At 47.7% G+C, this 144,179-nt stretch overlaps 1 pseudogene; it reads right to left on the bottom strand.

The window, feature by feature from the left end:
- Positions 1–61,661: 61,661 nt before the first annotated feature.
- LOC147109396 (uncharacterized) lies at positions 61,662–64,237 on the bottom strand (annotated as a pseudogene).
- Positions 64,238–144,179: the final 79,942 nt, after the last annotated feature.

The raw sequence follows: 144,179 nt of genomic DNA, 5'->3' as shown, positions 1-144,179 counted from the left end.
ATCCTTGGGCCTCCCCTGCCCTGTACTTCCCCTTGTCTTTCCATGACCACAATAACAATGACCCACTCATCACTTATGCTGCTGGGGATTGTTTCGTTGGGTCCCCTAGTAGCGGCTTGTAGCCATGCAATTTGATGCTCCCGCCCGCCAGCCATTACATCATTCCCACCGGCCTCAGGCGGGAGTCCCATTTCTGACCTTTAAATAAGGCCCAAGAGTTAAAATGGCCTGGGCTTCACACTGACGTCATCATGAGTGCCACCCTCCTGTCCCTGCACTTCCGCCCCAAGTTCAAATTGAGGCTTTGGGGTCTGATGCTATTTAGGAGTGACAGGCCAACAAATGCATTGATGCTGATCAGGCAAATGTCTGAAAATGTAAGAATTGCTTACGGTCAAAGCTGCTTACCAATGCTAAACAGATAAGAACAACACCAGGGCTTGCGTCTTGACAGTGCACCTGGATACATCCTGGACCTTGGCAGTGGGGTTCATGCAGGAGAAGATGCTGACTACTAAACTCTTTTACCCGTGAGCAAATCTTAAGGACATGAACTGATTATTGTTAATACTGATAACGAACTGTGCTTGGAAACTCCTGTGTTTGATCTAAATGTTCCTTTTCTTAAAAAAAAAACAACTCGTGGTTGTATATAGGTGAGCAGAATGTTATATCAGGAAGCATGAAATGTTTATGTTGCTATCCATGCAAGTGCAGCCGTACTTTCTTCCCTTAATGATACAGCTGAGTTGCTGTCACTGGTGCAAACTGCCTGGGGTGTTTAAAATTGTTTAAGTTAATATGTGTCCATAAAATCTTTGTAATCTATTCTTATGTGTCTAAAGCACTGTGAAAAACCAGTTACATGGCTGAAAGTAGTGAACAGACTCTTAATATGTGCAATATATAGCCACTCAATAAAACATTTCTCCATTACTAAACTCCCCACTTCAGCAGGGAGTGGACCTGAATAGCTAACATTATCTGCTCACCGTGCATTTATGATGCCTGCCTAATTTTACCAAATATCTCAAACTTCAGACTGTAGCAAGGAGACAAAGGACTGTCAAAACTCAAAACTTCTACAGCGGGAGTCCTCTGGTTCATCAGGCAGGAGATCAGCCAAGACGTCAGTTGCTGCTGGGAGAAACCTGTAATGATGAAATAGATAGTCTCATTACAATCTGTGAGAAAGATCCTGTCATGTTAAAGGATGCAAGGACACTACAAGTTCATAATCACACAAGGAGATTTTTTTTAAAAACTGGCAGTGCCATCTAAGCAAAAAATTCAGTGAGGACTGAAATGGAGCTGAGATAAATACCTCTGCTATTTAAGATCAAGCCGTGCATTTAACAATTCCAACGTCCTACGATTTAATGTAAACAAAATAAAATTCCCACACAAATGCCTAAAATACACATTGTGCACTAAAAATGTTTCCTACTTCATTTCTGCTTAGCAGTCCTACTATCACTGCCCATAACGTTACGGCTATGTGAAGTTGTTGATGCTGTACCCTCACAGCAGGCTCTTAAATTAATGAGATAGGTATTTTGATAGATTTTCCACTACTGTGCTCCCGGCATGGAGCCTCACTCGTCAGGAGTACATATCGGAAAATCATGCAGTTGCGGTCCTTGATTTTCTGTCCATTAAAATGAATGGATAGGAAATAAAGGGCTGTGATTGGACAATTCTATGATGTGCACTTCTGGTAAGTAATGCTCCACACTGGGAGCATAGAAGAATAAATTTATCCTTTTTTTTTAGAGTGCAGTGACTGCTGTTATGCTGGTAAATATTGTTGTTATATAAGAGCAATATGATTTTGGTAATTTGTTTTTGAATGGAACTCCTCGATCTCCCATGGCACTGCTTATGGGCACTCTGGGAAATGGTGTGGTTTCTGAAGTTTACCACAGTCCTGCTGTAGCCCAATGAGAGTGCACTTTGTTCATTGCTGTAATACAGCAAATTTATTGAAGCAATAATATCACATGACTGACTCAAGGTTAAAAATATTATACACCGTACTGATACTGAAAGGTATACACCGCACAGGTAAAATATTTGTAATACAGTTTACCAATCCATTTACAAAACTAGCTTAAGATGCAAATGACTACGGGCGAGAAATTCATTATCGCCAGGAGTGGGCGCTAACTTTGGAAAAGTTTGAGATTTAGCGCCAGGCGCTAATGAATCTCGCTGCACGCAAAATTCATTGTCATCGCTCAAAGAATGGATGGGAGCGCTAAATCAAGCGTGAATTACCTTGCTCAGTGGCGCTACATTCAAAGCGCTGACCAATATCAGGTGCAGTCTAATCACAAGTCACCATTGCCACAGGCTCATTCCAGTTCTTAAAGGGTAGGTTCAATCAAGCTGCAGATCCTCATTCTCAGCATTGTTGCCTGTGAACCTGTGTCAGCAAACAGGAGCAGGCCAAGCACAAGGAGCCGGACAACTCAAGCAGGTTTCATGATAGCAGATCCACGCCCCAGGGAGAGAGCTCGCAGATATTCGGACCAAGCATTGGAGGTGTTGGTCTTCGCTGTGGAGAGACGGAGGGCGGTGTTCTACCCGGCAAGTGGCAGGAGGCCCTCGCCGCAATTCTTCCATGCCATGTGGAGGGAGTTTGCCCAGCAGGTCTCGGGCAGCACTGTGGTCCCCAGGACCCACACACAGTGCAGGAAGAAATTTAACGACCTTCCTCGGGTGGTCAGGGTGAGTCAATGCTTCAACAAATGCTACATACCCCCATCTGAACCACAGTCTGCACACACTGGCCAAAGCACCACACCCCCAGCACTCACCCACCAACAATCTCTACCTACCAACACTCCCACCCACATCTCACACCTTGCACACAATGACAGCTATTCAAATATGGCAGGAACATCACCCAAAATCATTGTGCCACACTCACTCACACACTTTCCTTTCTTTTGTAGGCCAAGGTGGCTCACAACAGAATTCTTTCGACTCTGGAACAGTTCCCATGGATTGGAGGGTAGCTAATGTTACCCCACTATTTAAAAAAGGTGGTAGAGAAAAAACGGGGAATTATAGGCCGGTAAGCCTGATATCGGTAGTGGGGAAAATGCTAGAGTCTATTATAAAAGATGTAATAGCAGAGCACTTGGAAAACAGTGACAGGATCGGACAAAGTCAACATGGATTTACAAAAGATAAATCATGCTTGACTAATCTACTGGAATTTTTTGAGGATGTAACTGGTGGAATAGATAAGGGAGAACCAGTGGATGTGGTGTATTTGGACTTTCTGAAGGCTTTCGATAAGATCCCGCATAAGAGACTAGCGTGCAAAGTTAAAGCACATGGGATTGGGGGTAAGGTACTGACTTGGATAGAAAACTGATTGGCAGACGGGAGGCAAAGAGTTGGAATAAATGGGTCTTTTTCCGAGTGGAAGGCAGTGACTAGTGGGGTACTGCAGGGATCGGTGCTAGGACCCCAGTTATTCAAAATATATATTAATGATCTAGACGAGGGAACTAGATGTAATATCTCCAAGTTTGCAGATGACACAAAGCTAGGTGGGCGTGTGTGCTTTGAGGAGGATGCAGAGAAAGTTGGGTATGATTTGGACAGGTTGGGTGATTGGGCAGATGCATGGCAGATGCAGTATAATGTGGATAAATGCGTGGTTATCCACTTTGGTGGCAAAAACAGGAAGGCAGATTATTATCTGAACAGCAATAGATTGGGAAAAGGGGAAGTGCAACGAGACCTGGGTGTCCTTGTGCACCAGTCGCTGAAGGTAAGCATGCAGGTGCAGCAGGTAGTTAAGCAGGCAAATGGTATGCTGGCCTTCATAGCGAGAGGATTCGAGTACAGCAGCAAGGATGTCTTGCTGCAGCTGTAAAGGGCCTTGGTGTGACCACACCTTGAGTATTGTGTGCAGTTTTGATCCCCTTATCTGAGGAAGGATGTTCTTGCCATGGAGGGAGTGCAGCGAAGATTCACCAGACTGATACCTGGGATGGCAGGAATGATGTATGAAGAGAGATTGGGTCAATTAGGCTTATGTTCGCCAGAGTTGAGAAGAATGAGAGGGGATCTCATTGAAACTTATAAAATTCTAACAGGACTAGACAGACTGGATGCAGGAAGGTTGTTCCCGATGGCGGGGGAGTCCAGAATCAGGGGTCACAGTCTAAGGATAAGGGGTAAGCCATTTAGGACTGAAATGAGGAGGAATTTCTTCACCCAGGGAGTGGTGAACCTGTGGAATTCTCTACCACAGAAGTCAGTTGAGGCCAATTCATTAAATATATTCAAGAAGGAGTTAGATATATTTCTTAAGGCTAACGGGATCAAGGGATATGGGGAGAAAGCCGGGATAGGGTACTGAATTTGGAAGATCAGCCATGATCGCATTGAATGGTGGAGCAGGCTTGAGGGGCGGAATGGCCTACTCCTGCTCCTACCTTCTATGTTTCTATGTTTCAATGTTTCTAACAGGAGGGAGCAGGAGCGCACAGGAGGAGAACAAACTGGCACCCAACCACTGTCTGCGCTGGAGAATCGAGTGCTGGAGATAATTGGGAACCAGGTGGTGGGTGCCATGGCCACCAGCGACGTTGATCCCCTTCGCTCAACAACGGTATACTCATTCCTACTCCTTCCTCTCACATCCCACTTCCCCCTCACCCCACAAGCGTTTCGCACTTTCCAGCTAATCCTGCTGTATGTAAGCATTTCTCACTTCCTGTCCTCCTTCCCTCACCTTAACCCACCTCTTGTGCCTTTATGCTTTCAGATAATGAGCAAGCACCTGAGCAGCCTGTCCCTGAGGGCACCGTTGACAGTGACGCGGGAGAAGAGGAGGAGGAAGAACACACCGCGTCACTGCATGTCTCACCCGCAGGCACCAGCTTAGATACTGGCACTACGCATTCTTTAGAGGCTAGTATAGTAGTGGGATCTACACAATGTGTGGCACCAGGAACGAGCGGGCTGCAGCAAGGCCAGGCGGAAAGGCTAGCTCGGGGGCCAGCTCCCCAGAGGGCAAGTTCATGCATGAGTTCTGCAGCACAGGACTCAGATGAGGACATTGATGGGGAGGCGTTTCAAAGAAGGGTGATGGGCATGCACACGGAGATCATAGATGCAATGGCAAGGGCGACTGAGAGCCTGTCTGCAATGATGAGGAGCATGGAGGAATCTGCCTCCAACATTGCACAAGGCTCTGCGCACACCATGGAGCCCATCATTTCTCGTATGGAAAAGATGGTAGCCTCCCAGAGGGACCATGGCGACCCAAACCTGATGCCGTGTGTGATGGTCGACCTGGCAGCTTCCATTGCAGCACAGGCAGAAGCGACGCAACATCTTAGTAATGCAGTCTATGGTTGGTGCCATTCAATCTCAGACTGCTCTCATGCAGCCTCAGCTTGATGCCACACAAGCTCTAACTACTGCCATCATGGCTGGGTCTACCACCGTCGACCGGGGCTTTCACGGTGTGGCAGCAGCCCACCAATCTGTGCCCCAACAGATTTCTAGGGATGCTGAGGTGCTGCCCTGGGGGAGTGGCAGTGGGTCAGTGGAGCAGGAACCTGCTGTCCTCTCTCAGGATGACATAATTCCTGCTCCCACCACTGCCACTCTGCCATTGCCATTGTCGCTGCCTCTCATCCAGCCAGCCCAGACTGCTGCCGCCCATGCTGAGGTGGTGCAGTCTACAGTCGGGTATTCCAGGTCCAGAGCAGGTCGAGGACGTCCTGCAAGGCCATCTGAATTCTCCCGCACAGACACTCAGCAGCCTTCCACCAGCCGTGCTGCAGCCACTTGGCCAACACTTCGTAGGCGCTCTAGAGTAGACAAAGGCACAGTAACAACAGGCACTAAGGAATTGCACAAGGGTGAATAGTAAATATTGTTGTTGTAAAGATGTGTTCACTGATTATTGATAAATTTATTAATTGACTTCGGATAATTTTGTACCGTCTCTCATTTCAGCTGTGCGCTGTGATATGGCCTGCGACAGGGATGGAATGATGGGGATGTGGTGAGCAACGGGGATCTGGGTTGAAGAGGCGGTCTCGGCCCAACTTTCTGGAAGGCTGATTGAGTGGCTGCCTCTTCCCTTGCTCCTGTTACTCCTCCTCCTTTCCCTCTTCCTCCTCCTGAGGTGGTCCTGCAATCCCTGCTGGCAAGGGCTGGGCCCTCATGATGGCCAAATTGTGGCGCATGCAGCAGACCATGACGAAATGGGACACCTGCTCCAGCGAGTACTGGAGGGCTCCTCTCGAGTGGTCAAGGCAGCGGAACCGTTGCTTGAGCACCCCAATAGTCTGCTTGATGATGTTCTGGCTGGCAGCATGGCTCTCATTAGATGAATACTGGGCAGGAGTGTTGGGGTTGCGGAGAGGAGTCATGAGTCAGGTGGAGAGTGGATACCCCTTGTCTCTGACCAGCCAGCCGCGAGCTTGCTGTGGTGGCTGGAAGAGCGCTGGAACACTGGTCTAGCACAGGATGAAGGCATTGGGGTTGCTGCCAGGATAGTGGGCATTCACATTGAGGATTCGCTGTCTGTGGTCGCACACCAACTGGACATTAATTGAGTGGTAGTCTTTGCGGTTACGGAAGACCTCAGAATTGTTATGCGGTGCCCGCAAAGATGTGGGTGCCGTCAATAGTGCCCTGCACCATGGGGAATCCCGCTATCCTGGCAAAGACACATGCACGATCGTCCTGCTTCTCTCTGGTGATGGGGAAGGAAATGTAGTCCCTTCTCCTTCTGTAGAGAGCCTCTGTGACCTCCCGGATGCAGCGATGGACGGCGAACTGCGAGATGTAGCTATGTCTCCTGTTGCAGACTGGGAGGATCCACCAGCAAAGAAATTGAGGGCAACGGTGACCTTGACTGCCACTGGGAGACCTGATCTCAGGCTGGAAGTCTGGTTGCAGGAAGTGGCAGAGTTCTGTGACCACCTCCTTGGTGAAGCAGACCCTAATAAGACACTGCTCCTGGTTTAATTGGAGGTAGAAGAATTGCTGTCGGAAGACCCTCGGAGGGTAAGGCCTCCTGTTGAGAGCCTTGATGGCCCTCCTCCTCCCTCTGGCCACATTCTCCATGCTCACTGACGTCACGATCTGCCTGGTGCTGAAGTCCCTGGCAGATCGTGGTGGCTGCGCTACGGGGGTGGGGGGAGGGGGAATTTGGCTGGATTCGCTTCGCCGCGTCGTTACTGCCTCAGCGCACCGTTAGCGCCCCCACAAGGCGCTAACTGGAGGCGCTAACCAACAAAATTTCTCCCCCAAAGAGTCCGATATTTAATGCTAAATTTCCATAATTATGCAAAAAACGGATTTCTATATGTTATTTACCTTTTTGAAAATCTACTTAGTATGTCTCACCGTGGTACACCCTAACTCACTTTATATTGCTGTAAAATTTTCACCCAGAGACAAGACATAATTGTGTACAAGTCACTTCCCAGCATTATAGATGGGATAACAGGCATTCACCTCACTCCCTCTCTGAAAGATTATTGGTTGCAGCCGAGAAACAGGAGCCACACTGAAACGCTTCATTGACCTTGCATTTTTATTTTTTTAAATTCCTTCATAATATTCTTGCATCTAGTGTTGCACCTCAAAAGTTTTGTTAGGGCAAAGAAACAAAATGAATACTCGCTGGTATAAGCACGGTCAGTTTAGTCAATGATACAATGGACTGAAATAGCCTATTAACCAAATATGAAATGATTAAACTCCACTTCCCTCCACTACCAATAAGTAGCCACTGGCAACATGTAAACGCCATAAATCAATACAATCAAATCACTCCGGTTTTTTCCCCAAACATGGCCATCTGAGATCAGTAGCTTTCAAAAAGCAAACCAATAAAATTACACAAATTATTTCTTTACAAATGCTCAGCTGTAATTTTTCCTCCTCAGTCTGGTTAGTGTATACAGCTAACAATAATATTCTACCATAACAAAAACCATAACATAACATAACACAACACACAGGTAAATAAACTACATACTTCTGAAAAGAAGCACGAAGCTTAGTCATATCACTGGTACTTTAATATTATTAAGAACACTGGCAAGACATTTTCTCCAAACTGACCTGCTCCTCTCTGTGGGGCCTAAGCCTTGAGTTTTGCTTCTGTCCCAGAGTTGGAAATTTAACCTGAGCATTGGGTGCCAGGGATATCTAGCTCCTTCATGCATTCGGTGTTTGAGAAACAGAGATGTGTCATGTAGTTTTCACCAGGCACCTGTGGAACTACAATACCCAGACTGCACCATGACAAACCACATCACATAAACAGGTGGAAAAAGATCCTTCAATTGGGCTTGAAATTTAGTGTGGAACTACAACACCTAGAGTGCACAGTGACACTCTCTTCACAATTTGACAGAGCATTTACAAATTGTGAGCAGCAGAAAAACAAATTCAAAGTATTCAATTTTTCAGCATTTTGTACAGCTGAACCTATTAAATAAAAAATGTGATAGAGTTTTTGCTTGAGATGATTATTTTTAGGGAGATGTTTGCAGTGGGACTGGATGGGGATGGTTATGAAATGCTTTGAAGTGAAGGCTGGACAAGGTGGTCAAGTCATTCAGGCCCAACATTGGTCAATGACCACTTGTTCAAGGTGCTGGTCACTGAAGACTTAGTAATGGGGAAAAAACTAGAGGTGCAATATTATGGCAATGACATCAGCAAGGACAATTAATCCACCGTGGGGAGTCAGAATAAACAATCTTTTATAACCATGGTGGTAACTGAGAAAAAGTTTTCAGAAAGGAAGTGGGAGGCAGGGGGCTGTGGTGGTGGGGGGGGGAAACAATGAACAGATAAAGTACTTGCATCTTAAGCATCACAAGCCCACTGTGGGATGTAGAGCAATATTTTGTATGATAATGAACAACAGAATAAGGGATTTGGGGAAAAGAAAAAGAAAGGGGGAGAAATTCGGTACCTTAGCGCCTCCAGTTAGCCCCTGGATGGGGCGCTGAGGCAGTAGCGAGGTGAGTCCAGCGCCGCATGCTAAATTCGGACCCCCGTAGCGCCGGGGATTTCAGCGGCAGGCAGATCGTGGTGCCCGATCTGCCAAATTGAGTATCGCCCCCGCCTTAGCGCCTCACCCCGACAGCGATAACGAGAGGAGGCGTGAAGTAGTCGGTAGTCAGCTCCAGGGGCGCTGTTCAAAGAGATCATGAGTCATGAGTCGCAGCTGTCAGGTTACTGCTGTTTCACGGCTTCCTTGTCAGTTTGACATTGTGCAACAGTTTAAATCAGTCAGTTAAAGGTTGTTTAGTCACTAGATTGTTGTGGCTACTAACAATTAGTTACATTTATTCTCATAAAATATTAAAGAGCTGCACTTTGTTACATTAACAGGGGCTGTACTGGCAGTCGACCTCGAAATCCAGGATCTACTGTGGAAGGAGTACAGGCAGCGAGAAAGATTGGAAAATGTGGCCAGAGCTGAGGCAGTAGCGATGTGGTGAGGCAAATCCAGCCAAATTTGCCCCCTCCCACCCCCCCCCCCGTAGCGCCACCGCCACGATCTGCCAGGGACTTCAGCGCCAGGCAGATCGTGACGTCAGTGAACGTGGAAAATGTGGCCAGAGGGAGGAGGGCCGTCAGGGCTCTCAACAGGAGGCCTTACCATCCGAAGGTCTTCCGACAGCAATTCTCCTACCTCCAATTAAGCCAGGAGCAGTGTATTAGAAGGCTCTGCTTCAGCAAGGAGGTGGTCACAGAACTCTGCCACCTCCTGCAACCAGACTTCCAGCCTCAGATCAGGATGAGGACGGCTCCCAGTGGCAGTCAAGGTCACCGTTGCCCTCAATTTCTTCGCCAGCGGATCCTTCCAGTCTGCAACAGGAGACATAGCTAACATCTCACAGTTCGCCATCCAACGCTGCATCTGGGAGGTCACAGAGGCTCTCTACAGTAGGAGAAGGGACTACATTTCCTTCCCCACCACCAGAGAGAAGCAGGACGATCATGCATGTGGCTTGCCAGGATAGCGGGATTCCTCATGGTGCAGGGCACGATTGACTGCACCCACATGGCTATGCAAGCACCACATAACAATTCTGAGATCTTCCGTAACCGCAAAGGCTACCACTCAATTAATGTCCAGTTGGTGTGCGACCACATACAGTGAATCCTCAACGTCAATGCCTGCTATCCTGGCAGTGGCTACAATGCCTTCATCCTGTGCCAGACCGGTGTGCCAGCACTCTTCCAGCCAACACATTCGCCTCGCCGCGTCGCTACTGCCTCAGCACACCATTAGCGCCCCCACAAGGCGCTAACTGGAGGCGCTAACCAACAAAATTTCTCCCCCAAAGAGTCCGATATTTAATGCTAAATTTCCATAATTATGCAAAAAACGGATTTCTATATGTTATTTACCTTTTTCAAAATCTACTTAGTATGTCTCACTGTCTCAGATACTCGCACTATGCATTCTTTAGAGGCTGGTATAGTAGTGGGATCTGCACAGGGTGATGCACCGGGGACAAGCGGGCTGCAGCAAGGCGAGGGGGAAAGGTTAGCTCGGGGGCCAGCTCCCCAGAGGGTGAGTTCGCGCGTGAGTTCTGCTGCACAGGACTCAGATGAGAAACTCGATGGGGAGGCCTTTAGAAGGGTGATGGGCATGTACACGGAGATCATAGTTGCAATGGCAATGGTGCCCAAGAGCCTGTCAGCAATGGTAAGGAACGTGGAGGAGTCCACCTCCAACATTGCACAGAGCTCTGTGCACAACATGGAGCCCATCATTTCCAGTCTGCAAAGGATAGTAGATTCCCAGAGAGACCGTGGTGACCCAGACCTGATGCCGCCTATGATGGGTGATCTGGCAGCTTCCATTGCAGCACAGGCGGAAGCGACGCAATGTTTTAGTGCTGTAATGCAGTCTATGGCTGGTGCCATTCAATCTCAGACTGCTCTCATGCAGTCTCAGCTTGATGCCACACAAGCTCTGACTGCTGCCATTGTGGCTGGGTCTACCACCACTGACCGGGGCTTTCACAGTGTCGCAGTAGGCCAGCAATCTGTGCTGCAACAGATTGCTAGGGATGCTGAGGTGCTGCCCCGGGGGAGAGGCAGTGGGTCAGTGGAGCAGGAACCTGTTGTCCCCTCTCAGGATGACATCATTCCTGCTCCCACCACTGCCACTCCACCATTGCCCTTGTCACTGCCTGTCATCCAGCCAGCCCAGACTGCTGCCGCCCATGCTGAGGTGGTGCAGTCTACAGCTGGGCCTTCCAGGCCCAGAGCTGGTCAAGGGCGTCCTGCAAGGCTGTGGTATCTTGAGGTGGCCATAGATGGAGATGGACACAGGTTAACTCCGTAACATGGTTTAATCAACACTTGCGCATAAAAGCTTCTGCCATGAGGCAGCACAAACAAAAAGTACAACCAGTACAGACCAGACTTAACTCAGGAGACCAATTGCCGCAGCACCACCTGGTGGATCAGGTTACTCATAACCTCCCAGGTTACTACACTCCTCTCCCCTTAAGATTGCCGTATGCAATTCTTAAACAATAACCCTTACTAGGTGTTGTGTATGTACCTTTAAGGGAATAACTGGTCTCAGACTGCAGTACCGGCAGTGACCACCCCTGTATAAAAGGCACTAACAACCTTCTGTAGTTTCAGTTTCCCGTTTGTCTCCATTCAGTAAAGACTTGTTATAATCAACTCCTGCTGTCCGTGTCTCAATTATACATGGACATAATATTGGCGACGAGCAGATACGAACTTACCTACAGTCTGCACCACCTCATGGGATCCATTCCTGAAGCGAAGTGAGCAGAGGTCGAGGCCAGAAGGAAGAAAGAAGCAGTAGAAATGGGCATCGACCGTGGGCATCCGCCCCGAGTCAGCAGAGTTGAAGATTGCAGGAGAGGCTGTCGAGAGCGGGACTTGGTTCCTGTCGACGGTGCTTCAGCTAATTGGGCTGGTGGCAGGTAGTACACTGATCCTTCCTGGGCTGCGGCAGTCTAGAACTCGAGCGGGTGGCTTGCAATGGGGCCAAGCAGCGTTGTCGGGAAGAGGAGAGAGAGAGAGGGTGGAGCACACAGGGCGCGGCTGGTGCTACGAAGCCGGGCAGCGTACAGACCTGAGAAGAGGGAGGCAAGAGTCCCACAGGGTTGTTCCACGACGGGAAAATAATAAAATAACAACAACAAAAATATATTAAATGTGCAGAAAGCCGCAAGGAGCTGCAGGTTGCAACGGAAACCGCAGAAAGCAGCGCTAGCAACAGCGGGGAAGAAGGCAAAGCGTGGGAGGCCCCATCTTAATCCAGCGGGGAAGAAGGCAAAGCGTGGGAGGCACCATTTTGTTAAATCGGGGAAGAAGGCAAAGCGCGGGAGGCGCCATTTTAGATTTCCAAGATGCCGAAGACTGGCTGTATCACTGCCTTTGATAATGCAATAGAGGACTGGACCACGTATGTGGAAAGAGTCGAGGTATATTGCGAGGCAAACGAAATAGCCGATGAGAAAAAGGCATCGGTACTGCTAAACTTAATGGGCGCAAGAGCGTACGGCCTATTGCGGGACCTGATTGCTCCAGCCAAACCGAAGGCGAAGAGTTTTAACAAAATTGTTGCTATCCTACAGGAACACCTAAACCCTGCACTGCTGCTGATAGCAGAAAGATTTAAATTCCACAGGAGAACTCAGCATAAAGATGAGAACAATGCTGAGTACCTTACAGAACTACGCAAGCTATCAAAGCACTGCCAGTTCGGAGCAGGACTGGCAGATACCCTACGGGACAAATTTGTCTGTGGACTCCTGAGTGAAGGAACCCAGAAGAGGTTACTCTCAGAGAAAGAGCTGATGCTAGATAAGGCTTTCAGCGTGGCAGTATCATACGAAGCAGCAGCCAGGGGAGCTGCGGAAATACAACAAAAGCCACAGGAATATGGCACCCACGAAATGACACGGGGATTCGCAAAATGTTATCGCTGCGGCAGAACTAACCATGACCAGAAGGACTGCTGGTCCAAGGACAAAATATGCAGGCAATGCGGAAAGATGGGACACATTGCATGAGTTTGCAGGTCTGGGAAGAAGACCAACGACAACAAAAAGGCTACTAAGGAACCATACAGGAAAGTACAAAAGATGACGGACAGTAGTTCCGAAGACCAGATGAGCGATAGTGAATCTGGGAACAAGAGACTAAGCTATCTCAAACTTCACAACGTAATCGCAAAAGAGGATCACCGAACCATTTGGGTCACCCTCATGATAGCAGGGTCCCAAGTCAAAATGGAATTGGATACAGGATCAGCTCTAACCATCATGAATCGACGAGACTACGAGCGGCTATTCTCACACATACCCTTGAGAGAGACATCCATTGTCTTGAGGACGTATACGGGGCAAAATGTATACCCCAGAGGAAAAATAAGGGTGCCTGTCGAATACAACGGCAAGAAAATACGGAAATTGTATCTCTACATTCTGCAAGATGGTGGACCACCGTTATTGGGACGTGAATGGATCAGAAAGATAAGTTTAGACTGGCACTCCATTCAGGCACTGACGGTGGCGGGTAAAAAGGATGACGACATCACTCCTGGACGATTGTCAACAATCTTACCTGATACCCCAAAGAGGCGTTATCCAGACAGAATCAGGAAGCCTCCTCAAAGACTGAACTTATAATTGCTTAACCTCAGCCAATGTATCTAGCAACCGTAATTGTAATTGTAATTAGTTATTATTTAGTTGTTAAATGAATGTTATGTACTGTTTATCTAAAAGGGGAGGAATTGTTGTGTATGTACCTTTAAGGGAATAACTGGTTTCAGACTGCAGTACCGGCAGTGACCACCCCTGTATAAAAGGCACTAACAGCCTTCTGTAGTTTCAGTTTCCTGTTTGTCTCCATTCAGTAAAGACTTGTTATAATCAACTCCTGCTGTCTGTGTCTCAATTATACACGGACATAATACTAGATACTACGTTTTAATTAACCAGTATGCCTGGACTAATTTAACAGGTTTGTATAAGTCTTTCTGGTTGCTTGCGAATCCGTTGTGAACGTCTTAATTCCACTTGCGGTGGATTCTCAGATTCACTCACACTTGAGATTGGAGTAGTCTCTGATGTTGGTTCTACTCTGTCCCGCTGTGGCCTGGCAGTACCAGTGTCCATTGGCACCTTATAAGCTGTGCTGGGTCCTGGAACAGCCTCCTCTACTGCCCTTTGTTCCATCTGAGGCCGACGAACCCCTCGACCATCCCCTAGTAACACGGAGTACGACACAGGTCCTGTAATGTCCTGGATTAGTCCTGGTATCCATTTAGGTCCATAGCCGAAGTTCCGGGTGTACACAGAGTCCCCTATGGCAAAATGGCGAGCTTTAGTATGTTTGTCGTGGTACGCTTTTTGGTTTGTTTGTTTTGTCTCAATCTTCCTTTTGAGATCTGGGTGTATCAGGTCTAACGTGCACCGCAACTTTCTCCCCATCATCAACTCAGCCGGAGAAAGCCCCGTGGTAGCTTGCGGTGTTATACGATAACTAAACAAGGCTCTATTGAGCTTGGTCTCCAGGGTGTCACCTGAGCTCTTCCTCGTGAGCTCCTTAAAAGTCTGCACGGCTCGCTCGGCTAACCCATTTGAGGCTGGGTGATATGGAGCCGAGGTGACATGTGTGATTCCATTCCTTACCATGAATTCTTTGCTCCCTTCACTAACAAAACACTGTGCATTGTCGGATACAATCATTTCTGGAATACCATGCGTGCTGAAGCTGTTCCTGAGACAATCCAGTGTGGCATCAGTCGTTGCAGAGCTCACTGGATAAACGTCGATCCGCTTTGAGTGAGCGTCTACCAGCACCAAAAACATTTTGCCCATAAAAGGTCCCGCATAGTCTATGTAAATTCTCCTCCAGGGTTTGCTGGGCCACTCCCAGGGATGGAGTGGTGCCCCGGCGGGTGCTTTCCTCTGTTCCTGACATACTCCAAGTATAATGGCTAACCCCTCTTTATCAAGCTGTGAATAGTTCTTTTCCGCAGCTGTGAGCGTGCGTGAAAAAAACCTGATGGGCCTTTCCGCTCCATCTGGCATGCGGTGGGGCAACACTGCCCCCACTCCATAGGGTGATGCATCACAGGACATTATCAGCGCCTTCTTCTCGTCGTAATGCACTAACACCCTGCTGGACTGAAGTAGCTCCTTTGACTGCTGAAACGCTTTCGCTTGCTCTGGCCCCCAACGCCATGGCTCCTCCTTTCTCAGCAGTTTGTGCAGGGGTGCCAGCAGCATCGATAAGTTTGGAAGAAACCGGTTATAATAATTCAGGAGCCCTAGATAGGCTTTCAGTTCAGTCACTGAGGTGGGTGCAGGTGCATAATGCACTGCCCGCACTTTCCCTGGTAATGGATGGAGGCCTGTGGCATCCACCCGATGTCCCAGGAATGTAACTTCCTTCTCCATGAAACTACACTTACTCCGTTTCAGGCATAGCCCCGCCTCTTCCAGCCGCTGTAGCACTTAGTCCAGTGTTTTTACGTGATCCTGATCGTCACTTCCTGTTAGCAGAATATCATCTAATTACACGGCCACCTTTGGAATGCCCTGCAGAATGCCCTCCATAGTCCGTTGGAATATTGTTGGGCTAGAACTGACACCAAATGGTAACCTGGCATACGTGAACAGCCCCTTGTGCGTGTTCACCGTGACAAACATTTTTGATTCTTCATCTAGCAATATCTGCTGGTACGCATGACTCATGTCCAGTTTGCTGAATCTTTCTCCCCCAGCGAGCGAATTTAACATGTCCTCCATTCTCGGAATGGGGTACTGTTCCAGTGATGATACTCTGTTCACTGTTAACTTATAGTCACCACACACCCTTACGTTACCGTCGGGCTTCAATACCGGGACTATTGGTGCCGCCCAGTCTGAAAATTTCACTGGTTCTATTACTTTGTCCTTTAGCAGGCGATCTAGTTCCGCCTCAACCTTGGTTTTCATTGCAAAAGGTACCGACCTTGGTTTAAAGAAACGAGGCGTGGCATCACTGGCTACATGAATCTTGGCTGTGGCTCCCCTTAAGGTGCCCAGTTCGTCCTTGAACACTAACTCATGCTTCATCAGCACTTCTTGCAGTGCCTCTGTACTGTCCTCCATTTTATTCATTGCCTGCCAGTCCACACTCAACTCACTGATCCACCCTCGCTGTTAGATCCATGATTCTTTAAATAGGATGTTTCCCCAAGAACTACACGGATGCTGTAACTTAACAATCAACAGATAGTTACTGGAGTAGAGTAGTCTCAAGACTGAAGTACAGAAGCCTGCTCCGGCTTTATATACAGGTGTGGTCACTGCCGGTACTACAGTATACAGGAGCTGTAAAACAGTTCTCTGTTAAAGGTACATACACAACAATTCCTCCCCTTTTAGATTAACAGTACCATAACATTCATTTAACAATTAACATTTTTAACATGCAACATTAACTGAAAATAGTCCATTTATAGATTTAGTCTTTGGGGCGGCTTCCTGATCCTTTCGGGATAGCGCCTTTCCTGAGGTTCCTGTTCTTGGTGCGGAGGCGATTCTGGCCCCTTTTCGTCGGTTAGTTCATCGGTTTCCACTGCTACTGGTTCGGAGGTAGATGCTACCGGTATGTCGGGTTCATCCCCAGGTACTCGGGACATGGGGTTGACTCGTTCCTGTGACGCTAAGATCTGATCGACGTGGCATCTCACAATGTTCTCCCCGACATCCACTGTGTACATTAATGGCCCCTGCCTTGTGCATATCGTTCCGGGTTGCCATTTCTCTATTCGGTAGTCACGGGCCAAGACTGGTTGTCCTACATTAAAGCTTCTTGTCGGCTTCTCATTGATGTGCTGGAATTGTTTATCCTCAACATTTCTTCGCACATTGGGTCTGAGCAAATCCAGATGAGATCTCAACCTTCGGTTAAAGAGCATCATGGTCGGGGTCTGGTTGGTAACTGCATGTGTCGCATTTCTGTAGGCTAATAGTAAATTGTCCATCTTATGCTGTAGTGGAATTTCATCGTCGCACATGGCCTTTATCGCCTTTTTAAAGGTTTGTACGAACCTTTCAGCCAATCCATTTGTGGCTGGATGATACGGGGCGGATGTGTAATGCCTTACCCCATTCCTTCTCATAAATTTTTGAAACTCTTCGGACACAAACTGTGGTCCATTATCAGAGCAAATCTGCTCTGGCAAGCCGTTCCTGGCAAATATGGTCCGTAGGACTGCAATCATTTTCTCTGTAGTGGTTGAGGACATTTTTATCACCTCAGGCCATTTCGAGTGAGCATCCACTGCTATTAAGAACATTGAGTCCATGAATGGACCAGCAAAATCAATATGCACCCATTGCCATGGAGAGGAGGGCCACTCCCATGGGTGTAGAGGGGCATGTGGTGGTGCATTTTGGACCTTCTGCCATCCTGAGCAGCTCTTGGTTAGGTCCTCGATTTGTTGATCGATCCCCGGCCACCACACATAAGCCCTAGCAAGGCTTTTCATTTTCACCCCTCCCAGATGACCTTCATGAAGCTCATTTAGCACTCTCTCCCTTAACTTGGGTGGAATCACCACTCGGGATCCACACATCACTGTCCCCTGGCATACTGACAGCTGTTCTCTTCTGGATGAGAATGCTGGCAACAGTGAGTCACCATGTGTTGGCCATCCCCTCACTGTCAAATCATTTACCCGAGACAGTGTCAGATCATTGCGGGTCTCCTTCTCTATATCCGTGTTCGTTACTGGCAATCGTTCAATTATTGAGGAATAAAATATCTCGATAGGGTCCACTGCTGGTGCTTCCTCCACAGTAGGCAGTGGCAGGCATGATAGCCCATCAGCGTTTCCATGCTGTTTCGTGCCTTTATATTCTATTTCATATTGATTCACCCCTAGAAACAGGGACCATCTTTGTAACCGTTGTGCAGTCATCACTGGAACGCCCTTCTTAGGATTAAAGATGGAGACAAGTGGTTGGTGGTCAGTCAGCAAGGTGAACTTGTGCCCATGCAGATAGTGGTTGAATTTTTTTACTCCCCATACTAGGCTGAGGGCCTCCCTGTCAATCTGGGCGTAGTTGCACTCGGCTGAGGTTAGTGACCGAGACGCAAAGGCTACTGGCCTCTCCAACCCATCTGGGAATTTGTGCGACAGCACCGCTCCAATACCATAGGGTGATGCATCACATGCCAAACGAATTGGTAGTGCTGGGTTGAAATGGGCCAACACCTCTTTTGATGTGATCAATTCTTTACACTTCTGGAAAGCTCGTCTACGTTCGTCATTCCACTTCCATGGCACCCCTGTTTGCAGTAGGGTGTTCAGTGGGTGTAATACCGTGGACAAATTTGGTAAGAACTTGTGGTAGTAGTTTACCAGCCCGAGGAACAACCTCAGTTGTGACACATTTTCCGGTGCTGGAGCCTTGACTACTGCCTCAATCTTTTCAGGGGACTTATGTAACCCCTCTTCATCGATGACGTGGCCACAATACGAGATCTGCTTCTGGAAAAACTCGCACTTGTGGCGATTAGCTCGTAGCCCATATTCCTTTAATCTGGTGAGCGCCTTCTCCAAGTTGGCGAGGTGATCACTGTCATTTTTGCCCGTGACCAGCATGTTGTCCAAATAACACTGGGTCCCTGGAATCCCTTGCAGGACTTGATCCATTGCCCTTTGCCAAATAGCCGGAGCCGATGCTACCCCGAACATCAGCCAGTTGTATTGATAGAGACCTTTATGAGTGTTGATCGTGAGGTATTGTTTCGAGGCTTCTTCTACCTCCATTTGCAAGTACGCCTGGGCTAGATCAATTTTGGTGAAGCATTTACCTCCAGATAGCGAGGCGAAAATATCCTCAATTCGTGGAAGCAGATATTGTACCGTGTGAAGGACTGGGTTCACTGTCACCTTAAAATCCCCACGGATGCGGACCTTCTTTGGTTCCCCAGGCGTATTACTCAACAACCTCTTCATTACAGGAACGATGGGTGTAGCCCACTCGCTCCAGTCTATTTTGGACTGTACTCCTGAATGTTCCAACCCTTCCAGCTCTGCTTCGATGGCTGGTCTGATCGCATAAGGCACTGGTCTGGCCTTAAGAAACTTTGGGCTTGCATTTTCCTCTATTTTAATCATTGCTGTTATGCCTTTTAGTGTTCTGAGTCCCTCCTGGAACACTTCTTTTGTGTCAGTTAGCATTTTTGACAGTCGACCAGGTGTGACGTCGTCATCCGTTTTGGCCTCAACCTTCAGTGCCTGTATGGAATGCCAATCTAATTGTATCTTCCGGATCCATTCAGGTCCTAGCAGTGGTGGTCCTCCATCTGGCAATACATATAAGTCCATTTTAGGTATTTCCTGGCCTTTGTATATCACTTTCACCCTTATTTTTCCTTTGGGGTAGACTTTTTGCCCCGTGTACGTCTTCAAGGCAATCTCTGTAGCTTTCAAGGGTATATGTGAAAATAGCCGCTTGTAGTCCCTTTGGTTTATGACTGTTAGGGCTGATCCTGTGTCCAATTCCATTTTCACTTGGACTCCGTCTATCTTGAGTGTAACCCAGATAGTCTGGTGATCCTCCATTTTGGTTACCTTATGTAGTTTCAGACAACCCAGCTCCTTGCTTCCGGAGTCTGTGTCACTTTTCTGTTCGTCTGAACTACTGTCCATCACCTTGTGTACCTTTTTGTACTTCTCCTGTGGAGATTTCTTGCTGTTGGTTTTCTTCCCAGACCTGCAGACTCTTGCTATGTGTCCTGCTTTTCCACACTGTCTTGACACTTGGTCCTTGAACCAACAATCCTTCTGGTCATGTGTTGTTCTGCCGCAGCGATAACACTTCCCTGTTCCATAGGACATTTCATTGGTGCCATATTCTTGCGGACTCCGTTGTATCTCTGCAGCGCCCCTTGCGGCTGCTTCGTGTCATACTTCCATACTGAAAGCCTTGTCCAGCGTAAGATCCTTTTCTGATAGAAGCCGTTTCTGGGTTCCTTCACTTTGAAGCCCACACAGAAACTTGTCCCTTAATGTATCTGCTAGTCCCACTCCAAACTGGCAGTGTTTCGATAGCTTGCGCAGTTTCGTTAAGTACTCAGCATTGCTTTCGTCTTTGTGTTGGTTCCTTTTATGGAACTTAAATCATTCCGCTATCAGCAGCGGTGTGGGGTTTAAGTGGTCCTGTAGGATTTCTACTATGCTTTTGAAATTCTTATTCACAGGCTTCTCTGGGGTTATTAGGTTTCGCAGTAACCCATAAGTTTTTGCACCCATGGAATTTAACAAAACTGTGGTGTATGTAACCTGTTCCACCTTAATAGAACTTAAGCCTGTTCCACCTTAAGAGATGTACTACTTTCTCTGGCTGCTGTATACGTAATACCGGTGGTGACCACCGGTATATAAGTACTGTGTAGTGATATTGTATTTAGTATAGTCCTGACCTCCAACTAGTAAAGACCTGTTGAACTTTATTCTTGTAGTCTGTGTCAGTAATTAATCTTAATACAACTGGAACACACAGACTTAACAGTGGCGACGAGTCCGATTCTTACCCTGCGGCAGTTTATATCCACGGCGGCTTCGTCCACAGAACGGGCGTCGAAGAGAGGCATCCACCCTCATCACCCTGCTGGAAGACACGTCGCGCGGCAGGCATTGAGAACCCAGAGTGCAGAAGACATCCTGAACTCGAAGCCTCCATCAGCGGCAGTCAGCTATCTTCTTTCTACCTCGGTGGTGGGTAAGCCGGTCAGCGACGCGAGCAGAAAGTCGGCCGCGTTGGCTGTACAGACGGGGGGAGGAAGACGGAGGAATAAGGGCGGTGAGATCGATCGCGACCGGAGATAAGGGCCGGGCCGCATTCGGGTCGAAAGGCGCAACGCGGGGACATCGATCACGGCTGGTGATAAGGGCTGGGCCGTTTTCGGGCCAAAAAGGCGCAGCGTCTGGGGCGACTGAAGGCGCGAGAGCCGCGGTGAAGGCGAATGCAGCCGGTGCTAATAACTGGGCTGCAAGAAGGGCTGCGAGGCGCGACATCGGGGAAGCGCGAATGCCCGAGGGAGCCGCGGTGAAGCGGAGACAGCATCGGGGGAGTTACTAACCGCTGGGAAAGGGGAGCAGCAGCGGCACGCCAAACGCCATTGCAGCCAGTGGGTGAAGACCGCCAAGCGCAGGAAAACCGCCATTTTGTAGGCGGAGGACGAAGACAAGAGCGGGAAGCCGCAATCTTGGGATAAAATTAATTGCAACGATGCCTAAACATGGGAACATTAATACCTTTGATAGCGACATCGAAGATTGGGCCATGTATGTAGAACGCATACAAAATTATTGTAAAGCAAATAAAATCCCAGATGCAGAGAAAGCACTAACTTTATTAAACTTAATGGGTGCGAAGACATACGGGCAATTGAAACACCTTTTATCACCAGATGAACCGGCGGATAAGACGTTCGAGGAGATTGTTACTGTCCTGAAAAATCATCTAAACCCCACGCCGCTGATGCTAGCGGAACGATTTAAATTTTACAGCAGAAGGCAGCTGAAGGATGAAAGCAATGCTGAATATTTAATGGAATTGCGTAAGCTAGCAAAGTACTGTCAGTTTGGAACGGGACTAACAGACGCGCTAAGAGATAAATTTGTGTGTGGATTATTAAAAGAAGATACACAAAAGCGACTGCTCGAGGTGAATGAGCTGACGCTTGAGAAAGTGATCACTATGGCAGCAGCACACGAAGCCGCAGCGAGAGGCACGGCAGTAATGCAGCTAAGGTCACCGGAACTCAGTACAAATAAATTGGGTTTGAGTACTGTAAAATGTTATCGTTGTGGAAAGACAACACACGATCAGAACCAGTGTTGGTTTAAAAACCAAGGCCTAGAAATTGAGTTTGCGCTGCGCCGGGGCTTAACGCCGGAAATTTAGCGCCAGTGCTAAGTCGCGCTGTGCGCGCCAAAAATTCAGTAGCGCCGCGCCCAAACGGCTGCCGGCGCTACTGAAGGCTGTTTGCGCCTGAAAACTGGCGCTACGCGCCGCATTGCGGCGCTATTCCGGCGCTGCAGCGCCCGATGCGGTGCGGCAGGCTCGGGAAGTGCAGGCCTCCTCCTTCAGTTAAGGAGGAGCTGCCTGCACCCGCCCGCTGGCCGGTTAAATCGCCACAAAAATGAGCCCGGCACCTCGGGGAAGTGCCGGGCTCGCAGCCGAGAAGCATCTGTTCCGCGGGGAGGGGGTGGGGGAGTCCAGGGAGGGAGGTGCGGGCAGGCGGCCGGCGGGAAAGCGGCCGGCCGCCGCTCCACCTTTATGCGCCGGCGCAAAGTTGTGCAAGACTCTGTTGCCAGAGTCTTAGTTGCGGCTGCCACGGGCGAGGCGGCCGCAACTGAATTTCGGCGCTGGGGCCCGTCACCACAGCAACCGGGACGCTGCGCACACCGATGACATCATCGGTGCCGGCGCAGCGCTACCGGTGTAACGCCGATGTTGGGCCCTAGTCAATTTCAAAACCGGCTGTAAGTCCAGCGCAATGCCCTCTAGCGCTGCAAAATGGGCGCTAAGCCCACTCAATTTCTAGGCCCAAGAATGCAGAAAGTGTGGCAGGCTTGGCCACATAGCTAAAGTATGCCAGTCAGGAAAGAAGACCAGCAACAAAAAGTCACCGCAAGGAAAATACATAAAGGTGCACAAGGTGACAAAGACCAGTTCGAACGAACAGAAGTCAGATTCAGACGCTAGCAGTAATGAACTGGGTAGCTTAAGAGTACACAACGTTGGTAAGGGTGCAGATCTCCAGACAATTTGGGTCACTCTTCAGATAGCAGGAGTCCAAGTAAAGATGGAATTGGACACTGGATCGGCATTGACGGTCATGAATAAGAAAGATTACAAAAGGTTATTCCAACATATTCCTCTACGGGATACGGAGATTATATTGAAAACATACATGGGGCAAAGAGTGTACCCCATCAGAAAGAAAGAGGTAAAAGTGGTCCACAAGGGCTAAGAAAGCCAAGTAATGGACTTATATGTGCTACCTGAAGGAGGTCCACCACTACTGGGACGGGAGTGGATTAGGAAAATGAATATGGACTGGCACTCCTTAAAAGCACTAACGGTAGATTCCGGGGAAACAGATGTCAAACCTAAACGATTGTCCAAAATATTGGATGATGCTAAAGAGGTGTTCCAGCAAGGACTGGGAACACTGAAAGGAATTACGGCAAACATCAAGATTGATGAACATGCACAACCAAAATTTTTCAAAGCCAGACCGGTACCCTATGCAATACGACCTACTGTAGAAGCGGAACTGGAAGCGCTAGAACGTTCAGGTGTACTGTCTAAGGTAGATTGGAGTGAGTGGGCTACGCCCATTGTTCCCGTTATGAAACGTCCTTCGAGCAACAAGCCAGGAGAACCAGGGAAGGTTCACATCTGTGGCGATTTCAAGATCACCGTTATTCCGGTGCTTCACACGGTGCAGTATCCACTTCCGTGGATTGAGGATATTTTTGCTTCGTTGTCTGGCGGGAAACACTTCACCAAAATAGACCTGGCGCAGGCGTACTTGCAGATGGAGGTTGAAGAAGAGTCACGCCAGTACCTCACGATCAACACGCATAGAGGTTTGTACCGGTATAATAGGCTGGTTTTTGGAGTGGCATCGGCTCCGGCAATTTGGCAGAGGGCCATGGAGCAGGTATTACAGGGAATTCCAGGCACACAATGTTACCTGGACGATATTCTGATTACAGGTGATGGTGATGAAGAACACCTCGCAAACTTGGAACTGGTGCTCAACAGACTGAAAGAGTATGGACTTAGAGTTAATCGGCAGAAATGTGAGTTCTTTCAGAAGCGGATCTCGTACTGTGGTCATGTCAGTGACCGGGAGGGGCTTCATAAGTCTCCTGACAAGATAGAGGCAGTTGTAAAGGCTCCCGCTCTGGATAATGTCTCTCAGTTGAGGTCGTTTCTGGGATTGATTAACTATTACCATAAGTTTCTACCGAATCTATCCACGGTACTGCACCCGCTGAATGCTCTTTTACAGAAAGGGGTACCATGGGAATGGAGCGAAAACTGTAAGAAGGCATTTCGCAAAAGCAAAGAATTGATCACCTCAGAGGAAGTGTTGGCTCACTTCAACCCGACACTGCCTATTCGGTTGGCTTGTGATGCTTCTCCATATGGTATTGGGGCAGTACTCTCACACAAGTTGCCAAATGGCACGGAAAGGCCAGTCGCGTTTGCATCCAGATCATTGACCTCCACTGAGCGCAACTATGCGCAGATTGATAGGGAGGCTCTCAGCCTTGTATGGGGAGTGCAGAAGTTTAATCATTACCTACAGGGCCAAAAATTCACACTTCTGACAGACCATCAGCCGTTGGTATCCATTTTTAACCCTAAGAAGGGTGTTTCAGTGATGACAGCACAGCATCTCCAGAGATGGTCCCTTTTCCTAGGGGCACATCAATATCAAATAGAATTCAAAGGTACGAAGCAGCATGGCAATGCTGATGGGCTGTCGCGCCTGTCACTACCTGAAGCAGAAGAGACGACGAAAGTTGACCCTGTTGAGTTATTTCATTCGACCATCATCGAGTGTTTACCAGTCACCAATGCAAGTATTGAAAGAGAAACCAGGAACGACCTGACACTGTCCCGAGTTTACGAGGTGACAGTGAAGGGATGGTCAACACATGGTGATCCTCTGTTACCGGCATTCTCGGCAAGGCGAGACCAGCTGTCCGTCTGCCATGGTACTTTGATGTACGGGACAAGAGTGATTATTCCTCCCAAGTTACGGGAAAGAGTTCTAAAGGAACTGCATGAAGGTCATCTGGGGGGAGTTAAGATGAAAAGTCTTGCTAGGGCTTATGTATGGTGGCCGGGCATTGACCAACAGATAGAGGAGTTGACAAAAAGCTGCGCTGGGTGCCAAAAAGTGCCAAATGCACCTCCGATCGCACCGCTACGCCCATGGGAATGGCCTTCAGCCCCATGGCAACGCGTACATATTGACTTTGCTGGTCCATTCATGGACTCCATGTTCCTAATTGCGGTGGACGCACATTCCAAATGGCCAGAAGTGATCAAGATGAATACCACTACTTCAGAAAAGACAATTGCGGTGTTAAGAACAATATTCGCAAGGAACGGATTGCCAGAACAGATATGTTCGGACAACGGACCACAGTTCGTGTCGGAAGAATTCCAAAAATTCTTAAAGAAGAATGGGGTGAAACATTATACCTCTGCCCCATATCATCCGGCGACAAACGGGTTGGCCGAGAGATTTGTCCAAACATTCAAAAAGGCAATAAAGGCCATGAACGATGATCAGATTCCGTTACAACTCAAGGTGGACAATTTCCTAATGGCATATCGAAACGCCGCTCATGCAGTGACTAACCAAAGTCCTGCCATGATGTTTTATAACAGGAGGTTGCGGTCCAGGTTGGACTTGTTAAAACCAAATGTGCGGAGGGAAGTGGAAAACAAACAGTTCCGGCATATTAATAACAAGTCCACTCAAAGTTTCGACGTAGGACAACCAGTGTTGGCAAGGGGCTATGGAAACGAAAAATGGCAGTCCGGAACAATTCGGGCCAGACAAGGACCTCTGATGTACACAGTAGATATTGGTAACAATGTGATAAGGCGTCATGCGGATCAACTGGTAGAATCAAGAGCAAGGGTCGAACCCATGGTTGCGACAGAGACAACTGTGGAAGACGTTAATGAACCTAAAGCATCTACCTCGGCAGGGACTGTACCTGATGATGACGTCCAATACATAGGAAACCAACAAGAAGAGTCACCTCAGCAACAAGAATCAGAGACCACTGAAAGGCGTTATCCAAACCAAATCAGAAGGCCTCCTGAGAGACTGAACCTTTGAACTGTTTATACCTGAAGTTATATATGTATATATGTTATGATGTTATGTTAAATGGGGATATGACTGTTAAGCTAAAAAGGGAGGATTGTGGTGTATGTAACCTGTTCCACCTTAAGAGAACTTAAGCCTGTTCCACCTTAAGAGATGTACTACTTTCTCTGGCTGCTGTATACGTAATACCGGTGGTGACCACCGGTATATAAGTACTGTGTAGTGGTATTGTATTTAGTATAGTCCTGACCTCCAACTAGTAAAAACCTGTTGAACTTTATTCTTGTAGTCTGTGTCAGTAATTAATCTTAATACAACTGGAACACACAGACTTAACAAAAACCAGTGCTTTCCTAGCATCTGGCACTTCATTCGCCCTGCAGTACACCTCAATACGTTCCACATATGTCGCCTAATCTTCGACTTCATTGTCGAATGTAGAGATACTGCCACTCTTCGGCATCCCTGGGTGTGATTTAACTGTCAAAAATGGTGTCTCCCGCGCTTTCCCTTCTTCTCCGCTGGCACAAAATGGCATCTCCCGCGCTTTCCTTTCTTCCCACGCTCGCCCTTCTTCTCCGCTGCGGCTTCTAAAAATGGCGTCTCCCGCGCTCTTCCTTCTTCTCGGCGGCTCAATGGCGTCTCCCGCACTCTCCCTTCTTCTCCCTGCGGACACTGTTCAGCCCTTGAGCCCTGGCTGTGCTCTGCACGTTTTTTTTTTCTGTACGCCTTTCCCGTTTCCGCCGCTCAGTCCTGAACCCGGCTGCTGCTTTACCCTCTCTCTCTCTGTTTTGTTTTTCCTCGACGCCACTTGGTTTTCAACCCCCGGCTGCGCCCTGTGCGCTTCACCCTCTATCTTACCCCGTTGACGCTTCTCGGCTTTTTCTCTGCCGTCGGTTGGCTCCAGCCGCCGCTGTCCGGGAAGGGTCTGCGCTGTACCTGCCGTCAGTCTGTTGCTGATCGTCGTGGCTGGGGAACCAAGCCCGGCTCTCCACAGCCTGCCCTGCGATGTTCAGTCTCTGCCGGACGACTGGGCGGTTGCTCGTGGTCGACGCCCGTGTTTCTGGCCTCGACTTTCTTCCACCGCCCTCCCGGAGCGAATCCTCGAAGGGAAATGCAGAGTTGCAGGTAGATTCGAATCGACACTCGTCGCCACTGTTAGACCCGTGATTCTTTAAATAGGATGTTTCTCCAAGAACTACACGGATGCTGTAACTTAACAATCAACAGGTATTTACTGGAGTAGAGTAGTCTCAAGGCTGAAGTACAGAAGCCTGCTCCGGCTTTATATACAGGTGTGGTCACTGCCGGTACTACAGTATACAGGAGCTGTAAAACAGTTCTCTCTTAATGGTACATACACAACACTCGCCCTAACAGGTTTGGCCCTGACCCTGCTACCACTACCACTGTAAGCTCTTTGGTGACTCCTTTGTGTTCCACTTGTACTTCGGCTGCCCCCAAAATGTCCACCTTCTGTCCTGTGTAGGTTTTGAGACTAATGGGGCATGTACCTGGCTCTGGTACATTTGTTTCCCCCCATAGCTTGGCGTTCTCAGTCTGCGACATTATGGTTACACTACATCCGGTGTCAATCTCAAACTTTACTTGACCTCCGTTCACTATCAAATACTGAGTGAGAGGGGGTACGTTGGGCCTTGAAGTGTCTATACTGTATATAGTGAAAACCTCCTCACTAGACTCACCCTCCTCTTGTATGTAATTTGCCCGCTTTGTGTACTTCTCCCTCCCCCCTTTAGCATGCTCTGCCCCTTTAGCACTGCTTCTCTCACTCACTGCCCTTTTACAGACTTTCTTTAAGTGCCCTATTTTTCCACAATTGTGGCACTTTGCCTTTGCAAACCTGCAGTCCTTTGCATAATGGCTCGTCCCGCCACATCGGTAGCAATCCCCAACCCCGACTGGTGGACTTTTCGCGCCAGCTTCCATCTTGAAAACAGCTCCTCCCACTGGTTTACTCCATTTCTCCTTGCTCATACTGTTTAAGTCCTTAATGTCCTTGTTAGCCGTCTCCATGGCTTGTGCTTTTTTAAGTGCCGTCTCAAACATTAATCCTTCTTCTGACAGCAACCTTTGCTGTATACTGTCGTTGTTAACTCCGCATACTAGTCTGTCCCTTAACATGACTGTGAGCGCATTTCCAAAATTACAGTCCTGTGCGAGCTTCCGAAGCTCCTCCACATACTCAGTAATGCTTTCTTCCAGCCTCCTAATCCTCGAATTGAATTTCCATCTCTGTACTATTTCACTAGGTTTTGGATTGAAATGATTCTTTAGTAGACTCACCAACTCGTCAAAAGATTTTTCTCCTGGCTGCTCCCTGCTCAGCAGATTCCTCATCCGTGAATAGGTTTGCGCTCCCACACAACTCAGTAAAATGGCCCTTTTCTTTTCAGCACTGTCCACCTCGTTTGCCATAAAGAAATGGCTCAGTATTTCACAATACTCCTCCCAAGACTGCGACTTGCTGTCAAAAGGTGCCACGGAGCCCAGCGTTCCTGTCATCCTTGGAGTCCGGTCACTTCAGCCAAAAAATCAAACTCTGTTTCGACTCCCGCGGCCTAGCCTCGTGCTTTTCCGACTAGTTTGCTAACCAACCCGAGCACCTCTTCCGAATACTCCCTAACTATGACTGATCCACCAAAACTTTTCCGTCCTTTATTCTCGTCGCCATATGTGGTATCTTGAGGTGGCCATAGATGGAGACGGACACAGGTTAACTCCGTAACATGGTTTAATCAACACTTGCACATAAAAGCTTCTGCCATGAGGCAGCACAAACAAAAAGTACAACCAGTACAGACCAGACTTAACTCAGGAGACCAATTGCCACAGCACCACCTGGTGGATCAGGTTACTCATAACCTCCCAGGTTACTACAAAGGCCATCTGAAGTCTCCCGCACGGATACTCAGCAGCCTTCCACCAGCCGTGCTGCAGTTGTTGTAGGAGCACTAGAGTACATAAAGGCACAGTAACGCAGGTACTAAGGGGTTGCACAAGGGTGAATAGTAAATATTGTAGTTGCTGTAAAGATGTGTTCATTGATTATTGATAAATTTATTAATTCACTTCAGATAATTTTATACTGTCTCTCATTTCAGTTGTGCGTTGTGATATGGCCTGTGACAGGGATGAAATGATGGGGATGGGGATGTGGTGTGCAACGGGGATCTGGAGTTGAATTTACTGGAACCGTATCTAATGAGGCAGTCACAGGCTGCCGTTCCAGAAGGCTGATTGACTGGCTGCCTCCTCCCTCACTCTTGTTCCTCCTCCTCCACTCCTCGTCTTCTTCATCCTCCTCCTGAGGTGGTCCCACAATCCTTGCTGGCAAGGGCTGGGCCCTCATGATGGCCAGATTGTGCAGCATGCAGCACACCAGGATGAAATGGGACACCCACTCCGTCGAGTACTGGAGGGCTCCTCCTGAGCGGTCAAGGCAGCAGAACCATTGCTTGAGCACCCCGATGGTCTGCTCAATGATATTCCTGGTGGCAGCATGGCTCTCATTATATGAGTGCTGGGCACAAGTGTTGGGGTTGCGGAGGGGAGTGATGAGCCAGGTGGAGAGTGGATACCCCTTGTCTCCGACGAGCCAGCCGCAAGCTTAATGTGTTGGCTGGAAGAGTGCTGGCACACCGGTCTGGCACAGGATGAAGGCATTGTAGCCACTGCCAGGATAGCAGGCATTGACGTTGAGGATTCACTGTATGTGGTCGCACACCAACTGGACATTAATTGAGTGGTAGCCTTTGCGGTTACGGAAGATCTCAGAATTGTTATGTGGTGCTTGCATAGCCATGTGGGTGCAGTCAATCGTGCCCTGCACCATGAGGAATCCCGCTATCCTGGCAAGCCACATGCATGATCGTCCTGCTTCTCTCTGGTGGTGGGAAAGGAAATGTAGTCCCTTCTCCTACTGTAGAGAGCCTCTGTGACCTCCCAGATGCAGCGTTGGATGGCGAACTGTGAGATGTTAGCTACTGGAAGGATCCGCTGGCGAAGAAATTGAGGGCAACGGTGACCTTGACTGCCACTGGGAGCCGTCCTCGTCCTGATCTGAGGCTGGAAGTCTGGTTGCAGGAGGTGGCAGAGTTCTGTGACCACCTCCTTGCTGAAGCAGAGCCTTCTAATACACTGCTCCTGGCTTAATTGGAGGTAGGAGAATTGCTGTCGGAAGACCTTCGGATGGTAAGGCCTCCTGTTGAGAGCCCCGACGGCCCTCCTCCCTCTGGCCACATTTTCCACGTTCACTGACGTCACGATCTGCCTGGCGCTGAAGTCCCTGGCAGATCGTGGCGGTGGCGCTACGGGGGGGGGTGGGAGGGGGCAAATTTGGCTGGATTTGCCTCACCACATCGCTACTGCCTCAGCTCTGGCCACATTTTCCAATCTTTCTCGCTGCCTGTACTCCTTCCACAGTAGATCCTGGATTTCGAGGTCGACTGCCAGTACAGCCCCTGTTAATGTAACAAAGTGCAGCTCTTTAATATTTTGTGAGAATAAATGTAACTAATTGTTAGTAGCCACAACAATCTAGTGACTAAACAACCTTTAACTGACTGATTTAAACTGTTGCACAATGTCAAACTGACAAGGAATCTCTTTGAACAGCACCCCTGGAGCTGACTACCGAATACTTCACGCCTCCTCTCGTTATCGCTGTCGGGGTGAGGCGCTAAGGTGGGGGCGATACTCAATTTGGCAGATCGGGCACCACGATCTGCCTGCCGCTGAAATCCCCAGCGCTACGGGGGTCCGAATTTAGCATGCGGTGCTGGACTCACCTCGCTACTGCCTCAGCGCCCCATCCAGGGGCCAACTGGAGGCGCTAAGGTACCGAATTTCTCCCCCTTTCTTTTTCTTTTCCCCAAATCCCTTATTCTGTTGTTCATTATCATACAAAATATTGCTCTACATCCCACAGTGGGCTTGTGATGCTTAAGATGCAAGTACTTTATCTGTTCATTGTTCCCCCCCCCGCACCACAGCCCCCTGCCTCCCACTTCCTTTCTGAAAACTTTTTCTCAGTTACCACCATGGTTATAAAAGATTGTTTATTCGGACTCCCCACGGTGGATTAATTGTCCTTGCTGATGTCATTGCCATAATATTGCACCTCTAGTTTTTTCCCCATTACTAAGTCTTCAGTGACCAGCACCTTGAACAAGTGGTCATTGACCAACGTTGGGCCTGAATGACTTGACCACCTTGTCCAGCTTCAAAGCATTTCATAACCATCCCCATCCAGTCCCACTGCAAACATCTCCCTAAAAATAATCATCTCAAGCAAAAACTCTATCACATTTTTTATTTAATAGGTTCAACTGTACAAAATGCCAAAAAATTGAATACTTTGAATTTGTTTTTCTGCTGCTCACAATTTGTAAATGCTCTGTCAAATTGTGAAGAGAGTGTCACTGTGCACTCTAGGTGTTGTAGTTCCACACTAAATTTCAAGCCCAATTGAAGGATCTTTTTCCACCTGTTTATGTGATGTGGTTTGTCATGGTGCAGTCTGGGTATTGTAGTTCCACAGGTGCCTGGTGAAAACTACATGACACATCTCTGTTTCTCAAACACCGAATGCATGAAGGAGCTAGATATCCCTGGCACCCAATGCTCAGGTTAAATTTCCAACTCTGGGACAGAAGCAAAACTCAAGGCTTAGGCCCCACAGAGAGGAGCAGGTCAGTTTGGAGAAAATTTCTTGCCAGTGTTCTTAATAATATTAAAGTACCAGTGATATGACTAAGCTTCGTGCTTCTTTTCAGAAGTATGTAGTTTATTTACCTGTGTGTTGTGTTATGTTATGTTATGGTTTTTGTTATGGTAGAATATTATTGTTAGCTGTATACACTAACCAGACTGAGGAGGAAAAATTACAGCTAAGCATTTGTAAAGAAATAATTTGTGTAAATTTATTGGTTTGCTTTTTGAAAGCTACTGATCTCAGATGGCCATGTTCGGGGAAAAAACCAGAGTGATTTGATTGTATTGATTTATGGCGTTTACATGTTGCCAGTGGTTACTTATTGGTAGTGGAGGGAAGTGGAGTTTAATCATTTCATATTTGGTTAATAGGCTATTTCAGTCCATTGTACCATTGAATAAACTGACCGTGCTTATACCAGCGATTATTCATTTTGTTTCTTTGCCCTAACAAAACTTTTGAGGTGCAACACTAGATGCAAGAATATTATGAAGGAATTTAAAAAAATAAAAATGCAAGGTCAATGAAGAGTTTCAGTGTGGCTCCTGTTTCTCGGCTGCAACCAATAATCTTTCAGAGAGGGAGTGAGGTGAATGCCTGTTATCCCATCTATAATGCTGGGAAGTGACTTGTACACAATTACGTCTTGTCTCTGGGTGAAAATTTTACAGCAATATAAAGTGAGTTAGAGTGTACCACGGTGAGACATACTAAGTAGATTTTCAAAAAAGATAAATAACATATAGAAATCCGTTTTTTGCATAATGATGGAAATTTAGCATTAAATATCAGACTCTTTGGGGGAGAAATTTTGTTGGTTAGCGCCTCCAGTTAGCGCCTTGTGGGGGCGCTAACGGTGCACTGAGGCAGTAGCGACGCGGCGAAGCGAATCCAGCCAAATTCCCCCTCCTCCCACCCCCGTAGCGCAGCCACCACGATCTACCAGGGACTTCAGCACCAGGCAGATCGTGACGTCAGTGAGCATGGAGAATGTGGCCAGAGGGAGGAGGAGGGCCATCAAGGCTCTCAACAGGAGGCCTTACCCTCCGAGGGTCTTCCAACAGCAATTCTTCTACCTCCAACTAAACCAGGAGCAGTGTCTTATTAGGGTCTGCTTCACCAAGGAGGTGGTCACAGAACTCTGCCACTTCCTGCAACCAGACTTCCAGCCTGAGATCAGGTCTCCCAGTGGCAGTCAAGGTCACTGTTGCCCTCAATTTCTTTGCCAGTGGATCCTCCCAGTCTGCAACAGGAGACATAGCTACATCTCGCAGTTCGCTGTCCATCGCTGCATCCGGGAGGTCACAGAGGCTCTCTATAGAAGGAGAAGGGACTACATTTCCTTCCCCATCACCAGAGAGAAGCAGGACGATCGTGCATGTGTCTTTGCCAGGATAGCGGGATTCCCCATGGTGCAGGGCACTATTGACGGCACCCACATCTTTGCGGGCACCGCATAACAATTCTGAGGTCTTCCGTAACCGCAAAGACTACCACTCAATTAATGTCCAGTTGGTGTGCGACCACAGACAGCGAATCCTCAATGTGAATGCGCACTATCCTGGCAGCAACCCCAATGCCTTCATCCTGTGCTAGACCAGTGTTCCAGCACTCTTCCAGCCACCACAGCAAGCTCGCGCCTGGATGGTCAGAGACCAGGGGTATCCACTCTCCACCTGACTCATGACTCCTCTCCGCAACCCCAAGCATTCATCTAATGAGAGCCATGCTGCCAGCCAGAACATCATCAAGCAGACTATTGGGGTGCTCAAGCAACGGTTCCGCTGCCTTGACCACTCGAGAGGAGCCCTCCAGTACTCGCTGGAGCAGGTGTCCCATTTCGTCATGGTCTGCTGCATGCTCCACAATCTGGCCATCATGAGGGCCCAGCCCTTGCCAGCAGGGATTGCGGGACCACCTCAGGAGGAGGAAGAGGGAAAGGAGGAGGAGTAACAGGAGCGAGGGAAGAGGCAGCCACTCAATCAGTCTTCCAGAAAGTTGGTCCGAGGCCACCTCATCAACCCCAGATCCCCGTTGCTCACCACATCCCCATCATTCCATCCCTGTCACAGGCCATATCACAGCGCACACCTGAAATGAGAGACGGTACAAAATTATCCGAAGTCAATTAAGAAATTTATCAATAATCAGTGAACACATCTTTACAACAACAATATTTACTATTCACCTTTTTGCAATTCCTTAGTGCCTGTCATTACTGTGCCTTTGTCTACTCTAGAGCGCCTACGAAGTGTTGGCCAAGTGGCTGCAGCAGGGCTGGTGGAAGGCTGCTGAGTGTCCGTGCAGGAGACTTCAGATGGCCTGCTCTGGACCTGGAATACCCGGCTGTAGACTGCACCACCTCCGCATGGGCGGCAGCAGTCTGGGCTGGCTGGATGACAGGCAGCGACAATGGCAATGGCAGAGTGGCAGTGGTGGGAGCAGGAATTATGTCATCCTGAGAGAGGACAGCAGGTTCCTGCTCCACTGACCCACTGCCACTCCCCCAGGGCAGCACCTCAGCATCCCTAGCAATCTGTTGGAGCACAGATTGGTGGGCTGCTGCCACACCGTGAAAGCCCCGGCCAACGGTGGTAGACCCAGCCATGATGGCAGTAGTTAGAGCTTGTGTGGCATCAAGCTGAGGCTGCATGAGAGCAGTCTGAGATTGAATGGCACCAACCATAGACTGCATTACTAAGATGTTGCGTCGCTTCCGCCTGTGCTGCAATGGAAGCTGCCAGGTCGACCATCACACATGGCATCAGGTCTGGGTCGCCATGGTCCATCTGGGAGGCTACCATCCTTTCCATACTAGAAATGATGGGCTCCATGGTGTGCGCAGAGCCTTGTGCAATGTTGGAGGCGGACTCCTCCACGCTCCTCATCATTGCCGACAGGCTCTCGGTCACCCTTGCCATTGCATCTATGATCTCCGTGTGCATGCCCATCACCCTTCTTTGAAAGGCCTCCCCATCAATGTCCTCATCTGAGTCCTGTGCTGCAGAACTCATGCATGAACTTGCCCTCTGGGGAGCTGGCCCCCGAGCTACCCTTTCCCCCTGGCCTTGCTGCAGCCCGCTCGTTCCTGGTGCCACACACTGTGCAGATCCCACTTCTATACTAGCCTCTAAAGAAAGCGTAGTGCCAGTATCTGAGCTGGTGCCTGCGGGTGAGACATGCAGTGACGCGGTGTGTTCTTCCTCCTCCTCCTCCTCCTCTTCTAGTCTCACTCTCTACGGTGCCCTCAGGGACAGGCTGCTCGGGTGCTTGCTCATTGTCTGAAAGCATAAAAGCACAAGAGACGGGTTAAGGTGAGAGGAGGGGTGCAGGAAGGGAGAAATGCATACATACAGCATGATTAGCTGGAAAGTGGAAAAGGCTTGTGGGGTGAGGGGGAAGTGGGGTGTGAGAAGAAGGAGTAGGGATGAACATACCGTTGTTGTCCCCAAGGGGGTCAACTTCGCCGGTGGCCATGGTGCCCACCACCTGGCGCCCAATAATCTGCAGCACTCCATTTTCCAGCGCAGACAGTGGTTGGGTGTCGGCTTGTCCCCCTCCTGTGGGCTCCTACTCCCTCCTGCTGTGAGCCACCTTGGCCTGCAAGAGAAAGGAAAGTGTGTGTGTGAGTGTGAGGGAATGTGTTTGGGTGACGTACCTGCCATAGTTGAATAGCTGTCATTGTGTGCAAGGTGTAAGATGTTGGTATGAGTGTTGGTAGGTAGAGATTGTTGGTGGGTGAGTGATGGGGCTGTGGTGCTTTGGGCAGTGTGCGCAGACTGTGGATCAGACGGTGGTATGTAACATTTGTTGAGGTATTGAGTCACCCTGACTACCCAAGTGCGGTCGTTAAATTTCTTCCTGCACTGTGGGTAGGTCCTGGGGACAACATTGCTGCCCGAGACCTGATGGGCAGTCCCCCTCCACATGGCATGAAAGACTTGCGGCGAGGACCTCCTGCCACTTCCTAGGTAAAGCACCGCCCTCCGTTTCTCCACAGCGGACATCAACTCCTCCAATGCTTGGTCCGAAAATCTGTGGGCTCTCTCCTTGAGGCGTGGCTCTGCCATCAAGAAACCTGCTTGAGTCACCTGGCCTCCTCCTACTTGCTGACACAGGTTCACAGCCAGCAATGCTGAGAATGAGGATCTGCAGCATGAATGAACCTCCCCTTTAACAACTGGAATGAACCTGCGGCAATGATGACTTGCGATTAGACTGCACCTGAAATTGGGTAGTGCTTGGAGTGTACTCTTTTTTGGTGCACACAAAAACAAATAAACTGTAACTTAATTTACAACTTTAAATGAAGCTTAAATTAAATTAAAATTTGGTGCTTTGAGTATAACGCCACTGAGTTAGGCCATTAGCGCTTGATTTAGCATTCCCATCTTTTCTTTGAGCGTTGGCAATGAATTTTGCTTGCAGCAAGATTCATTAGCGCCTGCCGTTAAATCTCAAACTTTTTCAAAGTTACCGCCCATTCTTGGCGATAATGAATATCGTCCCCTTTATTTCCAACTAGCTGAAGTGCCCGGCGGTGCCGAGGCTTTTTTGAGGGAATGTTGTTGTTGGAAGAGAGAGAGAGAGCGACTGGGGGGAAGAGAGAGAGCTACTGGGGGGAAGAGAGAGAGTGACTGGGGGGAAGAGAGAGAGCGACTGGGGGGAAGAGAAAGAGCGACTGGGGGGGAAGAGAGAGAGCGACTGGGGGGAAGAGAGAGAGCGACTGTGGGGAAGAGAGAGAATGACTGGGGGGAAGGGGGGGAAGGGGGGAAGGGGAGGGGGAGGAAGGGGAGGGGGAGGGGGAGGAAGGGGAGGGAGGAAGGGGAGGGGGAGGGGGAGGAAGGGGAGGGGGAGGAGGGGAGGGGGAGGGGGAGGAAGGGGAGGGGGAGGGGGGAGGAAGGGGAGGGGGAGGGGGGAGGAAGGGGAGGGGGAGGGAGAGGAGGAGAGAGGAGAGGGGGAGGGGAGGAGGAGAGGGGGGAGGAGAAGGGGGGAGGGGAGGGGGGAGGGGAGGGGGGAGGGGAGGGGAGGGGAGGGGGGAGGGGAGGAGAGGGGAGAGGGGAGGAGGGGAGGGGAAGGGAGGGGTAGGGGAGGGGGAAAGTTGGGGGAAGGAGGGGGGGAGAAAGGGAGGAGGGGAGCCAGCAGACCCTCTCCCCTCTGCCAGCGATGGCTCCGCTGAGCTCCATGCCGCCCCACGCACTGACATGGCCCTGCCGAGTGCAGCGCCCCGGTGAGCCCGAGCCCCGCCGCCCCCCCCCCCCAAGGCCGGGCCTGAGGCGGCTTGAGACAGCCGATTGCGGCTGGCCAGGCCCGGTTGCTGGGGTAACCCTCCTCCCCTCTCCACCCTCCCAATCTCCGGGACCGGGCCTGGGCCTGAGCGGCTTCAGACGGCCGATTGCTGCTGGCGAGCCCGGTTGCCGGGGTAACCCCCTCCGCTCCCCCCTCCCGAGCCCCGCCCTGCCCCCCCCCGAGCCCCGCCCCCCCCCCGCTAACCTGCTCGCTTCCCTCTGCCCACGCTCTGTGGGCCCTGTCTGGAGGTGTGCGTGCAGCTTGCAGTGAGCCCAGCCAGCCTTTACCAAGATGGCTGGCCGCTGGTTCAGAATCGGGCCCAGCGGGATGGCCAGTGCATAGCTCGGGCGTGGCTGGGCAACAGACGCCCAGGCTTCGAGGCCTGCCTGCAAAAACGGTAAAAGGTAGGAAAATTATAGAGGTTAGAGAAAAGATTTACAAATGAATTAACTTTTTTTAAAAATGATTTGTGTTTTAAAAGCAACTTTTTTTTTGCTGGAAATGTAGATTTGAAAAGAAACACGCAGAAAGTGGGAAAAAGAAATGAAGAGTTTGGAATCAAGATGGCGGCCACTCACCTCGGTTCAGAATGATAAGGCCCGCCCACCGTCAGGTCACTGAAGTGTAGGATTGGTTAATCGTCCTGTCACTCGACTGTAGGATGGCCCACCCGCACATGCAATGAACCCGCCCCATGACGCAGCGATTGGTCGACCGTCGGGTCGCTCGACCGTACGATTGGTCAACCTTCACGTCACTCGATGCTAATGAGCGGATAATGAGCGGAATTTTGAACGTTTTTTGGATACCGTCGGCACAATTTTTGTCCGACGAAAAAGTAAATATGCCTACAAGAGTCCCCTAATGATGAGCTTTCTTTTGATATAACACACGTGTAGGTACACTCTATAACTTTTGATTGTATAGCCTGACAGACAGACAGACAGAGAGACAGAGAGACATAGGCCTAGAAATTCAGTATAGCCAGTTTTGGGGCGGAAAAGTCGGGCGGCCGGTAAAGTTTGCGCCCGGCGCAAAGTTGAGGCCACTTCGCCGATATTCAGTAGCTTCGCACTAAGAGTTTGCTCGAGTGCTAAAACTGGCGTTACATAACTATCTTTAGGCGCAAAGCCGGCGGTACTGAGCTAAACCGCCGAGGCCGGGCGCAGCGCAGGTGCGGTCATTTCTTGATTGACAGCAGACACCCTGGCGCCGGCCAGCTCTTAAAGGGGGAAGGGTCGAGTTCGTCTGCTGCCACGCCCTGGACACTGCAGCCCTCCAGCTAGGCCTAAACACTGCTGCTGAACAGAAATAGCGCCGGGAAAGATGCAGAAGGCCCGTGAATGAGCGCAGCGCTTCACTGGCCATGATTTGAGGGTGCTGGTTAAGGCTTTGGAGAGGAGATGCAAACTCTTGTTCCCGGACAGTGGCAAGAAGCCTACCACCAGCATCTGCAGGAAAGCCTGGAGGGAGGTCACCCACAGGGTCACATCCAACAGCGAGGTCCCCAGGACTGGTGTCCAATGCCGGAAAAAATTCAATGACCTCACAAGGATTGTCAGGGTGAGTGCCCTTTCCAGTGTCCTCCTCGTCCTTGCATGTGCACCTCACATTATGGGCAAAGGGACCTAAAAGCCCTAGTGGCCAGCCCTCATCCAGCAGCTATGGGACTGGCATGAACATCAATTGCACATTCTGCACTTTACACACTGGCCAAGCTATTCGACCATGGGAGGCAGTGCACACAAGATCAGGGCACCACACTGGCCAAGCTATTCGACCATGGGAGGCAATGCACACAAGATCACGGCACCACACTGGCCAAGCTATTCGACCATGGGAGGCAGTGCACACAAGATCAGGGCACCACACTGGCCAAGCTATTCGACCATGGGAGGCAGTGCACACAAGATCACGGCACCACACTGGCCAAGCTATTCGACCATGGGAGGCAGTGCACACAAGATCACGGCACCACACTGTACTTAGAGGCCGTCCTTTCTCTTGCAGGCCAAGCTGGCACACAATCAGAAGAGCCGGACTGTGACCGTGGGAGGCGGTCCCCAGATCCAGCAGCTCAGTGACCTTGAAGAGCGCGTGGGTAGCCTCATGGGTGCCCGGGTGATTGGCCCCGTTGCATCTGGAGATGCCGACCCTGTTCTGGGCACCAATGGTAAGGACATCACCTTTTCGACCTCTCTCGTCCCACTTGCGCTTCAGATCTACATCCTTTGCCACTGTCCGACCAATGCGCTGAATGCCACCACTCATGCCTCCCTCGCTGACGCCCTCTCCTCACTCTAGAGCTACTCTTGTGCCTTCCTGCTTTCAGATGGTGAGGAGGAGGTCCCTGAACTTGCCAGTGACAGCCCCTCAGAAGAGGAGGAGGAGGAGGAGGAAGAGGAAGAGCAAGGCGGCCCATCGGGGGAACCCTCAGCCGCGCCAGGGGATGCCAATGGAGGGGACACGTCTTCCCTGGAGAACAGCCAGGGGGAAGTGTCGCAGGGGAGTGTAGCTCCTGTGCCCAGTGGCGTGCAGCAACGCGGGAAGGGTCGGCCAGCTCGGCGGCCTTCTTCCCAGAGGGGGGAAGGGTCGCAGGGGAGTGTAGTTGCTGGGCCCAGTGGCATCCAGCAACGCGGGAAGGGTCGGCCAGCTCGGCGGCCTTCTCCCCAGAGGGAGAGTCCGGCCTCCAGTCCGGAGACGGTCCTCGCCAAGGAGGTGCGCCTCCTCGATCAAATGTCCGTGGACTCTGATCGCCGGCACACCGAGTTCATGGGGGTTTTGGCACGGTTGCCTGAGGCCATCGAGTCCCTGGCTCATAGTGTGGCTGATTTCGGCGCCTCACAGGCCAGGAGTTTCGAACAATTCGAAGCAGCACAGGCCGCGAGTCGGGCAGAATTCAGGGCAGAGCAGTCCGCGAGTCGGTCCGATTTCGGGGCAGAGCAGTCCGCGAGTCGACAGGTGATCAGTGGTGCCGTGCAGTCACAGGCTGGTCTGATGCGGGCACAGACCAGGGCAGTACGGGCACTCACTGCTGCCACACTCGCTGTGTCAGCCAGGCATCGCCATGGCACCCGCCGCGCTGCATCAGCACAGCGGTCTGTCCTTCAGCAGATTGCTGCGCATGCTGCAGTGATGGCCCGGGCGAGTGCCAGTGTCTCAGGTGAGCAGCGAGCACCTGCCATCAGCCAGCTTGCCCCCATTCCTGCAGCCGCCACTGCCACTCCCCCAGTGGAGCTGCGACGAGCTGCTGGAGCGCCTGCTGCTGCCCAGCCACAGCTGCAGCAGTCACCAGCCGGCCCCTCGAGGGCCAGAGCTCGTCTAGGCAGACCCCCAAGGGCATCTCCCATCACGCCATGTGCCCCTCAGGAGCCTTCCCCCAGCCTTGCAGCAGCCACTGGGCACACTTTGAGGAGGAGCAGCAGGGCGGCCAGGGGCCGCAAAAGGCTGGTCAAGGAATCGCCCTCGCGGGCCACAAAGTAGAGGGTGTGGGCAAATGTGCTTTTATATGGGGATGGTTGTTTTGTTTATGGGGATGGTTGTTTTGTTTATGGGCATGGTTGTTTTTGTAAGGCCGAGGATGAAGGCCATTTTTGTGGAAATGTTTTGTTATTCCTCCCCAGGTTGTGGGAGTGAGTCATGTATGTGACTGTTTTTTGGGGGTGTTGTCTGTTTTTGGGTTTCATGTGGGAAGGGCCCTGAGTTTGTTCAATAAAGCATTTTATTTATTCAGCTTGTCCATGTTTGATGTTTGAAGTGGTTGTTGCCTTAACCGGCTGAGGGCTTGCGGAGCGGCTGCATTCAGGTCCCTTCATTGCCACAAGCCATTCCTTGACAGGGGGCCTAGAAGTGACGTTCAATAAGCCGCCGACGGGCGGCCCTTGGACCTTGTGCCTCCCTCCTGGGCTGGTACTCCTCCTCCTCCTCCTCCTCCTCCTCCTCATGCTCCTCCTGCTCCTCCTCCTGAGGTGGTGCTCCAGTGTGAGGTGGCAGTGCCTGAGTCCTGCGGATAGCCAGGTTGTGCAGCATGCAACAAACGACCACGATCTGAGAGACTCTCTCTGGCGAATACTGCAGAGATCCGCCGGAACGATCCAGGCAGCGGAACCGTTGCTTGAGGACGCCAATCGTTTGTTCTATGATGTTCCTAGTGGCTTGATGGCTTTCGTTGTATGCCTCCTCAGCAGGGGTCCTGGGCGCGCGGAGCGGGGTCATGAGCCATGTACACAAAGGATAGCCTTTGTCCCCGATAAGCCATCCTCTTGGGGGAGGCTGTGCCTGGAACATGTCAGCCACAGTAGTCTGTCGCAGGATAAATGCATCGTGGCTGCTGCCTGGAAAGCGGGCATTGACAGCTAGGATGCGCTGCCTGTGGTCACACACCAGCTGTACATTGAGGGAATGGTAGCCCTTCCGGTTGCGGTAATCCTCGGCATTGTGGATAGGTGCCCGCAAAGCCACATGCGTGCAGTCAATGGCGCCCTGCACCATGGGGAAGCCCGCTGTTCTCGCAATTCCCACTGCACGCTGCTGCTGCTTCTCCAGGGTCATGGGGAAGGAGATGAATTGGTGTCTCCTTCTGAAAAGGGCATTGGTCACCTGGCGGATGCAGCAATGCACGACGAACTGGGATATGTTAGCAATGTCCCCAACAGCGGCTTGGAAGGAGCCACTTGCATAGAAGTTCAGAGCCACCGTGACCTTCACTTCCACCGACAGAGACGTCCTGCACCTCAGCTGTGGACGCAGATCTCTGTGAAGCAGATGGCAGATCTCTGCAACCACCTCCCTTCTGAAGCGCAGCCTCCTAACACACTGCGCGGCAGGCATGGTGAGATAGGACACCTGCTATCGGTATTTCCTGAGTGGGTAAGGCCTAGGTTGCGGATGCCTGTTGCCCCCTCTGCGTCTAGCCAGGGCTGCCCCTCTCACACAGCGTCTGCGAGCCCTTCGCACATAATGCTGAAACTGAGGGTTGGCACCCCATGCAGCCCCCATAATATACTGGCAAACAATGACCTCACAATGAAGGCGAATTGCCGAGCTCTGGCCTGAAGCCAAAAATACCTCTCCTATGTTGGGCCAAAGCAGTAACCTCTCTTCCTTAGTCTCTGTCCAGAAATCCGTTGCACAAGAGTGATTGCTGCAAAATGGCTGGCCTTTATAGTTCAGGGTAAGTGCCCTTTAATTAGCGCTCCCCGAGGCCCGCATGGCCTCTGCTGCGTTCCAGTTCACAGTTCTTAGGAGCGCCACGCCCACATTGGGCGGGCGCGACTGAAGTTCCGGATTGGGGCGCACAAAGGGCGTTGCACGAGGAAATGACGTCATAATCTGCGCGCGCAGCTGAGCGCGCGCAAACACTTTGCGCCGGCACTAAATGTCTACTGAAGTTGGGCGTAGGCGCAGATTGCCCTGCGCCCGGCCGCTAAGTGCCTAACGCTCGAGATCTACTCCTCCTAAGGCGCTAACGGCTGGCGCACGCAACTGAATTTCTAGGCCATACTGTTTTATATATATAGACTAGCTGGAGTGCCCGGCGGTGCCGAGGCTTTTTCGAGGGCATGTTGTTGTTGGAAGAGAAAGAGAGCACGACTGGGGGGGTACCTTGACTGCATTGTTTCTGAGTCAACAGCCACAATTTACTTCTACAATTTACTGGAGTCTCCAAGCACTGTGGCCATTTCCTCTTGAAATGAAGGGGTGTGATTGATTTTTTTTTAAATAAGCTTCACCAGCTGAAGTTGATGACTGAAAGTGAATGCTTCTCAAAAGGAGATCAAGTTTGTTGTTTTTTAAAAACATTTTTCCCTGCCCAGTATAAAAATGCCTGAGGAGAGGCCTCAGAGCAGCGGCGGCAGGCAGCGAGAGGCGGGGCCTGTGGGAGACTCGGCGGTGAGGTACTTAAGGCAGCAGTGGGGCCAGGAGAGGCCTCAGAGCAGCGGCGGCAGGCAGCGAGAGGCTGGACCTGTGGGAGACTCAGCGGTGAGGTACTTAAGGCAGCAGTGGGGCCAGGAGAGGCCTCAGAGCAGCGGCGGCAGGCAGCGAGAGGCGGGACCTGTGGGAGACTCGGCGGCGAGGTACTTAAGGCGGCAGCGGGGCCAGGAGAGGCCTCAGAGCAGCGGCGGTAGGCAGCGAGAGGCGGGACCTGTGGGAGACTCGGCGGCGAGGTACTTAAGGCGGCAGCGGGACCAGGAGAGACATACCAAACTCCAGTCTGCGAGCTCAGAAGTTGCAGAGAGGTAAAAAGTAATCAGGGTGTGACGTCACCAGGGAGCAGGTAAGTGATTGGTTGGTGAGTATTTCTCTCTTTTCATTACAAGCTTGAATTCTGTGGTGTTAAATTTCCAGGGGCTCTGTGTTGTAGTGAGGACAGTTGGTAAATAAAGCGCCCTAGAGTATACCTGTAACTGGGGTATTGAATAAATGTTTAGATTAATTAAAGGAGTAAGTCATGGCAGGAGAGCTCAGACCCGTGTTCTGCTCCTCTTGCTCTATGTGGGAAGTCAGGGACGCTGCCAGTGTCCCTGGCGACCATGTGTGCGGGAAATGCATCCAGCTGCAGCTACTTGTAGACCGCATTGTGGCGCTCGAGCTGCGGGTGGATGAGTTTTGGAGCATGCGCGATGCTGAGAGGGTCGTGGATAGCATGTTTAGCGAGTTGTTCACACCTCAGGGTAGGGCTGCACAGGGGGCGACCATCAGGCAGAGCAACAGAGGCAGGCAGGAAGTGCAGGGGCCCCCTGCGGACATCCACCTTTCAAACAGGTATACCAAGTTGGATACTGTTGAGGGGGATGACTCACCAGGGGAAGGCAGCAGCAGCCAGCTTCCTGGCACCAGGGACGCTTCTGCTGCTCAGAAAGGGAGGAAAAAGTATGGGAGAGCAATAGTGGTAGGGGATTCTATCGTAAGGGGAACAGATAGGCGTTTCTGTGGCCGCAAACGTGACTCCAGGATGGTTTGTTGCCTCCCTGGGGCCAGGGTCATGGATGTCACTGTGCGGCTACAGGGCATTCTTAAGGGGGAGGGTGAGCAGGCAGAGGTCGTGGTCCACATTGGGACCAACGACATAGGTAGGAAGGGGGATGAGGTCCTGCATCAAGAATTTAGGGAGCTAGGTAACAGATTAAAGAGCAGGACCTCAAAGGTTGTAATCTCTGGATTACTCCCAGTGCCACGTGCTAGTGAGTATAGGAATAGGAGGATAGAGCAGATGAATGCGTGGCTAAAGAGTTGGTGTAGGGGGGAGGGTTTTACTTTCCTGGATCACTGGGCCTGCTTCTGGGGAAGGTGGGACTTGTACAAGTCGGACGGGTTGCACCTGAACCAGAGCGGGACAAATATCCTTGCGGGGAGGTTTGCTAGCACTGTTGGGGGGGGTTTAAACTAACTTGGCAGGGGGATGGGATACAGAGGGGAGCTGAAATAGGGGGTGATGTGCTGCCAATTATAGAGAAAAGAACAAGTCAGCTTGGTAGACAGGGCAAATATACAAGGGCAAGGCTGGATGGCATCTATTTTAATGCAAGGAGTCTTGCAAATAAGGTGGATGAACTGAAGGTGTTGATAAACACATGGGAGTATGATATTGTTGCTATCACGGAGACATGGTTGAGGGAGGGGCAAGACTGGCAGCTCAATATTCCGGGGTACAGAATCTTCAGGCGAGACAGAGGGGGGGGTATAAGAGGAGGGGGTGTAGCAATATTAATTAAGGAGTCAATTACTGCAGTAAGGAGGGATGACATATTAGCAGGTTCCTCTAATGAGGCCATATGGATGGAGCTTAAAAACAAGAAGGGGGCAAGCACTTTGCTGGGAGTGTACTATAGGCCTCCAAACAGTCAGGGGGAGATAGAGGAACAGATATGTAGGCAAATCTCAGAGAAATGTGCAAATAATAGGGTAATAATAATGGGGGATTTCAACTTCCCCAATATTAACTGGGATAGTCAGAGTGTGAAAGGCACAGAGGGTGTAGAATTCTTAAAGTGCATCCAGGAGAGCTTTTTGAGCCAGCATGTAGAAGGTCCTACAAGAGAGGGGGCGGTACTGGACCTAATTCTAGGGAATGTGGCCGGCCAAGTGGAAGAAGTGCTAGTAGGTGAGCACTTTGGTGACAGTGACCATAATATGGTGAGATTTAAGGTGGTCATGGAAAAGGACAGGGATGGGCCGGAAATAAAGGTTCTAAATTGGGGGAAGGCCGATTTTAATAGGATAAGGCAGGATCTGGCCAAAATGGACTGGGATCAGCTACTTGTAGGAAAATCCGCATCGGAGCAATGGGAGGCTTTCAGAAGGGAGATTGAGATCATACAATGGCAACATGTTCCCGTAAAGGTCAAGGGTGGTTCCAAAAACCACAGGGAACCTTGGATGTCAGGGGATATACGAGAATGGATTAGAAAAAAAAGGAGGGCTTTTGGCAGATACAAAAGGCTAAAGACGGAGGAAGCCCTAGAGGAGTACAAAAAGTGCAGGGGGATACTTAAAAAAGAAATTAGGAGATCAAGGAGGGGCCATGAAATAACACTGGCGAGCAAAATAAAGGAAAATCCTAAGATGTTTTATAAGTATATTAAGGGTAAGAGGATAACTAGGGAAAAAATAGGGCCCATTAGGGACAAAAGTGGCAATCTGTGTGTGGAGCCGGAAGATGTAGGAGGGGTTCTAAATGAATTTTTTGCATCTGTTTTCACTATGGAGAGGGACGATGTAGACATAGAAATAGGGCGGGGGGACTGTGATATGCTCGAACACATTAACATCGAGAGGGAGGAGGTATTGGCGGCTTTAGCAGGCCTAAAAATGGATAAATCCCCAGGCCCGGACGAAATGTATCCCAGGCTGCTGTGTGAGGCAAAGGAAGAGATTGCGGGGGCTCTAACACACATATTCAGAACCTCTCTGGCCACAGTGGATGTGCCAGAGGACTGGAGAACTGCTAATGTAGTTCCATTATTCAAGAAGGGGAGTAGGGAAAAACCGGGGAACTACAGGCCAGTGAGCCTAACATCAGTGGTGGGAAAATTATTGGAAAAAATTCTGAGGGACAAAATCAGTCTCCACTTGGAGAGGCAAGGATTAATCAGGGATAGTCAACATGGCTTTGTCAAGGGAAGATCGTGCCTGACTAATTTGATTGAATTTTTTGAGGGGGTGACTAGGTGTGTGGATGAGGGCAACGCAGTGGATGTGGTATACATGGATTTCAGTAAGGCCTTCGATAAAGTCCTGCACAGGAGACTGGTCAAGAAGGTAAGAGCCCATGGAATCCAGGGTGCCTTGGCACGTTGGATAAAAAACTGGCTTAGTGGCAGAAGGCAGAGGGTGATGGTCGAAGGTTGTTTTTGTGACTGGAAGCCTGTGGCCAGTGGGGTACCACAGGGATCGGTGCTGGGTCCCTTGCTGTTTGTGGTCTATATTAATGACTTGGATATGAATGTAAAAGGTATGATCAGTAAGTTCGCGGATGATACAAAAATTGGTAGGGTGGTAAATAGCGAGGAGGGTAGTCTCAGTCTGCAGGACGATATCGATGGGTTGGTCAGATGGGCGGAACAGTGGCAAATGGAATTTAACCCGGAAAAGTGCGAGGTGATGCACTTTGGGGGGACTAACAAGGCAAGGGAATACACAATGAATGGTAAGACCCTAGGCAAGACGGAGGGTCAGAGGGATCTGGGTGTGCAAGTACACAGATCCCTGAAGGCGGCGGAACAGGTGGATAAGGTGGTAAAAAAGGCATATGGGATACTTGCCTTCATTAGCTGAGGCATAGAATATAAGAGCAAGGAGGTTATGATGGAGCTGTATAAAACACTGGTTAGGCCACAGCTGGAATACTGTGTGCAGTTCTGGTCGCCACACTACAGGAAGGATGTGATAGCTTTGGAGAGGGTGCAGAGGAGATTCACCAGGATGCTACCAGGGCTGGAACGCTTCAGCTATGAAGAGAGACTGGGCAGATTGGGTTTGTTTTCCTTGGAGCAGAGGAGGCTGAGGGGGGACATGTTTGAGGTGTACAAAATTATGAGGGGCATAGATAGGATGGATACTAAGGAGCTTTTTCCCTTAGTAGAAGGGTCAATAACTAGGGGGCATAGATTCAAGGTAAAGGGCAGGAGGTTTAGAGGGGATTTGAGAAAGAACTTTTTCACCCAGAGGGTGGTTGGAGTCTGGAACTCACTGCCCGAAAGGGTTGTGGAGGCTGGAACCCTCACAACATTCAAGAAGCATTTGGATGAGCACTTGAAATGCCATAGCATACAAGGCTACGGACCAAATGCTGGAATATGGGATTAGATTAGACAGGGCGTGATGGCCGGCACGGACACGATGGGCCGAAGGGCCTCTATCCGTGCTGTATAACTCTATGACTATGACTCTACAATCAAGTTTGTTGGCAGTTGGCAGAATCCAATTTTAGATGTGGACTAGCCCCAGTGAATCCAGATTTGGTTTAAATTGACCTGAATGCTTAATTCCAAGTGTAATTGTTTGGCTAGTGATTGGGCCTGTTGAGACTGTAGAGTTTATTGCTACAGTTGAGCTAATGGATTGGCTGGTGCTGTTTCTTAATAAAAATCCTGGACTAAGGTAGCTCATCTGCAAACATCTTTATTGGTCCCTATTTTACTGGGGAGTTTTCAAGAATATTCACCATTGCTCTAGTGTTTATGGCTGTATGATTAATCAAAAAGGAGCCCAACTCTGAAGCCTAGTTTTATATGGCTCTAAAAGGGAATGTTCTCGAGGTGGTTTGCTATAATGCAATGTCATTTCGTTAGTTTGCATTCCAATATTAAAGAAAAAGGGTAGGAATTTAACTCAGCAATCAGGTTGGAGGCGGGACTACAACTTTCGGGGTAGTAGCCCCTCCTCCATCGAGATGCGGCCAATCCACACGATTTTAACTTGATTAACCTTGTTGAGCCCGCCCAATTAAGGGCCACCCGGCAACAGGTGACGTCACAGACTGAAATTTCATCGGTCGAGAGGTTTTGACAGATGAAATATCAGCGTTTCACAGCTGTTTGAAGCTGTCAAACACTGACAGTCTTACTTCTAACCTGAGTCCTTCTCCACAGACTCAGTTAGAAATCTCTCCTGCACAGAAAGCTGCAGGCTGTCACTTTTGACAGTTCGCAGCCATTCTGCTTTCTGTGCCGGCGAGATGAGAGACTCCCGGGACCTAAAGGAAGGAAGGCTGAAAAGGTAAGAAAAGGTCATTTACACTTCTTTAATCACTTTAGACACACCAAACACACTTACCTTTGCACATGCACACATCACTCACCTGAACACCAACATCTCGACCCCTCCAAGTCCTTCAACCCGACGGCCCGCCTCCTCTAACTTGGCGTGGTTTGGAGCCGTTGGGAATCCCACACTTCAACCTTCAAAATAGGGATTAGGCTAAAAACTGCCCTGTTAACTACCTGTTAACAGGCAGTTAATTGGCACTAATCCCTTCCCGCCTCGGGTAGGCAGGTCCCAGTGCGGGGCGGGTACCCGCCTCCTTTGAAACTGGCATGGAGGCGGGTTTGGGTGCGGGATAGGGTTGGGACCCCTGATTTCGGGATTTTAACCCCCCCACACCTCCAATCCCGACTCCACGGCACAATGAAAATCCTGTCCAATGTTTCTTAATGGATTCAAGGCCTGTAAACAAATATACTGTGATTAAAATTATTTTCTGTATTGCTGCGTAAACTATAAGTTGGTTACTGTTGTGCTGCTAGAACCTTTTCTGTGCAGGTGCTGAATTAGTCAATAGCTCCAGCCAACCTGGAGAACACTATTGGATTGAAGCTGCTGCGGGTGTTTGGAATAGAATGTCCAGTTCTACTGATAAATGTGAAGGATGGAGGCCTAAAAATAGTAAGGAAACTGGGATACTGAATTTGATTCCCATGGAGGAATAAAATGTCTCCATTAGCTTTGAATAAGTGAAGAGGTTATTGTATTGTCTTCAATAACATTTGGATTCAGCACAGTAGTCACCAGCACAGCAGAGAAGTAATAATCTTATAATTCAGGGTGTCTATGTAGAACACAGTTATGCATATCTTAAAAAACATTATGTGCCATTCTGTCTCTGTCAGTGGCATTGCTTAGTTCAAGCTCTCATTGATCATGTTGTCATCTCAGATTCCTTCTGAAATAAAGGACTAATGGATAAACGCACAGATAGAAATTAGCAGAAGCTAGAATTGTGTCAGATTCCCTGAGCTCTTATAAACTCAACCCCTGCATTTTGTGAAATAAACTTTTGTAAAAAAGATTAAATTATAGGGATCGAAAGAAGATATTCTTTAATATTAGTTCCCTGTCTCCTTTTTTTTCTGGGCTTTTTGATGCTGCTCATGTTATTTTAAATAAAATTGAACCAGGAAAGGGACAGTAGACCATTGCTTACATTCTGTTAAAAGTGACACTGCGCTCACACTGACTTTTATGGAAGACATGATACATGTCTTCTGTATACGTGACTTAGTGGGTAACAATCTCATGTCTGAGTCAGACGATTGTGGGTTCAAGTCCCACTCAGAGCCTTGAGCACAAAATCGAGGCTGACACTCCAGGACAGTACTGAGGGAGTGCTGCACTGTCAGAGGTGCCATCTTTCAGATGAAGCGTTAAATCGACGGCCCTGTCTACCCTTTCAGGTGGACATAAAATATCCCATGATACTATTTCAAAGAAGAACAAGGGAGTTCTCCCTGGTGTCCTGGCCAATATTTATCTCTCAAACAACAGGACTAAAAACAGATTCTCTTGTCATTATCACATTGTTGTTTGTGGGAGCTTGCTGTGTGCAAATTGGCTGCCGTGGTTCCTAAATTACAACAGTGACTACACTTCAAAAGTGCTTAATTGGCTGTAAAGCGCTTTGGGATGCCCTGAGATCATGAAAGGCGCTATATAAATGTATGTCTTTCTTTTCTTTATTGCAATCTTAAATTATTTTAATAAAAGCTTTCAAGAATATTTGATACTTCTGTTTTTCAACCACAATGTTGAGTTTGTGAAAGGTGACTACCATCCTTTAAAATTTTATTTGGTGCAAAATTACTGTGAGTGAGGAACAGCTAAGGATTTTTGATCAAATTAAAATTATCTTGAGCAGTGAACTAGATATTCCAACTGTAATGGAATTCCAACATCATCACATGAGAACGAAGGTCATGTATTTTATTTTAATGGATAAACAACTAACTGTGAATTAGATAGTACATCAACAATATACAAGTGACATTGCAGTCAAAATGAAAGTCAGACACAAATAAAATTATAAAATGGATTGCAAAACTTTCACCAGATAACATGTACATGTACTGTTTTTAAAATTTGTGTCAACAATAATTAGAATTAAATACAATGGAAATAGACTTTAGAGAACTTTAGGCGAGATGGAATATTAAAAATAATCCAATTAGTGCAGTGAAGAACTTCAGCATCACATTTTTCATTTTTACATTAGGATCTTTCCAGGGTTACAATTTTGCCTCGTGAAAAGGTTAACTAGGTAATCAAAATGAACAAAAGGACAGTGACATGTAATGATGCCCAGAGAGACAGATTTAGGGATAACATTAAAAGAGCATGTCAGAAAGATAAAATAGTTGTAGTAATAAATATGAAAGTTTTGCAGACTGCATGAAGAAGGAAGTGGAAAAAAATTTAATTAGAATTTAGTGAAGGACATGGGAAATGAAGCAATAAAAGGTGAAAAGGTGCACCATAATCATTTGAAAGAAAAGATGTGAAATGGAGGACATTTTTTATCATCTTTGACATCCAATTAACACTTACAATCTCCTATCTACCTTATCATCTGATGCAGACTATTACGTGATGCAGCAGTTATTGCTAAGGCAAATATTGTCTTGATTATTAATAGAAAAGACAAATCTTCAAGGTATTATCTTTTATTTTTTGTTTATATTTTATTATTGTTTAAATAATTCTTTTGGGTAGTTGACACCACAGACAGAGGCCGCGGTTTCACCAGCCGTGGTGAGTCGGTGCAGCCGGAGTAGACAACGGTCTCAAGCCCCGCTCCCATCTTCATCCTGCCTCCTCCAAGTGATTTTGCCCTGATTGGGCTTGTTAAGCCCGCCGTGCGAGGTTACCGGCCAATTAAAAGGAAGCGGGTCTGATGACGTCATCTGATGTCCACATTCACTTTGACAGTTGTGCTGTCAGTGTTCTACAGCATTGAGGTGCTGCAAACACTGACAAGCACTGCACAAAGATGCACGGTTGTAACCAGGCTGTCCCATGACTCCCTCGATATGCTTATGGAGGAAGGTCCTCTTCGCTTCCCATGGGTGGAAGAGACCTCCCCAGGAGACCAATGCAGCCTGGTTGCACATTGCAGAGGAGGACACAAGCAGGGATATAGTCAGGAGGACCATAGGCTGCAGTGGCACAAACCTTTCAATGATCACAGTAGATCACAAAACGTTACTGCAAAGCCACACTCAACCTCATCCTGCTGTGCTACTCATCAGATCCCCATCACTCTGCCTTCCCTATCCTATTCCTGCACATCCTTACTCACAACAACTTACCTTGCACCTCCACCCATCCCTCTCTATCTACATTATCACTTCCCCATCTCACCAGCCACCCCTCACACTCACTCTCATCCTAGTGTAATCATACCAACTAACAACGCACAAGGGTAGGCACTTGGGTGTTTTAGCCAATGTTCATGTAAACTTTCTGTTAATGTGTTATCAAGCATTGAAATCCTTATTTTCACCACTTTGCCTTGTTGGACAGATCTGTGTGCACCTTTGAATGTGTCTTAGTGAGTTCCAGTGAATAGTGAGACATAACGTCCACGTCCCCCACCGCCACCCCCCCCCCCTCAGTGGTGATGAGTGTGAAAGGAATGGCTTGAAAATTGCAGGGATGCTTTATGGTGCTGGTGTGGGGTGGTGCCAACCTGATGCATCATGTGGCAACCAGGGTATTAAACGTTAAGTGAAGCAAATCTGGACATGGTGAGGCCATCGCTGGCGTCCCAGGCAGCAATGTACATGGGTGATGATGCCCTGTGTCCAGTGCAGCATCAGTTGATTGCGGAGAAGGTTGGTGTGGATGTTGGTGCTGCTGGTGTGCCCGGTGATGCTGGTGTTGGGGCTAATCGTGGTGGGATTCTGAGGACCAAAGTGAGATTTTTTTTCAAGGGCACTGATGCTGATGAAATAGATGGTAGGTGAGGTTGAGATGACAGAATTAATCTGTCAATGTTGAGATAGGTTGTTCCAGGGAGGTGACAGTGGATCGAGAGAGATTACTCCAAACACTTCAGAAGTGCATAAAGCTCAAAAGTGTGTTCCAAATCATTAATGCTCCAGCTCCTAAGATTGGGAAGTGAATAGCTGTGAAATGGTAGGTTTTAGACCACTTTTGCAGCTTTCACCTATTCACAGCAACCCACAGTCACTGAGAACCCAACATACTTACCTGACATGATAGCCTCTCTCCGGGAACCTCGTTGAAAACCTGGTAAAATGGTAAGTACATGGGAAAATAGTTCTTAACTACCTTTTAGTAAGCTTTTAACAATCTAAAGTGGCTGACCTGCCGCTTGCTGTCAGGTCTGTTGAGGAACGACAGACCCGCCACTTAGGAAACTGACAAGGAGGCAGATTTACAGCGGGATACCGACCCGCTGTCAACCTCAGTGATTTTGACAGTGGACCCGCCTCTGAAGCTGCACTCTGAGCGCTGGCAAAATTCCATCCACAGTTTCACCTTCATTCTTCTAAAGGTCAAAATGCAACAAATGAATAAGATAAAAACAATCAAGGGCAAAAAGAGATGGCATTCTTTTTGCAGAATTGAAACCCAGTTATTGTCCTGAAAACAATGTTCTCATGTGACTACATTGCCACACTAAGAGGTTAACATTAAATGCAGCTCGAAAGGTTATGGTCATGAAATAAAGGGTAAATGGAAATGATAGAATAATGCTGAACATATTCAAATGGGATAGATTCAAAACAGATTTAGCAGCTCAAAACTGGTCATCCATGAGGCGCTGTGGGCCATCAGCAGCAGCAGAATTGTATTCCACCACAATCTATAACCTCATGGCCCGGCATATCCCTCACTCTACCATTACCATCAAGTTAGGGGACCAACCCTGGTTCAATAAGGAGTGCAAAGGAGCATCCCAGGAGCAGCACTCGGCGTACCAAAAATGAGGTGCCAACCTGGGGAAGCTGCAACACAGGATTACATGCATGCTAAAAAGCAGAAGCAGCATGCTATAGACAGGGCTAAGTGATCCCACAACCAACAGATCAGATCAAAGCTCTGCAGTCCTGCCACATCCAATCATAAATGGTGGTGGACCATTAAACAACTAACGGGAGGAGGAGGCTCCATGAATATCCCCATCCTCAATGATGGTGGAGCCCAGCACATGAGTGCAAAAGACAAGGCTGAAACATTTGCAATCATCTTCAGCCAGAAGGTCCGAGTGGATGATTCATATCGGCCTCCTCCTGAGGTCCCCACCACCACAGAAGCCAGTCTTCAGCCAATTCGATTCACTCCACGTGATATCAAGAAACGGCTGTGCGCACTGGATACAGCAAAGGCTATTGGCCCCAACAACATCCCGGATGTCGTGCTGAAGACTTGTGCTCCAGAACTAGCCGCACCTCTAGCCAAGCTGTTCCAGTACAGCTACAACACTGGCGTCTATCCGACAATGTGGAAAACTGCCCAGGTATGTCCTATCGACAAAAAGCAGGACAAATCCAATCTGGACAATTACTGCCCCATCAGTCTATTTTCAATCATCAGTAAAGTGTTGGAAGGTGTCATTGACAGTGTTATCAAGCAGCACTTACCAATAACCTACTCACTGATGCCCACTTTGGGTATTGCCAGGACCACGCGGCTTCCGACCTCATTACAGCCTTGGTCCAAACATAGACAAAAGAGCTGAATTCCAGAGGTGAGGTGAGAGTGACTGCCCTTGAAATCAAGGCAGCATTTGATCGAGTGTGGCATCAAGGAGCCCTAGTAAAACTGAAGTCAATGGGAATCGGGGGGAAAACTGACAACAGGAAGGAGTCATACCTAGCAAAAAGGAAGATGGTTGTGATGGTTGTGGTGGTTGGAGGTCAATCATCACAGCCCCAGGACATCGCTGCAGGAGTTCCTCAGGGCAGTGTCTGAGGCCCAACCATTCTCAGCTGCTTTATCAATGACCTTCCCTCCATCACAAGGTCAGAAGTGGGGATGTTCACTGATGACTGCACAGTGTTCAGTGCCATTCGCAACTCCTCAAATAATGAAACAGTCCATGCTCGCATGCAGCAAGACCTGGACAACATTCAGGCTTGGGCTGATAAGTGTCAGGTAACATTCATGCCACAGAAGTGCCAGGCAATGACTATCTCCAACAAGCGACAGTCTAACCACCGCCCCTTGACATTCAATGGCATTACCATCGCCAAATCCCCCACCATCAATATCCTGGGGGTCACCATTGACCAGAAACTTAACTGGACCAGCCACATAAATACTGTGGCAACAAGAGCAGGTCAGAGGCTAGGTATTCTTCGGTGAGTGTCTCACTTCCTGACTCCCCAAAGCCTTTCCACCATCTACAAGGCACAAGTCAGGAATGTGGTGGAATACTCTCCACTTGCCTGGATGAGTGCAGTTCCAACAACACTCAAGAAGCTCAACACCATCCAAGACAAAGCAGCCCACTTGACTGGCACCCCATCCACCACCTTAAACATCCACTCCCTCCACCACTGGCATACCATGGCTGCAGTGTGTACCATCTACATGATGCACTGCAGCAACTCACCAAGGCTTCTTCAGCAACACCTCCCAAACCCACGACCTCTACCACCTAGAAGGATAAGGGCAGCAGGTGCATGGAAACACCACCTCCTCCAAGTTCCCCTCCAAGTCACACACCATCCTGACTTGGAAGTATATCGCTGTTCCTTTACTGTCGCTGGGTCAAATTCCTGGAACTCCCTCCCTAACAGCACTGTGGGAGTAACTTCACTGCACGGACTGCAGTGGTTCAAGAAGGTGGCTCACCACCACCTTCTCAAGGGCAATTAGGGATGGACAATCAATGCTGGCCTTGCCAGCTATGCCCACACCCCATGAACCTATATAAAAAGGCAGAAGAGCAGTCAGGGATGAGAAAAGGCCATGCAACCCAATGAAGCTTCCATTAAATTTCAATACAGAATGTTAACACTAAATAAAATCTACCTCCCATAACTATACATTATGGCCCAGAAATTCAGTTGCGTGCGCCAGCCGTTAGCGCCTTAAGAGGAGTAGACTTCGAGCGCTAGGCACTTAGCGGCCGGACGCAGCGCGATCTGCGCCTACGCCCAACTTCAGTAGACATTTAGCGCCGGCGCAAAGTGTTTGCGCGCACTCAGCTGCGCGCGCAGCTTATGACATCATTTCGTCGTGCAATGCCCTTTGTGCGCCCCAAACCGGAACTTCAGTCGCGCCCGCCCAATGTGGGCGTGGCGGTGCTAAGAACTGTGAAGTGGAACGCAGCAGAGGCCCTGCGGGCCTCGGGGAGCGCTAATTAAAGGACACTTACACTGAACTATAAAGGCCAGCCATTTTGCTGCAATGACTTTTGTGCAACAGATTTCTGGACAGAGACCAAGGAAGAGACCTTACTGATTTGGCCCAACATAGGAGAGGTATTTTTGGCTTCTGGCCAGAGCTTGGCAATTTGCCTCATTGTGATTTCATTGTTTGCCAGTATATTATGGGGGCTGCATGGGGTGCCAACCCTCAGTTCCAGCATTATGTGCGAAGGGCTCGCAGACGCTGTGTGAGAGGGGCAGCCATGCCTAGATGCAGAGGGGGCATCAGGCGTCGGCAACGTAGGCCTTACCCACTCAGGGAATACCGCCAGCAGGTGTCCTATCTCACCATGACTGCCGCGCAGTGTGTTAAGAGGCTGCGCTTCAGAAGGGAGGTGGTTGCAGAGATCTGCCAGCTGCTTCACAGAGATCTGCGTCCACAGCTGATGTGCAGGACGTCTCTGTCGGTGGAAGTGAAGGTCACGGTGGCTCTGAACTTTTATGCAAGCGGCTCCTTCCAAGCCGCTGCTGGGGACATAGCTAACATATCCCAGTTCACCATGCATCGCTGCATCCGGCAGGTCACCGATGCCCTTTTCACAAGGAGACACCAATTCATCTCCTTCCCCATGACCCTGGAGAGGCAGGAGCAGCGTGCAGTCAGATTTGCGAGGATCGCAGACTTCCCCATGTGCAGGGCGCCATTGACTGCACGCATGTGGCTTTGCGGGCACCTATCGACAATGCCGAGGATTACCGCAACCGGAAGGGCTACCATTCCCTCAATGTACAGCTGGTGTGTGACAACAGGCAGCGCATCCTAGCTGTCAATGCCCGCTTTCCAGGCAGCAGCCACAATGCATTTATCCTGCGCCAGACTACTGTGGCTGACATGTTCCAGGCACAGCCTCCCCCAAGAGGATGGCTTATCGGGGACAAAGGCTATCCTTTGTGTACATGGCTCATGACCCCGCTCCGCGCGCCCAGGACCCCTGCTGAGGAGGCATACAACGAAAGCCATCAAGCCACAAGGAACATCATAGAGCAAACGATTGGTGTCCTCAAGCAACGGTTCCACTGCCTGGATCGCTCCGGCGGATCTCTGCAGTATTCACCGGATAGAGTCTCCCAGTTCGTCGTCGTTTGCTGCATGCTGCACAACCTGGCTATCCGCAGGACTCAGGCACTGCCACCTCACGTTGGACCACCACCTCAGGAGGAGGAGCAGGAGGACCATGAGGAGGAGGAGGAGGAGGAGTACCAGCCCAGGAGGGAGCCACAAGGTCCAAGGGCCATCCGTCGGCGGCTTATTGAACGACACTTCTAGGCCCCGTCAGGGAATGGCTTGTGGCAATGAAGGGACATGAATGCAGCCGCTCCGCAAGCCCTCAGCCGGTTAACGCAACAACCACTTCAAACATCAAACATGGACAAGCTGAATAAAGAAAAAGCTTTATTGAACAAACTCAGGGCCCTTCCCACATGAAACCCAAAAACAGACAACACCCCCAAAAAACAGTCAAACACATGACTCACTCCCACAACCTGGGGAGGAATAACAAAACTTTTCCATCCAAATGGCCTTCATCCTCGGCCTTACCAAAACAACCACCCCCATAGACAACACAACCACCCCCATATAAAAAAACATTTGGCAACACCCTCTACTTTGTGTGCCGAGAGGGCGAGTCCTTGTCCAGCCTTTTCCGGCCCCTGGCCGACCTGCTGCTCCGCCTCAACCTGGGCCCTGTGGGTGCTGCAAGGCTGGGGGAAGGTTCCTGTGGGGCACATGGCGTGACGACAGATGCCCTTGGGGGTCGGCCTAGACGAGCTCTGGCCCTCGAGGGGCCGGCTGCTGACTGCTGCAGCTGTGGCTGGGCAGCATCAGTCTCTCCAGCAGCTCGTGGCAGCTTCACTGGGGGAGTGGCAGTGGCGGCTGCAGCAATGGGGGCAAGCTGGCTGATGTCAGGCGCTCGCTGCTCGCCTGAGACACTGGCACTCGGCCGGGCTGGCACTGCAGCATGCGCAGCAATCTGCTGAAGGCCAGACCACTGTGCTGCTGCAGCGCGGCGGGTGCCCTGGCGATGCCTGGCTGACACAGCGAGTGTGGCAGCAGTGAGTGCCCGTACTGCCCTGGTCTGTGCCCGCATCAGACCAGCCAGTGACTGCACGGCACCACTGATCAACTGGCCACTCGCTGCCTGTGCTGCCCTGAAGTCGTCCCGACTCGCGTCCTGTGCTGCCCTGAATTCGGCCCGACTCGCGTCCTGTGCTGCCCCGAATTGCTCAAAACCCCTGGCCTGTGCTGCCCCGAGTTGCTCGAAACCCCTGGCCTGTGAGGCCCCGAAATCGGACACACTATGAGCCAGGGACTCGATGGCCTCAGGCAACTGTGCCACAACCCCCATGAACTCGGTGTGCCGGCGATCCGAGTCCGCGGACATTTGATCGAGGAGGCGCACCTCCTGGGCGAGGACCGTCTCCGGACTGGAGGCCGGACTCTCCCTCTGGGGAGAAGGCCGCCGAGCTGGCCGACCCTTCCTGCGTTGCTGGACGCCACTGGGCACAGGAGCTACACCCCCCTCCGACACTTCCCCCTGGCTCTCCTCCAGGGAAGACGTGTCCCCTCCATTGCCATCCCCTGGCGCGGATGAGGGTTCCCCCGATGGGCCGCCTTCCTCTTGCTCCTCCTCGTCCTCCTCTTCCAAGGGACTGTCACTGGCAGCTTCAGGGACCTCCTCCTCACCAGCTGAAAGCAGAAAGGCACAAGAGTAGCTTTAGAGTGAGGACAGGGCGTCAGCGAGGGAGGCATGAGTGGTGGCATTCAGCGCATTGGTCGGACAGTGGCAAAGGATGTAGATCTGAAGCGCAAGGGGAACGAGAGAGGTCCAAAAGGTGATGTCCTTACCATTGGGGCCCAGCACAGGGTTGGCATCTCCACATGCAACGGGGCCAATCAGCCGGCCACCCATGAGTCGACCCACGCGCTCCTCCAGGTCACTGAGCTGCTGGAATTGGGGACGGCCTCCCCCGGTGTCAGTCCGGCTCCTCAGATTCTGGGCCAGCTTGGCCTGCAAGAGAAAGGACGGCCTCGAAGTACAGTGTGGTGCCCTGTTGTTGTGTGCACTGCCTCCCATGGTCGAATAGCTTGGCCAGTGTGGTGCCCTGTTGTTGTATGCACTGCCTCCCATGGTCGAATAGCTTGGCCAGTGTGGTGCCCTGTTGCTGTATGCACTGCCTCCCATGGTCGAATAGCTTGGCCAGTGTGGTGCCCTGTTGCTGTATGCACTGCCTCCCATGGTCGAATAGCTTGGCCAGTGTGTAAAGTGCAGAAAGTGCAATTGATGTTCATGCCAGTGCCATAGCTGCTGGATGAGGGCTGGCCATTAGGGCTTTGAGGTCCCTTTGCCCATAATGTGAGGTGCACATGCAAGGATGAGGAGGACACTGGAAAGGGTACTCACCCTGACAATCCGAGTGAGGTCGTTAAACTTTTTCCGGCATTGGACACCAGTCCTGGGGACATCGCAGGTGGCTGTGACCCTCTGGGCGACATCCCTCCAGGCTTTCCTGTACACCCTGGTGGCAGGCTTCTTGCCACTGTCCGGGAACAAGATATGGTGTCTCCTCTCCAAAGCCCTAACCAGCACCTTTAAATCATGGGCAGAGAAGCGCTGCGCTCGCTCACGGGCCCTCTGCATCCTTCCTGGCGCTATTTCTCTCCAGCAGCAGTGTTTAGGCCTAGCTGGAGGGCTGCAGTATCCAGGGCGTGGCAGCAGACGAACTCGACCCTTCCCCCTTTAAGAGCTGGCCGGCGCCAGGGTGTCTGCTGTCAATCAAGAAATGACCGCACCTGCGCTGCGCCCGGCCTCGGCGGTATCACTCTGCACCGCCGGCTTAGTGCCTAAAGATAGCCGTGCACCGCCAGTTTTAGCGCTCGAGCAAACTCCTTGGCCAAAGCTACTGAATATCGGCGAAGTGGCCTCCACTTTGCGCCGGGCGCAAACTTTAGCGGCCGCCCGACTTTACCGCCCCAAAAGTGGCTATACTGAATTTCTAGGCCTATATGTTTTAAATTATTTACTGCTATTGTACTATTACTGCTATAGTTCTATAGTCTCAAGCTCTTCAAATCTTCAAGGATATTTTAGCTTCTCAGAAAGTTGTTGCATGTTTCCATTACAATTGTTTCTAAATGATCCACAAGATCGGGTATAATTCTGAATAAAGTATTACATAACACAGTGAGAATAAAATTTGTACCTGTTCTCTTTCTGAGGAAATAGCCTGAGAACTCTAACCTTGCATTATTTTAGAGATTTGATATAGCAATCGTAAAATATTAATATTATCAGTGCAGTGGGCAAAGAAGATTTTGAAATGGTTTATTGTTGAAGTGCAGATCAGGGTCATTTTCCAGAGATTCACAAACTGCAAATTGTGTTCAGTCACTGCAGCATTTTGCATTATAACAGTCAAGGCTTGAAATTTGACTAAAAGGAAAACATATGGCACTGCACTCCAACATTTTCAATGGCTGACTGAATAATAAAGATCCAATTTAAGTGGTAATACAGCATTAGCACTGTCATGACCAGCTAAGTATCCATTACCAGACTTACAGACTGATTGTAAAGGTGACAGTGAAAGCAGAATTAAAATTCTTAATTAACTCTTTGCGGGCAGCACTGGTATTTCTGCAAGCACAGATAATAGAAGATGGAATTTTTAATTTCCTTTATACTGTATTGTCAACAAATCCATGTCGTATTCTACTTTGATCTTGCTCTGTGTGGTAGAAGGTTCATCAATAGGCTTCATTTTTTGTCATCAGTTTACAGAAGTAATTGATGTAAAATATATCACTGAGCAGTTCAACATGAACTTTTTTTGTGAGATCGAGTCAGTCTTATTTCCTAAACACAATCATAACTGCAACGAGTGCAAATCCAACCTTTTAAACTTAATTTTGAAGATTACAGGAGTGCACATCGTCCACTTGACTATGTTTACATTTCTAACGTTAGAAATGAGCTAACTGTCAATGTCCAGCCAATGTGGTATGGCAGTTCAAAAAAAAACTACTAATGGAGTTCTAGATGTATAATCAGTAGACTAAAAATCTGCAGATTTTATACTAAGGATTTCCAAAGCACTGGTTGCATCATATTTTCTGTATTGTGTTCAGTTTCTGCCACCACATTGCTAGGAAAAGGATATACTTGCATTAGTATGGATACAGAAAAGTGCAGCAAGACTGATTCCAAGTGTAAAGATGAACCATGAGGAAAGATGAGAAGAGCTTAAGCTTCACAGTCGGCATAGAAGGTAGCTAAGGGACCTCATCAAAGTATATAAAATATTAGATAGTTTATCTAAAGTAAACCAGATTTTCACTTCAAAGTGCACCAAGGAAGTGGGATCAAAGGACATTAGTAAAAAGTAGATTAAAACAGCTTTCCAAAAATATTTCTTTACTCAGGATAATAAAAATTCGGAATAATCAATTTAGTGTAATAAATATTAGGATTATTCAAAATACAGTGAAATTCCATGATGGGAGAGTTGATGTTCTAAAGAGATAAAATTTGATGGGCTGAATGGCCTTTCTCATTCCTTATTTTCAAGCGCGTAGGACGCTTCAAAGCATCCGACGCGCTCTCATCCCACGTACTCACCGCGTGGGAGACTTCTACTGCCTCCCAAAGATACACAAAGCCAACACACCCGGACGTCCTATCGTATCAGGCAACGGAACCCTGTGTGAGAACCTCTCTGGATACGTCGAGGGCATCCTGAAACCTATCGTACAGGGAACCCCCAGCTTCTGTCGCGACACTACAGACTTCTTACAGAAACTCAGTGTTGGGTGAAAATAAATTCACATCTAATCTGTGGTAAAGTAAAAGGTGCAGTTTATTGAAAACAGAGCTCTGGGAGAAGCGTCTCAGACCCCGCGGTCTGTGCAAGCACCTTCTCCCCGATCAACAAAATTCACAAGCTTATATACAGTACAAGACTGGAGCACACCGATAGCCGTTATTACATTACTTATTCCTTGGCCAGTCTGGCTTCGTGGCAACAGCCGCCCCCCTCCCCAATTATATTCCTTCAAAAACAACCTAATTATAACTTTACATCGTTAGCTAAGCCCCTTCTTTTAGTTCTGTCTTTTATCTAAGTTTGGCCAGTTATCTGGACAGCAGGGTCCTTTCTTACTTCATTGTGGCTTTGGCCGATCAGTGACTCGTGATTGGACATGGCTAACCTTGTTATTGCAGCTTCTCATATCTCCACATGCTTAATCACTTTTGTAGTTCAGTCCATTGTGTTTTTAAACTAGTCTCGACTGAAACTAGGTTGTCCTGCTGTGTCGCTCGACTGCAACATTCAACTGGTTCAAATCTCAATCCTTCAATCCCTCCTATTGGTCCCGGTACAAATTTAGATTTTGCCCCGGGATACCAACTTCCAATGCCGTTTCTTGCCATCCACCGGGTAGTCACCCTGTATTGAGGGTTGGGCTCAATTGTCCTGAGCTCGTCCTTCGTTGCTCATCATGTGACTCTTTACATGTGAGACTCGTTGTCCTCGTCGTCTTCTCCTGTTGCTTGCAGTTCGTCTGTCATTGATAGCCAGGATTTTATCGCATCTCCAGATGCTACTGGAATGCCAGCAAGGGCCAATTTACAACATACTTTCAAAATCGTTGTCATAACACAACATATTGTCATCACTACAACAACAATTATAAATCCATGTATCAAATACGATCCCCATGATCCTCCGAAGAGCCAGTCCAACCAACCTTCCCCTGAGGTTTGGTGTAATTTCTTTACCTCCTTTTGTATATGCTTGGCCAAATTGGTTATATTCTCTGAGCTATCTGGTATGTAGGTGCAGCACTCAGCGCCTATCATTGCGCATGTGCCACCTTCTTTAGCTAGGAGATAATCAAGGGCCATCCTATTCTGGAGAGCTATTGTTCTCATAGCCACCATTTCTGCACTTATTTCAGACAGGGCTTCAGCTGTATCATTAGCTACTTTCTCTAATACCGATGCTACGAGTCGAATTTCCTTTATTGCCCTAGCCGTCCCATACCCGGGGAATAAAATAGCGAAGAACCGCTCTGTTTCTGTAATTGCCCTTTTGGAGCGATAATGGTGACGATCTGCTAGGGAGGGCTAGTGATGGATGTATGGCACCACATATCTCAAATAGCAGGACCCAGTCCAATTTCGTGGAAGCCATGGGTATGCCTTATGTCCGCAAATAAAATAGGTCCCGTTATAGGCAGTTAGCTTCATATTTGTTGTGAATGTGGAAAAGCCAGACTCGCCGTTACTCCCTGTGATTCCATTCCATTTCCCCCCACTAGTGAGGTTTGTTAAACTAGTTGTGTTAAACCACCAAACTTCTAAGGGTGAACCTTGTTCGAGTGTTGTCCAATTATGTTTACAACGACTGTTTCCTGCTTCCAGATTCCCCTCTTCCCCTCTGCTTACATTCCTTATCCAACATATCGCCCCAACGTGTCTTCCTACCCCAGTTGTGTTTGTGAGCATAAGGTACGGTGGCTTTTCGCTTATATTATACACGGGTTTGTACCATCCCTCAAACATGTTTAAGGGATATCCTGCACTCCTGAACTGTACTCTTTGTTCCTCCTGTTTTCTGCTCTGGGTGTCCTTACCATTAGTACTACTGCTCGTATTGTTTCTACTAACTAACCACTCAGCCATTTGAATTACATTCAATGGTATTGGTCTAAGAGGGATTCCCCCTCTGGAGTGGATTGGGATATGGCTACATACCCAACATGCACTTTCTCCCTTGTCCCTTGCATACACATAACTCATATACAAAAAGGTATTAACATGTAATTCTCGCTTTTCCCATGCTGGGTGGCATGTCACTTTGGTCAATGCCACACATATTCCACAAAACAATACTATAGTCAAATACATTTTAAAGACGTATTAACAATTTTCCAAAGGGTTATTGAGATTGATTGCAGGTATCACCTGTTAGATATACAAATATGTATTTTAGTCCTTGTAGACCTTCAGTTGAGTCCAGTATTTCCACCGCCCCATCCCCTTTATATCTATACATACATGCGCACGTATCCCCACTAATAAGGACTTGATGCGGTCCTGACCATTTTGGGGCAAAGCCTGGTTTTTCTGGTAAAATTTTAACCATTACCTTAGTTCCCGCTGGAGGGATATGTGGAAGTGCAGTCGATTCCAAATCTTTATCTCTTTCCTCCTGTCTATCCCTAATTTGCTGTCTCATTTCCTTTAACTGGTTACTTAGTTCCAAGACGTACCTACGGACTCTATCTCTCAGAGGGCCTATATCCTCTCCTCCTGTTATTATTCCATGGGGGAGTTGCATCGCTCTCCCCGTCATTAATTCGTAAGGGGACAAACCCGTCGTTCGGTTTGGGCTCGCCCTTAACTTCATTAACACGGTTGGTAATACATTTACCCATTGCTGTTGCTTTTCCCCTAACGCCTTGGCTAAGGCTGTTTTCAAAGTCCGGTTCATTCGTTCCACCATTCCCGAACTCTGGGGGTGGTAGGGAATATGGAATTTTTGCTTTATTCCCATCCATTCGCATATCTTTTTCATTACTATCCCTGTAAAATGTGTCCCCTGATCTGAATCGATTTGGATTGGTACTCCACATTGGGGAATTATTTCTTCTGCCATTATTCTTGCCACTGTGGTGGCTGTGCAGTCCCTAGTAGGGAAGGCCTCGACCCATCGAGTAAACTGGTCTATAATTACCAAGCAATATCTCTTCCCCCTGGAACTTGGTAATGGTCCGGTGAAATCTATTTGTATCTTTTCCCAAGGGCCTCTAGGTCTCGGCTGGTGGGCCATTCGTATTTTTACTGGCCGTCCTGGGTTATGCTGGGCGCATGTCAGACACTTTTGACAATACTTTGCTACATCCCTTCCTACACCTGGCCACCACCATTCTTGTCCTACCAGATGGGTCATCGCCCCTCTGCCCGCATGATCTATGCCATGGTGTAACTCCAAGAGTGTTTGTCGAATACAAGCGGGGGCTATTACCTTCCCGTTCTTTCGCCAAACCCCCTGATCATCTGCTCTACCTCCTACCCGATACCATTCCTGCCTTTCTCCCGGCGCGGTATCCTGGTGCAACCTTCCGATGTCTATCTCGTCTACCTGTGTACTTGCTACCGGTAGTTCCTGTTCTAATGCCTGCTGCGCTGCCAAATCCGCGGCCCGATTGCCCTCTTGTTGGCGGGTTTCTACCTTCTGATGGGCTTTAATTTTTACTACTGCTGCCTGCTTTGGTGCTTTTGCAGCTTCCAAGAGGGCCCCTATTCGCTGTTGATCACAGAATCACAGAATCACCAGTGCAGATAGAGGCCATTTCGGCCCATCGAGCCTGCACCGACACATATCCCACCCTATCCCTGTAACCCCACGTATTTAATCCCCTAACACTAAGGGTCAATTTATCATAGCCAAATCAACCTAACCTGCACATCTTTGGACTGTGGGAGGAAACCGGAGCACCCGGAGGAAACCCACGCAGACACAGGGAGAATGTGCAAACTCCACACAGACAGTCGCCCGAGGCCAGATTTGAACCCGGGTCCCTGGCGCTGTGAGGCAACAGTGCTAACCACTATGCCACCGTGCCTGATAAGATCTCCTCCTGCAGTGACAAATCCCCTTCTTCCCCAAGCTATCATATAATCGTGCACCACTCCAAACGCATATCTACTATCTGTGTAAATATTTACTGTTTTTCCTTCTGCCAGGGTCAGGGCCTCAGTGAGTGCTACTAATTCTGCCACTTGGGCTGATAATGCCCCGTCCAATCTGCTGGACAATACTGTTTCTAATTTTTCATTTACGACTGCCCACCCAGTTCGGGGAGACCCGTCAACATATTTTCTGGAGCCGTCCACGTACAGGGTAAGCTGTGTGTCTTCCAGAGGATCTTCCTCCAAAGGGTCTCCATCTACTTCCTCATCTACTTCTGCACATACGTGGGGTTCCCCTGATCCCAGGATCCCTTCCGCGGGATTCTCCCCCGTATCCCTAACAATTACCACTGATTCGTCCTTAGGTATTAGGACCGTCTCCCAACGTGCCCTTCGCATGTTAGATACTGACCGTAGCTTATTATTATTTAACATTTCTACTATCGTGTGTCTGGTATGGAGGATAATGTCCCCGGTCATTACTGTGGGCTCGCTAACCTTTACCGCCCACGCTGCGCAATCCAGTGCTGCTACACATCATGATAATCCAGCGGCTACGGATGACTGTTTAGTGGAGTAATATGCTACCGGCCGTCGCCTGTCCCCATGTTGTTGGGTTATCACGGCGGCGTAGAACCCCCCTTCGTTTTCACAATGAATGTGGAATGGTTTCCTCATGTCGGGTAGACCGAGGCCAGGGGCCACTATCAGCGCTTGTTTTAAACTCCCATATGCCTGCTCCTGTTCTGGTCCCCACTCTACCGGGGTATTACCGGGACGCCCCCTGTGGTAAACCACTGTAGTTCACTGTGTTCACTGTTGTTGTTGTTGTTGTTGTCATTCACTCTTGTTTCACTGTTGTGCCTGACTATGCCTCAGCTGACTCCGCCCCTGGGCTACCGAGTATAAGAGCGGCCGCATGGCAGCTCCTGGCATTCAGTCGTCCACTAGAGGCATAGTCCTGATCTGTCTGAAGTGCAATTCAGTAGTTAATAAAAGCCTGTTGTTCTGAACTCTGCCCAGCCTTTTATTAGAATTGATAGCGCATCACCCCCCTTTCACCAATTTCTGGATGGGTTCCGCTATAGCTGCAAAGTTCGCTATAAAATTCCTACTATAATTAAAGAGACCTAAAACCTTCCTGACTCCTCGTACTGAGACCGGTCGGGGCATCTCTTGTATGGCCTTCTGTCGGTCACCTGGCATGGCTCTGGTCCCCTGTGACAATTGTTGTCCCAGGTAAATAACTGTGCTCTGCCCGATTTGAGCTTTCTTAGGGTTTATCTTGAACCCTCCTATTTCCAGGGCTTGTAGGACTTCAGTTAACGCAGCTGCATGTCCATGCTCATCTTCCGAGGCGATTAACAGGTCATCCACGTATTGCAATACAGTGCTGCGGTACGGGTTGAGGTTCACTGTTTCTAACAGTGAACTCATTACCCGGTGGAATACCGCCAGGCTGTTATGGAACCCCTGAGGTAGCCTAGTCCATGTATACTGTCTTTCCCCGACCGTAAAGGCAAACTTATTCTGGGATTCCTGGTCTAAAGGTAAAGACCAGAATCCATTAGCTATGTCCAAAACTGTAAAAATCTTGTGCTCCGAGTTCAAGGCATTTAAGATTGTGGATGGGCTGGCCACTATTGGGTGCAATTTGGGCGTTACCTTGTTTAATTCCATATAATCAATAGTCAGTCGGAATGATTTATCCGGTTTGGTGACTGGCCATACGGGCGAGTTGGTCGTGCTTTCAGTGATCCTAATTATGCCCCTTTCTTCCAGATCACGCACTATTTCTTGTACCGCTTCCCGGCTTCTGGTTTAATAGGGTATTGCTTATGGGGCTTGTGTTCCGGACCTGGAACCGTGATTGGCTCCATTTTTACCTGTCCGGTGTCCTGTTTTGTCTTAGCCCAAATCCCTTTCATAATTTTGCATATGGACCCGTATGGTTTCTGTTCTAGTTCCCAATCCCTGCTCAAAGATGCTGCACTCCCTACCCTAGCCAAATTGGTGCATGGTTTATCTATACTGACCTTGGACCCATCTCCTTTGGACCAAACAATTTTATTTTGCGCGGAGTCCACCAATATGTTAAATTCTTTTAGCAAGTCTATTCCTAATATGGTACCTTCGTTATTTGGACACACATAAAATTGGGCGGGGAGGAGTTTTCCTGTTAACTCTAAAACTTGTACCTCACTTTTATAAGCCTTAATTTTTATACCCCCTAATCCTACTATATATATATATTCCTTGGTTGTTGGAAGGAGCAAATCAGTCAAGGATACTGATGCTCCTGTGTCAACTAACATTTCACATGGTCGGCCCCCTAATAATGCTGCTACATAGACTCGGTTATCCGAGCCTCCTTTTACGGGGGCCGCCTCCCGTCATTGACTCTTCCCTTTCGACTTGAGGTATTCAAGAAAGTCCCTTCTATCCTCCGGACTGAGATAAGCGCCCTGTGTCTGGTCCACGTTTCCTTTCTTCTGCCAACGGCTGTAACTCTGGTGTCCTGGCTTACCGCAATAGTCACATCCCCCTTTCTTTCCACTCCTGCAATCCTTTGCCATATGTCCCATCTTCCCACAATTATAACAGTTCCCCTGAATCCTCTTGTTTGATTGTGATGCCTCCCCTGCTGCTACCCTTTCCTGTTTAACTTTTACACCTCCCTTTTCGGTGTGTTCAGATTCCTTTGCGTCTATCTGACATGCCCATTGAACTGCGAGATCATACGTAGGGGCGGCTACTACCCCCATTTTTAGGATGGCTTGGTGTGCCGATGAGAGTCCATCCTTAAACATCTGGATGAAGGGCTGGTCTGTTCGTTGTGGGTTTGCTTGCCCTGACGATTCGCAATAGGCGTCAAACAATCGTTCTCCATAATCACTACTAGATTCTCCCTTTCTTTGCTTTATTGATTGGATTTTTCCCCAGTTTATAGTAGGGGCCCCAAGTGCTGTTTCTACTGCGATCTTAAAGGGCCCGTATGCTGCCCGCTGTACCGCCAGTGTGGCACCCGCAGGTACTGCATCCGCCCACGCTCCGTCTTGCATGCCTGCAGCGTGGTTTACATTTCTCCATTTGTCGGCTGGGCATTTCGCCCTAACTAACTGGTGGATGTCTCGAGGATGTAAATCATGGATTTCCCATATTTCCTCTAAATTCCTCCAGAACTCTGAGTTCTGACTACGGGGTTTAAGGGTTCCTAAATCTTTAAGAATGGCTTGTTTTTCAAGAGGGGAGAAAGCCCGATATCGACTTTGAGCTGGCACTGGGTGTCGTATTACGGGTGCCATCGGAACTACTGGAATATCATTTTCGTCTCTAGGTGGAGCCGAGGCATACGGCGGGGGGTTTTCTTTATCCTGTTCGTCTCCTTTTCCCTTGCCTGTCAATTCCACCCTTTCTACTAAAGTTTCTAATTCTGCTATTCTTATTTCTTATTCTTCCATCTTACTGGTTTGTGTCTTAACCCTTTTTGTTAACATTACTACCTGATGTATTAAAATTACTCCTGCTTTCTTAGTTTTCTTTTGTTTCTGCTTTTCCCACCACTCCCGCTGTGTTATTGGTTTTTCTAGTGGATCCCACCCATCTTTCTTCATTTTATCAATCAAACCCTTTTGGTCGTCAGCATAGAGCCGACTCATCGATCCTGGCAGACCCCAGTCTGGGCCTCCGCCTTCCGCCATAAAGTATTAATTTTTTTTTTCACTAGTTTACCGCGTTCCGGTCCACCCTAGTAACTCGTTCTCAGAGGTCTTACCTATTGTCCACCACTAGATGGTGGCGGTCCTGACTTGTAACCATCCCTGTCAGAGGTGCTCGTCTGGCACTTGCAGGCTCTAATACATTGGCACAATATGTCACTTAATGCAATCCAACAGATCCCGCAACGCAACACAGCAGAGAGACTTTTAGTCTGTCTCGGATTCCCAACTAACTCTGGCCTTCACGTGGGGCCCAGTCACCCTCTTAATTCCGGCTCAGTATGGGTCCTCGAGACATTTACATTCTGAAATAGCACATCAGGTTTCAATCAACTTAACTACTATTTAAACTGCATCTCTCACCCGTCACGGATACCAGATTCTTTCGATACTGCGTTGCTGTCACACCGCCCTTCCGAGTGATCCAATTTCTGGACGGTCAAAGATCTGACTACTCGCCCCATTCACTGGTGCAGGCGGTCTTCCAGCTCCGCAGTACCCTGCTCGCAGCGCCAATTTGTTGGGTGAAAATAAATTCACATCTAATCTGTGGTAAAGTAAAAGGTGCAGTTTATTGAAAACAGAGCTCTGGGAGAAGCGTCTCAGACCCCGCGGTCTGTGCGAGCACCTTCTCCCCGATCAACAAAATTCACAAGCTTATATACAGTACAAGACTGGAGCACATCGATAGCCTTGATTACATTACTTATTCCTTGGCCAGTCTGGCTTCGTGGCAACAGCCGCCCCCCTCCCCAATTATATTCCTTCAAAAACAACCTAATTATAACTTTACATCGTTAGCTAAGCCCCTTCTTTTAGTTCTGTCTTTTATCTAAGTTTGTCCAGTTATCTGGACAGCAGGGTCCTTTCTTACTTCATTGTGGCTTTGGCCGATCAGTGACTCGTGATTGGACATGGCTAACCTTGTTATTGCAGCTTCTCATATCTCCACATGCTTAATCACTTTTGTAGTTCAGTCCATTGTGTTTTTAAACTAGTTTCGACTGAAACTAGGTTGGCCTGCTGTGTCGCTCGACTGCAACATTCAACTGGTTCAAATCCCAATCCTTCAATCCCAATCCTTCACTCAGCACCCATGGACCAGTTGAACCAGGAACACTCCTCGCCACGATGAACGTCTTGGCACTCTACACCAGTATCCCCCACGATGATGGCATCGCTGCGACAGCCTCAGTACTCAACACCAACAACAGCCAATCTCCAGATGCCATCCTACAACTCATCCGCTTCATCCTTGACCACAATGTCTTCACCTTCGACAACCAGTTCTTTACCCAAACACACGGAACAGCCATGGGGACCAAATTCGCACCCCAATACGCCAACATCTTCATGCACAAGTTCGAGCAAGACTTCTTCGCTGCACAGGACCTCCAACCAATGCTATACACCAGATACATCAACGACATTTTCTTCCTATGGACCCACGACGAAGAATCACTGAAAAGACTACACGATAACATCAACAAGTTCCATCCCACCATCAAACTCACCATGGACTACTCCTCAGAATCGGTTTCATTCTTGGACACATGAATCTCCATCAAAGACAGACACCTCAGCACTTCACTCTACCGCAAGCCCACGGACAACCTCAGGATGCTCCACTTCTCCAGCTCCCACCCTAACCACGTTAAAGAAGCCATCCCCTATGGACAAGCCCTGCGAATACACAGGATCTGCTCAGACAAGGAGGAACGCGATGGACACCTACAGACGCTGAAAGACGCCCTCGTAAGAACGGGATATGACGCTCGACTCGTCGATCGACAGTTCCGATGGGCCACAGCAAAAAATCGCATAGACCTCCTCAGAAGACAAACACGGGACACAACCAACAGAGTACCCTTCGTTGTCCAGTACTTCCCTGGAGCGGAGAAACTACGCCATGTTCTTCGCAGCCTTCAACATGTCATCGATGACGATGAACACCTCGCTAAGGCCATCCCCACACCTCCACTACTCGCCTTCAAACAGCCGCCTAACCTCAAACAGACCATCGTTCGCAGCAAATTACCCAGCTTTCAGGAGAACAGTGACCACGACACCACACAACCCTGCCACGGCAACCTCTGCAAGACATGCCAGATCAGCAACACAGATACTATCATCACACGTGAGGACACCACCCACCAGGTACATGGTACATACTCATGTGACTCGGCCAACGTTGTCTACCTCATACGTTGCAGGAAAGAATGCCCCGGAGCATGGTACATCGGCGAGACCATGCAGACACTGCGGCAGCGGATGAACGGACACCGCGCAACAATCGCCAGGCAGGAGTGTTCCCTCCCAGTCGGGGAACACTTCAGCAGTCAAGGACATTCAGCCTCCGATCTTCGGGTAAGCATTCTCCAAGGCAGCCTTCGAGACACACAACAACGCAAAATCGTAGAGCAGAAACTGATAGCCAAGTTCCGCACTCATGAGGACGGCCTCAACCGGGATCTTGGGTTCATGTCACGCTACATGTAACCCCACCTGATATAGGGTCATCCAGACTCGAGTCGTCGTTGGCTTGTTCTCTCTACACAGATGCGGCCGGACCTGCTGTGATTTCCAGCAAAAAAAAAAGTTTTTTGTCTGTTTTTTGTTTTTCATACAGACCCCAGCATCTGCAACATTTGACCCCTTGTGACCCCACCTCATTGTTCTTTGATGTAATGTTTTCCTGACTGACCTGTTTGGACACCATTCACACCTTTGATTGCTGTGATTATCGCTCTGCCGAGGTGTGATAAATGGCAGTTAGAAAGATTACCTGTAATCATCTGGCATTATTCTCTGACGATATAAGCTGTGTCTTTATGCATCTCTCCACTTCACCTGACGAAGGAGCAGCGCTCTGAAAGCTTGTGATTTCAAATAAAACTGTTGGACTATAACCTGGTGTTGTGTGACTTCTTACATTTGTCCACCCCAGTCCAACACCGTACACCATGGCTTATTTTTCTTATGTTATGAATACATAAGTTCACCATTCAGCATTATTCAAAAATCATTTGCCAATTGCCCTTTATTTCATGACCATAATCTTTTGGGAGTCTATCCATAATTTATGGTCATTAATGTGCAATAAAACTATTTGTAATACGAAAGAAACAAGCAGCAAACAGAAAGCAAGAGTAAAGGGAGCAAGAGAGAGTACCACACAGACTACGGGACAGGTAGATCACACAGCTTTCTGTGAATTTGCTGATGAAATGAATTGGAAATAAATTTTAAACAGTAACTACTCCTTCTTGAGCTAAGTTTAGGTAGTGTTGATGCCCAAGGTGCTGATGATTGCTAAAATTAGCAATAGCTGTTGATACTCTTCTAGGCAGTACCCTCTGCCAGCTGCTGAAACTGTTCGCTGTATCACAGCTGTATCATAGTGATAAAAAAAACAACCAATAAGGAGAGAGATTGTTTGGTACCTCGTAACTGCTTTAATAGCCATAAGTAATTAAACTGAAGAAACGGCCAAATCTAAAGCAGCTATGGGGGTGAAGGTCCAGATGTCCAAATAGCAAGAAAGCCAGATTTAACTTCCCTAAGGTGAGCTGTAATCATAGTTTAATATTCAAAAACACTGTTCAATAAGCACCCTGGTTTTGCAATGGCAACTGATGGCTATCTTCTTTGGCCTTGCCAGAGGACGATACCCTTCTGTAGTCATTCATCCAGCTTGACCTCTCACTGGAATATATCTTCAATATTCAACTGCCACAGGGCATTCCAAGTCCTAACAAGCCTCTGTGAAAAGAAACTCATCCTTCATAAAATAAGCAATGGCAAAACATTTAAAGAATTAATTCATAATTCACAATGAATATACATTCCCTTAAGGTATAAAAACCCCACTATAAAAGTGATCCAACCGTGACTAACAAGAGAAGTTAAAGATAATATTAAATTAAAGGATGAGGCCTATAAAGTTGCCAGAAAGGGTAGTAAGCCTGAGGATTGGGAGGATTTTAGAATTCAGCAAAGAATAACCAAGAAATTGATAAAGAAAGAGAAAAGAGAATATGACAGTTAACTAGCAAGAAACATAAAACAGATTGTAAAAGCTTCTATAGGTATGTAAAAAGGAAGAGATTAGCAAAAGTAAATGTGGGTCCCTTGGAGGCAGAGACAGGAGAAATTATAATGGAGAATAATGAAATGACAGAGACGTTAAACAAATACTTTGGGCTCGAATTTCATCAAGCCATTGAGGCGGGATTGGAGGCGTGTGGGGGGTTAAAATTGCAAAAACTGGCGGGCGTGCCCAACCCCGCCTCCATCCCGCCTCCAAGCAATTTTCATTAAATCGTGCCTACTGGTCCCGTCTCCGTCCCGCCTCCAAGAGGCGGGATAGGCCGTTAAGGCCCTTAACAAGCACTAAACTGCCTCTATAATGCCATTTTGAAAGGCCATTGTGATTTTAACCCTTTTCCCACATGAAGCACGCCTGTTCTGAAACACGACGGTGAAACCTGATGGTAGCACAATTGGAACTTTTAGAAGGCATAACCACAGCTGTGGAAGTTTGGAGCCTGACACCCATCTCCAGTGTGACTTCCTGGGAAACCCCTCTCGCCACCTTCACTGAGCGCTTCCTCAATTGAGGCATATACCAAGTAATCCTAAGCCCTCAATGTGGAAGTCCCATTAGCGAAATGACACATGCCACAACTGCAGCAGTAGCCATCAGATTTTTTTATTTACAGTAACCATCTGATGGCTTTTTAACATTAAACATCAAATTTCACCCAAGTGACTACCCTTGTGACTATTTGTGCAGTATCTTTCTCTTACGCGTGCTCCTACATGGTGCTTCCCCTGTGGCTTCAGCAGATGTGGAGGCCCCTTGCTCACTTTCTTGCTGCTCCTGTCTCGACACCTTTGGCGGGTGTCCTCTGGGGTTGCGAACCTGTGAGGGCTCGCCAACTGTCTGCTGCTCCTGTGGCTGTGCAGGGGCTGAGATGCCGATCTCAGTTGGGTGTGGACTCTGGTGGGGCTTTGACCGAGGGCTCTGCAGAGCCATGGAAGTGTGAGCGCTTGGAGAGGAGCCCCCACTTCCTTGATGTTTGCTTCCAACTTCCCTCTCATGGGTCAGGTCCCCCTCAGCGCTTGCAAGTGGCTTGAGAGGGGGGCCATGGGGACCCGTATCTGCACTGGCAGTCCTACTCAGAAGGAATTCCATGAAGGTCTGGTTTCTCTGTTCAATAGATGACCATCGCTCCTCCAGAGATGTCATTCTATTCAGAACACTCACCATGTTTTCTGCACTCTGGTGACTTATCACCTCCATGGAGGTTGCCATCCTTTCCATGGTGATGCATTCATGCGCCAATGACTCCACAAAGGCTCTGCTCATGTTCGCAATGGACTCCTCCATTCGCTCCACACTTGCAGCGACCCTGGAGACAAAACCTGCCAGAGACTCCTGCATCTGTTCCTGGGGTTCCAGCACCGCTGATCTTGTGGATGGACCCGGAGGCAGAGGGTCGACATGCAGCTGAGCCGAGCTGGGAGAGTCCTGCGCCCTCCGACTAGGACTCTCCACTGCTGTCCCTGTCTCCACCATCTGCTGATGCTCACTTGTGAGCTGTAATACACCAGGTGACAACACTACCCTATCTCGTGAAGGTCCCACCGAGGTGTGAGTGTCTGCACTGGTGCTGGGTGCGCTGAACTCTGCTAACGCTGCGCCCTCAGAGGTTGCAGCTTCCTCTGAGGAGTCTGGATGCTCAGACTCTTCCTCCTGGCTAGTGGGGACGGGTGCTGTTGATGGTCCTGTGGGGGAGTAAAGGAAAGAATCAGAGATGTGATGCCAAGGTTACATGCACATTGCATATTGCAGATGATCATAAGTCCATCTATTAGAGTTTCAGAATCATTATCAGTGACTCATGCAATGTCAATGAGAGAGGTGATAAACTATCCTGTCACCAGCTTGCTGTGATGCACCCGTCTGTCCGTCCCCCACCTGCGCATCATCCTCCACTCCCACGATCTCCAGGACCGCCTCCTCCCAGGGGGTGAGCTGGGCTACTGAGGGTGGCCCTCCTCCTGTCCTCGCTCTTTCCCTCTTATTGTGAGCTCTCTTTTCCTGCAATGAGGGAGACAAGTGGAGTTTGAGTGAGAATGAAGGAGTGAGTGTAGACAATCCATAGCATAGATGCTTAGAAAGAAACAAAGATGGAGTGAGGTGGCAAGACCAAGGGCCCTCCCTGTGTGTTGTAAGTTGTAATTGCATCACAGTGATAGGGAGCGTGAGGGCTGCATAGTCGAATAGTTAGGTGAATGTGAACATAGAGAGAGAGGGAATGGATAAGGGTGCATGGATATCAGTGTCAATTGCGATGTGGAGGAAGAAATTGCTAAAGCTGAGTGCTGGTGAGGAGAGGCAATGGGGATCAGATTGAGGGTGATGGGAAATTCATACTCACTTTTCCAGTGTGCAAAAGGTCATGAAACCTCTTCCTGCACTGAAGCCAGGTTCTGTGGGTTATTGACAAAGGGTTGACCTCCTCTGCCACCTGGATCCACACAGCCTTGGTTTGCTGGGGAGGCTTCTTCCTCCCTGAAGAAGGGAAGAGCACCTCTTTATTTGCTCTTGCTCCCTCTACTAAAGCCTGCAGGGCAACGTCATCAAAGCGGGGAGCAGACCTAGGTCTCTGGCTGGCCATTCTTCCTGCAGGTGCCTCTAACATGCAAGGGCAAAATCTTGGCAGTCTGCAGAAGAAGCAAGGCTTGTTGCAGACCTTAAATGCAGCAACACTGATGATATCATCAGAGGCAACTTTCAGACTGGAAAAACTCATTGGCCATGGGTTCCCACACGTTGGAGCTCAATTGGCCAATTAAGTTAAAATGGCATCATTTTCCCACATCGATTTAGAATCGGGTGGCTAACACAAAATGCGGATTACACGACCCAGCCCGCCCCAGTATCAAAATCCAGCCCTTTGTATCTGTAGAAGACAAAAAAAAATCCAGAAATGTTGGGGAAACAAGGGGCTAGTGAGAATGAGGAACTTAAAGAAATTAGTATTAGTAAAGAAATTGTACTGGAGAAATTAATGTGACTAACAGCTGACAAATCCCCTGGACCTGATGGTCTACATCCTAGGGTTTTAAAAGAGGTGGCTACAGAGATAGTGGATATACCGGTTTTGATCTTCCAGAATTCCTGAGATTCAGAAACATAGAATGGTTACAGCACAGAAGGAGGTCATTTGGCCCATCGAACCTGTGCCGGCTCTCTGCACGAGCACTTCAGCTAGTCTCATTGCCCCGCCCTTTCCCCGTAGCCCGGCAAATTTTTTTCCTTCAGGTACATATCCAATTCCCTTTTGAAAGCCATGATTGAATCTGCCTCCATCACCCTTTCAGGCAGTGCATTCCAGATCATAACCACTCGCTGCGTAAAACAGTTTTTTCTCATTTCCTTTAGTTCTTCTGCCAATCACTTTAAATCTGTGCCCTCTGGTTCTCGACCTTTCCACCAATGGGTACAGTTTCTTTCTATCTACAGGAAATTCTTTGGTATCCGGCACCGATGGGACCGGGATGGTGCCGGTTGATTAAAAATTCCGGATGACGGAGAGGGTTACCTCCCGAGGCTATTTTTAACAAACAAAAATAAAAAAATCAAGCAATATGCAGTATACAGTAATTGGGTACTCCCAGCAGCGCGGGAGAGTCAGACTCCTGTTAATGAGGTGTTTGGACATCCGACAGCACCAAGAAGCCGAGTAGTGGCAGTTTGGAGAACTATCCCCACTGACTAACTAGGCCACCGCGGGAGACTCGGACTCGGCAACAATTCCGTTTATTGAGGTGTTGTTTTCACAGTATGAATTTTGCCGGTTAATAGAGAATTCCGGATATTTAGGTGCCGTTTAAATGAGAGTTTCCTGTACTCTGTCTAAACCCCTCATGATTTTGAACACCTCTATCAAATCTCCTCTCAACCTTCTCTGCTCTACGGAGAAGAACCCCAGATTTTCCAGTCTACCCACATAACTGAAGTCCCTCATCCCTGGAACCATTCTTGTAAATCTTTTCTGCACCCTCTCTAAGGCCTTCACATCCTTCCTAAAGTGCAGTGCCCAGAATTGGACACAATACTCCAGTTGAGGCCAAACCAGTGTTTTCCTAAGGTGCATCATAGCTTTTGTACTCTATGCCTCTATTTATGAAGCCCAGGATCCTGTATGCTTTAAACCTCTTTCTCAACCTGCCCTGCCACCTTCAATGATTTTTGCACACATACCACCAAGTCTCTCTGTTCATGCATCCCCTTTAGGATTGAAGGAGCGAGAGCTGGAGAGAGCAGCTTGAAGGAGCGAGAGCTGGAGAGAGCAGTTTGAAGGAGCGAGAGCTGGAGAGAGCAGCTTGAAGGAGCGAGAGCTGGAGAGAGCAGTTTGAAGGAGCGAGAGCTGGAGAGAGCAGTTTGAAGGAGCGAGAGCTGGAGAGAGCAGTTTGAAGGAGCGAGAGCTGGAGAGAGCAGTTTGAAGGAGCGAGAGCTGGAGAGGAACCCGGTTACCAGGATGCCAAGTGGGACAGCCAGGGGTAATGTGCAGGCCAGGTGTGTGGAGGAGACCGAGGGGAAACATCGAGAAAGACTGAGAGGAAACATCGAGAAAGACTGAGAGGAAACATCGAGAGAGAGAGAGGGGAAACATCGAGAGAGACTAGATGGAAACATCGAGGAAGACTGAGAGGAAACATCGAGAGAGAGAGAGGGGAAACATCGAGAGAGAGAGAGGGGAAACATCGAGAGAGAGAGAGGGGAAACATCGAGAGAGAGAGAGGGGAAACATCGAGAGAGAGAGAGGGGAAACATCAAGAGAGACCAAGGGGAAACATCGAGAGAGAAGAGAGGAAACATCGAGAGAGACTGAGAGGAAACATTGAGAGAGAGAGAGGAAACATCGAGAGAGAGGAAACATCGAGAGAGAGAGAGGGGAAACATCGAGAGAGAGAGAGGGGAAACATCGAGAGAGAGAGAGGGGAAACATCGAGAGAGAGACAGGGGAAACATCGAGAGAGATTGAGAGGAAACATCGAGAGAGAGAGAGGGGAAACATCGAGAGAGAGGATACATCGAGAGAGAGAGAGGGGAAATATCGAGAGAGAGAGAGGGGAAACATCGAGAGAGACCAAGGGGAAACATCGAGAGAGAGAGAGGAAACATTGAGAGAGACTGAGAGGAAACATCGAGAGAGACTGAGGGGAAACATCGAGAGAGAGGAAACATCGAGAGAGAGAGAGAGAGGGGAAACATCGAGAGAGAGAGAGGGGAAACATCGAGAGAGAGGAAACATCGAGCGAGAGAGAGGGGAAACATCGAGAGAGAGAGAGGGGAAACATCAAGAGGGGAAACATCGAGAGAGAGAGAGGGGAAGCATCGAGAGAGAGAGAGGGGAAACATCGAGAGAGAGAGAGAGGGGAAACATCAAGAGAGACTGAGAGGAAACATCGAGAGAGAGAGAGGAAACATCGAGAGAGAGGAAACATCGAGAGAGAGAGAGAGGGGAAACATCGAGCGAGAGAGAGGGGAAACATCAAGAGGGGAAACATCGAGAGAGAGAGAGGGGAAGCATCGAGAGAGAGAGAGGGGAAACATCGAGAGAGAGAGAGGGGAAACATCGAGAGAGAGAGAGAGGGGAAACATCAAGAGAGACTGAGAGGAAACATCGAGAGAGAGAGAGGAAACATCGAGAGAGAGGAAACATCGAGAGAGAGAGAGAGGGGAAACATCGAGAGAGAGAGAGGGGAAACATCGAGAGAGACTAGATGGAAACATCGAGAAAGACTGAGAGGAAACATCGAGAGAGATGGGAAACATCGAGAGAGGGGAAACATCGAGAGAGAGAGAGGGGAAACATCGAGAGAGAGAGAGGAAACATTGAGAGAGAGGAAACATCGAGCGAAAGAGAGAGGAAACATCAAGAGAGAGAGAGGGGAAACATCGAGAGAGAGAGAGGAAACATTGAGAGAGAGGAAACATCGAGAGAGAGAGAGAGGAAACATCGAGAGAGAGGAAACATCGAGAGAGACCGAGGGGAAACATCGAGAGAGAGAGAGGGGAAACATCGAGAGAGACTGAGGGAGCACTTTATTTATTTAATTTAATTAATTAATTAATTAATTAAATTTATTTAATTATAAGTTGTGAGTTCCTCACGATGCTCTCCCAGGGTGGCCACCCTGTAGCCAGAGATTATTCTAAAAGCCTGGGTAGAAATATCAATGTAATTACTGTAGAAATTACTTTTTTTACATTATTGCTTTTTCATTTTATGTGCTGTCTTTTTTTTATGTCTTTTATTTATTTTATGTCTGCTTTATTTATATTTAAAGTATGTATGCGTGTATATGTCGGTATGTGTTTTTTTGTGATGGCGCCGATGAAGATGGCTGCCGTCCTTGCGGGCTCCGTGCGTACCAGGCAGCTAAGTGTTCTTGCTGCTTGGTGCTCTCGGCTCGTCAAGAAAAAAGCATTTCACTGACTAGATTTCACTTCTTGTATTTAGTTATGTGATAAATAAAATTGAAATTGAAAAAAAAAATTGAAAAAAATGGTATTGTACCCATTGGTTTATATTGTTTCTCCTCATTCTTCCTACCAAAATGTATCACTTCGCACTTTCTGCGTTAAATTTCATCTCCACGTGTCCGCCCATTCGACCAGCCTGTCTATGTCCTCTTGAAGTCACTCTCCTCCTCACTGTTCACTATACTTCCAAGTTTTGTGTCATCTGCAAATTTTGACATTGTGCCTTGTACACCCAAGTCCAAGTCATTAATATATATCAAGAAAAGCAGTGGTCCTAGAACCGACCCCTGGGGAATCCCACTGTGTACCTTCCTCCAGTCCGATAAACAACCGTTCACCACTGCTCTCTGTTTCCTGTCACTTAGCCAATTTTGTATCCATACTGCCACTGTCCCTCATATTCCAGGGGCTTCAACTTTGCTGGCAAGCCTATTATGTGGCACTTTGTCAAACGCCTTTTGGAAGTCCATGTACACCACATCAACCACATTGCCCTCATCAACCCGCTCTGTTACCTCATCAAAAAACTCAATCAAGTTAGTTAAACACGATTTGCCTTTAACAAATCCGTACTGGCTTTCCTTAATTAATCTACAAATGTCCAAGTAACTGTTAATTTTGTCCCGAAACCTGAAGTTTGAGCTCCTCCAGCTGGCGACACTTCCTGCACATGTGGTTGTCCAGGACACGGGAAGCGTCCTGGAGTTCCCACATGGTATAAGATGTGCATTCCATGGGACCGAGGTGCCTTGCCATGCCTCTACTTAATAGATTAATAAGTAACTTAAAAGAAATAAACTTAAGACTTAAAAAAAAATTACCAGCTACTCACCAATCAGCTCCTTCCCTTGTGCTGATATCACTTACCTCACTCCCTGACAGTTGCGCTCCCTCCGGGTTTTGGGCTCTTGGGCCTACCTTTATCTGCGGTCGCTCCACTTGCTCTCCCGCAATTCACTCTCGTGTCTATTAACTTAGAGACCTTGGGTTCTGTGGCTCCACTCCTCCACTCCCCCTTTTCAGTCAGACATCTCACCCGCCTTCCTCCTCTCCACCAATTCCTGCGCTCACCAAATTCCTCCACTCTGCTTGCGATCCACTCTGTTTGTGATTTACCCAGCTCTGTCTGCAAGCTCTGTGCTCAAGCCTATTTGAGTGTATTTGAATTTTCGAAAAGCATTCAATAAGGTGCCACACAAGAGGTCATTATACAAAATTAGTGCTCATAGGATTGATGGTAATATATCAGCATGGATTGAGGATTGTTTAACGGACAGAAAACAGAGAGTAGGAATAAACGGGTCATTTTCGGGTTGGCAGGCGGTAACTAGTGGCGTACCACAAGGATCAGTACTTGGGCCTCTATATCAATGACTTAGATGAGGGGACTGAGTGTAATGTATCCAAGTTTGCTGACGATAAAAAGTTAGTTGGGAAAGTAAGCTGTAAGGAGAACGCAAAGAATCTTCAAAAAATTTAGACAGGTTAAGAGAGTGGGCAAGAACATGGCAAATGGAATATAATGTGGAGAAATGTGAAGTTATCCACTTTGCTAGGAAAAATAGAAAAGCAGAATATTTTTTAAATGGTGAGAGACTGGGAAATGTTGGTATTCAGAGGGACCTGGATGTCCTTGTACACGAGTCACAGAAAGTTAATATGCAGGTACAGCAAGCAATTAGGAAATGGTATGTTAGCCTTCATTACAAAGGGATTGGCGTATAAGATTAAAGAAGTCTTACTACAATTACTTAGGGACTTGGTGAGACCATACCTAGAGTACTGTGTACAGTTTTGGTCTCCTTACCTAAGGAATGATAAACTTGCCTTAGAAGGAGTACAACAAAGTTTCACTAGAATGATTCCTGGGATGTCCTATGAGGAGATATTGAGTAGACTAGGTCTATATTCTCTAGAGTTTCGAAGAATGAGAGGTGATCTTATTGGAACATATAGATTTCTTAAGGGGCTTGACAGGATAAATGCAGGGAGGATGTCTCCCCTGGATGGAGAGTCTGGAACCATTTAGGACTGAAATGAGAAATTTCTTCACTAAAAGGGTGGTGAATCTTTGGAATTCTCTACCTCAGAGAGCTGTGGATACTCAGTCATTGAGTATATTCAAGACAGAGATTGATAGATTTTTGGATACTAAGGGAACCAAGGAATATGGGGATAGTGCGGAAAGGTGGAGCTGAGGTAGAAGATTAGCTATGATCTTATGGCTCAAAGGGCCGTATGGCCTACTCCTGCTCCTATTTCTTACGTTCTTATGTTCATTGAAGATTCCAATTGATTACCAAAAATCTCCTCAGTTTAGTCAAATCAACATCAGCCTTCTTTATCTGGGTGAACTTTACAATGTCTGGCCTGGATTTTCTTGCCAAATTCAGTGTGAAAATGCAGTTATCTGGGCAAGTAGGAGCAGAGATTGGATCCCCTTTTTCCACCCATCAAAATGTCCCTGTTATTTGAGGGTGAACACATATAGCCAGTCATATTATAATGCTATACCAATGGGGGAACTATGTCATATGATACATTTCCTGTTATTTGTGCCCTAGCAAGACAGAGCAGCAGCCCCTGAGTTGCCCTCACGTTGCTCAGGGGCTCGGGTGGATTTAAAATTCTATAGACAGTTTTCCCACCCAAAATATGTAAATGCCCCAACCTCAGACAAGTCGCACAGGATCAGGAGTGTAACTAGTGAACAGACAGGAGTCCCCCCCCCCCGCCCCCGTTTATGGCAAAGAAGGGATTTGTGGCCCCTCACTCAGCCTATCTCTAATTACTTGTACAATTTATTAAAACAATAGCTACTTCTTTGAAATATCCTGAGACCAATACTTTCAGTTACTGCAGTGAAGATCCCATAAGCCTTAGACAGAGCACTTGTTGCTAAGGCAACATAAAATAAATTCTGAAATGTTGACTAGCCATTATCATAGACAAATGAGCTTTTTTCGAAATGGGTGTCTCTTATTAACCCTTTGAACTTGCACAAATATAAATTGATGAAACAATGAAATAGAAAAGGAAGTACTGAGAAGCATCATATGATTAAATTTGTTGAACCTTGCAAATTGTGGTTGAATACATCTCATTTTTTTTAATGGATAAAGGGGCCGATTCTAGCCCAGTGGGAACAGAGCAGCCGTGCAGTCAAAATAGTCTCACAAAACTTACCACCATGATTGGGTCCTGTAGTGTATGTACCTTTAAGAGAGAACTACTTTTACAGCTCCTGTATACTGTAGTACCGGCAGTGACCACACCTGTATATAAGCCTTGAGCATGCCTCTGTAGCCCAGTCTTGAGACTACCCTACTCCAGTAAATACCTGTTGCTTGTTAAGTTACAGCATCCGTGTGGTTATTGAAAAACATCATACTCTCAGAATCACGGATCTAACAGTGGCGACGAGTGTCGATTCGAATCTACCTGCAACTCTGCATTTCCCTTCGAGGATTCGCTCCGGAGGGCGGTGGAAGAAAGTCAAAGCCAGAAGCACGGGCGTCGACCACGAGCAACCGCCCAGTCGTCCGGCAGAGAGTGAACATCGCAGGGGAGGCTGTGGAGAGCCGGGCTTGGTTCCCCAGCCACGACGATCAGCAACAAACTGACGACAGGTACAGCGCAGACCCTTCCTGGACAGCGGCGGCTGGAGCCGACCGATGGCGGAGAAAAAGCTGAGTAGCGTCGACGGGGTAAGATAGAGGGTGAAGCGCACAGGGCGCAGCCGGGGGTTGAAAACCGAGCGGCGTCAAGGAAAAACAAAACGGAGAGAGAGAGGGTAAAGCAGCAGTCGGGTTCAGGACCGAGCGGCGGAAACGGGAAAGGCGCACAGAAAGAAAAAAAACAAAACGCGCAGAGCACAGCCAGGGCTCAAGGGCTGAACAGTGTCCACGGGGAGAAGAAGGGAGAGCGCGGGAGACGCCATTGAGCCACGGAGAAGAAGGAAGAGCGCGGGAGACACCATTTTTAGAAGCCGCAGCGGAGAAGAAGGGCGAGCGCGGGAAGGAAGGAAAGCGTGGGAGACGCCATTTTGTGCCAGCGGAGAAGAAGGGGAAGCGCAGGAGACGCCAGTTTTGACAGTTAAATCACACCCAGGGATGCCGAAGAGTGGCAGTATCTCTACGTTCGACAATGAAGTCGAAGATTGGGCGACATATGTGGAACGTATTGAGGTGTACTGCAGGGTGAATGAAGTGCCAGATGCTAGGAAAGTACTGGTTTTGTTAAATTCCATGGGTGCAAAAACTTATGGGTTACTGCGAAACCTGATAACCCCAGAGAAGCCTGTGAACAAGAATTTCGAAAGCATAGTAGAAATCCTACAGGACCACTTAAACCCCACACCGCTGCTGATAGCAGAATGATTTAAGTTTCATAAAAGGAACCAACACAAAGACGAAAGCAATGCTGAGTACTTAACGGAACTGCGCAAGCTATCGAAACACTGCCAGTTTGGAGTGGGACTAGCAGATACGTTAAGGGACAAGTTTGTGTGTGGGCTGCAAAGTGAAGGAACCCAGAAACAGCTTCTATCAGAAAAGGATCTTACGCTGGACAAGGCTTTCAGTATGGCAGTATCACACGAAGCAGCCGCAAGGGGCGCTGTAGAGATACAACGGAGACCGCAAGAATATGGCACCAATGAAATGTCCTATGGAACAGGGAAGTGCTATCGCTGCAGCAGAACAACACACGACCAGAAGGATTGTTGGTTCAAGGACCAAGTGTGCAGACAGTGTGGAAAAGCAGGACACATAGCAAGAGTCTGCAGGTCTGGGAAGAAAACCAACAGTTATTTCATGTTTTACAGTGTTTTTGGGGTGATCGCCATTCATATATTTGACAGGTCTATCTGTTAAGTGTATGACGGGAGATTCCCTTCTCCTATTGGCTCCCCATTGCCCACGTGATCCCAGGGACTCTTGCGAACTGCATGCGCCTCTGGGATACGTGGGCCCTGCACATTTTGAGTTGGAGAGGCCCAGGAATGGAAGTATACACACCTCGGGAGCCCTCAGGTAAGTCCGTAGATTTTTTCCAGATCGGAGGCCTCCGCACGCAGGAAGCCTCTGATCGGAAAATACGCCCCATTATTTTCTCTCTGACAGCAGATAAAGTAGGATGGGTGTACCACGGGATGGGGAAGGTTGTGGGTTGTGGGTCAGCAGTGTGGTCTGCACCCCTGGTGTCTACTTGCCTTTCTTCTTTCATCACATTCCTGGACTACTGGAGCCTACGCTAGTTTTTCCATGTTACCCTCCCCTTCTGCTATTCAGCTTTAACCATTCACACACCCTCAGGGTCTTGTACGTATCTTTTATTTATCTCATCATACTTCTGTCATTTAGTCATCTTCTGATCGCTCCTTAAGCATTTTACAGATCATGCTTTTTCTTTTCATGTGCATGCATCATTTTTTTCCCGCCCCCTTTCCCTTGCTCTGTTCCTCCTTATAAGCTGCTCCTCTGTAACATCTTCAGCTTCTGACGAAGGGACAGAGACTTGAAATGTTAACCTAACCTATTTCCTTTCTCTACAAATGCTGCCTGACCTGCTGAGCATTTCCAGCATTATCTTTTTTTATCTCCCATTTCCAGCCACTTGTTTTTGGTTCCAGGAATACCAACCTGTCTCGTCTAAGATTTTGAAACTGCCTCCTCTCATGGGGTTTTCCAGCTGGCAACTGCTGCTTTGAACAGAAAAATTCATTTTTTTTATCTATCCCAGCAGAGTTACAAGAATTCTGTGGATTTTAAGAAGTAACTACTCAAATTTGAAAGAGAATTGTCAGTCAATCCCAAACTGAGCCAATCATAAAGTCTGCATATGCGCATAAAATATTGAGGAGTTTTAACCCCCAAGAACAGGTGGGTTGGGGCGGCTCAGTTTCCTTGACCTCTTGGAAGAGCAGTGCTTCCGGAGGCACAGATTGTCACGTCAGGTGGTGGCAGACATCTGTAGCCTCCTAGAAGAAGACCTGCTCCGTGCTGGACCTGGCGGCCACGCATTTCCAGTGGCTGTGAAGCTCACCACCGCCCTCAATTTTTTTGCCTTTGGTTCCTTCCAGGGCATTTCAGAAACATCTTGAGGGTCTCGCAGTCCACTGCACATAAATGCAGAAGGCGGGTGATGGATGGGTTGTTTGCCACGGCTGAGAGCTGTGTAAACTTCCCTTGTTATGACAATAGCCAGAATGAGTGGGTACTCGGATTCGCCTCTCTGGCTGGATTCCAACAGGTACAGGGTGCCATCAATTGTACACACGTGGCAATCCGATCACCACCACAGCAACCAAGAGGCATAACCACAATGGATATTTGTCCATCGTTGCGCAGCTGGTGTGCAAGCACACGAGGTTCAGTCAGGTGTGCACCAGATGACCTGGGAGCTGTCATGATGACTTTATACTGCATTCCAGTCCAACATTTCAGACCTTTTTTTTCCAGGAAGCAGACTTAAGGGCTGGTTCTTCGGAGACAAGGGATAACTCCCAACTTGGCTCATACCACCTGTGAGCAACCCCACCAATGAGGCGCAGGAGTGCCACAACGATAGCCACATGACCATCAGGTATGTCATACAGCAAGCCATCGGAATGTTGAAGATGCACTTCAGGGGCCTAGATAGGCCCGGAGGCACCCTTCAGTACTCGCCAGCGAGGATGTCCAGAATAATAGTGGTGTGCTGTGCCCTGCACAACATTGCGCAGCAGAGAGGATTACAGGTGGACGAAGGGGCTCATCATTCATCTTCAGATGAGGGGAGCATGGAGGAGGAGGAGGAGGAGGAGGAGGATGAAGCTGGGGCATCCATCGCCAGACCAGCCGCATACATTGCTGCTCGGGACGGCAGGGATGCCCTAATAGCGCGGAGGTTCAGCTAGTGGTGACTTACACAGGAAAACATAACAAATTAAATTATCTGGCCCACTGCCACCACCACCACCAACCCTTCCCCCTCCCCTCCTATGCACTAAACAGTCCTACAACCAGGCATCCACCTATTGCACATCCGCCCAATGGGTCTCGTCATGTACTGACATTCATCAAGAAACAAGTGAAAGGACGAGTAGACACTCAGGACGCAATAATGGGCAAGATGTGGAAGTGGTGCAAAGCAATAAATTTTAAGTGGCATTATAAAAAATGAAACTTAATAACATAACATTTTGTCAAACACCCATATGCATACCCCTGGTGAATTGCAATTTCTTAACCTTACGCTTTCCTACCGCTTCTACGTGGTGCATCCTGTGTGGCTTCAGCAGAGGTAGAGGAAGGCTGCACAGATCCCTGCTCTGCCTGTTGAGATGCTTTTGGCCTACCCCAACTGGGTTCCGAAGCCCATGTGAGCTCCCCACCAAAGACTGCTCCATTTGCACCTGTGCAGGGGCAGACTCGGCCATTTGGAGACGAGGCAGCATGTTGGCTACTGGCTGGCAGGTGAGAGGTGGGAGCACTTTGAGTGGCCTTCCCACTTCCATGTCCCCTTTAGCCAAGGTTCCTCTCCTGGGCCAGGGCCACATCACTCCTCCCACTCTGCTTGGTGGAGATCAGTGACACGTTGTAAGTCCACGGATAAGGTATCTGTCATCCTGTTTAAGGCAGCAGACAAGTTAACATCTAAAGTCTGCACAGCAGTGGTCATGGGCTGCATGGACTCAGTTGAAAGTCATGCATGAAGCTCCATGGAGGCGGCCACTCTCTCCATGGCAGACATTCTCACAAATCCCTGCATCACTAATCCACCAGCAATCAAGTTGGATTCCTCCAACCTCTCCGTTATTGTGCAGTGTGTGCATGGCACATCTGTCAGTACCTGGCTAAGTTGCTGATGCACCTCTAATGTAGGACTTTCTCCTACTAATGTTCGGACCTCAAGAACTACAAATAAGCGTAACAATGATAGATAAATTTGTGATCAATAAAAGTGGTCTTCATTCACACTAGTTTAAAAATTCAAGCGTACATAGAAGCACCCTCGGCAATGTATATGCCCATAGTTTATTAATTTGACCATACATAAAAATACCCCAGGCAATGTATATGCGTGTGTTGGGGAAACACTGTGTGTATGTAGATAAACCTGTATAATTCCCTTTTAACTGCTGTATTCCCCTCCCCCCACAAGACAGTTGCAAGCTGAGAGGAATAAGGCACGTTCAGACTTGCCTGCTGCTGATTGGTTTTCCTTCTATCAGGTTCCAGCAGGTGACCAATCCGTGAGTCATCACAGGTTCGCGGGCTTTACGAATTCAGTACTGTATTGTGAGAGTTGGAGTAAAGACCTATTTCTTGTAGCTCGCTGTGTTGCCTATTTCTTTATGCAGGAGACCGTAGTCCCCCACATTGGTGACCCCGAATGTCAGCGGCCGAAGCCCCCGACTCACGCAGCCCTACAGAGGCCAGCAACGACCCGATGGCAACCAGCAGCAGCCTGATGTCGGCCGGCGCCGCGTCCTTGAAGCTCCCCACCTTCTGGGAACACCAAGCACCAGCTTGGTTCGCGCACTCGGAGGCCCAATTCACCCTTCGCAGGGTTCAAGACGATGAAGAAAGGTACCTCCACGTAGTCTCAGCACTAGCAAGCTCTACCGCCGCCGAAGTTCTCGACCTGCTGGGGAACCCACCACAGACCGGCAAGTACTCAACCATTAAGGGCCGCTTGCTGCAGGCTTATGGCCTGTCCAAGGAGGAGAGGGCCCGCAGGCTTCTCTCACTACCAGGCCTCGGCGATTCTACCCCGACCCAGTTGATGAGCCGGATGCTTGTGCTCCTGGGCTCTGAACCGCAGTGCTTTTTGTTTCGGGCCCTTTTCCTCAGCCTGCTTCCTCAGCAGGTACAGACTGCCCTCGCGGGGTCCCCGATCACGGACTGCGTACAACTGGCAGCCACCGCGGACAAAGTTTTCACCGTCGCCCAACTCGGCTGTGCAGCCGCGAGGCTCCCCGACACCACCGAGCGCGCGCCGCCACGCCAGGCCGCAGAACTATGCTACTACCACGCGCGTTTCGGCCACAAGGCCCAACGCTGCAGAGCACCCTGCTCTTTCGATCAAACCAAGATGGCCGCCCAGCCCAACGCACCAGCCTCGCGCCGCCGCCTAGGCCCGCTCGACCGCACCCCCGCCGCCACGATGGCCATCGGCACCGCAGGTAAACTGCTGTACATAACCGACTCTCTTTCAGGGCGCAGGTTCCTTTGTGACACCGGAGCCCAATGCAGCATAATTCCTGCCTCCCAGCTTGACATCCAGGCAGGCCGCAGCGGCCCATCCCTCGCGGCGGCAAATGGCGTAGCCATCGCTACTTTCGGAAAGCGACGGGCCGAGGTTTGTTTGAACGGCCAGCGATTTACGTGGGATTTCGTGACCGCCTCGGTGGCACATCCTTTGCTGGGCGCCGATTTTCTTTGCGCCCACGGACTCCTGGTCGACGTCCGCGACAGGCGCCTGATCGATGCAGCAACTTTCGTTTCACTGGCCTGCCAGCAGAGCAACAGCCTGGCCCTCGTCGGGTCCTGCTCCACCCCGGCGCATGACGACTACACCCGCCTACTCGCAGATTTCCCGAGGCTCACACAACCGACCTTCTCAGCCGCGGCAGCCAAGCATGGGGTCGAGCACCACATCGCCACTACGGGACCACCAGTGTTCGCCCGAGCCAGACGCCTGGACCCAGCCAAGATGGCGGTGGCCAAGGAAGAATTCGCCACGATGGAAAGACTGGGCATCATCCACCACTCGAACAGCTCTTGGTCGTCCCCCCTCCACATTGAGCCCAAGCCGGGTGGTGGCTGGCGCCCCTGCAGCGACTACAGATGGCTCAACGATGCCACCACGCCCGATAGATACCCCATTCCGCACATCCAAGACTTCTCAGCACACCTAGCAGGAAAGTCCGTCTTTTCCAAGGTCGACCTGATTCGCGGCTACCATCAGGTCCCCGTCCACCACGCAGACGTCCAGAAGACGGCGGTCATCACCCCCTTCGGACTGTTCGAGTTCCTGCGCATGCCCTTCGGGCTTAAGAACGCCGCACAGGCCTTCCAACGGCTCATGGACTCTGTCCTACGGGACCTGAGCTTCCTGTCCGTCTATCTGGACGATATCCTCGTGGCCAGTACCAGCAAGGCCGAACACATCGCGCATTTGCGCTCCCTTTTCCAGCGCCTCAGCCAACACGGGCTAATCGTCAACCCGGCCAAATGCCAGTTCAGAGCAGCCCAAATTGACTTTCTCGGCCACAGAATCTCGCCAAGGGGAGCCATTCCCCTACCTTCCAAGGTGCAGGCGGTGGCGGACTTTCCCCAGCCCACCTCGGTTAAGGCGCTGCAGGAATTTTTGGGGATGGTCAATTTCTATCACTGGTTCGTGCGCAAGGCCGCCGCACTCATGCGCCCCCTCTACGAAGCCACCAGGGGCAAAACGGGCAAAGAGCAACTCACCTGGTCCAGCGAGATGGTGACAGCCTTCCACCAGACCAAAAGCGCCTTGGCCAACGCCACACTACTGGCCCACCCCATCCCGGGCGCCAAGGCCGCCCTCACCACGGACGCCTCGGATTACGCCGTCGGCGCCGTCCAGCAACAGTGGGTCGAAGGCGCGTGGCAGCCACTGGCATTTTTCAGCCGACAGCTGCGCAAGAACGAGCAGGCTTACAGCACGTTCGACAGAGAGCTCCTGGCCCTGTTCCTGGCAATCCGGCACTTCCGTTTCCTTCTGGAAGGCCGGCCGTTCACCGCATTCGTGGACCACAAGCCGCTCACTTTCGCCATGGCCAAAGTAACCGAACCCTGGTCCGCGCGCCAATAGCGCCAACTCAACTTCATCTCGGAGTTCACCACGGACATCCGCCACGTCGCCGGCAAGGACAATTTGGTGGCCGACTGCCTCTCAAGACCCTCGCTCCACGCAGTGCACCTGGGCGTCGACTACGCCAGCATGGCGAGAGACCAGGCTGCCGACGCGGAGATCCAGGCCCTCAGGACGTCAACTACCAGCCTCACCCTGGCCGACATCCACTTCCACGCAGCCGGCACAACCCTCCTGTGCGACGTCTCAGTCCCCTCGCCTAGGCCGGTCGTTCCATCCGCCTGGCGCAAGCGAGTTTTCGACATCCACGGCCTCTCACATCCAGGGGTGCGTGCGTCTCAGAAACTTATGACCGCCAAGTTCGTCTGGCCTGGACTTCACAAGGATGTGAGAGACTGGACCAACACATGCGTGCCGTGTCAGCGCGCTAAGGTCCAGCAGCACACCAAGGCGCCATTGGAGTGTTTCCCGGTGCCCGAGAGGCGTTTCGACCACGTCCACGTCGATCTGGTAGGCCCCTTGCCGCCGTCGCACGGTTTTACACACCTGCTCACGATCGTCGACCGCACCACCAGATGGCCTGAGGTGGTTCCCCTCGCCTCCACCACCACGACCGACGTCGCGCGAGCATTCGTCTCGACACATGGGTGGCCCGGTTCGGCGTGCCGACCGACATATCCTCGGACAGAGGCCCCCAGTTGACCTCCCACTTGTGGAATGCCATCATCGCCGGCCTCGGCACCAAGTTGCACAGGACAACAGCCTACCACCCGCAGGCCAACGGGCTCTGCGAGCGCTTTCATCGTTCTTTGAAAGCCTCCCTCCGCGCCAGCCTGGTCGACACCAGCTGGATCGACAAACTACCCTGGGTTCTCCTGGGATTGCGTACCGTGCCCAAAGAGGACCTCCGCGCCTCTGCGGCCGAGATGGTCTATGGCCAACCACTCAGAGTACCAGGCGACTTCCTCCCCCTGACAACGGAGCCGGGGTCGGCCGCCAGACAGCTTTCCCTGCACCAGGACGCGGCCCAACAATTCCGTCCAGTGCCCACTTCGCAACACGGCCCGCAGCCGTCCTACGTGCCTCGAGACTTACGACATGCGGAGTTCGTCTTCGTGCGCCGGGACGCGCACAGAGGCTCGCTGCAGGCACCATACACCGGCCCCTTCCCAGTATTGGAGACGGGGGACAAAGCTTTTCTTATCGATGTCGGCGGGAAGCCGGACCTTATTTCAGTAGACCGCCTCAAACTGGCGCACCTGGACCTCAGCTTCCCGTTTCGGCCGGCTCTTCCCCCACGGCGGGGCAGACCTCCCGCGTTGGTGGCGGCCCCACAAGAGGACCAAGACACGCCAGAACCTTACTTTCCGGCCGCCGCTCCACCTTCACCGGCAGCCTGTCCAGCCAGCCCACCGGCAGACCAGCCGCCAGACCAGCCGACGAACCAACCGGCCGACCTCCCAGACAGCCCTCCTCACACGCCAGATGGCTACTACAGCCGCTACGGCCGCTTGGTCAAACTTCCGCAGAGACTGACTTTTACAGTTAACGAGGATTCTGGGGGGGTGTATGTGGCGTTGCCACATTGGGGAAACACTGTGTGTATGTAGATAAACCTGTATAATCCCCTTTTAACTGCTGTATTCCCCTCCCCCCACAAGACAGTTGCAAGCTGAGAGGAATAAGGCACGTTCAGACTTGCCTGCTGCTGATAGAAAGAAAACCAATCAGGTTCCAGCAGGTGACCAATCCATGAGTCATCACAGGTTCGCGGGCTTCATGAATTCAGTACTGTATTGTGAGAGTTGGAGTAAAGACCTATTTCTTGTAGCTCGCTGTGTTGCCTATTTCTTTACGCGGGAGACCGTAGTCCCCCACATGCCCACAGTTTAATTAGTCAAACGTACATATTAATAAGTCAAACGTACATAAAAGTATCCCCGGCAATGTATATATGCCCACAGTTTAATATGTCCATACATAGAAGAACTCCAGCAATATACATATACTCCACAGTTTACCACAGTTTATTCAAGCAAATTATATGCTCTATGTCTGACTTTCATACATACATACACCCCTCCTCGGGTGATCAGTCGTAGGCTACAAAAGTCGACTGGCCATTTCAAACAGCTCCCTTTGTCCTTCTTGAATTTTAGCACTTCTGTGTCTTTCCTTCATAATGCCTTCCTGCATGGACCCCCTCGTATATCTTCAGCTGCCTCCCTCTGATAGGTCAGTTTTACTCCCAACCTTCCCTGATTGGAGTTCCTTCTGCATGACACGTTCATGTTTCTGTGATGTGTGTGGGGGCAGGACTTCATCTTCATCCGGTGCCTCCCCTTCCTGTCCATTTGGTCTTCCAATCAAAGGACCATATGCTGACCTTCTCCATTTTGAATCCTTACAGACAAAGGACCACATGCTGACCTGCTCCATTTTGAATCCACACAAAAAAAGGAACACACACTGACCTCCTCCATTTTGAATCCGTCCATTATCATCTCACAATTCGTTCGCAATTTCGATCTCCACACGGAAGCAGCGGTTTTATTACGTGTATAGCAGCTTACACGAGCATCTCCTTCTCAATGATAGCCCCCTGGGTTCAGCATCTGTGCCCAGCTGAGTAGAGCTTAGTGAGGATTGCACCCCCTGACGTGCACTCTCCACAGCTGTCCCTGCCACCAGTGTTTGCCTGTGCTCACTTGTGAGGTATGAATCACCAGGTGAAAACCAAACTAACTGACTAAGTGGACCTGTTATATCTGTGTATCTTAATGTTGTGCCCTTCAATAATCAGACAACAGACTGCAGGGAACGATCAACAGGTGTTTACAGAATGAGGGTTCAAACTGCAACTGAATGTACAGATCACTACTCAGGGTTTATATAGAGGTGTGGTCACTGCTGGTACTACAGGATACAGGAGCTGTAAAAAGTAGTTCTCCCCCTTAAAGGTACATACATTACAATTCCTCCCCTTTTAGATTAACAGTACCATAACACTCATTTAACAATTAAATATCAAACTAGTTACAATTAACACTTTTAACATGCAACATTAACTGAAAATAGTCTATTTATAAATTCAGTCTTTGGGGAGGCTTCCTGATTCTTTCTGGATAACGCCTTTCCCGAGTGTCTCGCTCTTGGTGCGGAGGCGATTCTAACACCCTGTCGTGAGTTGATTCATCAGCTTCCAATGCTATTGTTTCTGAGGTAGATGCGACCTGTACGTCGGGTTCCTCACCAGGTACGTATGGCCGAGACATGGGGTTGACTCGTTCCTGTGACTCTAGGATCTGGTCAGCATGGCGTCTCACAATGTTCTCCCCAACATCAACTGTGTACATTAGTGGCCCCTGCCATGTGCATATCGTTCCTGGTTGCCATTTCTCTGTTCGGTAGTCGCGGGCCAAGACTGGTTGCCCTACATTGAAGTTCCTTGTCGGCTTCTCATTGATGTGCTGGAATTGCTTACTCTCAACATCTCTTCGTACATTTGGTCTGAGCAAATCCAGACGAGATCTCAACCTTCGGTTAAAGAACATCATGGCCGGGGCCTGGTTGGTGTCGCATTTCTGTAGGCTAACAGGAAATTGTCCACCTTATGCTGCAGTGGAATGTCGTCATCGCACATGGCCTTTACTGCTTTTTTAAAGGTTTGTACGAACCTCTCAGCCAATCCATTTGTGGTTGGATGATACAGGGCGGATGTGTAATGCCTTACCCCATTCCTTTTCATAAATCTTTGAAACTCTTCGGACACAAACTGTGGTCCGTTATCAGAGCAAATCTGCTCTGGCAAGCTGTTCCTTGCAAAAATGGTCCATAGGACTGCAATCGTTTTCTCCGGGGTGGTGGAGGACATTTTGATCACCTCAGGCCATTTTGAGTGTGCATCCACGGCTATTAAAAACATTGAGTCCATGAATGGACCAGCAAAATCAATATGCACCCGTTGCCATGGAGATGAGGACCACTCCCATGGGTGTAGAGGGGCATGTGGTGGTGCATTTTGGACCTTCTGGCATCCTGAGCAGCTCTTTGTCAGGTCCTCAATTTGCTGATCGATCCCCGGCCACCACACATAAGCCCTAGCAAGGCTTTTCATTTTCACCCCTCCCAGATGACCTTCGTGAAGCTCATTGAGCACTCTCTCCCTTAACTTGGGTGGAATTACCACTCGGGATCCACACATCAAGGTCCCCTGGCATACTGACAGCTGTTCTCTTCTGGATGAGAATGCTGGCAACAGTGAGTCGCCATGTGCTGGCCATCCCTTCACCGTCAAATCATATACCCGAGACAGCGTCGGGTCATTTCGGGTCTCCTTCTCTATACCAGCGTTAGTTACTGGCAAGCATTCAATTATAGTCGAATGAAATATTTCAACAGGATCCACTGCTGGTGCTTCCTCCGCAGCAGGCAGTGGCAGGCGTGATAGCCCATCAGCGTTTCCATGCTGTTTCGTTCCCTTATACTCAATTTCATATTGGTGCGCCCCTAGAAAAAGGGACCATCTTTGTAGCCGTTGCGCAGTCATCACCGGAACGCCCTTCTTTGGATTAAAGATGGAGACAAGTGGTTGGTGGTCAGTCAGCAAGGTGAACTTCTGCCCGTGCAGATAGTGATTGAACTTTTTCACTCCCCACACTAGGCTGAGGGCCTCCCTGTCAATCTGGGCGTAGTTACGCTCGGCTGAGGTTAGTGACCGAGACGCAAAGGCTACTGGCCTCTCCGAGCCGTCCAGGAATTTGTGCGACAGCACCGCTCCAATGCCATAGGGTGATGCATCACACGCCAACCAAATTGGTAGTGCTGGGTTGAAATGAGGCAACACCTCTTTTGATGTGATCAATGCTTTGCTCTTCTGGAAAGCTCGTTTACATTCGTCACTCCACTTCCATGGTACCCCCATTTGCAGTAGGGTGTTCAGTGGGTGTAGTACGGTAGACAAATTTGGCAAGAACTTATGATAGTAGTTCACCAGCCCGAGGAACGACCTCAGTTGTGACACATTTTCCGGTGCTGGAGCCTTGACTACTGCCTCAATCTTTTCAGGGGACTTATGTAACCCCTCTTTATCAATAACGTGGCCACAATACGAGATCTGCTTCTGGAAAAACTCGCATTTGTGGCGATTAGCTCGGAGCCCATATTCCTTCAATCTAGTGAGCACCTGCTCCAGGTTGGCGAGTTGATCACTGTCATTTTCGCCCGTGACCAGGATGTCGTCCAAATAACACTGGGTCCCTGGAATCCCTTGCAGGACTTGTTCCATTGCCCTTTGCCAAATAGCCGGAGCTGATGCTACCCCGAACACCAGCCGGTTGTATTGGTAGAGACCTTTATGAGTGTTGATCACGAGGTACTGTTTCGAGGCTTCTTCTACCTCCATTTGCAGGTACGCCTGGGCCAGATCAATCTTAGTGAAGCATTTCCCTCCAGATAGCGAGGCGAAAATATCTTCAATCCGCGGAAGCGGATAGTGTACCGTGTGAAGGACTGGGTTCACTGTCACCTTAAAGTCCCCACAGATGCGAACCTTCTTTGGTTCCCCAGGCGTATTACTCAACGACCTCTTCATTACAGGAACGATGGGTGTAGCCCACTCGCTCCAGTCCACTTTGGACAGTACTCCTGAACGTTCCAAACCTTCCAGCTCTGCTTCGACGGCTGGGCGGATCGCATAAGGCACCGGTCTGGCCTTAAAAAACTTTGGGCTTGCATTTTCCTCTATTTTGATCGTCGCTGTTATGCCTTTTAGTGTTCCGAGTCCCTGCTGGAACACTTCTTTCGCATCAGTTAGCATTTTTGACAGTCGTCCAGGTGTGACGTCGTCATCCTTTTTGGCATCTAGAGTCAGTGCTTGTATGGAATGCCAATCTAGCTGTATCTTCCGGATCCATTCACGTCCTAGTAGTGGTGGTCCTCCATCTGGCAATACATATAGGTCCATTTTTGGTGTTTCCTTGCCGTTATATACAACGTTCACCCTTATTTTTCCTTTGGGGTAGACTTTTTGCCCCGTGTACGTCTTCAAGACAATCTTTGTATCTCTCATGGGTATATGTGAGAATAGCCGCTTGTAGTCCCTTCGGTTTATGACTGTTAGGGCTGATCCTGTGTCCAATTCCATTTTCACTTGGACTCCTGCTATCTTGAGCGTGACCCAGATAGTTTGGTGATCCTCCGTTTTGATCACATTATGTAGTTTCAGACAACCCAGCTCCTTGCTTCCGGAGTCTGTATCACTCTTCTGTTCGTCTGAACTACTCTCCGTCACCTTATGTACCTTCTTGTACTTCTCCTGTGGAGATTTCTTGCTGCTGGTTTACTTTCCCGACCTGCAGACTCTTGCTATGTGTCCTACTTTTCCACACCGTCTGCACACTTTGTCCTTGAACCAGCAATCATTATGGTCGTGTGTTGTTCTGCCGCAGCGATAGCACTTCACTGTTCCATATGACATTTCATTTGTGCCATATTCTTGCGGTCTCCATTGTATCTCTGCAGTGCCCCGTGCTGCTGCTTCATGTGATACTGCAATGCTGAAAGCCTAGTCCAGCGTAAGATCCTTTTCTGATAGAAGCCATTTCTGGGTTCCTTCACTTTGAAGCCCACACACAAACTTGTCCCATAAAGCATCTGCTACTCCCGTTCCAAACTGGCAGTGTTTCGATAGCTTGCGCAGTTCTGTTAAATACTCAGCATTACTTTCATCTTTATGCTGGTTCCTTTTGTGAAACTTAAATCTTTCTGCTATCAGCAGCGGTGTGGGGTTTAAGTGGTCCTGTAGGATTGACACTATGTTTTCAAAATCCTTTTCCACTGGCTTCTCTGGGGTTACTAGGTTTTGTAGTAAGCCATATGTTTTTGCACCCATTGAATTCAACAATACCAGCACTTTCTTGTCATCTGGCACTTCATTCGCCTTGCAGTATACTTCTATGCGTTCGACATATGTCGTCCAATCTTTGACTTCATTGTCGAACGCTGTGATACTGCCACTCTTCGGCATTTTTGGGTGTGGTTAGACTGGCTTAAAATGGCGTCTCCCGCGCTTTCCTTTCTTCCCCGCTGCGACTTAAAATGGCATCTCCCGCGCTGCTGCCAACGCTGCTCTCGGCGGTCCTCGTGGCAAATGGCGATGCCCTGTGGGTTTCGTGCACTGCTCCTGCGCTGCTGCCAATGCCGCTCTCTGTGGTCCTCGTGGCAATGGCAGCACCTCGCGTTTTCCTGCACGCCTCTCTCCCCCGTTGACGCTGCTCAGCCCTTGAACACCGGCTGCGCTCTGCTCTCTCTCGTCTCTCTCCCCGTTGACACTGCTCGGTCCTGAACACCAGCTGCACCCTGTGCGCTCTGCCCTCTCTCCCTCGTCGACGCTGCTCGGCCTTTTTCTGTGCCGCTCGGTCGGCTCTAGCCACCGCTGTCTGGGAAGGGTCTGCGCAGTACCTGTTGCCAGCCCGTTTCGCTGGACCACCATGACTGGAAAGCCAAGCCTGGCTCTCGACAGCCTCCCCTGCGATGCTCAAATCTCCGCTGGATGACTGTGAGGTTGCCCGTGGTCGACGCCCGTGCTTCTAGACTCGACCTCCTTCCACTGTTCTCCAGGACCGAATCCCTGGGAGGTGATGCAGAGTTGCAGGTAGGTTCGAAACTGCGTCGTCGCCAATGTTATATCCGTGTATCTTAATGTTGTGTCCTTCAATAATCAGACAACAGACTGCAGGGAACGATCAACAGGTGTTTACTGAATGAGGGTTCAATCTGCAACTGACTGTACAGATCACTACTCAGGGTTTATATACAGGTGTGGTCACTGCCGGTACTACAGGATACAGGAGCTGTAAAAAGTAGTTCTCCCCCTTAAAGGTACATACATTACAGGACCAACCAAAGTTTGAGTGTTTGTGTTGGTGCATGGCTGTACGTCCTGTGATGGTGCTCCTCAGAAAGAATGATGTCTTCTGAGCAATCGTCAATCATCCTCATGCGTGTCCTACAACATTTGCTGGCCCTGGAAGACAAAAGAAAGGGATTTATTTGTGGAAATGTCACAATCTTGACAATCCCCATACTCAGTCTTCTCATTGTTCAGTCATTGATGAAATAAAGTCAGTATATGTGTGTCAGAGATACTTGTAATTCTGTCACCAGTTATCTGCCTGCCTTTCCATGTCTGATTGAGAGAGACACAGATATGCCACTTATCTCCAGGGCCTTCTCCTCTGGATCTGTGCGCTGGACTATTTATGGCGGCCACCTCCAGTCCTCCACCTCTCCCTTGCATTTTGCACTCTCTTCTCCTACAAGGAGCCACAAAACAGACCTGTGAGTAACTGAAGGCCAGGTATTCGCCCGATGGATGTAATGAATTTGGTAATTGAGCTTTAATCTTGCATTCTGTGGAGCTCACTTTACTGATCTCTAGATAATTTGCCACCTGGGATGTCTAATCCTAATTCCCACATCTGTTTCAAACTTCAATACTAATAATCTCCTGTTCTCTCATGATATAGATTTACAAGGAATTATATTGGCCAAAGGGTGAAAACAGGCGCTAAATGAGTGCAGTGCTAATAAGACACGCCTGTTTAAAATTCTGGATTTAGCACACAATTTTGGTCCTAATTGCTAATTACCATAAATTGAACTTGCCTGGAGGCGCTAAACCAGAAACCTGCAGGTTTAGCACTCAAGTGCTGATTAGACACAATTTTCATGGAGCCGTATATGTGGGCTCCTCGCACCCACTTCCACTGAAGGTGTGGAGTGCTCTGGCTGGCACACAGCGGCAGGTTTCCGGATGGCTCAGGGACTGAGGGAGAGGGTGCACAGGTTCTCAGATGCAGGGGGAAAGAGTCCACCGTGCCCTCCTGTCCCGCTCTCCTGCAGCAGCTGGTGCTGCTCTGCCTGGCCTCATGTCCTCCTCCCATTCTTCTTTTAGACCAAGGGGAACACCTAGCAAGATGGCAATGACCAAGCACTCCCTTTCTTCCAGTGACTCCTATAAGGTAGTGTAGCACAGCGCTTGCTCTTTTTAGGTGAAGTCCTCAGAGAATATCTGGAATAAATGTTGCGCGAGTGTTGAAGTCTTGACAGCGTGCCAGAAAGTATCCTGATGTGTTTCAGAGGTACTCTTCATAGCTCCAGCAGCAATGAACATGAAATGGCAAGTATCACTTGAAATCGAAATCAACACCGTGTTTACCCCAAAACAGCTGGTCGCTGTTAGGAGAAAGCATTAGTTGAAGTGCTTGCCACCAAAATGCCGTGCAGCCTCTTTAATGAGCACTAGCAGGCATTTTAAGTGGCAATCAGCTGTTTAATGAGCTTCCGAGCGGCCGTTCCTAGCGCTGGCTTCAACTCCTTTACCAAGATGGCATCTTGCGCTAAATGCGGACTAATCCGGAGTTTCAGCTTAATGCCCCATTTTAGCCACCTCGGAGGCTCTTTAACGCCTAAAGTATTCAGCAAAAATCGCCCCCACAAAGTTTTGGACGTAACATGCGATTTATTTTCCTGCGCTGTCAATAGAAATTCTGTAAGCTGGAGTGTTTTACATAAAGGAAATATACCCTCAGAACTGTTGAACAAAAAATCAATTGCTGATATTGACCTGCAGCAAGTTTCACTTTTCCAGAAAAATTCTTCAAGTTAATGAAATCCAATGGGCCACATCTCAATTCATCATAGAAACATTTTTGCAACACATCTACAGAATGCAACCATCAGAGTGATACCTTTATCTAATAAGCTCAGATATGCTGTCTCAGCTTTAGATAGCTCTGAAGGAATACGTTGCAGAATTCTATCTTAAGATGCTGCCCCCTCAGTGTTTGAGCATCTATGTATTTGAATGTTGGAAGGTCCATCACCAGAGTTGGTGGCGGCCTTCTATAGTTATGAGCAAGTAGACTATTCATTTTGAATGATCCATTTGTTTCATTGTTGTGATGAACCAATGTTCTTCAATAATACAGGTCTAATTTCAGTATGTTCAGTAAAAAAACATTGTTTAATCAGATTTGGAGTAATATTGCTTTGTTGTTTTATTGTGGTATCTCTTGTTCATCTGAATAGAAGAGAGCTTAAAGCTGTGGAAAATATGTCTTCAGCTTACCTCAGTTCACTTTATGGCCTTGCAGTTGAGTTTCAATTTTTCTATTAAATGTTGAAAAGTTCCAATAAACTAAAGTGGATTCCAACTATGAGTATATCATCTGCTACACAGAAATTGCATCCATCCCAGAATTCACTATGTATCTCGATGGCTCAAGAACAAGCTTGACAAAGAGAGTTAATAAGCGACATTGATGTTGGGCCACTCTCTGATTTTAATGATTTCTGATTTCTCATGATCCTGGATTTGTTATATGCTGCAGATCAGCGTAAAAATATAGCCCCATATCCATGGATGATGTAATAAATGTACAACCACTCCATATGGATGAAGGTCTTTTCTGTGCTTAGTACCATTGCCTTTGGGTGAGATTTTCCCTTTAAAGGCAATTTTATGGTCTTTTCTGCCAGTGGGGAGCCTCATGAGCCAGGGTACATATCACAAATTCAGACTTACATTGCCCTCCGTTTTCCGACCTCTCATTTTATCGGTCAGAAAAGCCTAGGCTATGCACACACAAATTTCTGATAGATACTACCCACTGGCGAGACCTCCCGTCAACAGCACAGACATATAAAATTGGCGCGTATACATCTTACTTATAGATTCAAAAAACAGACAAATGTTCTTTCCCATTTCTATCTTTTGTAAACACTAAGCAATCAGTCTGAGTCCTCTAATAACTCCAAGAAGCCATAAGTGATCTTTTCAAAAACATGCTTATTGTGAAAGGGATATTAAACAACATATAATACGGTGAGACAACATTATTTTGCACATGTGGAATATATTCCACATATATGTGATAGCAACTTGACCAGATCTACTTTGCCACAAGTAAATAGCAGTAAAAAAAATTAATCGCACTCAAAACCAGCCAACACTAGATACAGCCATAGCAATCCTGCGTGATAACTACAGCCAAGGTAGCTGTGGTTTCAATGACACAAAAGGAATTGCTAAACAGAAGCATGAAAATAATGAAAGTTGAATGTTGAATAATGAAAGTTCAAATTTCTACACCATGTAGTATGAAAGTTGAATGTTGAATAATGAAAGTTCAAATGTCTACACCATGTAGTATGGCTTTCCTAATTTATGCACTGTCCAGAATTCCATTTGAAGTGTAGCAGAACAGAATTTATAGCAAATTGTAAGATTCTAGAGTATCTTTTTTCACAATTACTAGTGGCAGAGGAAACAAAATAAGGTAATGAATCATTCTGAGTGTCCTGTTGAGAAAAAAGTTCAAAGCCATTTCACAATACAAAGCATTGCTTTCTGTCACTAACCAAAAAAAGGCAATTAAAAAAACCCTCTCAAATACACCCCAGTAATTAACACATGATCCTTCTTCCATACCCTTCGAAGATTACTGCTAAAACAAAAATGGATCTAAACTTTCAATAAGATATAAAAAAAACTGAAGTGCATATAAATTTGAAGACTACAGAGGAAATTGTGACTACAATGTTTGACCTACTTGTGAACAAGCCCATTTACTGTTCACTTGGACAAAAATCATCAAATACAAATATTCCTTTGCAGTGGTGTGTATTTAAATGAGCATTGCTGTTACCGTTTCAGCCTGTCTTTTAAAGCGTAGTCATGTCTTCCAGGCAGAATGTCCTTATCAGGAATTTCCATTAAAATTGTAATGGTAGTTTGGTCTGTAGTTTCTATTTTATTTTGTGCACTTGTGCTCTTTAAGGTGAAAAAAGGCAGGGCTAGAGAATAGAACATCCTTCCACTTTTTGCCCCCAGTACTGTTGCAGCTCTTCAGGCTCTTTGCATGCACACTGTCATTTTTCTTATTGCGCTATATTCTCTTGCCAGTCCATGGTGGGTGGCAGTCAAGAAACTGCCATAAGTAACTCCTGCCATAGTGACAGAAGTAATTGCTATTTTAAAAAAATGAAAAAGTAATTGTTAGCTACAGCTGCAAGTCCATTAAATCTGAGGAAGTAGGTGGCTTTGAAGACATATCATTTTGACTTGTGCATCATACTCTTCAGATTCAGGCTTTAGCGCAGACGACCTGACTATCCAGATGTGGAATTAAAACCATTTCTAATATGAAGCCAAAAACACTTCAATTTTAAGAGCCCTAATTTATTCCATTATTAGATACATTGGCCTGGAATTTGCAGTTGTAATGAGGGCAAAACTGTCAGCGTTCGCCGTCTTTACTCTGTAAAACTGACAGCAACTTCTGGAGTCTGCACATGCACATATAAATGCAGAAATTCTGAAGTTGCTGTCAGTGATACCCTGCTGCTCCACAAGGTGAGCTGTTCCAGTCCTCGCATATGGAAATCAATTAGAAATCACTGCTTGATGTGAACTTCAACTTTTTATGCACTATTCACGCTGTAAAATCCATTAAAAAAGTAACGGCATACTAAGTTATAATTACTGCTGAACAACCTCTCTGGCCCTGAAAAATTGATTTTTTATTTGTGGAGTGTAATTTTTTTCATTCCATGAAAAAAAAATCCCATAGATTTTAAAATAAAAAAAATGTTAAAGCTTGTTTATGATATTTCAGCTTCTACCTTAATACCATGTGTATGTCCCAATTTTATTTCACTTTCCGTAAAATAATATAAAGTAAATGATAAAACTTAATTTTTACTTTCTGCTTTGCTGTTTGTGAGAATTCTTCAATTTAATTGGTTGCTTAACCTGCTTGATGACATCACTGTTGCTGGACGCCAGAGGTCCCCTATTGATGGCAACAGAATTAATATTGGCAAAAGGGAAATCAATGCCCCAGAGCCTGCTAAAAGTTTGTGGGCAACTTTCTTCGAGGTCAGCGGCGAGCTCCGTCACTTCACCGCTGACCTCAAAATCTGGGCCTATGTGAATCTTAATTACAAATTCCTACCACAGTACATTGTATCCTGTTATTTTTGAGAACTGATAAATCAGAAGTCCAGATAACTTCTGTTTTTGTAAGTTGCCTTAACTGTATATTAGTCTACCAGTTCAGCAGAAAGGTTAATAAGGTTAACCCAAGGATTAAATCTCTTGTTGAGGGTACTTGTTGAGGTTTTTTTTTACACCAGGAGCTCTAAATATGAATTGTTATTACTGAAAGTCATTATTGTTAGAGTAAACTGCAGGTGTTAGAACCTTGTCCTTGGTTCTGAAGTGCTCTGCGTATTAAGCCTCTGGTCGTAATAGAATCTGACAGTCCATTTTTATGGTAACATGTAATTACCTAATAAGATAACAATAAGCGCCTGAAGTTCATTTTTCATCTATATTGATTAGAGATACAGTGGAACCTTTTCATAGTGAAACATTGCTTGCTACGAAAAATAATAAATCACAATCAGAAGCTATCTAATTTCATACTCCTCACAAGACACTTTAGTAAAATTAAGAAATTCAGGTTTAGTTACATTAAACAGCAAAACTCAACTTGAAATATTGCATTTTTGACACTCATACATGGCGGTAGGTTTTAATTTTCTGGGGGCTGACCGGCAGAGCATGCTAGCTACCTACCTGATCCCTCCAGCAGGAGGCCTGAGCCATTTTGAGGGTCAGGCCTCATAGCATGCCACCAGTGAGCTGAACGTCCCAAGGCTGTACCTCACCAGTTTTAGGCGACTTGGATACTGGCCCGACCAGCAGAAAGGTAGGTCTGGGATTGGGGGGGGGGCAATCATGGACTAGGGGGAGCCCAGGGCTCTGGCGGCCTACTTTACCCTGACTTCCCCCGACCCCACAAAAATGCATTTACACTTACCTTTTTGGAGCCTCCTCCCACTCAGTGGAAGGCCCAAGTTAAAAGGGCAGTGGTATGCGAATGGACCTGTATGTCGACCACCTCGATTTTAAATCTGCTACCGCTCCGTTTCCACAGGATGGAGGGAGTTAAACTCACCCCCAGAGAGTTAGCCAAAGACTGCCATTCAAAGAAGATGCTGCATTCTCTGCTCCTTCAAGTTGGGTGTCTGACCCAAAATACATTACATACTTTGTCAGAAGAGCTATGATTAAAACTTTGGTTCTCATCAGAATCAATTATCATGCAGATGAGAGATTAGGCACATGACTGGATCCAATGTTGCCACTGATCTACAAGAGGTATTCAGTTTTTTCTTATGGGCTGAGCAATGAAAGAGGAGGATACGATTTTCACCATAACTTGGTAGTTTCGCTCTTAACAGGGCTGTTATTAGTGTATTTACATAGAAAGTGAATTGGCACATTGAAAAATTGACACAATGGCTTTGTCTTTTAAACCTTTGTTCTGATGTGTTAGCTGCACAGCACTTCCTCCCACATTACAAGATGGTCCACTAAGTCCCCTCCACCATGCAATGACATCCATGATTACTGCCTCCTTCCCCCAGTTTGCTGGGTAGCGTTATTAAATATATTGTTCATTGAGCAGTGCCTTTTATCCACACAGAGTGGAGTCAATAACTCAACATTATATATTACTGTATGGAGACGATTTCTCATGTACACTATGTGCAGCAAATTTGTAAACACATACACATATAGAAAGAATATATTTTCAATTTTGCTTCACAGAACATGCAGAGACACTCTTCCCCATATGTGTTCACAAGCCCATGCTAATCATCAATGTATACCTACAAAAACAAACATACAAAATGCTCCCGTATAAGCTCAGGCAGCAAGCAGCATATTATCCCAGTCTACACACTCCTGTTAAAATCCCCATCTGGTTATTGAAGAATGATTGAATATCGCAGCTGAATTTGAACATGTAATCATTAGTTTCTATTGTTGCTAAGGAAAGGTTAGAGTAGTAAAGAAAACAATGAACTTTAATGCCTTGTTCTTACCAAAATAATATGCACTTAGATATATGAATTATCTTATTTCACTTAATTAAATCAACAGAGTGGGAAGTGAAATCTGTACAACAGCTCCAATGTATAGTCTAAGGATAAATAATTGTTTTAAGGAAGGGAAGGCAGAAAAAACTTTTTTTTAATCTGTCTGCAACATAAAATTGTTTCTTTTCCATTTTTCATTACTGATAATGTGAAAAAAAGCCAATGAAATAGATTGCAGGAAAGGAACTAGAGAACAGACCCCAACTCAGTGCCAGCATTTCCATGCCAACCACTTAATTTAAATATATTAGGAGGTGCTCTGTGTCTGACGTACAGCAAAATAAAACAGTCTTTAGGCCAAAATAAGGGCGCCATTTTTAGCAATGAGGGATAAAGATTTTAAATTGTAATTTTTTTTCTGTTGATTCTAAATATAACAAATGTCTCAATTCCTGGATAAGAGCTCCATTAATTTTGCATAGAACAACACTGTGAAGGTTGTGTTTTCACTGTGAACTCTCCAAAATAACAGAATAACAGAATATTTTAAATCAATTGAAAGAGCTTTATCCTGAAGCCCAAACAGAAGTGAATTCATAGTGATTGAATTTCAGCCAAGTAGTCTGCAGTTCAATCAGGTTATTTTCTTGAAAATAGATTATCCCTCAAAGCACTTGTTTAAATCTATAGGATTAGCTGCAGTTTTCTGTGGATAGCATTGCAAATTGCACAATGCTGGCAAACAATTTAAAGAGCTGTTGATATACTGAAAGATCATTCCTCCTATATCCAGAACAAGAACAGATACATATTATTAAAATACATATTCACTAACCAGCAAAATAAAATAACTAGTTAGAAACAAATAGAAAAAAATTCTGATCCTCGGCCCCTGGCCCCTGACCCCCAGTCCAGCCTCCTATCGCCGACCCCCAGTCCAGCCTCCTATCCTCAGCCCCTAACCCCCAGTCCAGCCTCCTATCCCCAACCCCCGACCCCCAGTCCAGCCTCCTATCCCCAGCCCGCAACCCACAGTCCAGCCTCCTATCCTCGGCCCCTAAACCCCAGTCCAGCCTCCTATCCCCAGCCCCTGACTCCCAGTCCAGCCTCCTATCCTCGGCCCCCGACCCCCAGTCTAGCCTCCTATCCCCGCCCCCAGTCCAGCCTCCTATCCTCGGCCCCCGACCCCCAGTCTAGCCTCCTATCCCCAGCCCGCAACCCCCAGTCCAGCCTCCTATCCTCGGCCCCTAAACCCCAGTCCAGCCTCCTATCCCCAGCCCCCGACCCCCAGTCCAGCCTCCTATCCTCAGCACCCGACCCCCAGTCCAGCCTCCTATCCTCGGCCCCCGACCCCCAGTCTAGCCTCCTATCCCCGACCCCCAGTCCAGCCTCCTATCCCCAACCCCCGGCATCCAGTCCAGCCTCCTATCCCCAGCCCCCGACCCCCAGTCCAGCCTCCTATCCCCAACCCCCGACCCCCAGTCCAGCTTCCTATCCTCGGCCCCCGACCCCCAGTCTAGCCTCCTATCCCCAGCCCCCGACCCCCAGTCCAGCCTCCAATCCCCAGCCCCCGACCCCCAGTCCAGCCTCCTATCCCCAACCCCCGACCCCCAGTCCACCCTCCTATCCTCAGCCCCTGAACCCCAGTCCAGCCTCCTATCCTCGGCCCCCGACCCCCAGTCTAGCCTCCTATCCTCGGCCCCCGACCCCCAGCCCAGCCTCCAATCCCCGACCCCCAACCCCCAGTCCAGCCTCCTATCCCCAGCCCCCGACCCCCAGTCCAGCCTCCTATCCTCAGCCCCCGACCCCCAGTACAGCCTCCTATCTTCGGCCCCTGACCCCCAGTCCAGCCTCCTATCCTCGGCCCCTGACCCCTGACCCCCAGTCCAGCCTCCTATCCCCGACCCCCAGTCCAGCCTCCTATCCTCGGCCCCTAAACCCCAGTCCAGCCTCCTATCCTCGGCCCCTGACCCCCGACCTCCAGTCCAGCCTCCTATCCTCGGCCCACGACTCCCAGTCCAGCCTCCTATCCTCGGCACCCAACCCCCAGTCCAGCCTCCTATCCCCAGCCCCCAACCCCCAGTCCAGCCTCCTATCCTCAGCCCCCGACCCCCAGTCCAGCCTCCTATCCTCGGCTCCTAAACCCCCAGTCCAGCCTCCTATCCTCGGCCCCTGACCCCCGAACCCCAGTCCAGCCCCCTATCCTCAGCCCCCGACCCCCAGTCCAGCCTCCTATCCTCGGCCCCCGACCCCCGACCCCCAGTCCAGCCTCCTATCCTCGGCCCCCGATCCCCAGTCCAGCCTCTTATCCTCGGCCCCCGACCCCCAGTCCAGCCTCCTATCCTTGGCACCCAACCCCCAGTCCAGCCTCCTATCCTCGGCACCCAACCCCCAGTCCAGCCTCCTATCCTCGGCCCCCGACCCCCAGTCCAGCCTCCTATCCTCGGCCCCTGACCCCCGACCCCCAGTCCAGCCTCCTATCCTCGGCCCCTGACCCCCGACCCCCAGTCCAGCCTCCTATCCTCGGCCCACGACCCCCAGCCCAGCCTCCTATCCTCGGCCCCTGACCCCCGTCCCCCAGTCCAGCCTCCTATCCTCGGCCCCCGACCCCCAGTCCAGCCTCTTATCCTCGGCCCCCGACCCCCAGTCCAGCCTCCTATCCTCGGCTTCTAACCCCCTGTCTGGCCTCCTATCCTCAGCCCTCAGCTCCCAACCCCCAGTCTGCTACCCGCCCGACAGCCTCTCAATCTGGCTGGCCACGGGCAGGAAACAAAGAAACAAAATGTTAATCTGGCCCTGCCATTAAAGTCGGCAGGGCCTGAGGGAAACCTGTTCTCCTGGGTTTCCCGACCGCATTCCAGCCCCCCTTCCCACCCCGTTCTGTAAACCACCTAATTTGTATCTACAACTGAAGATATTCCCCTTTATAGTATAGAGTACAATTGGTATAGCCAGAAAATGGTTCTGTAGTATCATTTATTACCACTTAGCTTAACTGAAATTACTTTAATTTAACTTTTACACGTTTTATAGAAGAGAAAATCTTCTCAATACTTGGCTAATTGTAAATTACTTCACAAAAGAGCACTGAAAGAAACAAAATTAGCACAAACTTCATGTACTTACAAAATATGGTCCAAGTAGACTCAAAAAGATCTGCATAGCATAATGCAAGTTTAACTGTACACAATCTGTTTGTTCAATAAAGTGTTTTATTTCACTTTCTTTGAATAATATGATTCAGAACAGTTGCTAAATGCTGTCTGTGTGTTAATCAAGCCAAGTTACTGCTGAATTTCATCAGTGGATGAAAGCTCCATGAAGTGACTGCAACAAATATTGAAGTGTCCCCAGTGGCTCATTTTGGAATCTAATATGAACTCTGCAATATCTATAATTTTCTCAGTCTAATACGTTCCACAAGGTTTAGTGTTCCTTTTACGAAGTAATGATCATTTCTGTCGAGTGCATGAGCTGTTTCCAGTACAAGTAACGAAGCAGCGTCCTAACATACTAAAAAAAGTCTTAAGTTATTAGTTTTATCGAGTGGCTTAAATGGAGTAGTCTAGGTTGGTGAATTGAGGTTTGGAACAAGGAATGGATCCACAGCTAATTTTTGTCTATGATTTATATTCAGTTACCTGCTCAGAAAATTATCTGAAGTTTTATCATTGTCTTAGGTTTGGGTCTGAGGCGCAATACATACAGATGTAATACATTAAATCTATGAATAGGTATCTCTTATTTATTAGTCTGATGTTTGGGCAATCCTTTGTGACTTTGCTTATTTAAACTGCTCATGACTGGACCACATGATGGTGTACCATATTGGAACATCATTCCACATTGCCACAGCAGTGGTGTGATGTAGCGTCTATCCTTAATATCATATTACCAAGCAGAGCCCAGATTCTCCCCATAGGAAAGCAGGGAAGAAAATTATCCCCAGGTGTGCTCATTGCATCTGCTTGCAACAGAGCTCAGAGCAATTCCAGGAAGCAGATTATTTGCCTGCTCCCTCGTGTGTGGTCTACAAAGATAATAGAAAATACCCCATAAATAAAAAATCACATTAGTGGATTTGGTACTGTGTGAAACTCGTATAGACTTACAGTCTTGGTTCAAAGGGAACATCAGAAAGAATAGATACACAAACTGAATTCACCAGCTTCTCTGATTTATTTACTAGTCATTGTGGGGCAGCAAATAACCAAGACGTTCCGAGAAATGATCAGTGTGGCAAGCTTCTTTGCAGCATCTAAATGTGATGTGAAATACATTCACAGGGAGGGAAAGTAATCAGGGTTCCTGCTGCTGATTATTATTCAACGATCCCTGCTGGAAATGTGCATGTCTGAACGGCAAGTGAGCATAGGATTGGGCTCAGCTATGATGCTCTCCATGGTCAAATAATCTGCCAAAACTCATTGTTGAGGATCACACTTGAATAGTGGTCAATCCAGTGGGCTGCTGGGTATTCGTGGAACTATAGCCATGTAAGGAGTTTGTAATGTATATACCTTTAAGGGGGGAACTACTTTTTACAGCTCATGTATACTGCAGTACCAGCAGTGACCACAGCTGTATATAGCACTGAGTAGTAATCTGTACAGACCAGTTCCCGTGTGAGCCACGTTGAGTAAACACCTGTTATACCGTTCTCCTGCAGTCCGTGTCTTATTATACACAGACACAACACTGGCGACAAGGCAAGTTCGAACCTACCTGCAACTCTGCATCACCACTCGGGGATTCGTTCCTGGAGATCAGTGGATTGGAGGTCAAGGCCAGAGACTCGGGCGTCGACCATGGGCAACCGCCCAGTCATCCAGCAGAGACTCGAGAATTGCGGGGGAGGCTGTCGAGAGCCAGGCTTGGCTTTCCAGTCAAGGTGGTCCAGCAAAATGGGCTGGCAACAGGTAGTGCGCAGACCCTTCCCAGACAGCGGCGGGCTAGAGCCCGACCGAACGGCACAGCAAAGGGCCAAGCAGCGTCGACGGGGGAGAGAGAGAGAGGGCAGAGCGCACGGGGCGCAGCCGGTGTTCAGGGGCCGAGCAGCGTCGAAGAGAGGGAGAGAGAGACGTGCAGAAGCCCGCGAGGCGCCGGCATTGCCATGAGGACTGCCGAGAGCGGCGTTGGCAGCAGCACAGGAGAAGTGCGCAAAACCTACAGGGCGCCGCCATTGCCATGAGAACCGCCGGGAGCGGCTTTGGCAGCAGCGGGGGAGGAAGGAAAGCACGGGAGATGCCATTTTAAGCCATTGGGAGACGCCATTTTAAACCACACCCAAAATGCCGAAGAGTGGCAGTATCACCGCATTTGACAATGAAGTCGAAGATTGGACTACATATGTCAAACGAATAGAGGTATACTGCAAGGCAAATGAGGTGTCAGATGACAAGAAAGCGTCGGTATTGTTAAATTTAATGGGTGCAAAGACGTATGGTTTATTACGAAATCTAGTAACCCCAACGAAGCCAATGGAAAAGAGTTTTGAAGACATAGTAACGATGCTACAGGAACATTTAAACCCCACACCGCTGCTGATGGCAGAAAGATTCAAGTTTCACAAACAGAACCAGCATAAGGATGAAAGCAATGCTGATTATTTAACAGAACTGCGCAAACTATCGAAACACTGCCAGTTTGGAGCGGGACTGGCAGATACCTTAAGGGACAAGTTTGTATGTGGGCTTCAAAGTGAAGGAACCCAGAAATGGCTTTTATCTGAAAAGGACCTTACGCTGGAAAAGGCTTTCAGCATTGCAGTATCATATGAAGCAGCAGCACGGGGCGCTGCAGAGATACAACAGAGACCGCAAGAATATGGCACAAACGAAATGTCATATAGAACAGAGAAGTGCTATCGCTGCGGCAGAACAACACACGACCAGAATGATTGCTGGTTCAAAGACAAAGTGTGCAGATAGTGTGGAAAAGTAGGACACATAGCACGAGTCTGCAGGTCGGGAAAGAATACCAGCAATAAGAAACCTATCAAAGAAAAGTACAAGAAGGTACATAAGATGACGGAGAATAGTTCAGACGAACAAAAGAGTGATAATGACTCCGAAAGCAGGGAACTGAGTTGTCTGAACCTACATAATGTGATCACAACGGAGGATCACTGAACCATTTGGGTCACTCTCAAGATAGCAGGAGTCCAGGTAAAGATGGAATTGGACACAGGATCAGCCCTAACAGTCATAAACTGACGGGAGTACGAGCGGTTATTCTCACACATACCCTTGAGAGACACAAAAAATATTTTGAGGACGTACACGGGGCAAAAAGTCTACCCCAAAGGAAAAATAAGGGTGACAGTTATATATAACGGTAAGGAAACACCAAAACTAGACCTGTATGTATTGCAAGATGGAGGACCACCATTACTGGGACGTGAGTGGATCCGGAAAATAGAACTGGATTGGCATTCCATACAGGCACTGACTGTGGCTGACAAAAAGGATGACGACGTCACACCTGGGCGACTGTCAAAGATCCTAACTGATGCGAAAGAAGTGTTCCAGCAAGGACTCGGAACACTAAAAGGCATGACAGCGACGATTAAAATTGAAGAAAACGGAAGCCCAAAATTTTTTAAGGCCAGACCAGTACCTTATGCGATCCAACCAGCCGTCGAAGCAGAGCTGGAGAGTCTGGAACGTTCAGGTGTACTGTCCAAGGTAGACTGGAGCGAGTGGGCTACACCCATCGTCCCTGTGATGAAAAAGTCGTTGAGCAGCACGCCTGGGGAACCAAGGAAGGTTCGCATCTGTGGGGACTTTAAGGTAACAGTGAACCCGGTCCTTCACACCGTACAATATCCACTTCCGCGGATTGAAGATATTTTCACCTTGCTATCTGGAGGGAAACGCTTCACTAAGATTGATCTGGCCCAGGCGTATCTGCAAATGGAGGTAGAAGAAGCATCAAAAAAATACCTCACAATCAACACCCATAAAGGTCTCCACCAATACAACCAGCTGGTATTCGGGGTAGCATCAGCTCCGGCTATTTGGCAGAGGGCAATGGAACAAGTCCTGCAAGGGATCCCAGGGACCCAATGTTATCTGGACGACATCCTGGTCACGGGCGAAAATGACAGTGATCACTTTGCCAACCTGGAGCAGGTGCTCACTAGATTGCAGGAATATGGGCTCCGAGCTAACCGCCCCAAATGCGAGTTTTTTAGAAAACAGATCTCGTATTGTGGCCACGTTATCGATAAAGAGGGGTTACATAAGTCCCCAGAGAAGATTGAGGCAGTAGTCAAGGCTCCAGCACTGGAAAATGTGTCACAACTGAGGTCGTTCCTCGGGCTGGTAAACTACTACCATAAGTTATTGCCAAATTTGTCTACAATACTACACCCACTGAACACCCTACTGCAAACTGGGGTGCCATGGAAGTGGAGTGACGAATGTAGACGAGCTTTCCAGAAGAGCAAAACACTAATCACATCGAAAGAGGTATTGGCCCATTACAACCCAGCATTACCAATTCGGTTGGCATGTGATGCGTCACCCTACGGCATTGGAGCGGTGCTGTCGCACAAATTCTCGGACGGCTCAGAGAGGCCAATAGCCTTTGCGTCACGATCACTAACCTCAGCCGAGCGTAACTACACCCAGATTGACAGAGAGGCCCTCAGCCTAGTGTGGGGAGTGAAAAAGTTCAATCATTATCTGCACGGGCAGAAATTGACCTTGCTGACTGATCACCAGCCTCTTGTCTCCATTTTTAATCCGAAGAAGGGCGTTCCGGTGATGACTGCGCAATGACTACAAAGATGGTCACTTTTTCTAGGGGCGCACCACTATGAGATTGAATATAAGGGCACGAAACAGCATGGAAATGCTGATGGGCTATCACGCCTGCCACTGCCTACTGCGGAGGAAGCAACAGCAGTGGATCCTGTTGAAATATTCTATTCGACTATAGTTGAATACCTACCGGTAACTAACGCTTGTATCGAAAAGGAAACCCGAAATGACCCGACACTGTCTCGGGTATATGATTTGACGGTGAAGGGATGGCCAGCACATGGCGACTCACTGTTGCCAGCATTCTCGACAAGGAGAGAACAGCTGTCAGTGTGCCGGGGGACCTTGATGTGTGGATCCCGAGTGGTAATTCCACCCAAGTTAAGGGATAGAATGCTCAATGAGCTTCATGAGGGTCATCTGGGAGGGGTAAGAATGAAAAGCCTAGCCAGGGCTTATGTGTGGTGGCCGGGAATCGATAAACAAATCGAGGACCTGACCAACAACTGCTCAGGATGCCAGAAAGACCAAAATGCACCACCACAGGCCCCTCTACACCCATGGGAGTGGCCCTCATCTCCATGACAACGGGTGCATATTGATTTTGCTGGTCCATTCATGGACTCAATGTTTTTAATAGCTGTGGATGCGCACTCGAAATGGCCTGAGGTCATCAAAATGTCCTCCACCACCATGGAGAAAACTATTGCAGTCCTACGGACCATTTTTGCCAGGGATGGCTTGCCAGAACAGATTTGCCCCGACAACGGACCACAGTTTGTGTCCAAAGAGTTCCGGAGGTTCTTGAAAAAGAATGGGGTAAGGCATTACACATCCGCCCCGTATCATGCAGCCACAAATGGATTGGCTGAGAGGTTCGTACAAACCTTTAAGAAGGCAATAAAGGCTATGTACAATGACAACATTCCGCTGCAGCACAAGGTGGACAATTTCCTGTTCGCCTACCGGAATGCGACACATGCAGTCACCAACCAGGCCCCAGCCATGATGTTCTTTAACCGAAGGTTAAGATCTCGCCTGGATTTGCTCAGACCAAACGTACGAAGAGACGTTGAGAGTAAGCAATTCCAGCACATCCATGAGAAGCCAACAAGGAGCTTCAATGTAGGGCAACCAGTCTTGGCCCGTGACTACCGAACAGAAAAATGGCAGCCAGGAACGATATGCACACGGCAAGGCCCACTAATGTACACAGTGGATGTTGGGGAGAGCATCATGAGACGCCATGCAGACCAGATCCTAGAGTCACAGGAACAAGTCAACCCCATGCCTCGCCCATATGTACCTGGTGATGAACCTGACGTACAGGTCGCATCTACCCCAGAAACAGTAGCATCGGAAGCTGATGAACCAACCGATGACAGGGGGCCAGAATCGCCTCCGCACCAAGAGCAAGACACTCGGGAAAGGCGCTATCCAGAAAGGATCAGGAAGCCTCCCCAAAGACTGAATATATAAATAGGCTATTTTCAGCTAATGTTGCATGTTAAAAGTGTTAATTGTAATTAGTTTGATATTTAATTGTTAAATGAGTGTTATGGTACTGTTAATCTAAAAGGGGAGGAATTGTAATTGTGGTGTATGTAACCTGTTCCACCTTAAGGGAACTTAAGCCTGTTCCACCTTAAGAGATGTACTACTTTCTCTGGCTGCTGTATACGTAATACCGGTGGTGACCACCGGTATATAAGTACTGTGTAGTGACATTGTATTTAGTATAGTCCTGACCTCCAACTAGTAAAGACCTGTTGAACTTTATTCTTGTAGTCTGTGTCAGTAATTAATCTTAATACAACTGGAACACACAGACTTAACAGTGGCGACGAGTCCGATTCTTACCCTGCGGCAGTTTATATCCACGGCCGCTTCGTCCACAGAACGGGCGTCGAAGAGAGGCATCCACCCTCATCACCCTGCTGGAAGACACGTCGCGCGGCAGGCATCGAGAACCCGGAGTGCAGAAGACATCCTGAACTCGAAGCCTCCATCAGCGGCAGTCAGCTATCTTCTTTCTACCTCGGTGGTGGGAAAGCCGGTCAGCGACGCGAGCAGAAAGTTGGCCGCGTTGGCTGTACAGACGGGGGGGAGGAAGACGGAGGAATAAGGGCAGTGAGATCGATCGCGACCGGAGATAAGGGCCGGGCCGCATTCGGGCCGAAAGGCGCAGCGCGGGGACATCGATCGCGGCTGGTGATAAGGGCCGGGCCGCTTTCAGGCCAAAAAGGCGCAGCATCTGGGGCGACTGAAGGCGCGAGAGCCGCGGTGAAGGCGAACGCAGCCAGTGCTAATAACCGGGCTGCAAGAAGGGCTGCGAGGCATGACATCGGGGAAGCGCGAATGCCCGAGGGAGCTGCGGTGAAGCGGAGACAGCGTCGGGGGAGTTACTAACCGCTGGGAAAGGGGAGCAGCAGCGGCACGCCAAACGCCATTGCAGCCAGTGGGTGAAGACCGCCAAGCGCGGGAAAAATCGCCATTTTGTAGGCGGAGGACGAAGACAAGAGCGGGAAGCCGCCATCTTGGGATAAAATAAATTGCAACGATGCCTAAACATGGAAACATTGATACCTTTGATGGCGACATCGAAGATTGGGCCATGTATGTAGAACGCATACAAAATTATTGTAAAGCAAATAAAATCCCAGATGCAGAGAAAGCACTAACGTTATTGAACTTAATGGGTGCGAAGACATACGGGCAATTGAAACACCTTTTATCACCAGATGAACCGGCGGATAAGACGTTCGAGGAGATTGTTACTGTCCTGAAAAATCATCTAAAACCCACGCCGCTGATGCTAGCGGAACGATTTAAATTTTATAGCAGAAGGCAGCTGAAGGATGAAAGCAATGCTGAATATTTAATGGAATTGCGTAAGCTAGCAAATTTCTGTCAGTTTGGAACGAGACTAACAGACGCGCTAAGAGATAAATTTGTGTGTGGATTATTAAAAGAAGATACACAAAAGCGACTGCTCGAGGAGAATGAGCTGACGCTTGAGAAAGCGGTCATGATGGCAGCAGCACACGAAGCCGCAGCGAGAGGCACGGCAGTAATGCAGCTACGGTCACCGGAACACAGTACAAATAAATTGGGTTTGAGTACTGTAAAATGTTATCATTGTGGAAAGACAACACACGATCAGAACCAGTGTTGGTTTAAAAACCAAGAATGCAGAACGTGTGGCAGGCTTGGCCACATACTAAAGTATGCCGGTCAGGAAAGAAGACCAGCAACCAAAACGTCACCGCAAGGAAAATACATAATGGTGCACAAGGTGACAAAGACCAGTTCGAACGAACAGAAGTCAGATTCAGATGCTAGCAGTAATGAACTGGGTAGCTTAAGAGTACACAACGTTGGTAAGGATGCAGATCTCCAGACAATTTGGGTCACGCTTCAGATAGCAGGAGTCCAAGTAAAGATGGAATTGGACACTGGATCGGCATTGACGGTCATGAATAAGAAAGATTACAAAAGGTTATTCCAACATATTCCCCTACGGGATACGGGGATTATATTGAAAACATACACGGGGCAAAGAGTGTACCCCATCGGAAAGATAGAGGTAAAAGTGGTCCACAAGGGCGAAGAAAGCCAAGTAATGGACTTATATGTGCTACCTGAAGGAGGTCCACCACTACTGGGACGGGAGTGGATTAGGAAAATGAATATGGACTGGCACTCCTTAAAAGCACTAACGGTAGATTCCGGGGAAACAGATGTCAAACCTAAACGATTGTCCAAAATATTGGATGATGCTAAAGAGGTGTTCCAGCAAGGACTGGGAACACTGAAAGGAATTACGGCAAACATCAAGATTGATGAACATGCACAACCAAAATTTTTCAAAGCCAGACCGGTACCCTATGCAATACGACCTACTGTAGAAGCGGAACTGGAAGCGCTAGAACGTTCAGGTGTACTGTCTAAGGTAGATTGGAGTGAGTGGGCTACGCCCATTGTTCCCGTTATGAAACGTCCTTCGAGCAACAAGCCAGGAGAACCAGGGAAGGTTCGCATCTGTGGAGATTTCAAGATCACCGTTAATCCGGTGCTTCACACGGTGCAGTATCCGCTTCCACGGATTGAGGATATTTTTGCTTCGTTGTCTGGCGGGAAACACTTCACCAAGATAGACCTGGCGCAGGCGTACTTGCAGATGGAGGTTGATGAAGAGTCACGCCAGTACCTCACGATCAACACGCATAGAGGTTTGTACCGGTATAATAGACTGGTTTTTGGAGTGGCATCGGCTCTGGCAATTTGGCAGCGGGCCATGGAGCAGGTATTACAGGGAATTCCAGGCACACAATGTTACCTGGACGATATTCTGATTACAGGTGATGGTGATGAAGAACACCTCACAAACTTGGAACTGGTGCTCAACAGACTGAAAGAGTATGGACTTAGAGTTAATCGGCAGAAATGTGAGTTCTTTCAGAAGCGGATCTCGTACTGTGGTCATGTCATTGACCGGGAGGGGCTTCATAAGTCTCCTGACAAGATAGAGGCAGTTGTAAAGGCTCCCGCTCCGGATAATGTCTCTCAGTTGAGGTCGTTTCTGGGATTGATTAACTACTACCATAAGTTTCTACCGAATCTATCCACGGTACTGCACCCGCTGAACGCTCTTTTACAGAAGGGGGTACCATGGGAATGGAGCGAAAACTGTAAGAAGGCATTCCGCAAAAGCAAAGAATTGATCACCTCAGAGGAAGTGTTGGCTCACTTCAACCCGACACTGCCTATTCGGTTGGCTTGTGATGCTTCTCCATATGGTATTGGGGCAGTACTCTCACACAAGTTGCCAAATGGCACGGAAAGGCCAGTCGCGTTTGCATCCAGATCATTGACCTCCGCTGAGCGCAACTATGCGCAGATCGATAGGGAGGCTCTCAGCCTTGTATGGGGAGTGAAGAAGTTTAATCATTACCTGCAGGGCCAAAAATTCACACTTCTGACAGACCATCAGCCGTTGGTATCCATTTTTAACCCTAAGAAGGGTGTTTCGGTGATGACAGCACAGCGACTCCAGAGATGGTCCCTTTTCCTAGGGGCACATCAATATCAAATAGAATTCAAAGGTACAAAGCAGCATGGCAATGCTGATGGGCTGTCGCGCCTGCCACTACCTGAAGCAGAAGAGACGACGAAAGTTGACCCTGTTGAGTTATTTCATTCGACCATCATCGAGTGTTTACCAGTCACCAATGCAAGTATTGAAAGAGAAACCAGGAACGACCCGACACTGTCCCGAGTTTACGAGGTGACAGTGAAGGGATGGCCAACACATGGTGATCCTCTGTTACCGGCATTCTTGGCAAGGCGAGACCAGCTGTCCGTCTGCCATGGTACTTTGATGTACGGGACAAGAGTGATTATTCCTCCCAAGTTACGGGAAAGAGTTCTAAAGGAACTGCATGAAGGTCATCTGGGGGGAGTTAAGATGAAAAGTCTTGCTAGGGCTTATGTATGGTGGCCGGGCATTGACCAACAGATAGAGGAGTTGACAAAAAGCTGCGCTGGGTGCCAAAAAGTGCAAAATGCACCTCCGATCGCACCGCTACACCCATGGGAATGGCCTTCAGCCCCATGGCAACGCGTACATATTGACTTTGCTGGTCCATTCATGGACTCCATGTTCCTAATTGCGGTGGACGCACATTCCAAATGGCCAGAAGTGATCAAGATGAATACCACTACTTCAGAAAAGACAATTGCGGTGTTAAGAACAATATTCGCAAGGAACGGATTGCCAGAACAGATATGTTCGGACAACGGACCACAGTTCGTGTCGGAAGAATTCCAAAAATTCTTAAAGAAGAATGGGGTGAAACATTATACCTCTGCCCCATATCATCCGGCGACAAACGGGTTGGCCGAGAGATTTGTCCAAACATTCAAAAAGGCAATAAAGGCCATGAACGATGATCAGATTCCGTTACAACACAAGGTGGACAATTTCCTAATGGCATATCGAAACGCCGCTCATGCAGTGACTAACCAAAGTCCTGCTTGTATAACAGGAGGTTGCGGTCCAGGTTGGACTTGTTAAAACCAAATGTGCGGAGGGAAGTGGAAAACAAACAGTTCCGGCATATTAATAACAAATCCACTCGAAGTTTCGACGTAGGACAACCAGTGTTGGCAAGGGGCTATGGAAACGAAAAATGGCAGTCCGGAACAATTCGGGCCAGACAAGGACCTCTGATGTACACAGTAGATATTGGTAACAATGTGATAAGGCGTCACGCGGATCAACTGGTAGAATCAAGAGCAAGGGTCGAACCCATGGTTGCGACAGAGACAACTGTGGAAGACGTTAATGAACCTGAAGCATCTACCTTGGCAGGGACTGTACCTGATGATGACGTCCAATACATAGGAAACCAACAAGAAGAGTCACCTCAGCAACAAGAATCAGAGACCACTGAAAGGCGTTATCCAAACCGAATCAGAAGGCCTCCTGAAAGACTGAACCTTTGAACTGTTTATACCTGAAGTTATATATGTATATATGTTATGATGTTATGTTAAATGGGGATATGACTGTTAAGCTAAAAAGGGAGGATTGTGGTGTATGTAACCTGTTCCACCTTAAGAGAACTTAAGCCTGTTCCACCTTAAGAGATGTACTACTTTCTCTGGCTCCTGTATACGTAATTCCGGTGGTGACCACCGGTATATAAGTACTGTGTAGTGATATTGTATTTAGTATAGACCTGACCTCCAACTAGTAAAGACCTGTTGAACTTTATTCTTGTAGTCTGTGTCAGTAATTAATCTTAATACAACTGGAACACACAGACTTAACAGTAATGTATATACCTTTAATGGGGGAACTACTTTTTACAGCTCATGTATACTGCAGTACCGGCAGTGTCCACACCTGTATATAGCACTGAGTAGTAATCTGTACAGACCAGTTCCCGTGTGAACCATGTTGAGTAAACACCTTTTATACCATTCTCCTGCAGTCTGTGTCTTATTATACACTGACACAACAGAGTTAATGCCCTCCTGATGATGGGATACATAGCCACATATCCAAGTTTGCCGATGACACAAAGATAGATGGCATTGTAAGCAGTGTAGATGGAAGCATAAAATTACAAAGAGATATTAATAGATTAAGCAAATGGGCAAAACTGTGGCAAATGGATTTCACTGTAGGCAAGTGTGAGGTCATCCACTTTGAACCTAAAAAGTATAGAACAGAATACTTTCTAAATGGTGAAAAGCTAGAGGTCAAACAGATTTGGGGGTTCAGGTACATAGATCATTAAAATGTCATGGACAGGTACAAAAAATAATCAAAAAGGCTAATGGAATGCTGGCCTTTATATCTAGGGGACTAGAGTACAAGGGGGTAGAAGTTATGCTGCAGCTGTACAAAACCCTGGTCAGACCACACCTGGAATACTGTGAGCAGTTCTGGGCACCACACCTTATGAAGGATATATTAGGCTTGGAGGGAGTGCAGCGTAGATTTATCAAAATTATACTTGGACTCCAAGGGTTAAATTACGAGGAGAGATTACAGAAACTAGTGTTGTATTCCCTGGAATTTAGAAGGTTAAGGGGTGATTTAATTGAAATTTTCAAGGTATTAAGGGGAACTGATAGGGTAGATAGAGAGAAACTATTTGCACTGGTTGGGGATTATAGGACTCGGGAACATAGCCTAAAAATGAGAGCCAGGCCTTTCAGGAGTGAAGTTAGGAAACACTTCCACACGTGGTAGAAGTTTGGAACTCTCTTCCACAAATTGCAGTTGATGCTAGGTCAATTGTTAATTTTAAATCTGAGATTGATAGATTTTTGTTAACCAAAGTTAGTAAGGGATATTGGGCAAAGACGGGTATATGGAGTTGGGTCACAGATCAGCCACGATCTCATTGAATGGTGGAACAGGCTCGAGGGGCTAAATTGCCTACTCCTGTTCCTATGTTCTAGTCACCTAGGAGATTGCCCTCAATTGCTTGCATCAGCTCAGATGCTTTAGCCTAACGGAATTAGATAGTGTTAGTGAGAATGTGGCTCCAGGTGATTCACAAATCACGAGGAAGCCAGAGAAGTGTAGAGTGGGTGAGGTTGTGCCACCTTCTTTCTGGAGACCGAAGAGAAGGAAGTCCATAGCTTTGGAGTCATTAAACCAAAACTGGTGGGTACCTGCCTGAAAAGAATGATGTTAGAACATCACGCTTACATGGTGGCTCTGAGGTTCGTCTCCAGGATGTGTGACAATTGATAAATGTGTCTCTGAAGTCTAAAGCCCTCCCTGATGCAGGCATGACTGGGGCATGTGGCAGCTTCATTGGAATCTGCAGAAGCTCTGCTCTTAAAAAGAGGCCTGGCACCAGTCAATGACTCCTCCTCCACAGAACCACAGACTGTGGCAATGGATTTGACAGCAGCCTGCTTGGTATCCAGCCCTGAGGGTTAGCATGCAGGATGCTGCCTCATGGGACCAGCCACAAATCCAGGGTCCAGTAGAACAATGACAGCTGGAGGTGACCTGACTGAGACTGCTTTTATCAGGACAGCCTCGCATGCCAGACATCCGCCCTCCCCCCTCTGACCACTATGCCAATGGCAATTATGAATTCACAGCAGCCTGCCCAGGCACAAGCTCAAGGACCTATCAGAGCAATATGCAGGGCTGGTGGAGAGGGCCAGACCAACACCCACCTCTCCCGCTCCCCCCACCTCTCCCAATGGATGAGTAACTGTCCAAGCTTCCAGATGCTGGAACAGGTGCGTTCTAAAAATTAGAGCCAGGCCTTTCAAGAGTGAAGTTAGGAAACACTTCTACATGCAAATGGTGGTAGAAGTTTGGAACTCTCTTCCGCAAATGGCAATTGATGCAAGGTCAATTGTTAATTTTAAATCTGAGATTGATAGGTTTTTGTTAACCAAAGTTATTAAGGGATATTCAGCAAAGGCGGATATATGGAGTTCGGTCACAGATCAACCATGATCTCATAGAATGGTGGAACAGGGTCGAGGGGTTAAATGGCCTACTCCTGTTCCGATGTTCCTATGTTCCTATAAATAAGAGGAGAAAGTTAACAAATAAAAATTGAAAAACAGATTTGATCTCCCAAGTTTCTGCAAAAGAACTGGGCTCTATTGAGCCTTACACTGGTAATTGCAATGAAAGAATGTTTTCTTTTCTCCTTCAGCACTAATGCTGTGATTCAGTGGAACCCTATTCTGTTGGGATTATGGGAATGTCATCGGTGGCATGCGACCAGTCAGGCTTGAATAGTGTAGATTAAAGTTTTGATATCCTGGATTTTGATCTTGTTACCTTCAGGTTTAAGGACAAATCTCAGAACATTCTTTTCTGGGAAATTTTACCCTTAATTCTCCAGGGATTAAAAATGTTTGGGACATCCCCTGACAGAATTGTTCAGTCTTTTTAAGGGAGCCCAATGGCCTGAATAATTGTTTCCCATTCAAATCTTATGTTATTATTTTATTAAGAGGGCAACAATTTAATTTAAAATCAGTGCTTTTATTAGTGCCACGATCATCTATCCATGAATAGAAGTAAAGGAAGCATTGAGAAATTGCACATACTTTTATTGATATATAATATGAAAGCACGATCTAGTACTGATGCTGGTCGCATCTTTCAAAGGAAAGTTCTGTTCCTTGAGATCAACAGTAATTTGTAAGTACGATAGCAAAATACTGCAGATGTTGGAAATCCGAAATAACAACAGAAAATGCTGGAAAAACTCAGCAGGTCAGGCAACATCCGTGGAGAGAAATTTGAGTTGACGTTTCGGGTTGGACCCTTCTTCAAAACTGGAAAGAAAAGAAACTAGATCGGAGGCAGGGCTGCGATCAGACAAAAGAATAAAAGAAACAAAAGAAGTAAAAGAGATTAGAAGCTAGACGAGATAGTAATAGGCTGGGATTAGGTGTAAAGTGTACTGGCAGGGCAAAAGATAGCTGCCAGGTGTGAGAGAGAAACAAAAGGAAAGGGGGGGGGGAAAGGAGTGGAACAATTACAAGAGAAAATGAAATGGGGGCCGAGCTTATGATCTGAAATTGTTGAACTCGATATTGAGTCCGGAAGGCTGCAGACTGCCTAATCGGAAGATGAGGTGCTGTTCCTCGAGTTTACGTTGAGCTTCCGTGGAACAATACAAGAGGCCAAGGACGGTGAGGTCCGAGTGGGAATGGAGCGGTGAATTTGTAAGTGTTGTGTAAGTTAATTATTTTGATATTCAAATAATCTATCACTTGAAAAATCAAACATTCAAAAGTAATTGAAACCATTACAAAAATAATACATTTTGTTGGTTAAATGTGTATTCAGCATTTTACACTGGTAACATGTTCATGTCCTATTGATCACCTCATTAACATTTTTCAGCTAATATACAAGTTATTTAGTGGAGACAAAATAGGATACCACAAATGCTGGAGATCTGAAAAAAAATTGGAAAGGCGACCGCATCGTGAGCAGAGAATACAGTATACTAAATTGCAAGAAGTACAAGTAAATCGCTGTTTATAGTATACTCACGAGGCGGTCTCCTCTACATTGGGGAGACCAAACGCAGATTGGGCGACCGCTTTGCAGAACACCTCTGTTCAGTCCGTAAGGGTGCCCCTGAGCTTCCGGTTGCCTGTCACTTTAATTCTCCGCTTCACTCCCACTCTGATCTCTCTGTCCTCGGCCTCTTACATTGTTCCAATGAAGTTCAACGTAAGCTCAAAGAACAGCACCTCATCTTTCGATTAGGCGCTGTACAGCCTTCTGGACTCAACATTGAGTTCAACAATTTCAGACTATAACCCCTACCCCCATTTTTCAGGCTGCATGATTTTGCCAGTCCCATTTGCAACATTTTATCTTTCCTGCCTCCTACCTTAGCACAGAATGTTCCTTCAGTTCCTTCCTCCCCTCCCACCGCTGTCGAAGTTTCGACTGTTCAATAAGACTCTGTGAAACAAAGTGATCGTCAAAGGCAGACTTTATTTAACTACTTGCTAGCAAGGGGAGCAATCACGTAGGCAAAGGCTATCGTGACTTCTCCGAATACATGGACAAAAACACCTCTTTTTATACACAAAGATCAAAACCTTTTATCACATGGTATAGTATTGAGAGACACAATTAATAACATTAAAAAGAGATGAGTAAGGAATGTTTAAGGTCAACAAGAAGATGACTAAAGGGTCAGCAGAGCCTCGGTGTCTTAAGATAAGGTTAGCCAATAGATAATCAAAAGTCATGATGCAGGAATACCTTTAGATAAAGTTAATTAATTTTATACAATGGAGACGGTTTGTCTCTCACTTTGGTTCTGGACATTCATATGAATGTTTACAGTACATGTCCTTCGGTTATCATGTTTTTTGTTCTGCTAAGCTTATCTTGTTTACTGGAACTGCTTAGCCTGCAAGCTACAAAGGAGTCACATCCTCTTCCTTAAACCGCTTCCTAATATGGGCCTGCCCGTTTCCCCTTATGTTATACTGTGTGAAGCCATTTTGGCCTGTTGAAACAGTTCCAGACTCCATTTTAATATAAGAGAGTATGTGTGCTTATTTTATACTAATATGTGTGGATATATATTTCTATGCTGATGCACTTCTACACCGCCCCCCCACCCCCCACCTCCTCCCTGCCTCTGCACCTGCTTAAAATCTGTTACATCTCCAGCTTTTCCCAGTTCTGATGAAGGGTCCCAGACCTGAAACGTTAACCCTGTTTCTCTCTCCACGGATGCTGCCTGGCCTGCTGAGTGTTTCCAGCATTTTCTGTTGTTATTTCAGATTTCCAGCATCCGCAGTATTTTGCTATTGTTATTCATCTGCATTTGTGCCATCATTTTCAAAGAACATCTGAACATAAGGTGCTCCAAATTAAGTCATATTCAAGTGTGTTCTACTAAATTATCTTTGCCTAGTCTAACGTGTAGCACATAGAATTCCAAGAGCAGCCCATACCTTCCTGCTGTTATTTTCTTTTAGTTTCCATTGGTTTTATTTTAAAACAACACCCTACTACAGAGGGCACAAAGTATATCCTCTCCACCCCCCAAAAAGCAACAACATATTTAGTGTTGGAGTCGCTTTATAATCTCCAGCTTCCCCTTTCAATGAAATGTAATGGTTAAGGTGGGTAAAAGGAACATTTCCTGGCACTTTTGGGTAGATAAAGCAATGCAAACAGATACCATTGTTGACCTGTTGTAAAGGTTAATTCATGCTCAATTGCCAAGTATCCTAATTTACAAGATAGCGATTTCTTTTCCATTATTGTAACCAAGAAATACTAGGGTAGATTTTGTAATGGATTATGTTGGATTAATGGGCATGAAGTGGGAAGAACTGTCAGACAGGTGCTAATAATACAATGGCTCTCTAATTAGGCATTAGTTAAGCAATCAGAAAATCTATGCTACTTTTTGTGATCTATGAATAGATGCCTTAAAGTCACACCAATTCTGATCTAAATTATTTTTGGTTGGATACTACTGAGAAAAGCAGAGTTGCTGCTAAAATATTGAAATACCTGTTGATGGATTTTAATTACCTGTGAGAGGTTTAGGCTACAAATTTACAAATCAACATTAATTCTCATCCTTATGAACAATCCGAGAACCAAAAAAGGAAAACACATCCAACTTGGGGCTTTGTATTTCCTCAAACAGGAATAAACAGTTTGGTGGATGTGTTTTCCATTTTTAGTTCTCAGAGTGTTGCTATCCTGTATGTGTGCTAGGCCGATGTAGCAGAGCCTGGCCTCCAATCGCCTTGGATCCCCTTATCATTTGACCAAGACCTTGCTCTGTCAAGCCCGTGTGGTAGATGGTGTGCAACGGCCACCCCCCCACGTTAAAAGAATTCACGCACAGGCATCTTCCACCCTTTAAAATGAAGTTCGGGACCTGGAATGTCAGGACCCTCATGGACAACCCCAACAGCGACAGAGACTGTAGGTCCCGCATTGGACTCATCAGTCACCTGAGAACTCATTTTTAGTGTGGAAGCAGGTCATCCTCGGTTCCGAGGGACTGCCTAAGATGAGAAGAAGATTTAGGCCTAGAAATTTGGTGGGCTGCGCCACCAGTTAGCGCCCAAAGAGGGCACTTAGTGGGTTTAGCGCCACTGGCCACGCCTCCCGCGAAATTTACCGGGGCGCTAATGGCGGCGTTAGCCGGTAGTGCTGCGCCGCCACCAATGACGTCATCGGTGTGCGCAGCGCCCCGCTACTACCCCGATCGCCAAATTTGGTAGCGCTCCCCGCTCTAACGCCAATCGCAATTTGCGACTGGGTCAGGGGGGCCTACCTGCGGCGGTAGAGGCGCTGAGGTGCGGGGCGGCCATTTTTTTTGCTGGCCGCCTGCCAGCACCTCTTCGGGCAGCCGTCCCCGGCCTCCTGAGCACCCCCCCCCCGCCGCGTTGTGCCGGCTGTCCCCCAAGAGCCCGGCACTTCTCCTCGGTGCCGGGCTCTTTTGCCGGCAATCGCGATCTCAGATCGCGCTGCAGCAGGCCCCTCCCCTTTAAGAAGGGGAGGAAGGCCTGCAGTACCGCAGCGCACCGTGTCGCAGCGTGTGGCGCTGCAGCACGTTGCGCTGCGATTTTCAGTTGCAGCGCCCCAAGAGGGATGCGGGGCGCCTCGAGTAGCACCGCGCTCCCGTTTGGGGCGCTCAAACTGAATTTCAGACAGGCGCTCGTGACTCCTTCCGGGGTGGTACTTCCGGCGCCCTGGCGAGACTGGCACCCCAAACAGGGCACCACCGAATTTCTAGGCCTTAGGGTTTATTAATGGTAATGTTCCTCCGTGTGAAATCCTCCCATATCTTTCCATTGAGAGAAATCTTGCACTACTTTAGTTTTCATCTTAATGCTGAAAATCTGGTCAATCCCAATTTACCTCTGATATTGGCAGTTTCAACTTCTGAAGTCCCTTAACACCACTTAACTAGTATATGTAACACCCGTTGTTAAGCTAGCTATTGGCCGAGAGCGCAATTCTGAGCTACTGTGTCTTAACTGTGCACAAGAAAAGCTTGCTTCACAGACAAATCTTCGTCTAGACTTATAGCTGCAGTGCTGGAAGGGAAGAAGCTCTTTTTAGCTGGATCACCGATGACACCACCAAAATCAAATGGCAGCATGTTTGACGAGAGGTTGCTGATGACGTGAATGCTTTGCCTATATAGACCAGGGATGGGTCAGAAACAAATTCATTGCCACAAAGTACAAAGGTAAAGCAATACTAGTATGTGAATACATTTTTAAAGGACAGACCTGGATTGATGGGCTATGTATACTACTCTGCTTATAGCAGTTGCCCTGCTGCCATCGGGACATGATGTTAATATGATGTGACAGTTGAAATTAATGTACAAACAAACTAAAAATAGTGCAGCTAAACCATGCATAGGGAAAATTCAAGCTGGCTGCTAGGTACATTCATATTTGTAAGGAAAACGTGGGCTGTGCAGTTGAGGCAAATGATTGTTTGGAAATAGAAAGGGTACAGAAACAACAACTTGCATTTATATAGCACCTTTAACGTAAAAAAATATTCCGAGGTGCTTCACAGAAGCATAACCAGAAATAAATGGATGCCGACCCAAAGAAGGAGAATATAGGAGCATTATATGGGAAAGACCTATGGGGAGGACGTGAATAACCCATTATTCTTCACGTCCTGTGTTTGAAATGGTATGAGTGAATTGGTATGCCCTCTGCATGATTTGCTATAGCGGGGCATGAATGGCACATGGCCTAGGGTTTAAAATCATTACCCTGACTCACCCATACAGATAAAACAGCTCCATATCTGCAATTTCTTTACCATCATTTATTAAAGCGGAATATTTTGTTTCTTATAAGGCAATAAGAGAGCCAGATGTAGTACAGGAGGGGGATGTTTCCAGGACAAGACCCTGCTGCCCTAGCATGCCCACATAGGGAAACAAGATCTTCACCTATAACCAGCCTGAGGTGGGGTTTGGCAAAAAAAGATGTGTGTCCTTGCACCTGTTCTAAGTGCTGAGCAAAGTAGAGGAGATTTTTCTGGGTCTACGTCCAGGTACACTGGATTGGCTGAGCACAGCGAATATCAGAAAATTAAGTGGGCTGGAGTGCACGTCTGTAAAGGAGCTCACCTGATTTTTCTTACATTTAAATCAATTTTCACCTGTACCACCTGGGCGTAGAGCATTGACTAGGCAGTTCTTTACACTCAGGCAGTACACGCAAAAATATACTCTTTGGAGTCCACGAATGCAGTGGTTTGTGCCTCCCAGGAACGAAAAGAAGAGGAGCAGCTGCTAGTGCTATTTGTGAGGGGATGCCAACAGGAACGTTTTCAGAGTGGCTCAAAGATGCCTAGAGGCGGCTCAGATGTTCTGGAACATCTTGAGACGTGTCAGACAAAGTAGGCTTCTCAGTGGACTCCTTTGCGCATGGGATGCTGGTCCATGTGTGTGGTGCATCCACTTCACTGGGTCTCAGGAGGAGCTTTGTGCAGCATTGCTGAAATGCTCTGTGTCTAACATCTCAAATGGCTTGAATAATATGGGTGAGGAAGGTTCTCCACCCTGAGGTCTTTAATTACACCAAGTGCTAGCTGCAGTGGCACATGCTGTAGCAGCCTTAGTGAATGAGATAGAAGTACAGTACGTGCAGCTCATGTGGATGCTCGCACTGCAGCTATGGGAGCCTTGAGTAACAAAATCCCAGAAGCTGTAAGGGCTGGCTTTGACTCGTAAATAACACTGCAAACCTTCCTGCAGGTGAATTACCTTGAGGTCCAGCACACTAGTGCCTGTCATAAGGACATGAGGGTAGAGCTTCCACTTGTTTCCACTAGTTTTGGACCCAGATTCCAGCACAATCGGCTGAACCAGTGCAAAAGATCGGGAAATTTTAACCGTATGCAAGTTACACCCAAAACCACTCCCATTTGTGTTTTTCATATCTTTTACACTGGTTCGAGATTCAATTTGCCCCGTTCTAGCCCCACCCATGCCCCAGGTCGAAATTGCGAGATTCCGCTGATTGCGTTGGTTCGGGAAGGCTCGTCAAACTACACTAATTTTCTTAGGCACACAGGCACCAGTAGGCACACTTTAAAGTCTTTTCATATCAAAAAATATCTAATTTACTATGAAACTGACTAGTGTACACCAATGAAACTATTAAATGGTTCAGTATTGTCTTTTTAAGTAATTTTCAATGATTTTAAATCAGGTTACTCATGGGTGGCGGACTACAAACAACGCTTAAATACATCAAGGAATTCTTTTTAATGGAAAGAAAAAAAAGAAACAATTGCGTTCTACTACGCTGCCCGATTGTGCTGGTTCGTGGAATATAATGCTTGTGACGATGCAAATTGATTTTAGCAGAATCCTGAACTGTAACCTAACCAGCACAATTTCAGTGCATTTTGGGCGCAATTTCCCGATTGCGGGAACTCTATCCCTCGATCTCCTAAATTATCAGGCGACATAGAGTTTGCCAGTTGGCTCTCAATTTGCAGCAGTCCTCAGTACAAGAGTCAGTGGAACACAGCTCAGATATCATTTTGATGTAGGAGTAACAATATCGGGAATATCCTGAGAATATAGGAAATTCAGGAGGATTTTTTTTACTAAAAGGGTGGAGGGTGGGTGGTGGAACCAAAAAAAAAAAATTTGCTGCACAAATATCACCGTAGAATGCCAGAAATATGACTTTGGGTCCTTTTGTACTTGTTGAGCTTCGTTAATGGCAACAGGTGGTTTCAGCAGGGGGCATAAACGTCAAAACGGGCATAAGTCACTTCCGCCCAACTTTCCTCAATTTTTACGTGAAAAATCAGCATTACGCCGTACTTATGTTTATGTCCCACCACAGGTTTTCAGGAAATTCTGGGCCATCGTATCAATCTGATAGTACAGTGAAGCCTCCTTATAAACAGTAGGCCACATTAAAGTAGATATATTAAAACTGAATTGAAATGAAAAAAACTCAGTCCCATAATGCTCACCCTAAAACAGAGAAGAATATTGTAATATTAAAATAACTATCTCTTTATAGTGAAAATCTTTATATGACTACTCCATTAGTAAACCGATAAACAGCAATGGAATACATCTTACAAATCGATGATTCTATTGTTATATTGCAACAGTGACTACACTTCAAAAGTACTTCATTGGCTTTAAAGCACTGAGTGACATCCTTAGATCATGAAACAAACTATATAAATGCAAGTTCTTACTTTCTACTCAGAAAACATTTAATCCTTCTGCATCAAGATCAAATAATTACAAAACACTTTTTAAGGCATACAATGTTGCAAAGAATAGTGGAAGGCCAGAGGATTGGGAAATTTTTAAAAACCAGCAAAGGACAACTAAAAAAATGATAAAGAGAGAGAAGATAGCTTATGAGAGTAAGCTAGCAAGAAATATAAAAACAGACAGTAAGAGCTTCTACAGGTATATATAAAGGAAGAGAGTAGCTAAAGTAAACGTTGGTCCCCTAGAGAATGAGTCTGGGGAATTAATAATGGGAAACAGGGAACTGGCGGTGACTTTGAACAAATATTTTGTATCGGTCTTCACGGTAGAAGACACGAAAAGCATCCCAACAATGGATAATCAAGGGGCTATTGGGGTGGTGGGGGGGAACTTAAAACAATTACTATCACTAGAGAAAAAGTACTAGGCAAACTAATGGGACTAAAGGTGGACAAGTCCCTTGGACCCGATGGCCTGCATTCTACGGTCTTAAAAGAGGTGGCTGCAGAGATAGTGGATCCATTGGTTGTAATCTACCAAAATTCCCTGGATTCTGGAGAGGTCCCAGCAAACTGGAAAACCACAAATGCCCCTATTTAAGAAAGGAGGGAGACAGAAAGGAGGCAACTATAGACCAGTTAGCCTAACCTCTGTCATTGGGAAAATGCTGGAGTCCATCATAAAGGGAGTGATAGCAGGACATTTAGAAAATCATAATATAGTCAAGCAGAGTCAGCATGGTTTTATGAAAGGGAAATCATGTTTGACAAATTTGCTGGAGTTCTTTGAGGATGTAATGAGTAGGGTGGATAAAGGGGAACCAGTAGATGTCATGTATTTGGATTTCCAGAAGGCATTCGATAAGGTGCCACATAAAAGGTTACTGCACAAGATAAGAGCTCAAGGGGTTGGGGGTAATATATTAGCATGGATAGAGGATTGGCTAACTAACAAAAAACAGAGAGTCGGGATAAATGGGTCATTTTCAGGTTGGCAAACTGTAACTAGTGGGGTGCTGCAGGGATCAGTGCTGGGGCCTCAACTATTTACAATCTATATTAATGACTTGGATGAAGGGACCGAGTGTAATGTAGCCAAATTTGCTGATGATACAAAGATGGGAAAGCAAATTGTGTGGAGGATGCAAAGAATCTCTAAAGGGATATAGATAGGCTAAATGAGTGGGCAAAAATCTGGCAGATGGAGTATAATGTGGGAAAATGCAAGGTTATCCACTTTGATAGGAAAAATAAAAAAGCAAATTTTTATTTAAATGGGGAGAGATTACCAAATGCTGGGGTACAGAGGGATTTGGGGGTCCTTGTACATGAATCACAAAAAGTTAGCATGCAGGTACAGCAAGTAATTCAGAAGGCAAATGGAATGTTGGCCTTTATTGCAAAGGGAATGGAGTATAAAAGTAGGGAAGTCCTGTTGCAACTGCACAGGGTATTGGTGAGACCACACCTGGAGTACTGTATACAGTTTTGGTCTCCTTATTTCAGGAAGGATATACAGGTACTTGCATTGGAGGCAGTTCAGAGAAGGTTCACGAGGTTGATTCCGGAGATGAAGGTGTTCTCTTATGAAGAAAGGTTGAGCAGGTTGGGCCTATACTCATTGGAGTTTAGAAGAATGAGAGGGATCTTATTGAAACATATAAGATTCTGAAGGGTCTTGACAGAGTAGATGCAGAGAGGATGTTTCCCCTCGTGGGGGAATCTAGAACTAGGGGGCATAATTTCAGAATAAGGGGGCACCCATTTAAAACGGAAATGAGGAGGAATTTCTTCTCAGAGGGTCGTGAATCTTTGGAATTCTCTTCCCCAGAGAGCTGTGGAGGCTGGGTCATTGAATATATTTAAGGTGGAGATAGACAGATTTTTTAATGATACGGGAGTCAAGGGTTATGGGGAGCGGGCAGGGAAGTGGAGTTGAGGCCAAGATCAGATCAGCCATGATCTTATTGAATGGCGGAGCAGGCTTGAGGGGCCAAATGACCTACTCCTGCTTCTACGTCTTATGTTCTATGTTCTAAATGCACTTGTTTAAGCTCAACTACAGAAAACCATTATAAGTCCATAGCAGAGATAACTAAGTTCAAGTACAATTTGGGAAATAATTTCACTCACAAGCTTTCTGTAACTCTGACTGTGAATAGTGTGATGCATAGGCAGTTTCAGACTCACAAATTTTTGACTTTTCTGTTCATCAAACTGTGTCAGTCATTAATGCTCAATCAGCCAAACTACCAACCGGAGAGACAGGTGCACATTGCCTATAGCCAGTAAGAAATCAATGAATTAGGCAGTTAATTAGCTAGTCAGTAGGCCAGTCATATTGGTCAATCAAGCATCTGATCAAAGTAGCCTTCCAATCAGCACCTGAGCCTGCAAAACAGGAAGATGCCAATCAGAACCCACACTAGCAAAAGATCAATGTACCAGGCTGTGATGGACCACAACCAATCAGTGAGCTAGTCCACCAATCATAACTCCATCTGGGTTCTACTGCCAACAAAGGCAGCAGCTAGCTAATAGGAATTGCCAAAAAAAACACAAATTGTGAATCCGAAGTAATGCTAATTTGATTATTTAATTTGCAAGTATACAAATTTTGCCCAATTTAGATCGCTTTAGATGCAATGGGTAAAATCTATTTCTACATATCCATATGGCTGCCTTGCATTGCTCAAATTAGTTTCACACTGCTATAGTGGGTGGCAGTCAAACAACTGCTGTCTGTATCTATGGCAACATCCACAGCAACAAAAGTGCTGTTTTAAAAAGAACAATTTAATCTTGTGCTAATAGAGGACTCCATTTCCCTTAGTGCAGAGTGGCACTGAAAAGCCTATATATATAATATTTACTATTTTGTTTATATTTACATAAGGATCACACCAGTTGGAAACATGCATGTGTAGAAAATAGCTTTAATACATGCATTACATAATATTGTATCTCCTTAGATGAGGATTAAGCATTGAATTTATAACATTGCCAAGTGATCGTCCTTTCATTGCTAAATATATTTCTGGTGTGGAGATGCCGGAGTTGGACTGGGGTGGACAAATGTAAAAAGTCACACAACACCAGGTTATAGTCCAACAGCTTTATTTGAAATCACAAGCTTTCGGAGCGCTGCTCCTTCTTCAGGTGAAGTGGAGAAATGCATAAAGACACAGCTTATATAGTCAGAGAATCATGTCAGATGTTTACAGGTAACCTTTCCAACTGCCATTAATCACACCTCGGCAGAGAGATAATCACAGCAGTCAAAGGTGTGAATGGTGTCCAAACAGGTCAGTCAGGGAAACATTACATCAAAGAACAATGAGGTGGGGTCACAAGGGGTCAAATATTGCAGATGCTGGGGTCTGTATGAAAAACAAAAAAACAGACAAAAAACTTTTTTTTTTTTTTTTTTTGGCTGGAAATCACAGCAGGTCCGGCCGCATCCGTGTAGAGAGAACAAGCCAATGTCGACTCGAGTCTGGATGACCCTGCATCAGGTGGGGTTACATGTAGCGTGACATGAACCCAAGATCTCTGTTGAGGCCGTCCTCATGGGTGCGGAACTTGGCTATCAGTTTCTGCTCGACGATTTTGCGTTGTCGTGTGTCTCGAAGGCTACCTTGGAGAATGCTTACCCGAAGATCGGAGGCTGAATGTCCTTGATTGCTGAAGTGTTCCCCGACTGGGAGGGAACACTCCTGCCTGGTGATTGTGACTTTTTAAATATATTTCTAGTATGAATGATTTCTTCCTTTCCTTAATATAAAACAATTGAAAAAAGGATACTTTTGCTAGCTCACTTCCATACAAGAGCCATATATATCTCTTACTGCAATTATACTTCACTATTTAAATGAGTCATTTAAAATATATTTGGAGGATGAGTGGATAATATTTGGTGAATATGGATGAGCAGTTGGTTGAGAGTTGTAGCAGAACTCAGAAATAAATTTGGTATCACATGGAGTTAACAGTCAGGGGCTAAATGGCCTAGCCCTGCTCCTATGATCAGAAATGTCAAACTGTATTATCAGAGTTATCTAGGATGGCAATAAAAAGAATTTGTGTTAGTTTTATGATATGCTGTCAAACAGTTACGAGCAGGCAGGGAACTTATGGTGTTCATTTTACCTTGTGGTCACATAGGTTGTGGTACACACGAAAGCTGTCTTTCTATATTGTTCAGTATAATGAAAAAGATGAACCTTTGTCATTAATGGACCCTGAGTTAAATTATCATCGTTATGAGTAATTGTCAAAGTGTCAGTGGCCAAAGGGAAGGTCTATAATCCAACGAAACAATGAGCTTGTAGAATGTTTCAAACAGACGTCCATCCTGGTCTTACAGAAGAGTTGTTTTTATTATTCTATTAATGCTTGGATGGATTTTCTTTTCGGCTTTTGTTACTGGGTTTAGAACACCCCTGTTTAGGTATCTCTTGGCTGTGGTGTAATTGCACATCACAGATACAAGCAGGATCGATGAGTGTATTCCATGCATTGTTAGCACATTTCAAGTTAGATTCACACCTCAGCAGGAACAACGCCATTATGAAAACATTCCTGTGGGAAGTGAGAAATCCAGTACTTATATGATGTTACTTTAGATTTTTAAAGAATATTTAATGATACTACTACTAAATTCCTGTCCAGCAGCTCAACAGCGACGTTGGTGCTGAATGAATTCACTTCATTGTTGTCGGCTCTGAACTAGCTTGCCCGCTTCAGTCATCTGTCAGGATTGTGTAGTATGTGGGAGTTTGTGGACAATGAGACTATCCCAGACTGCCACACCTGCAAGAAATGTCTCTGTCTCGAGACACTTCAGCTCAGAGTCGTTGAGCAGGAGTTGGAGCTAGAGGCACTCCAACATATAAGGGAGGAGGAGGAATTACTGGATAATTTACTCCAGAGTATAGTCACTCAACAGAGGAAGGCATGGATTTACAAGAGGGAAATCATGCTTGACTAATCTACTGGAATTTTTTGAGGATGTAACTGGTAAAATAGATAAGGGAGAACCAGTAGATGTGGTGTATTTGGACTTTCAGAAAGCTTTCGATAAGGTCCCGCATAAGAGATTAGCGTGTAAAGTTAAGGCACATGGGATTGGGGGCAAGGTATTGACTTGGATAGAGAACTGGTTGGCAGACAGAATGCAAAGAGTTGGAATAAACGGGTCTTTTTCTGAGTGGCAGGCAGTGACTAGTGGGGTACTGCAGGGATCGGTCCTTGGACCCCAGCTATTCACAATATATATTAATGATCTAGACAAGGGAACTAGATGTAATATCTCCAAGATGTGGAGATGCCGGTGTTGGACTGGGGTGGACAAATGTAAGAAGTCACACAACACCAGGTTATAGTCCAACAGCTTTATTTGAAATCACAAGCTTTCGGAGCACTGCAGATGTGGCCGGACCTGCTGTGATTTCCAGCAAAAAAATAGTTTTTTGTTTGTTTTTTGTTTTTCATACTGACCCCAGCATCTGCAACATTTGACCCCTTGTGACCCCACCTCATTTTTCTTAGATGTAATGTTTTCCTGACTGACCTGTTTGGACACCATTCACACCTGTGATTGCTGTGATTATCTCTCTGCCGAGGTGTGATAAAGGGCAGTTAGAAAGATTACCTGTAATCATCTGGCAGTACTCTCTGACTATATATGCTGTGCTTATATGCAACTCTTCACTTCACCTGATGAAGGAACAGTGCTCCGAAAGCTTGTGATTTGAAATAAAGCTGTTGGACTATGACCTGGTGTTGTGTGACTTCTTACATAATATCTCCAAGTTTGCAGACGACACAAAGCTGCGTGGGCGTGTGTGCTGTGAGGAGGATGCTGAGAAACTCCCGGATGATTTGGACAGGTTGGGTGATTGGGCAGAAGCATGGCAGATGCAATATAACGTGGATAAATGTGAGGTTATCCACTTTGGTGGCAAAAACAGGAAGGCAGATTATTATCTGAATAGCAATAGATTGGGAGAAGGGGAAGTGCAACGAGACCTGGGTGCCCTTGTGCACTAGTCGCTGAAGTTAAGCATGCAGGTGCAGCAGGCGGTTAAGAAGGCAAATGGTATGTTAGCCTTCGTAGCAAGAGGGTTTGAGTACAGGAACAAGGATGTCTTGCTGCAGTTGTACAAGGCCTTGGTGAGACCACATCTTGAGTATTGTGTGTAGTTTTGGTCGCCTTATCTGAGGAAGGATGTTCTTGCTGTGGAAGGAGTTCAGTGAAGATTCACCAGGCTGATACCCTGGGATGGCAGGAATGACGTATGAGGAGAGATTGGGTCGATTAGGCTTATACTCGCTGGAGTTTAGAAGAATGAGAGGGGATCTCATTGAAACTTATAAAATTCTGACAGGACTGGACAGACTAGGTGCAGGAAGGATGTTCCCGATGGTTGAGGAGTCCAGAACCAGGGGTCACAGTCTAAGGATAAGGGGTAAGCAATTTAGGACAGAAATGAGGAGGAATTTCTTCACCCAGAGAGTGGTGAACCTGTGGAATTCTCTACCACAGAAGGCAGTAGAGGCCAATTCATTAAATATATTCAAGAAGGAGTTGGATATATTTCTTAAGGCTAAAGGGATCAAGGGGTATGGGGAGAAATCAGGGACAGGGTACTGAATTTGGATGATCAGCCATGATCACACTGAATGGCGGAGCAGGCTCGAGGGGCCGAATGGCCTACTCCTGCTCCTATCTTCTATGTTTCTATGTTTCTAAGGCACAGGTGGAGAAAGGGGAGAGTGTGACTGTCAGTCAGATGAGAAAGGGGTCTGTAGGAGAGGTAGTGAAGGAGGTTCAGCCGACACTGCTCTTGTCCAACAGACACAAAGTACTCAATACCTGTTAGGATAAGGAGAAAGACTTTGGGAAGGACAGCCAGAATGCCGACCAAGGCACCATGGAGCAGGAGGCTGTCCAAGGGGAGAAGGTGCAGGGCAGAAAGGTTGTGGTTATAAGGGATTCTATAATTAGGGGGATAGATAGTATTCTTTGCAGTCATGATCGAGAGTCCTGAAGGGTGTGTTGCCTACCTGGTGCCAGAGAAAGGGACATCATGAGGTGACTGGAAAAGAATCTGCAAATGGAGGAGGAGGATCCAGTTGTTATGGTCCATGTCAGAACCAACAACATAGGAAAGATTAGGGAAGAGTTCCTGCTAAAAGAGTATCAGGAGTTAGGAACTAAATTGAAAAGCAGGACCTCACGGGTAATAATCTCACCCGAGCCACGTGTAAATTGGGATAGGGACAAACAGATTAGGAAATTCAACATGTGACTAAAGGAGTGGTGTGGGACAGAGGGGTACCATTTCATGGGACACTGGCACCCGTACTGGGAAAGGAAGGCACTGTAATGTTAGGACAGGCTGCACCTGAACTGGGCTGGGACCAAGGTCCTAGCAGAGTGGATAACTGGGGCTGTAAATAACACTTTAAACTAATAACATTGAGGGAGAGACTGCTAGTAATTACAGAAACTTAACAATAAAAGAATTATGAAAAGAGAAAAAAGGACAAACTAAAAGAAGGAGTAAGGATAACATGAATGGCCAGAGATTGGATAAAGTCATAGAGCATAAAGGTAAAATAACTATTAAAAATAAAGAGAGAGGAATAATAAATAAAAACAATTTAAACTGTTGGTACAGCACTGTACGTAGTATTCAAAACAAACTGGATGAACTGGAGGCAATAATTTGTAGAGACGATCCGGATATAGTAGGGATGACTGAAACTTGGCTACATAGAGAATAGGATTGGCAACTAAATATTGCAGGATATAACACATTTAGGAAGGAAGGGGAAGGAAGGAAGGGAGCTGGAGTAGCTGTACTAGTTAAAGATAACATAATAGCAGTAGAAAAAAGGATGTAACTAGCAGTAAGATATATACAGAATCCATGTGGCTTGAGTTAAAGGGTAAGAAGGGATCCATCATGTTAATAGGGGTATACCATAGACCACCAATAATTGAAGGGAATTGGAGAAAGAAATATGCAGGCAAATCTATGAAGTGAGTAGCAGACATAGAATAATAATCATGGGAGATTTCAACTACCCCCATATAAACTGGCAGGAAGACGTAATGAAAGGAGAAATGGAATCCAACTTTTACAGTGTATACAGGACTCCTTTCTCACTCAATGGGCTGAATTTTGTGGGCGCTCAGAGTGTGGGTTTGGAGGCAGGTCCGCTGTCAAAATCACAAAGATTGACAGCGGGCCGGTATCCCGCTCTGAACCCGCCTCCTTGTCAGTTTCCTAACTGTCGGGTTTGTCATCCTTGAACAGACTCGACACCAAGCAGTGTGTCAGCCAATTTAGATAGTTAAAAGCTTTGTAAAAGGTAGTTAAGAACCATTTCCCCATATACCTACCATTTTATCAGGTTTTCAATAAGGTTCCCAGATAGCGGCTATCACGTCAGGTAAGTATATTGGGTTCTCAGTGACTGTGGATTACTGTGAATAGGTGAAAGCTGCAAAAGTGGTCTAAAACCTACCATTTCACAGCTGTTCACTTCCCAATCTTAGAAGCTGGAGCATTAATGATTTAGAAACCACTTTTGAGCTATTGGAACTTTTGAAGTGTTTACAGTAATCTCTCTATCCACTGTCACCTCCTTGGAACAACCTATCTCAACATTGACAGATTACTTCTGTCATCGCAACCTCACCTGCCATCTATTCCATCAGCATCGGTGCCCTTCGAAAAATCTCACCTTGGTCCTCAGAATCCCAACGCGATCAGCCCCAACACCAGCATCACTGGGCACACCAGCAGCACCAACATCCACACCAACCTTCTCTGCAATCAACTGATGCTGCATTGGACACAACAACAACAATAACAACTTGTATTTATATAGGCCCAGAAATTCGGGTCGGAGGCTTCCTGCGGGTGCAAGCCTCCGACCTGCAGTTACCTTGCGCACCGGCCATTGAGCTGTGGGCCCCTGTGGAATTGTGATCCTGGGCCTCCTCCAACTGCCAGCACGCAGTGTTTGCGTATCCCAGGGGCGCAGTTAGTTTGATGCATCCCCTGGGATCACGTGGGCCATGGAGAGCCAATGGTAGCAGGGAATGCTTCATTCATAAGTTTGACAGGAAGAGCTGTCAAACCTATAAATACTATAAGCCCCAAAACATCACTAAAGCTTCAAATATTTTTTTTTTTAAAACATCCCATTTTTAAAATAACTATAAATTACATGAAATAATTTAAACAACTATTTTAAACAATAATTTAAATTTTTGAAAAAATTAATTACATTTTCTAACGGGGCTAAAAATAAACTTACCTTTCTTTAAAGTATTTAAAAATCATAAACCTGTGGAAAAAATGTTTTAATTTTAATTAATTCACCACTTACCTTGTTAAAAGCAGGCCTTGCTGTAAAGTCTGTGGGTTGTTTAGTTAATTAATACACAGACTACCAGAGTAACTTAAAGCAGGACTTTACTATTCGAAGGTCAGGGCGAATCTGCCCAATAAATCCTGACACAGCACTTATATACCGGTGTGGTCACCGTCGGTATTACAGTATACAGAAGCCAACAAAGTAGTGCAACACCTAAAGTAGTTCTCTTAAAGGTGGACGGTTACATACAATAGTTCTCTTAAAGGTAGACGGGTACATACACTACAATCCTCCCTTTTTAGCTTACAACATACTGATTCCCCATTAAACATACATTATAACATATATACAACTTTATGCAAGACAGTTCACAGATTCAGTCTCTCTGGAGGTTTCCGGACTCTGTCCGGATAACGCCTCGGTGGTGTCGTAACTCCCGGTGGGGTAGTAGGTGCTTCTGGCAAGGTCGATTTGGCTTGAAGGACAGTGTCAGGTTCATCTGATTCCAGTATTACCAGATCGGAAGTAGGTGTTCTGGGTATCTCTGCCTCAACATTAACCGTGTAAGGTGGTGGAGTAGGTTGGCCATTTGTGGCTGACCCTATGATCTGGTCAACATGGCGCCTTATTATACTGTCCCCAATGTCCACCGTATACATCAACGGCCCTAGCCTTTTTCCAATAGTTCCAGGCTGCCATTTCTCGGTACGGTAGTCCCGGGCCAAAACTTGTTGACCTATCTGAAAAGATCTAGTTGGCCTTTCATTCATGCCCTGGAATTGCCGGTTCTCTACGTCCCTTCTGACGTTTGGCTTAAGCAAATCCAGCCGGCATCCTAGTCGTCTATTAAAAAACATCATGGCGGGAGTTTGATTTGTGACCGCATGTGTTGCATTCCTGTACGCCAACAAGAAGCTATCCACCTTATGTTGTAAATTAATGTCTTCATTACCCATGGCCTTTATGGCCTTCTTGAAGGTCTGGACAAACCTTTCAGCCAATCCATTGGAGGCGGGATGGTATGGGGCTGACGTGTAGTGCTTAACCCCATTGCTCTTTAAGAATTTCTTGAATTCTTCGGACACAAATTGCGGTCCATTATCAGAACAGATCTGTTCCGGCAGCCCATTCCTAGCAAACATGGTCCTTAACACTGTGATGGTTTTTTCCGTGGTGGTGGTGGACATCTTTATTACCTCCGGCCACTTGGAGTGTGCATCCACCGCTATTAGAAACATTGAGTCCATAAATGGACCAGCAAAGTCGATGTGTACCCTTTGCCAAGGAGATGAGGGCCACTCCCATGGATGCAGAGGAGCCTGTGGTGGCGCGTTTTGGACCTTCTGGCATCCTAGACAGCTCTTAGTGATTTCTTCGATGTCCCCATCAATGCCTGGCCACCACACAAACGCTCTTGCTAGGTTCTTCATTTTCACTCCACCCAGATGTCCCTCGTGCAGCTCCTTTAACACCTTCTGTTGAAGTTTGGGTGGAATCACCACTCTAGATCCACACATCAGGGTTCCTCGACACACTGACAGCTGTTCTTTTCTCTGCGAAAATGCTGGCAGCGTTGGTTTGCCCTGTGCTGGCCATCCCTCCACCGTTAAATCATAGACTCGTGAGAGAGTCGGGTCATTTCTTGTTTCGTTTTCGATCATCGAATTTGTTACTGGTAGACATTCCACTATGGATGAGTGGAACATCTCTACCGGGTCCACTGTAGTCGCTTCTTCTACTATCGGCAATGGCAAGCGCGATAACCCATCAGCATTTCCATGCTGTTTGGACCTTTTGTATTCGATGTCATATTGGTGTGCCCCAAGTAACACGGACCACCTCTGTAACCTTTGTGCTGTCATGGTGGAAACGGCCTTGTTAGGGTTGAATATGGACACCAACGGCTGGTGGTCTGTCAGTAATGTGAACTTCTTGCCCTGCAGGTAATGATTGAATTTCTTTATGCCCCACACAAGGCTGAGGGCCTCCCTATCTATTTGAGCATAATTTCGCTCCGCGGAGGTCAATGATCGGGACGCGAATGCCACTGGCCTTTCCGAGCCATTTGGTAACTTGTGTGAAAGTACTGCTCCAATTCCATAGGGGGAAGCATCACAAGCTAGACGAAGAGGTAACGTTGGGTTGAAATGAGCCAACACTTCTTCAGAGGTAATCAACGCCTTGCTTCTGCGAAAGGCCTTTTTACATTCCTCACTCCACTTCCATGGTACTTCTTTCCGCAACAGAGCATTCAGCGGATGCAGCACCGTGGATAGATTCGGCAGAAACTTGTGATAATAATTAATCAACCCCAAGAATGATCTTAACTGTGATACGTTTTCCGGAGCGGGGGCCTTCACGACAGCTTCTATCTTGTCAGGTGACTTGTGCAGCCCCTCTCGGTCAATGGCATGACTGCAGTACGAGATCCGTTTTTGGAAGAACTCACATTTCTTGCGATTAACTCGAAGGCCATATTCCTTCAACCTAGTGAGCACCAGTTTCAAATTTGTGAGGTGTTCTTCCTCGTCTTCTCCCGTAATCAGGATATCGTCTAAGTAACACTGCGTGCTTGGAATTCCTTGTAATACCTGCTCCATGGCCCTCTGCCAAATTGCTGGAGCCGAAGCTACCCCAAAAACCAGTCTATTATAATGATACAAGCCTCTGTGTGTGTGGATGGTGAGGTACTGACACGACTCTTCCTCGACTTCCATTTGTAAGTATGCCTGTGCCAGGTCTATCTTGGTGAAGTGTTTCCCTCCAGCCAACGAAGCAAAGATATCTTCAATCCGCGGAAGCGGGTATTGTACCGTGTGAAGCACCGGATTCACTGTGATCTTGAAGTCTCCGCAGATGCGGATCTTCCCCGGTCCCCCTGGCTTGTTACTTGGTGAAGACTTCATGACGGGAACAATGGGCGTGGCCCACTCACTCCAGTCCACTTTTGACAGTACCCCTGATCGTTCAAGTTCTTCCAGTTCTGCCTCCACAGCAGGTCGTATCGCGTAAGATACCGATCTGGCTTTGAAAAATTTTGGGCTTGCATGTTCTGCAATCTTAACCTTTGCTTTAATTCCTCGCAGTGTTCCCAGTCCTTGCTGGAATACCTCTTTAGCTTCGTCCAATATTCTGGACAACCGTTCAGGTTTGAAATCTTCCTTTCCGGAATCTACCGTCATGGTGTTTAGTGAATGCCAGTCTATCTTTATTTTCCTGATCCACTCCCGTCCCAGAAGTGGTGGACCTCCCTCAGGCAACACATACAGGTCCATCCTTTGGTGATCTTTGTCCTTGTATCTCACCTTGACTTCTATCTTTCTGATGGGGTATACTTTGTGCCCCGTGTATGTCTGCAATACTAGTTCCGTATCCTGTAGGGGAATATGCTTGAATAACTTTTTATAATCATGCTTATTCATGACCGTCAACGCCGATCTGGTGTCCACTTCCATTTTCACTTGGACTTTTGCAATCTGTAGTGTGATCCAGATAGCTTGTCGGTCAGCTTCATTACTCACATTGTGAATTCTCAAACTATCCAGTTCCTTGCAGTTGGAGTGTGAGTCCGAATTCTGTTCTTCCGGACTCTTCCTAGTCACCTCATGTACCTTTCTGTACCTCTTTTGTGGTGACTCATTATTGTTGGTCTTCTTTCCTGACCGGCATACCTTAGCTATGTGACCGAGCTTGCCACATTTCCTACATTCCTGGTTTTTAAACCAGCATTGGTTCTGGTCGTGTGTTGTCTTCCCACAATGATAGCATTTCGTTGTACCCGAAGTAATTTGCTGCACCCTGAGTGCCGCTGCCTTTAGCTGCATTTCCGCCATTCCTTTCGCTGCGGCTTCGTTCGATGCAGCAATAAGGACAGCCTTATCAAGTGTAAGATCGTTCTCTTCGAGCAGTCGTTTTTGTGTTTCTTCCTTCGACATTCCGCACACGAATTTGTCTCTGAGTGCCTCTGCCAGATTTTCCCTAAACTGACAGTGTTTCGCTAGCCTACGCAGTTCAATCAGGTACTCCGCGTTGCTTTCCTCTTTCCGTTGCGTTCTCGCGTAAAATTTGGATCGTTCCACTAATATCAGTGGTGCGGGGTTAAAATGATCCTTCAGGACAGCAACAATATCATCGAAAGTCTGATCCGCCGGTTTAGCTGGTGCTAGTAGATGCTTCAAGAGCCCGTATGTCTTCGCGCCCATCGAGTTTAGCAAGGTTATAGCTTTGTCATCTTCTTCTATTTTATTGGCCTCACCATAGATCTCAATGTGTTCCACATACGTGACCCAGTCTTCT

Source organism: Somniosus microcephalus, chromosome 12 (genome assembly GCF_052327205.1).
Source record: "Somniosus microcephalus isolate GS21.2 chromosome 12, FLI_Smic_1.0, whole genome shotgun sequence".
Classification (NCBI taxonomy): Eukaryota; Metazoa; Chordata; class Chondrichthyes; order Squaliformes; family Somniosidae; genus Somniosus; species Somniosus microcephalus.
Note: the sequence above shows the minus strand (reverse complement) of the source record. Positions and strands in the feature narration are given on the sequence as shown.